A 144,179-nucleotide genomic window follows, 5' to 3' on the forward strand; every position below is an offset into this window, starting at 1 on the left:
CTGTTATGCTAATTATTGCTCTTGAATCATATGAAGCGCCATCTGTTGACCCCATTTTGTGCACTACTTCTTGGTTTTGTGCGAGACTCAAAGTAAATAGACTTTTTTATGTAGATGTGTTGGCATAAAATTGGAAGACATCGATTTCAGTAATAATTCATAAAGTTCATTTTAAAAAGGGAAATAATGGGAAGACCGGGTTGTAATACCAACTATTATGAATAGTAATCTTGGGCATGAATAGCCACTTGAGCTATATTTAGTCCTTTATTATTAGACCACTACCGGTTTCGCGGCACTAAAAGCTACATCTTCAGGTGAACGTATGACTAAAACATGAGAGACCGCGTCCCCTGTACGCACTTCCGTGTGGATCGGAGAAGCAGACCCATCCTCTGCATTGGCATCTGGCTGCTTTTATTCTATGACGTACCGTTTTTAGCGGTGTTTTGTTTTGACGGACAGTGAATGTTGTGTAAAAAGGTCCGAGCTTTTCCGCTCTCATGTTTTAGTCATGTTCACCTGAAGATGTGGCTTTTAGTGTCACGAAATCGGTAGTGATCCAATAAAGAACTAAATGCAGCTGAAGCGGTTATTAATACCCAAGATGATTACTCATAGCTACAAGGCTGTCTGCACAATTAGGTAAAGGCTAGCTTACTGCTCACCGTAATGCTGACACGTTCATTTGCAAAGAGACACGACGAAAAGACACTTACTCACTCAGCTTTCTGTCAAAACCTCTTCAGAAAAGGAAAAAATACACACATTTAAGCAAGCAAGCACACCTCTCTCTCTCTCCCTCTCTCTCTCTCTCTCTCTCTCTCACACACACACACACACACACACACACACACACACACACAAACGCGCGCGCGCGCGTATGATCGCTATCTCATTCTGGTCGGAGTAGCCAGATAGCTGTCATGTGTGTGTGAGGTGTGTTAGCTTGTGTGAATGAGTGTTTTTAAAATAGAGGTGGAGCCTATCCATGCCCACACCGGCATGATGGCCAACTCTGCCATCTCGGCATAAGGGCTAGTTTTCACTAAAGTGAGGTGTCGCAGGATGTGGTTACTGCGATGTTTGCGTACGTCTAGTTAAGGTCAACCATTAATACGCGGCCATCTGAGGATAGATTGGGTCTAAAGTCGAACGAAGGATAGCGGTTTGAAGGGCAGAGGGGAAAAAAGTGCCAAGGCAAGAAAACCTCTGCGATAGAAGGTCGGGTAGTAAGAGAATGTGTGTGTGTGTGTTTTTTCATTTCTGAAGAAGCTTTTGGCTCAAAGTGAGTAACAGTCTTTTCGTTGTGCCTCTCTGCAAGCAAGCCAACAAGCCATCTTTATGGTGAGTATCGATCTGTCCCTTTCATAATCGTTGATATTTTTTAAAAAATGATGTATTTCTCTTCTGTTTTTGTGTTTAAAATATATTGAAGCTTCTCTACTTTAAGAAGTTCGAGTCCTCCCTCGGACATGGGTGTGTGTGTTTGTCCTTAGGATAATTTAGGTTAAGTAGTGTGTAAGCTTAGGGACTGGTGACCTTAGCAGTTAAGATTTCACACACATTTGAACATTTTTCTCTACTTTAAGAAATGAGCACCATAGCACTATTAACGCTATCACAAAGAAATTATGACTGCTGGTGCTGAGGCTAATGGAAAATATAAGTAACATCAGCACTGCAAAATTTAAATTTGAAGCACCTGCGTGTCCCGTCGTTGGTCCCCTTTGTACATGTTTTTACCTCAGAAAATTCAATGCTTTACAAATACAGACTTACAGCTCATTGTGTAATACAGATTTCTGTGTGCAATCAGGAAGAAATTTGGAATAAAAAATCGTACTGACGAGAAAATCGTTTCCGTTCAACAGCAGCCACACTGTTTACGGAGAAAATAATCTCGGTAAGTCCTGTTCCTGACCTACTACTGAAAGTTTATACAAAATCCAGAGTGATATAAACGAAAGAGAGGGAAAAGCTATATAATGATTGACATTAATTACATAGTAAATTAAAGGAAACTTTACACACAACCAGTTGTGCTACAGTGAAGAAAACATTTCTGCTTGTATGATGGACATATGATATTGCAACTGTTCATTCAGAATGTAAAAAATCTAAACTGATTAATTTGAACATTTTCTTTTGTTGAGCAAAATACTCTGTAGATTCACTAGACTTATAATTGTTACTGTTACATATTATCCTTCTTAATTGTGAGTTTGAATTCTAGTTTTTGTGCGTAAAATAATGATGATGAATCCTGGCTGTGATTTGGCAGATGAAACGCGAGCCCGCTGTAATGCAAACAGCGAAACGTTACAGTAAAGTAACAAATTATTCTAGGTGAGTGGAAATGCACAAGGTTCTCAGCCGTAATCTAGTTGAGTGGATAGTCACTATGATTCGAAGTATATGGCGCCAGTATTAAAATTTATACTATAGACAGAAATTGAGGTGAGAACGAGATACAACGTACAGCAAAGCCCGGCAGATGGCGAAAATAACACATCAGTTTATGACTGCAGCTGACATATTCTCATCTACGACCGTCCTGCACAAACTTAAGTCAGTCACTGCATGTTCATTTGTTGACATAAGAAAATACACTCCTGGAAATTGAAATAAGAACACCGTGAATTCATTGTCCCAGGAAGGGGAAACTTTATTGACACATTCCTGGGGTCAGATACATCACATGATCACACTGACAGAACCACAGGCACATAGACACAGGCAACAGAGCATGCACAATGTCGGCACTAGTACAGTGTATATCCACCTTTCGCAGCAATGCAGGCTGCTATTCTCCCATGGAGACGATCGTAGAGATGCTGGATGTAGTCCTGTGGAACGGCTTGCCATGCCATTTCCACCTGGCGCCTCAGTTGGACCAGCGTTCGTGCTGGACGTGCAGACCGCGTGAGACGACGCTTCATCCAGTCCCAAACATGCTCAATGGGGGACAGATCCGGAGATCTTGCTGGCCAGGGTAGTTGACTTACACCTTCTAGAGCACGTTGGGTGGCACGGGATACATGCGGACGTGCATTGTCCTGTTGGAACAGCAAGTTCCCTTGCCGGTCTTGGAATGGTAGAACGATGGGTTCGATGACGGTTTGGATGTACCGTGCACTATTCAGTGTCCCCTCGACGATCACCAGTGGTGTACGGCCAGTGTAGGAGATCGCTCCCCACATCATGATGCCGGGTGTTGGCCCAGTGTGCCTCGGTCGTATGCAGTCCTGATTGTGGCGCTCACCTGCACGGCGCCAAATACGCATACGACCATCATTGGCACCAAGGCAGAAGCGACTCTCATCGCTGAAGACGACACGTCTCCATTCGTCCCTCCATTCACGCCTGTCGCGACACCACTGGAGGCGGGCTGCACGATGTTGGGGCGTGAGCGGAAGACGGCCTAACGGTGTGCGGCACCGTAGCCCAGCTTCATGGAGATGGTTGCGAATGGTCCTCGCCGATACCCCAGGAGCAACAGTGTCCCTAATTTGCTGGGAAGTGGCGGTGCGGTCCCCTACGGCACTGCGTAGGATCCTACGGTCTTGGCGTGCATCCGTGCGTCGCTGCGGTCCGGTCCCAGGTCGACGGGCACGTGCACCTTCCGCCGACCACTGGCGACAACATCGATGTACTGTGGAGACCTCACGCCCCACGTGTTGAGCAATTCGGCGGTACGTCCACCCGGCCTCCCGCATGCCCACTATACGCCCTCGCTCAAAGTCCGTCAACTGCACATACGGTTCACGTCCACGCTGTCGCGGCATGCTACCAGTGTCAAAGACTGCGATGGAGCTCCGTATGCCACGGCAAACTGGCTGACACTGACGGCGGCGGTGCACAAATGCTGCGCAGCTAGCGCCATTCGACGGCCAACACCGCGGTTCCTGGTGTGTCCGCTGTGCCGTGCGTGTGATCATTGCTTGTACAGCCCTCTCGCAGTGTCCGGAGCAAGTATGGTGGGTCTGACACACCGGTGTCAATGTGTTCTTTTTTCCATTTCCAGGAGTGTATGTGTCAACAACACCGAACAAATAAGAATCACATTTAAAGATGAACACTCTAGTTATAAGTAAAAAATAGAGCTTAAATAAATCAGCATTGCAGAAATGGTACTCCTTCCCCCTGGTAACTCTGAAACTAATCATTCTGGTATGGTCCACGCCGTCACTCAGGCACTTGTAACGTTATAGAATTTGCTGCTACAATGCATACCGGTCAAAAACGTCACAAAACTCGTGATCCCACAGTGCTACGCGAAATGATGGCATTGAAATAGGTAACTGATTGAGACTTTTGACCTCTTGCATGCGTGTGAGCAACGTTACAGATCAGAAACTGATCTTTCACAGAAGGAGGTGCATATTGTGGGGAGGATGCAAGCGCTACCCAGCACACAGACTTACACCTGGAGAAGACTGTTGAGGGGGGAACAAGCATCGCTCACCTCCTGCAGCGCTGGTACCACACGTGTTCTGTACTGAGTGGGAGCAAAAACGTACCTGTGGTACATAGATTAAAACTTTGTTTCAGACCAGGACTCGAACAAGGGACATGTGACATTCACAGGCAATTGTCCTGCGGACTGAGCTAACTAGGCACGACTCACGATCCGCTCTCACACCCATACATCCGCCAGCACTTCGTCTCCTAGTAAAAAATGTAAGTGTCGTGTGACTAGGGCCTGCCATCGGTTAGACCGTTTGCCGGGTGCAAGTCTTTCGATTTGACGCCACTTCGGCGACTTGCGCGTCGATGGGGGTGAAATGAAGATGATTAGGACAGCACAACACCCAGTCCCTGAGCGGAGAAAATCTCCGACCCAGCCGGGCCCTTTTTTTTATGCAGTGGGCGTAATATTGTGAATGTGACTAAAGAACGCAAAATCCCCAAGATTTTCAAAGTTTTACAGAAGTTCGAAATATGGCGCGTACTTCAATGCGAGATGCTTTTAATAATTACCACAACGAAATTCTGTCTCGAAATCTGGCAGAAAACCCAAAGAGATTCTGGTCATACATAAAGCACACCAGTGGCAAGGTGCAATCAATTCCTTCATTGCGCGATAACAACGGTGAAGTCACTAATGACAGTACCACTAAAGCAGAGTTATTAAACTCCTTCACCAAAGAAGACGAAGTAAATATTCCTGAATTCCAATCAAGAACAACTGCCAAGATGAGAAACATAGAAGTAGATATCCTCGGAGTAACGAAACAGCTTAAGTCACTTAATAAAGGCAAGGCCTCCGGTCTATATTGCATACCAGTCAGGTTCCTCTCGGCGTATGCCGATAAAATGAGCTCCATATTTAGCAATTGAACACAACCAATCGCTCACAGAAAGATCCGTACGTAAAGACTGGAAAATTGCACAAGTCACACCAATACCCAAAAAGGGAAGTAGGAGTAATCCGCTGAATTACAGGCCTATATCACTAACGTCGATTTGCAGTAGGGTTTTGGAAGATATACTGTATTCATACATTATGAAGTATGTCGAATAAAACGATTTATAGTCAGCACGGATTCAGAAAATATCGTTCTTTTGAAACACAGTTATCTCTTTATACTCATGAAGTAATAAGTACTATCGACAGGGGATGTCAAATTGATTCCATATTTTTAGATTTCCAGAAGGCTTTTGACACCGTTCCTTACAAGCGTCTTCTAACCAAACTGCCTGCCTACGGAGTATCGTCTCAGTTGTGCGACTGGATTCGTGATTTCCCGTCAGAAAGGTCACAGTTCGTAGTAACAGACGGAAAGTCATCGAGTAAAACAGAAGTAATATCCGGCGTTCCCCAGGGAAGTGTTATAGGCCCTCAATTGTTCTTGACCTATATTAACGACTTAGGAGACAATCTCAGTAGTCGTGTTAGATTGTCTGCAGATGATGCTATCATTTACCGTCTTGTAAAGTCATCAGATGACCAAAACTAATTACAAAATGATTTAGATCTCTGTATGGTGCGAGAAGTGGCAGTTGACCACGAATAAAGAAAAGTATGAAGTTATTCACATGAGTACTAAAAGAAATCCACTAAATTTCGATTACGCGATAAGTCACTCCAATCTGAAGGCTGTAAATTCAACTCAATACTTAGGGATTACAATTACAAATACCCTAAATGTGAACGATAACACAGATAATGTTGTGGGAAGAGCCAACCAAAGACTGTGATTCATTGGCAGAACACTTAAAACGTGCAACAGGTCTACTAAAGAGACTGCTTACACCACGCTTGTCCGCCCTATTCTGGAGTATCACTGTGCGGTATGGGATCCGCATCAGGTGGGACTGACGGATGACATCGAAAAAGTACAAAGAAGGGCAGCTCGTTTGTATTATCGCGAAATAGGGGAGATAGTGTCACAGACATGATACGTGAATTGGAGTGGCAATCATTAAAACAAAGGCGTTTTTCGTTGCGACGGAATCTTCTCATGAAATTTCAATCACCAGTTTTCTCCTCCGATTGCGAAAACATTCCCTTGGCACCCACCTACCTAGGGAGAAATGATCATGACGATAGAATAAGAGTAAGCAGGACTCGCACAGAAAAATTTAAGTGCTCGATTTTCCCGCGTCCCGTTCGAGAGTGGAACGTTAGAGAGACACCTTGAAGGTGGTTCATTGAACCCTCTGCCAGGCAGTTTATTGTGAATAGCAGAGTAATCACGTAATGTAGATGAAATGCTTTTATTTGATTTTATTTGTTTATTTTTTTTCTTTTTAACAGGAAGTAACTGATACTAGTAAGTGCACTCGTTGCGTCGAGTTGGGGACGCACATAACTGAAAACATGCTTATAGTTGCAGCAAAGGGCATAAAGAAAGAGAGCAAAGTGTGGGGCTAAGGAAGCCATGAACAAAACCTAAGGGTGGAATCCTTACCACCATTAACCGGTGCTACATCTTGCACCGGATAGGAAACAAAAACTGCGAAGAACTTTTCGCACCAGGGACAAAAAGAGGAAGTGGGCCCAATACTGCTATAGAGTGCGAGGGGTCACGACGAAACACTCCATCTGCCGTGTCATCCATGTATGACTTCTCGCAATGACCCACGTAGATCCCACATTGTACCGTGTTGTGTTCTATCATCATCTTGTAATTTTAGCTTCTCTTACCGGTGACGTTCCAGCTACGTGGGGGGTCGTGGAACGCGCTCCACAAATAATTGGAAAAATATTGTCGATATTTTGGGTTACGGAGGATCTTGCAATGTCGTTCCTGCAAATAGTTCCAAAAGTCTAAAATGTCCTTAGTGCCGTCTTGAAACCAATAATGTACTGCATGTCCACGAAGCCACGTCATGGCATTAGTTTTCGTGAGTGGGTAATACGTCTCATCCGGGAATAAGATAGTCTTGGGGTCGACATGATTTGGCGTTACTCGAAGGAAGTATGCTGACATTTGCTTCACTAAGTGCCACACTGCCGTAGACTCGCCACAGCTAAGACGGTGTTCATCGTTGCCAGTGTTACGTGGTGATTTGTCCTCCACACTACTCGCCATTTGACGTTCGGGTGCTTCCTCTCCACGACGTTATCGGGTCGTCCACGTTGCAGGACCCGATAAACAGTCTTTGTCGTCGCCAGTTGAGTCGCTCGTAAGGCAAGTCGAACGTAACTGAGTTCGAGGTAAAAGACACCGATGCAGAAGAGCGACGAGGGGACATGGTGTATCGGCACAGGTGGCAACAGGGAGGGCGGTGCTAGTTCTTCTATTAACAAATTCGTCAGCCCTTCCGGACGGCGGTACCATAATTTGACTAACGTGCTCACAAATAGGGCGACCGCTGTGTCATGAACGTGATAGAGGCCAAGCCCTCCCCGATCCGGGGGAAGGATGAGAGTCTCATACCTAATCTTGAAACGCATTCCTGAACTCATGAAGGACCTAAAATCTGCCAGTATACGGCGAGCTTACTTCACCGGTATAGGTGAATGCGTGACGCTAAAAGTGTGTTGACATACTGGGTTCGGTGGACGATGTCCAGGGCTCGTAGGCGGTTGTTGGCTATCCCAGTCCGAACATTTCGTATAAGCCGTCGAAAGCTGTGAGCAGCGGTTCGTCGTATATCGTCTGTGAAATCAATGCCGAGACATTTCTAAGTATCTCTGAGCTGTAAAGGGGGTGACACTGTCCTCAGACAGTCCGACCCCGATGTTCATCGCCACCGATTTTGCGACGTCGATACGACTACCAATGGCCATGCTATATGTCGCTATCCAGTTCAGCGCGCTAGCGGTGTCGTCGCCGTTGCGGAAGACAATCACCAGGTCGTCAGCGTATGCTTTACATCGGAAAGTGTGGCATCGTAACGTCATACCCGTTAGTCGTTGGCGCAGGCCAAATAGGAGTGGTTCCATGGCCACAGCATAAAGAAAAGTGGACAGAGGGCAACCTTCGTGTATCGTGTGAGGGGCTGCGTAGGTCGGCCCTTGACGATCACCTTGGATATCGCGCCACGGAGTAGTCGCACGACGACAGTGACGAATGGCTGTGGGTACCACATATGTTGGAGGACCGCTTCCAAATAGTCGTGCTCCACGCGGTCAAAAGCTTGACTGAAATCGACTGCCGCCAGTGCACCCTTCATACGACACGCCATCGCCAGTGAGATCAAGTCACAATGTTCACTGGGCGCTCTTTGAATATTATTGGCGCCTCCTAATGACATTTGATGGTGTGAGATGACGTTCCGTAAGGTTTGGTGTATCCGCGCCGCCAACAGTCGAGAAAAGATCCTAAAGTCGCAGTTAAATAGCGTCAACAGATGGTAGTCCTGCAGCCGTGAGCCATCAGGTGGTTTGTGAATATGAATAATCATCCCTTCCACAAGGGCCGCAGGGAGCGGCACTTCCGGGGATAGTAGTTCGCGACAGATGTCCGTCCATCGGTGGCTAATAAATATTGAAAAGTCCGGTAAAATTCCGACGGGTGGCCATCAGGACCCAGAGACTTGTTGACAGCTTCTTTTTTAATGGCGTCGATCATTTCTTCTTCTGTAATTTCTTCCATCAAGGCCGCTTCCATTGCTGTTGGATCAAGGGACTGAGCTGAATAGAGCTGGGAATAATGATCGTAGAACGCTGTGTTTATGTCTTGTTGCGTGGTGAGGCGACGACCGTCCTCCGTGTCGATGAAGCGTATCAGCGCTCGTTGGCGTCGTTTACGTCCACGAAGTACGTGGAACATCGACGGGCGTTCGCTCGGTATTCGATCCTGCGTCCTCGAGCTGATGACCACCCTCTCTAGGTGGCGTCGCATATTAGCGATGATCTGAGCCTTAGCAACGGTGGACCGTCATTTCTCGTTCCGGAGACGGCGCCATAGCATCGCAGTTGCGCAGTACCCTGAAGTAAAAATCGAGTGTATGTCAACGCCAACCAGCGTGTTCGTGACCGTAGGTTATTAACGTTCACCTCAGTGCCGGTTTGGCACGGTCCAACCACCAGCGAATCGTTGTGGGATATTCACGGAGACGATTTTCGCACGAATGCCACGTATCCTCGACGGCTTGGAGGCAATCCGGGTACGACAGGTGAGCGATATTTAATTTCCACCGGCTGCGGTTTCTCAACACTTATTGCCGCCGTAGGGTGACGGCACAAATGTAAGCTGAGTGGTCCGAGAAAGCTTCAGGCCACAGTTCCGCATCCAGTGTCCCAGCGCAAGAGAGCGTAAGACATAAATCCGGTGGGTGCCACTGGAAGAGCGACTCGTAAAGTGTGTGAATCCCGGTCGGTGGCCGTGAAGATGTTCCCAAGTGTCCACCATCTGCAGGTCTCGGATTAGCGTCTCGAGTTCCGGGCATGGATTATGTCGTGGGAGTTGGTCTCTGAGCACCAGTACGCAATTGTAGTCAGCTCGAAACACGAGATGGTCATGGCGGCCTTGGAAGAGCAGGCCGACGTCTTCCGCAAAGAATCGTGAACGGTGGCTACGTTTATCCATCCCGGAAGGTGCGTATATATTGATAAGGCGGACACCTAGTACTGTGGGTGCAATTCCTCTTGTCCCAGGCAGAAAGACGATATCGTCCTCCACTATCGCTTCCAGTAGAAGTACAGTGGCACCGCTGCCTGTGGGGGAAGCTGGAGAGATGCATGCATCGTAACCGTACATGACTGGGAAATCGTCGACGTACACTTCCTGGAGAAGGGCTATATCGATGGAAGCAGAATTCAACATATCCTGAAGCAAGGATAACTTAGCGCATGTCCGTATAGTGTTGATGTTTATAGTCGCTACGAGATAAGTTTGAGGTCTATCCATAGCACCCGTGGTGGCCATCAATGCCCTTGTAAGGCTGTGTCGTCGCTGTATCTAATGGCGGAAAAGGATCAACATTGGTGGGGTAAATTCCCCCGCGTGTTGTCCGACACGATGGGCAAGGAGTTTTCCTCACCGTCGTCTGCCCAGTCGCCATGAAATAACATCGGCTGTTGGTGGCTGTTTGTGGCTGCTGCGGCACTCGGCGCTGACTCCATCGGCTCTGCTGGCTGGGAATCGGCAGCGGCTGTCTGCTTGTGATCCTGCTGTTCTGGGGGGTTGGAGGGACTGAAGCCGTCACCATGGCAATCTGTTGGGTGGGATGTTAGTGCGGCCTCTGTACCGCCGGTACCGTCGTCGGAGTGTCCACAGTCCATATCAGACGATCGCTGCAAGCACTCGTCCGATGGACCACGCCGCCGTCTCCTTGTGTTTCCGCGGGGAACGTTGTTTACGGACGTGTGCTTCAGTATGCGAATGTGGGTGGATTTCTTCAGATGCTCCGGTGTCTGGAAGAAAAGCCGCTGTCAGCACTATCCTTGGGTCAATGTCCATCCTGGCATCCGTGCTTTCTTGCAAGGTCGGTCGCTGATTATCTTCAGGTGGGGGCGCCGCTGTAGAGGCCGGATCCGGTACTGCAGAATCCATCATGGCCTCGCTATCGGGGGCAGCTATCGGACGAATGTGGTCAGCATCGGAAAGGGTTGCCGCCCGTGCAACCTCAGCATAATTGAGAGGAAGGGTCGTCACCGTAGAATGAGGCATAGATTCACCTGTCGTGATTTTAGTAAGCCGTCGTCGGAGACAATCCGACCTGACGTGCCCTTCTTGGCCACAACCGGAGCAAGTGCGTGGCTGACCGTCATACATAATGATCGCCCTACATCAGCCGATGACAAGATAGGATGGTACATGTTTGGTCAGTTCAATTTTGATCTGTCGTACCCCGTTAAGCAAAGGGTATGTTGTAAAGGTGGTCCACTTTTCGGCCTTGTGGCTGGCCACTCTGCTGTACGGCTGGAAAGCCGCGGTGACTATGTCTGGTGGTACTTCGAAATGGAGTTCGAAGATGCGTATCGTACAGAAGCCAAGCCCCGCGTGATCGATAGAGGCCGCCCCAATATGGCCATCAGAATGTTTGAATCTAAGATGGTTCGCACGTGCGCGCACGCTTCTGTTGCACACCTCGTCACTTATTAACTTGACGTAGACAACACTGCTCGTGATAGAGAGATGGATACCAATTATGCCCCTCGGTTCAATTTTAACGTGGTCACGTAGAAAACCTTCCACTTCAAAAGCTCGCGGTCGTGCATGATCGGGTTGAAAAATGATCTTGATGGTGGTTTTTCTGTATGAATGTGCCGTATTGCGTCGGTAGTGATGGACTCTAAACTAGCGTTGACGAAGTAGTAAACAACTACGGGCACTCGCGACCGCGCGGACGGGACGTAAACAAGACGTCCTCGCCGCAGCGCTGCGGAAAGCAGACTGGGGCCCTTAGGATTGACACTGTGTCGCGCTGACCACTCAGCTACCGGGGGCGGACGTCTCCTAGAGAACAGTGGATTGTGGCTGGATAGTTCAGTCGTCGGCATGGTAGCCCATCTTGTTCAGTCAGACGGTTAGCTGCTGTAAAAAGCTGAGTAAATGGACCAACGATGAACTTGAACGGGTGTCATGGGACGTCCGCCCTGAACACATACAACGAACAATAACGATCAAAATGAGTTTAAAAAAAAAAGAGGTCGGTAGAGCATCTGAAGGTGAAAGCTGAAGGCCCTAGGTTCGAGGTTCACTCCAGTACGCAATTTTAACAAGCCAGGAAGTTTCAGATCAGCATACACTCCGCTCCAGTGGAAACATTTACTCTGGAATTTTAAATGATTCACGAAAATAAGTTATACACGTATTTGTTGTCAGTAAGTGTACTTTTTGTACAAGTTCCGTATCGGTTGTTAAAAGCATCATTCAGTGATATTAGTTAATTTCCTTACTTCACTTCATAGTCCGACATATGTTCTCCAAGGAGTTGTTGCTGATTCCTGTAAAGCGTCTCAAACTAATTCATCACACGAACGAACAAATGCAACAGTGCAGGTGGCCTTAATTGCCTGCCGTAATGATTACCACGATGTTACACCACCAATAGATATTCAAGGCTTAGGAGGTATCTGAATGGCCGTGTACATCAGGTAAGTATCTCTTCAGTTATGTGAAATTTTAATGAACGCTAAACTGCGGCAGCGAAGGGACAGGACTGTAGGTGTTTCTCTAGAGACATTGTTCGCTTGTAGAAGCCATTTCTTACTTGGTCGTGTGTGCTGCATAAAACATGGGAAGTCTGCGCCCCGTTCACTACAGAATCCTCAGGGTATCATGAGCAGAATCCTCTGCTTCGAGTTTTCGATGTTGTGTACGAAAGCGGAAGGAAAATAGTTTGTCACAAAATTACAAATGCTAAAATGCGAACAGAAGTAACGTCAAGATAAACGTTCAGATGGGTGTGAATTCCTAAGGGACCAAACTGCTGTGGTCATCGGTCCCTAGATTTACACACTACTTAAACTAACTTTAACTTATGCTAACAACAACACACATACACACACACACCCATGCCCGAGGGAGGACTCGAACCTCCGGCGGGAGGGGCTGCGCAGTCCGCGACATGGCGCCTCAAACCACGCGGCCACTCCGCACGGCTAAACGTTAACTGTACGGAATTGTTCATGGGATCAAACACTACGACACAGAGTAGATCGTATATGCAATAATTTTGACAGTGCTGCTTGCAATATGTGGTCAACGTAACCGCGTTTTTGGCAAAGTATTTACACCGCTACATATCAGTCCGCACCCGTTTCATTTACAGTGCAGTCATTCATTAGCAGATAATAAGCAATTCCACAGAATATGATGCTGCTAATCCACATTCGAACTGCAACTGACACACGTGATTATAGATGTAACATGTAAACATGTACAGATCTAGAAAGGAAGATACACATTAAGCAGAAAATCAGAAAGTAAGAGTTTCGAGTGCTATCAAAGGATTATAGAAGGATATCACATTAAATTAAGAAAAATGTTCAGCATCCAAGAAAGTGAAGGTTATATAGACACAGACGAAAAGGAACAATAATTTATAAAAAGTCCCAACACGACCAGCAGTGGATGTTGTAAATACGAAGGAAGCAAATTGACTGCGGTATTATTAAACAAGGGGCCCGAGTTTAGAGCAGATGGTGAGAGAAACATTGTAGATTATTCTGTATTTTTTTTAAAAAAAGAAAAAAGAACTCAACGATGTCTTGGAGAGGATGTGAGAACATACAATGGCTCTGAGCACTATGCTACTTAACTTCTGAGGTCATCAGTCGCCTAGAACTTAGAACTAATTAAACCTAACTAACCTAAGGGTATCACACACATCCATGCCCGAGGCAGGATTCGAACCTGCGACCGTAGCGGTAGCTCGGTTCCAGACTGTAGCGCCTAGAACCGCACGACCACTCCGGCCGGCTGTGAGAACATACAATTCAAATTTAAAAAGAGGAACAAGTAAAACAATGAAAGTTCGAAGAAAACCAAAGAGAAATAGCTTTTGGGCAGACACCACATCTCCTCAGCTAAGAATCTATAGTAGCTAATAACAGTGAGATAACTGTGCAACCATTGAAATATATGGTTAAATACAGGGTGATTCAAAAAAGAATACCACAACTTTAGGAATTTAAAACTCTGCAACGACAAAAGGCAGAGCTAAGCACTATCTGTCGGCGAATTAAGGGAGCTATAAAGTTTCATTTAGTGGTACATTTGTTCGCTTGAGGCGCTGTTGACTAGGCGTCAGCGTCAGTTGATGCTAAGATGGCGACCTCTCAACAGAAAGCTTTTTGTGTTATTGAGTACGGCAGAAGTGAATCGACGACAGTTGCTCAGCGTGCATTTCGAACGAAGTATGGTGTTAAACCTCCTGATAGGTGATGTATTAAACGTTGGTATAAACAGTTTACAGAGAATGGGTGTTTGTGCAAAGGGAAAAGTTCTGGACGGCCGAGAACGAGTGATGAAAATGTAGCACGCATCCAGCAAGCATTTGTTCGCAGCCCAGGAAAATCGACTCGCAGAGCTAGCAGAGAGCTGCAAATTCCACAATCAACTGTATGGAGAGTCCTACGAAAAGGTTAGTTATGAAACCTTATCGTCTGAAATTGGTTCAAGCAGTGTCTGCAGCTGATAAGATTAAAAGAATCGATTTCTGTGATTTTATCCTTGCTCAAATGGAAACAGATGAATCTTTCGTTTCAAAGATTGTGTTTAGTAATGAAGCATCTTTCCACACTGACGGGAAAGCCAACCGTCACAATGTCTGTATATGGGGCACTGAGAATCCGCGGGAAACAACTCAGTATGAACGTGACTCGCCTAAGGTGAACGTTTTCTGTGCCATTTCAGCCAATAAAGTTTTTGGTCCCTTTTTCTTCGAAGATGCTACTGTAACTGGACTACAGTATCTGGAGATGTTAGAGAATTGGCTGTTCCCTCAGCTCGAACAAGAAGCACAACAATTCATATTTCAGCAGGAAGGAGCGCCACCACATTGGCACTTATCTGTCCGTAACTACCTGAACGTCAACTACCCGAGGCGATGGATCGGCCGCCAGGCAGCCCGCGACAGAGCACTTCATCCCTGGCCTCCAAGAAGCCCTGATCTTAACCCCTGCGATTTTTTCTTATGGGGGTATGTTAAGGATATGGTGTTTCGGCCACCTCTCCCAGCCACCATTGATGATTTGAAACGAGAAATAACAGCAGCTATCCAAACTGTTACGCCTGATATGCTACAGAGAGTGTGGAACGAGTTGGAGTATCGGGTTGATATTGCTCGAGTGTCTGGAGGGGGCCATATTGAACATCTCTGAACTTGTTTTTGAGTGAAAAAAAACCTTTTTAAATACTCTTTGTAATGATGTATAACAGAAAGTAATATTATGTTTCTTTCATTAAATACACATTTTTAAAGTTGTGGTATTCTTTTTGAATCACCCTGTATATGTATACTGGTAGTTCAAAATATCTGAAGAAAAATAACTGTATTCTAGAAGAAATTCCAGATGAGATGCATAAAATCACGTGAGATATGGAGAAAGTCCGGCATGTGCGGATGAAGGCGTTTCAGTAAGAATGATCGAAGCTGGAGAAAAAATAATTACAAAGGAAGCTATAAAATTATTTTCATAGAGGTTGGGAAGGAATAAAATTTCCCGTTACGAAAGAATGTTATCTATGGAAAATGTAGCGCAAAGTTACTACCTCATTTTGAAAATGTTGTGTCAGATTTGTCTTTAAAATCATTAACAACTTTAGAAGCTTACCAACAGATAAAATTAATGCTACTTCAAACATTTTCGAAGCAGCAGGCATACTTATATAAAATCCAGTGTGTTCACTGTTCACTATGTTATATCGGACAAACCAACAAAAGAATAAAATCAGACACAAAGAAAAAGCCGAAATCGGAAGGAGTAACACATCTGAGGTATATACTTTTGCATTTAATCTATTTATTGAAAGGCAGGATGTCGCAATCAGAAATAATAATCTTACCGTTTTGCTTAAAATAGAAAAATGGCGCCCTAAAGGACATTCTCGAAAAGACTGAATTCTGTCGTTACGCAGGCCACGCCATGTCGCTGGGTAAACACGACCCTTGCGAACAGAGATGCTTCCACGGGTCATCCAGTCAACTGATATCTCTGACTCTCCATGCCGGACAGTCGTTCGCTGATTGCGGGGCACCTCCTCCTCGGTCCCGAGTCAGACTGACGTCTGATGGGCGCCCAGAAAATATATGAATACCAGTGAAAAGCACGCCAGCGGCTCGGATATCGGAGGAGAGCGTTACGTAACGTCCGGCCGGCAGAAGTGGTGAGTGACATATCTTGAGGGCAGGTAGAGCTCGCGTCCTAGAAATGTAGGTCTGCCTTGGAATGGTAATCCGCAACATTACCCAGAGGGCCTGGAAGCTGTGAGGTGGCAACCCCATCACAAAACTAACCTGCGCAGCGCCCATAACGCTGTCACGGGATTCCACAGATACGCGCCCTCTTCACAGTATATACTCGCGGATGAAAAAGGATGGATCGTGGAAACTATCTATGCACACAAGGATAAACGATAAGATATCACAGATCGGATGAAAACAGCTACATGGAACGTAACAGGCGTTGGAAACAAATCTACATCTACATCCATACTCCGTAAGCCACCTTACGGCGTGTGGCGAAGGGTACCTTGAGTACCTCTAAAAGTTCTCCCTTCTATTCCATTCTCGTATTGTTCGTGGAAAGAAGAATTGTCGGTATGCTCTCTGATTTTATCCTCATGGTCTCTTCGCGAGATATACGTAGGAGGGAGCAATATACTGCTTGACTCCTCGGTGAAGGTATGTTCTCGAAACTTCAACAAAAGCCCGTACCGAAGCTACTGAGCGTCTCTCCTGCAGAGTCTTCCACTGGAGTTTATCTATCATCTCCTTAACACTTTCGCGATTACTAAATGATTCCGTAACGAAGCGCGCTGCTCTCCGTGAGATCTTCTCTATCTCGTCTATCAACCCTATCTGGTACGGATCCCACACTGCTGAGCAGTATTCAAGCAGTGGGCGAACAAGGGTACTGTAACCTACTTCCCTTGTTTTCGGACTGCATTTCCTTAGGATTCTTCCAATGAATCTCTCTGGCATCTGCTTTACCGACGATCAACTTTATATGATCATCCCATTTTAAATCACTCCTAATGCCTACTCCCAGATAATTTATGGAATTAACTGCTTCCAGTTGCTGACCTGCTGTATTGTAGCTAAATGATAAGGGATCTTTCTTTCCATGTATTCGCAGCACATTACACTTGTCTACATTGAGATTCAATTGCCATTCCCTGCACCATGCGTCAATTCGCTGCAGATCCTCCTGCATTTCAGTACAATTTTCCATTGTTACAACCACTCGATATACCACAGCATCATCCGCAAAAAGCCTCTGTGAACTTCCGACATTATCCACAAGGTCATTTGTGTATATTGTGAATAGCAACGGTCCTACAACACTCCCCTGCGGCACACCTTAACTCACTCCTACTTCGGAAGACTTCTCTCCATTGAGAATGACATGCTGCGTTCTGTTATCGAGGAACTGTTCAATCCAATCACACAATTGGTCCGATAGTCCATATGCTCCTACTTTTTTCACTAAACGACTGTGGGGAACTTTATCGAACGCCTTGCAGAAGTCAAGAAACACAGTAGAGTCAGATCATAATTTAAGAATCAAACAAACTCGTACAGTTTTTATAACAGACACGTAAAAGAAATTAAATGGCGCAATTAATCTCTATTACTGTTCGACAATAAAAACTAGCGGCGTCACTCAAGACACACGAGCGAAATGTGGGGCTACAATCCTAATAAATAACAAATGGGAAAGAAGAATATGAAGTATTCCTTTATTAACACTTTGAGAGAATGCCATATATACAAATCTGCTTATCCGAATGCGAGCCACTTTTTTCTGTCTCCTTTGCACAGTGGTGACCGATTTTACAGTGCTTTATCCTGCTAGTACAAATTCAGGAATGATCGTAAATATGTTTTCTTAGACAAGAATATAGCTTGTTATTTCCTCTTCAAATATATGTCACATATGGTGCCCTGCATTGTAACCTTTCACCACCACAATCAAAACTAAAGAAACTGTTTCTGGAGAGGAAAAAAATTATTGCATGTTACAGACTATTTATTCATACAAATGGCATAGCTTACGTATTTATATACAGATTCCTCCCGATTTCACTTGATGCCTGCGATCGCTTCAGAGATTCTGAGAGCAGCTCTGCAGTGGCAACTGGCATCGTGATTTCACAGCCAGCGCTATATTATGAAATAATGTGTATATGTTGAACTAATATGAACGACGTTTACAGTAAGTCCGAAGAAATACAAAAATGAAATATCACAACATATTATTTCATCTGAGAACTTATGCAGGTAATATATGTGAAAAATATGAAAAATTACAACAAATATTTTACCTGATCCTGATTCAGCATAAGTTGGATCTTCATCCGTCTCACCACTCTCAAAAATATCACTCAGATCATCTTCCGACTGTTCAAGAATGCGGAGAATCTCAGCGTCACTCAGCGGGCTGCCGCCTGACATGTTACTTCGAATAGGAATACGCCCGCACTCGTGTCTCACAGTCGACTGCAGCACAGGCTTGTTTCGCGAAGCCAAAAGCTTTGCGGCACGTCCAAGTGGCAGTGGCACACACTACAAGGGTTTGTCTCCATTCTGAGAGCTGCCGGACCAGTAATATTACATGCAGGAGCTATGAGTTGGATGGGGAGGGCTGCCCGTAATATTGCAATTGCGGCAGTTCCCGCTAAGACGCAGAGAACGTAATATTACGGGCGTAGCGTTCTTCGCACCGCCGACAGCAATGGCACTGCAAGTGCTAATAAGACTTTGGCACATGGAAATTTAATATTAACGGATGATATTTAGGCATTACAGGTATACAAGCACCTGAAGAAGAGCAAAAAACAGAAACGAAACTCTTTTAAAACGAACTGCAAACACCCCTAAATAAATTAAATAAAAGAGTCAGGATCTAATTTGTGGATATTTAAATGCTAGAGGAGGCAATGTACCTATCTCAGGAGTTGTTTGTACTTGTTTAGATCAACACACAAATTAAAGTGGTGAAGAACTTGGACAGTTTTCAACGTTCAACCAGCTTCAAGTCGCTACATATTTTGTTGCAAGAAAAAGGAGATACATAAGATTACATCGAGTTACATGGAGTGCTAGATGTTATAGATCCCTATGAGACTGTACAATCGGAAATGACAGGATATGTTGTAATGATCACTGTTCAGTCATCGCAACAGTTGCACTGATAGCTAAGTGGAAAAAAAGATTAGGCCAAGAAGACAACCAAAGCTTGTAGATGTATTTCAAGATACACGTTCTAGAATGACAAATTATTACAAAGTTTTATCAGTTGGCTACATAGGTATTTCTTAGACATTCCAGCTGTTCAGAATCCTAAGTAAGAATGGCAAAATAGTAAAGAAAAAAGATATAAGAAAATAGTTGGAAACTATCCTGCACACAAGAGAACAAACAGAAATGGTGTGAGACTAATAGAATTTTGCCAAGCACACAATTTAATTCTTAAATCCACAGCTTTCAAGAAACTACCACGAAGACAAAAACATGGGTATCCCCAAATCCTAGCCTTGGGGAATTTCAACTTGATCATGTGGCAATTAAGAAGATTTCTAGCAAAGAAATCATGAACGTTAGGGTACTCAGGGGTGCAAACTTGGATTCAGACCATTACCTTTCTAAAATTAAGTTAAAGGTCATCCCAAACAGGAAACGCAGCATGAAACAAAGTAAGGGTCGGAAGTATAGTACAGGAAAGATATTAAAATCAGATGAATTCACAAAAGCAACAGAAACCATTCAGACACAAAGCTGGGGGGATATCAAGGAATACCTCATTACTACAGCTGAACGGATAGCACCTAACAAAAAAAGTAAAAAACATGCCTGGTGGTCGCTGGAATGTGATGCCCTCATTGAAACGAGAAAACAGGCATGGCAAAATTGGCAATCACAGAAAACAGAAGAAAGTAGACTGAATTTCATTACAGTTAGAAAACTGGTAGATAAAAATATAAAAAGGATTAAGAAGACACATGAAAACAAAACTCTCCTCCAAATTGATGAAGAATTTGCTAAAAACAACACAAGGAGCTTTTACAGAACTTTCAAACAAAGGTTATCAAGATACAAAGCACCCACTCTCCAATTTCGAGATGTAAATGGGACCATCGCGCACAACAACACGGAAAACTGCAAAATACTAGCAGGCTACTTTGAGAAACTCTTGAATTGTGAACCCATCCTTGAAAAATTTGAATCCATTCCAAACAACCGTGAGAAGCCGGATTCAGAACCACCGACGACTGAAGAACTACAGAAGGTCATCTCAGAACTTAAAAACAACAAGGCGTCCGGAGAAAATCAAATAGTGGCCGAACTATGGAAAAAGGCTGACAAAAATGCAGTTACATCCCTAAAGTGTGTTTTCGATCAAATCTGGAAAGAAGAAGAGATCCCCGCAGAATGGATAACAGCTCTCATCCACCCTATCCACAAGAAAGGTTTGAAGACAGACCCCAACAATTACAGAGGAATATCACTGCTGGATGTAACGTACAAGATTCTTTCTAAAGTCCTTTTGAACAGGGCAGAGCCGCAATTGGATCCGCAAATCGGGGAATACCAGGGAGGTTTTAGAAAGGGTAGATCATGTTCGGAACAAATACTAAACCTCAAAAACATCATGGCTTACCAAAAATCTCTTATTGAAGGAAATAGTGCGCATATAGTATTAGGAACTGAAAGTTGGTTAAAACCGGAAGTGAACAGTAACGAAATCCTAGACACAGAATGGAATGTATACCGCAAGGATAGGATAAACGCCAATGGTGGAGGAGTATTTATAGCAGTACAGAATTCAATAATATCCAGTGAAGTTATTAGCGAATGCGAATGTGAAATAATCTGGGTTAAGTTAAGTATCAAAGGTGGGTCAGATATGATAGTCGGATGCTTCTATAGACCACCTGCATCAGCAACCGTAGTAGTTGAGCGCCTCAGAGAGAACCTGCAGAACGTCGTGAAGAAGTTTCGTGATCATACTATTGTAATAGGGGGAGACTTCAATCTACCAGGTATAGAATGGGATAGTCACACAATCAGAACTGGAGCCAGGGACAGAGACTCTTGTGACATTATCCTGACTGCCTTGTCCGAGAATTACTTCGAGCAGATAGTTAGAGAACCAACTCGTGAAGCTAACGTTTTAGACCTCATAGCAACAAATAGACCGGAACTTTTCGACTCCGTGAATGTAGAAGTGGGTATCAGTGATCATAAGTCAGTGGTTGCATCAATGACTACAAGTGTAATAAGAAATGCCAAGAAAGGAAGGAAAATATATTTGCTTAACAAGAGTGATAGGGCACAAATCGCAGAATATCTGAGTGACCACCATCAAACGTTCATTTCTGAGGAAGAGGATGTGGAACAAAAATGGAAAAAATTCAGAAACATCGTCCAGTACGCCTTAGATAAGTTCGTACCGACTAAGGTCCAAAGCGAGGGGAAAGATCCACCGTGGTATAACAATCATGTACGAAAGGTACTACGGAAACAAAGAAAGCTTCATCATAGGTTTAAGAGTAGTCGAATCATAGCTGATAAGGAAAAGCTGAACGAAGCGAAAAAGAGCGTAAAGAGAGCAATGAGAGAAGCATTCAACGAATTCGAACATAAAACATTGGCAAACAATCTAAACAAGAACCCTAAAAAGTTTTGGTCATATGTAAAATCGGTAAGCGGATCTAACTCCCCTATTCAGTCACTCGTTGACCACGATGGCACCGAAACAGAGGACGACCGAAGAAAGGCAGAAATACTGAATTCAGTGTTCCGAAACTGTTTCACTGCGGAAAATCGTAACACGGTCCCTGACTTCAGCCGTCGCACGGACGCCAAAATGGAAAATGTTGAAATAAACGATATCGGAATTGAAAAACAACTGCTATCACTTAGTAGCGGAAAAGCATCCGGACCAGACGAGATACCCTTAAGATTCTACAGTGATTATGCTAAAGAACTTGCCCCCTTTCTATCAGCAATTTATCGTAGATCGCTGGAAGAACGTAAAGTACCTAGCGACTGGAAGAAAGCGCAGGTCGTTCCCATTTTCAAGAAGGGTCATAAATCAGATGCGAATAATTATAGGCCTATTTCGCTTACGTCAATCTGTTGTAGAATAATGGAACATGTTTTGTGTTCTCGTATTATGACGTTCTTAGATAATACAAATCTCCTTCATCATAACCAACATGGATTCCGCAAACAGAGATCATGTGAAACTCAGCTCGCCCTATTTGCCCAAGAAATTCACAGTGCCGTAGAGACTGGCGAGCAGATTGATGCCGTATTCCTGGACTTCAGGAAGGCATTTGATACGGTTCCGCACTTACGTTTAGTGAAAAAAATACGAGCTTACGGAATATCGGACCAGGTTTGTGATTGGATTCAGGATTTCCTAGAAGAAAGAACACAACATGTCATTCTTAACGGTTCAAAATCTGCAGATGTAGAGGTAATTTCGGGAGTACCGCAGGGAAGCGTGATAGGACCTTTATTGTTTACAATATACATAAATGACTTAGTTGACAACATAGGTAGCTCCGTGAGGCTATTTGCAGATGACACGGTTGTCTACAAGAAAGTAGCAACATCAGAAGACTCGTACGTACTCCAGGAGGACCTGCAGAGGATTAATGCATGGTGCGACAGCTGGCAGCTTTCCCTAAACGTAGATAAATGTAATATAATGCGCATACATAGGGGCAGAAATCCATTCCAGTACGATTATGCCATAGGTGGTAAATCATTGGAAGCGGTAACGACCGTAAAATACTTAGGAGTTACTATCCGGAGCGATCTGAAGTGGAATGATCACATAAAGCAAATAGTGGGAAAACCAGGCGCCAGGTTGAGATTCATAGGAAGAATTCTAAGAAAATGTGACTCATCGACGAAAGAAGTAGCTTACAAAACGCTTGTTCGTCCGATTCTTGAGTATTGCTCATCAGTATGGGACCCTTACCAGGTTGGATTAATAGAAGAGATAGACATGATCCAGCGAAAAGCAGCGCGATTCGTCATGGGGACATTTAGTCAGCGCGAGAGCGTTACGGAGATGCTGAACAAGCTCCAGTGGCGGACACTTCAAGAAAGGCGTTACGCAATACGGAGAGGTTTATTATCGAAATTACGAGAGAGCACATTCCGGGAAGAGATGGGCAACATATTACTACCGCCCACATATATCTCGCGTAATGATCACAACGAAAAGATCCGAGAAATTAGAGCAAATACGGAGACTTACAAGCAGTCGTTCTTCCCACGCACAATTCGTGAATGGAACAGGGAAGGGGGGATCAGATAGTGGTACAATAAGTACCCTCCGCCACACACCGTAAGGTGGCTCGCGGAGTATAGATGTAGATGTAGATGTAGAAATCAAGGGCAAAGACATACGTAACCTCCTTCATTGATTTCAAAAAAGCATATGATTCGATTGATAGAGAATCTCTGTTATCAGTCCTGGAAGAAATGGGTTTGGATAAGAAAACAACTAATATTATAAAAGCGACCCTTACAAATACATTTTCGAAAGTTAAATTTATGGGCGAAATGTCGGAACCCTTTGAAATAAAAACGGGAGTGCGACAGGGCGATGGGCTCTCACCGTTGCTGTTCAATTGTGCTCTTGAGAAAGTAGTCAGAGAATGGAACACAAATATTAAGAGTGGTATAAGACTGGGTTGCAAAAAGAAGAACCTTAAAGTAAATTGCATTGCTTTTGCAGATGATATGGCCCTGTTTGCTGAAACAATGGAAGAAGCACGGGAGCAAATCCTTGAACTAAAGAAACAAGCAGCTAAAATTGGTCTTCACATCTCCTCTGAAAAAACTAAGATATTGACAAACATCAACCACTCATGTAAATACCTCAAAGTTCAAGAACAGAAGATTGAAATAGTAAAAGAATTCAAATATCTCGGAGAATGGATTACTTGGAATGCTGGGGAAAGCAAAGCAATGGAATCCAGAAAAAATAAACTTGAAATGGCCTTCCAACTAACAAAAAATACATACAACAAAAAATCCTTTTCATGGGGGTCCAAAATTACACATTACAAGACAGTGATTAAGCCAGAAGCACTGTATGCAGCAGAAACACTTAACATGAATTTCAAAGGCCAAATGGAGAAACTTGAGATAAAGGAAAGAAAAATTTTAAGAAAAATCATTGGGCCAAAATTTCAAGACAATAAGATTATATACATCAAAAATGAAACTCTCTACAAGAAAATTGAAAAACTTTCAGATTCTATACGAAAAAGGAGAATAAATTTTTATGGTCATCTTCTCAGAATGGATTCCAAAGATTAACTAAACAAATCTTTGACTTCCTCCGTAACCGAAAAACGAAGCCCAACTGGTTTAAAGAAACTGAGAAAGACCTAGTGGTATTAAATATTTCAGATAATTCACTTATTGATCGAACTGCTAAATTAATTACTAAAGATGAAAACATAAGGTTCCAAGACAAATCCACACAAAAGTCCAAATCCTTCATCTCGGAAGAAGAGAGGAGAAGAAGATCAGAAAGAATGAAGAAATACTGGGCCCTAAGGAAAGAACAACTCACAAAGAAATGATTGATCCAGCGTACCCCAAAGAGGGTGAAACGAAAGAAGAAGAAGAGTGGCATATGAGGCAATGAGAAAGGACAAGAAGTTAAGAAAAACAAAGGATAAAGGGTTTGAAATGAAAATATGGCAAAGACTGCTGAAGAAACAGAGCTCACAAAATACTCCTGCAGAATCACCAGAAACAGAAGAGGAGAACAAGCAAAAAGAGAAACATGCCATACAACTAGGCTAGCGCAAGAAGAGTCATAGTAACGTTATACAACTGAAGAAGAACAAGATACACATGTGAATCAAACTAATGAAACACTTCAACAGATAAGAGGAAGATTCCTCGCCGGCCCCGGTGACCGAGGGGTTCTAGGTGCTTCAGTCCAGAACCGCGCGACTGCTACGGTCGCAGATTCAAATCCTGCCTCGGGCATGAATGTGTATGACGTCTTTAGGTTAGTTAGGTATAAGTAGTTCTAAGTTCTAGTGGACTGATACCGTCAGAAGCTAAGTCTCATAGTCCTCAGAGCCAGTATTTTTTGTTTGTTTGTTTGTTTGTTTGTTTTAAAGATTCCGCAGAACCAAATATAACTAGCGATGGCCATGGCAGGAATTTTATAATGAATTGTTACAAATAGAAGTCACAATCGAAGGAAGACTACGGCTTATTACATACTAGTACTGTGGATTCAATCACAAGAGAATTACTGCAAGTACGAAAAACGCGAAAGCATATGGACCAGATGGTATCAATATGATACTTTTTAAAATATGGATGCCGATTTTAAATTAATACATTTATTTAATGAGTGTTGACAATGGTATAAAATAACGTCCTCTAGAAAATTTTTGAAGTGATATCAATTTGCAAGAAAGGACAAAGAAGCAACTGCAAAATTTAGTGGAATTAGCCTCCAAAAGTCAGCCTGTAAAATATTTGCAAAATAATTAATAACTGTATCAAAAAGGACAACAGACAAGATCATGTTATTGCAGTGATAATATATTCACCATAAAACGAGTTTTAGTTAAAAGTGTAAGGAGTCTGTCAGAACTCTCCATTACATTGATTAAATATTAGCCAACTTAAGGCTGTTCTTTGCATTGCGTAAGATTGGAAATAAATAAGCACTCAGATACCGTTAGTAAAAATCAGGGCGAAACATGGGAGCGCGATTCTAAGAATTGTTCTGACACGAGGTCTGTCTGCAAGAGTAAAATTACAGTAGTGTTGGTCGAGAGCCCGGAGACAGAAGACGTGTCTAACATTCTGCGTGGTGTCTGTTGTTCTATGTCGTGTCTCCCTACCATTTTCGCGCAACGACGCTCTGAGCATGTTTTTTTAGGGAATTGACTAGTTTGAACCTGGGACCTGTCGCTGGTAAGGAGACGCCAGACCACACATGACATGTAGAGTTCAGAAGAGTTCAGTGAGACTAGCGATGATATAACCAAATACTTAATGATTTCAGCATCAGCTCCACTGCACTCCCTGTAAAAGAATCTTAATACTAACTAAATTTAGTGGAAGGGGTTCAAGGCTTTCCTATTTTTAGTTAGTTCGTAAAATAACGTCGAAAAAGCAGTTAAGTTTACCATTGGAAATTTTATTCTACTCACAAAACATTGTTTATAAATTGCACTATTGATAAAAGGAAATGTTTTAATACAGGATGATACAAACCAACTGCGTTCAACAAAAATATGAACGAATATTATCTGAATGGGTTTCCAAGTTCTACAATCGATCGATGGATGACCTAGGTTTAAATTAAGTTTCACAAAAGAGAAAACTATCAAAATGGTCTACAGAGACCCTCAATTATCTTTAATTACTTATCTAACTTGTCGTAAATAACAGTGGCTGATGTGGCTTCTCAATAATTATATAACACAAAAATCATCACGTTTCAGATTTTAACTTACATAGCAAATGTGAATACCATGAGCTTTAATTGACGATCGACACTAGTATTACGCAAAACAGGGGTGTAACAGATGAGACTTCTGCGGTTCTGAGTGAATCTTTATGCGCTGTTATGCGGCATCCAGTGCGTTCATTACTTTGTCGTTGGTTAGGCAGTGTCAGGGGGCGTCGGTCGGCACAGCTCCACGCACCTCGCCGACTCGGAAGCAACTCTCTCCTAACTTCTCCTTACTACAATTTACCGAAGTTGGTTTAAAAAAAAACTATCTGGCTGTGTTTTCATCTGACCAGTCAGGGTCTCAATGTTAACCTTAAGCTCCGCCTACAAAAATTCTGTCTATCCAATGAGAAACGTTATACTTTTCATCGTGGGGCAATGTTTTTAACGTTTGCAACGTAACAGAGACGCGAAAAAGTCTCACGCTAAAACTTACGGCTGGTGTGGCCCTTTTAGTGTTATCGTAAGATCTATACTGTTCTGCTGGAAGTCTCTAGCTTTTAACAAGGGCTGGGGGGTGGTCCTGGTGGTTAGCTGGCGACGTGGGTGTCCGTCCCTTTTCGTAGGGCCTTCTAGTTTCACACAGTTCTGCTCTCGGCTTCTGTTCTCGTTTCTCCCCTCGGAACTGCGTCTGTCTCACGGTGGGAAGGTATGACATGCATTTAGGCATTCTGTTGTTAGTCTGTGGTATTCCATTTGCTCACTCGTTACTCGTATTACTTTGGTTAATTTAATGTCACTATTTATTCGGAGGTGTGTGACATACTACTGGATTTGCTTATCATGTCAGGGTTTTCATGGAAGGTGTTGGGCCGGCCAGAGTGGCCGTGCGGTTCTAGGCGCTACAGTCTGGAACCGAGCGACCGCTACGGTCGCAGGTTCGAATCCTGCCTCGGGCATGGATGTGTGTGATGTCCTTAGGTTAGTTAGGTTTAATTAGTTCTAAGTTCTAGGTGACTGATGACCTCAGAAGTTAAGTCACATAGTGCTCAGAGCCATTTGAAGGTGTTGGATTTGCCTGACACCTTACATATCACCACCCTTCGAACTTAATTTTTGCACTGAAGTTAGGCAATGATTGAATCATTGTCTAAGTCAGTCAAAAATTATTCTTTTATCTAAATTTTGTTGCCTACTGTTCAGCCACGGAATTCTGGTTCTATGCTAGTTTGTATTACTAATTTACATTTTTATATTCTTCCACATTATTCTCAAAAATATGTTTATATTGACAAGAAAAGAATATTTTTATGCTATTATTATTACTATTAATTTTTAATCATTTTCTTTCTTTATTTAAGTGTGAAGTTCGTTTTTTAAGAAGTTCGTTATCGAAAGTGAGGAGTCTTTCACATCGATTTTCTTAGAAATATTTTTTTATAAATGTAGTAATTAAGTAAAATCTATTCCTAATACATTTTCTAAATATCACATACAAGTAAAATGTTTTTGTTTCTAGACACTCATTTCAACATTGTTACACTAACAAATAAGAACTTTTTCCAAGAATTGCTTTGACAAAGAAATATACATACACAAGTATTGAGATATTATCCTAACAAATGGTACAAATGTTAAAAAAAAAGGGAAAATATCCAACAAGATAATTTTTTATTCTTTGGTTTTATAAGGAGAATATAAGTAAAATATAGTTATTCTTTTATTTTATGAGGAGAAAATAAATGTCATATAGTTTTAGTGTTTATTATGCCTTACTTTTGTTCTTTATATACTGTCCATTTCAGAGCTAATGACTTTTTTTAACGAGAGTCTATTTTTACTGAAGTCCATAGTCAATGAATGTTATTTTGTAGTTTATTAGCTGTCTCGTATGCTTAACTTATTTCGTTTTTCATACGTTTCTTTTTGCACAATTCCTACATCACATAATATGATTTCACACATTCACACAATCCTATGAATGTTTAAGCATGAGGTTGGCGAATGTTTTTGCACGAAGGTGATGGACTTGAGCGAGATGGATGTGGGCAAGTATTTGATGTACAGCTTCATTCGTCGTTCCTTGTTAGCTTTGCAAGCGTGTGTTGCTGTTGTGGAGGTCCAATAATGGAATGGAGCTGTGAGTGCAGAATCTCGTGGTTTACTGGGTTTGTATGCATGAAAGTCATCGTTATCTGTCGCTGAAAGCGGTCGTTTTTCATTGTAATACTTCGCAGATGACTAGCTTACAATAGGATAGGGATTTGGGAAGGTATGTCGTCTATTCTTCACCCATCTTCTTTCTTGGTCCCAATCTTGCGAATCTTCAACTTCTGTTCTTCCTGCTTTTTCTCTGCTTCTTACTTGATTCTTGGTTCTTCTCTGGGCAGGATATGGAAATATTTATTGATAACTAGTCGCTTTGAAGTTCTCCTCTTAGTAACAGTTTGATAAATTGTTTAGGCGTGTCATTTTTACTTTGTGTAAGTTTTCTTCAGTTTCGTGCATCAGCGTGCTGTTTAATAGCAGTAGTGTGACTTTTACACATATTTTTTTGCCAGTGGTGGCTTGCCAAAGCGATCTTCTCATCGGGCCGTTTTTTGTTCGCTCCGCTGAGTCGGGGCATTCCAAGACCCTCTTGGCCTTCCATGTTCTGTCCCAGCAGGGTTCCGCCACTCTGTGGTTCCACTTGGCAGCAGATTTACTGCCCACTTCAGCTACAAGAGCCCTCTGTTGGTCTCGCTGTCCTTTCCCTTCTCTCGATGCTTCTGCCTTGTAGGAATCATGTCTTGCTAATTATGTCCTTTTCTTTCTTGCTACTTCTCGCTTTGCAACATGGGTCGTTGCATCTGGTCTTTGCTGGAGTTTTTACAATGGTTCTTACAAAAAGTTTTACTTATAATCATGTAACATATGTCTAGTACCTGCATTGTTTTACACCTTCTTAAAAAGCTTTACAAATTTCGGCTTCCTTTCCTTGTTACAATTCTAAGATATTTTGAGTCTTAACTTCTACAAGAATCCTCAAATTCGTTTTTAATTTTTGTGTAGTGTCATGGTGCATAACATTTTAGTATTTCATGCTGTTAGACTATCTACGTTTTATCCCTTCACTTTGATCTATGGTAATATTGGTGTTATTTTTATTTTTGTTTTTATTGAAACTACTTCCTTTTTCCCACCTTCCTCTCTCTTCATTCTTCTTTCTCCTGACGATCTTATCTGCAACATAATCTTGAAATATTGTGCTGATTATTTACAAGTAATAAAATTAATCTTCAAACTTTTTGATATGGCTCACATGGGGAAGTCCTAAGGTTTTGCCTGTTTTTGGGTTCATTGGTTGCACAGCATTATCATGAGCAATTCGGCTAATTATGACAGGTTCTTTGTATGCAGCGTAAAACTTATTTATTTTGTGTTTCTGTTTGCTGGAGAGATGGTGTGTTTTTACAAATACTTTCTGGCCTACTGAGAATGTTCTTTTAATTGCTGTTCTATCTCCTCTTTCTTTTCTTTTAATGGCTGCCTTTCTGATGTTGGAGAGTGCTGTTGCTATGACTTGTTTGTGCTGTCTACAAGGTACAATAGGAAATCTAACATTTTTTCTGGTTATGTTTGGGGGTTCAATATTTTTAAGTACAGTAACTGGAGGTAGTAGTGTAGTGCTATGTGGCATTTCATTTATTACTTCTTGTAAATCTTTAACATATATATCCCAAGTGATGTGTCTTTTGCCTGCATATAATTGGCATAAAGTGCCTATGTCCTTTATAGATCGTTCTGCTGGATCTACACTAGGTTTGTACTTAGATATGTAGATGGGTTTTATTTTGTGTTGTTTTAACGTGTTCTGCCATTGCACTGATTTGTATTGTGGGCCATTATCCGAAATTATTCGTTCCACTCGACCTACTTGTCTGAGAAAATCTTGTCTAAATGCCTTACTTATAGTATGACCTGTTGCCCATTTTAATTGTGTAAAGGTAACATATGTAGAAGTAAGTTCCAAAGCGACAAATATGAAAATATATCCAATTTTTGTGCGTGGGAAGGGCCCCATCAAATCTGTTGCAGCTATTTGTTTTAATTTTTTAGGGATTATTGGAAGCATAGGTGGTTTGGTTTGGAAAGTGACGTGTTTAGCCCTCATACATTTTTTGCATTTGATTAATACTGTTCTAATTCGTCTTTCCATATTAGGAAAACGGCTTGTTTGTTTAATTTTTAAAAAGCATTTCTTTGGTCCAAAGTGGCCATTACTTAAATGTGTATACCATATGTACTTATTAATTAGTTCATCTGGGATATAAAGTAACCATTCATTCGTTGCAACATTTCGTGTAAAAAATAAAACATTGTTTTTTAAGAGATAGTGCTGTCGAATGTCTGGAATATCCTTACTTCTCCACTTGTGTTTGCTTCCTATTGTTTCGGGATCCTTGTCCTGTTCTTTGCCTATGTTCTTCAATGCTGTCGTAATGTAGTTTTCGAAAGGTACTTGTTTCATATACTACATTGCAAACTGGTATTCTGCTGCTTCCAAACGTATGTTACTGGATGCACCCTGTGGACATCGTGATAAAGCATCTGCTAATACATTCGCTGGTCCTGGTATGTGTGTAATAGTGAAGTCAAATTCTTGTGGTATTAACATCCATCTGGCTAACCTCCCATGAGTTAGTTTATCGGAGAACAGAAATTCTAATGCTTTGTGGTCTGTGTATACTTTTGTTTTTCTTCCGAATAAGAAGTATCGAAAACGTTGGAAGCCCCATACAATGGCCAATGCTTCCAGCTCCGTGACTGAATGGTTTTTTTTCGCTTTTTGTGAGTACCCGACTATCAAATGCAATTGTTCTATATGATCTTAGCCCTGCCTGTTCGTATTCTTGGAATAAAACAACTCCTAAACCTGTTTTCTCGCTATCAGTGGCCATACAAATATTTTGTGTTAGATCAGGATGTGCTAAAATCGGTGCTGTTGTTAGTGCGTTTTTCACTTTTAAAAATTCTTCATTGGCTTGTTGATCCCATACCTATGGCGTGTTTTTTCCAGTCAATGCACATAGGAGTGGTGTTGCAAGAGAGTCGATCCAAATAAATTTTTTATAGAATCCAGTGAGACCTAGAAATCCTCTGAGAGTTTTCTTATTATATGAAGTACAGAATTCTTTGATTGCCGTTAGTTTTTCTGGGTCGGGCATTACCCCTTTCTCTGAAATTATGTGTCCTAGAAATTTGACCTCTCGCCTTCCAAATTTGGATTTTGTTATATTTACTGTGACCCCATGCTCTTTCATGATCTGTAAAAACTGATTTAATGTGTCGTTGTGATGTTCCCAAGAGGGTTCTGCTATAATCACATCATCAACATAACAAGTAATTTTTTGTAAAATTTCAGGACTGAGTATAGTATTAAATCCCCTAATAAACGCTTCTGATGATATGTCTAAACCAAATGGCAATCGTTTAAACTGGTAACATCTACCAAATACGATAAATGCTGTAAATTTTCTACGTTCTATGGCCAATTATATTTGCCAGAAACTACTCCGAAAATCAATTGATGAAAATATCTTAGCACCGTGGAAGTTTTGTATCAATTCCTCTAATTTTTCTGGGCGATCTGTCTCAGTGATTATGATTGTGTTGGTCTGTCTGGAATCAAGCACTAACCTGATGCCCCCATCTCGTTTTTGTACAATATGGAGCGGGCTGTTATATGTGGAGGTAGCTGGTTCAATAATATAATCATCTAACATTTTAGATATCTCCTGGAATACTTTATTCCTGTAGCTTAATGGGATTGTATAGGATGGCACTCTAAATGGTTTGTGCTGTTTTACTTCAAACTTGTACTGAAAGTGTTTAATACTGCCAGTCTTAGGTAAAAATACCTCTGCTTTATCTCGTAAAATACCCTCTAATTCTCTTTTACTGTGTTCCGAAATACCTTGAACTTCTTGTAATTTTTCGTCGATTTCTTTATGGACTTCTAACATGAGTTGAGGCGATTCCCCCTTTTGTGCATACCATTCTAATTCTTCATCCTCTTTATCTCGCGTCATTCTTAATTGTTTGTTTATAACTGGTATTTCTTCTAATTTTAGCTTTTGCTCAAAGAGAAGTGTGACATTCCCGAATGTTACGCTACCTTTCCCCATATCTATTATCGCTCGTCTCTCATTTAAAAAATCTGCACGTATAATCAAATCTACAGTTAGTTTAGGTATAATCACGAAGTTGGCTTCGATCTTTTGACCTTGACATGAAAGAGTTAACCTTGTTTGTCTCGTAACTTCCGCAGCATTGTTTCTAATAGGACCTCTTACTTTAATCTTATGTGTTTTCAGAACTGGAAATTCCTCATTGGCATTACACTGCATGAATAAAGTTTCTGAGATCGCTGTCAGTTGACTTCCGCTATCAATTACAATATTGACCGGGATATGCTTTACCATGGCCTTCACAATTGGTTGAATTAGAAAGGGTTGGTTCTGTTCTTCTTCTTCTTGCATCAACAAATCCTCCACTGAATCATACATGAGTCTTTTCAGGAATTTCCCTTGTGAATTCGAACTTTCTGTAGGATAAGCTTCGACTGCTACTTCTCTCTCTTTTATTTCCTCTTCTCTATTTCTTCCTTCATTTACGCTTTCTTCAACATCCTGTACTTTTTCCTCATCCTCGTCTATCTTCTCCTTCTTCGTCGCTACTTCCACATAATCGCATCTAAATGCTCTAATTATCGCTTCATAACTTCCTTCATTATATACGTTGGGTTGTGTGCCCACTAATAACTTAATTTCAACTTCTGTCGACTGCGCATTATCCTCATTGAATTCGCTTTCCCTGGTTTCCATCTCAAATAGCTGTGCAATACTCATTACTTCGTCCTTTGCTCCTACATTCGTTGTGCATGCCTCTGGTAATTCATCTTCCTCGTCAGTATTCTCTCAATTAATTTCGTCCCACCACGATATTGTTATTTTCCTGTCTTCGTTTTCATCTGGTCCCTGCGGATTTGTTTCTTCCTTCTTCTCTTCTCGTGATAAGGTATTTACTTCTCTGTTCAAAGTGCTGCAATTGTCCTGGGTCGGTGCGTCATTCTCTTTGGCATGGGCGCTTAGCTGTCAATTCGAACGTTTATCGGAGTTTGGTGGTCTTACCTCCACCTCTTCTATCTGTATTCTCTTTTCTTGCTCCGCTTGTTGATATTGGTTTCTTTGTTGATAATTTGTCGGTCTATTGGCGCTCCAATACCCGTTCCGGTTGTCGTTATTCCCTCTGTAATAGTTGTTGCCGTTCCTGGGTGAATTATAGTTATTGCCATATTCTCTTCTAAATCCATAACCGGTTCTTTGTTGAAATCTATTGTCGTTTCTTGGTGCGAAGTTATCACGTGGTTCGTAATTATTGTTTCTTCGTACTGTGTCTTGTGGATTCCACTGCTTTTTGCTTTCGTTTTCACGTGCGCCTCGTCTTTTTCTTGTGTCATCTTCCGAAAATATGGACTCTGGTTCCCTTAGAATACCTTTAAATGCCTCGACGTCATTGCCTCCGCGCCCTACTAATGATTGCTGGTATTTCAATGGTAACTTCATCGCGCATAATTTAATCAACTCTCCGTCACTGTATGGTACATCTAAGCATTGATTTTTCTTTGCCATTACTTCGAAAAATTTCACGGGGCTCTTCTCTCCTGAATTTTCAAAATATGGGTTCTGTAATAATTCGTACTTCACTCTGTTCTGTGCTTCGCTGGACCAATATCGTGCCGGCCTCGGTGGTCTCGCGGTTCTAGGCGCGCAGTCCGGAACCGCGCGACTGCTACGGTCGCAGGTTCGAATCCTGCCTCGGGCATGGATGTGTGTGATGTCCTTAGGTTAGTTAGGTTTAAGTAGTTCTAAGTTCTAGGGGACTGATGACCACAGCTGTTAAGTCCCATAGTGCTCAGAGCCATTTGATCCATTTGAACCAATATCGTGAGAGAAACTTCTCTCTGAAATCATCGTACGATCGGAATGTCGCTGCAACATTCTGCACGGCTTCTGCGACTGTTCCTGACATGTGTGCACATATAAAGTATAATTTGTGTGCTAGCGTCCAGTGTTCTGGTAATCCTACTCGGAATTGATCAATAAAAGTTCGTGGACGTAATGAGTTTCCTTCTCGAAAGTGTTGAAATTTTCTGACTGTGAGGAAATGATCGTTGTCGTACTTCGTCATAGTTCCATATGAAATTCGCGATTCTTCGCCACTTTTGTTTCTGACCATTTCTCCCGTCGTTCTTTCCGGTTGTGGTAGATCCATTGGATATTGTCCACTGTAACTTTCGCCTACCCTTGCGTAGTATCGTTGGAGTGGTACGCAATAATTTTCATCCATCGGTTGTGAACGTGTAGCTGAATGCATTGCACTGTACTCTTCGCGACCTGGCTTTCCATTGTCACGTATTGGTTGGTTGTCTTGTCTGGCTAACCTTGCCGCTTCATTGCACGATCCAAACTGTCTTGAAACATACTTTTGTGGTTCCGCAAGTGTTTGTGGTGCCGTTTGTTCATCAAGAATTTCGAAACGTGTTTGTTGCTGTGCGAAGCTGTCTGATTTCACGTACGTTATTTTCCGCCTGTGATTACAATCGCAAATGCGTAATATCTTCGTTAATTGCTTGTTTTTCCGGTGCTGTTACAGATACGGATGTGGTTGCAGGCTCAGTGCTTGTCAGATCCTGTTCACTACGCTCCTCAATAGTTTGCAACAACTCTGTTCGCAATTTCTTAAATTGTTGCTTCGTTTGCGCTTCTATTTTGACCATACGGTTATCATATCTTTTCAGCGCTGCTTTTGTGATACGTTTGCGTAATACACTGTTTTCAACAATTTCACGCGCTGTACCTGCTGCTTGTCTAGTAATTACGTTTATCTGTTTCCATAGTTTCTTGACTTCTCCCTGGGTGTCGTTACGTAATGTTTTGATCTCGTCCTGAGTGTCATTACGCAATGTTCGTACGTCCACTTGTACCTTGTCAATGTCTCTTCTCAATTGATTGTGACCTGTTACTAAGTTTCCTATCACTTCTCGAGATTCTTTTGCCTCGTCTTCAATATGACTTAGGTGTAACTGAATTTTTTTGTTTTGTTCTTTAATCTCACGCATTTGTCTCGTGGTTTCTGCAATTTGGTTAATCGTTTCTGCATTCTGAATTTTAATTTGGTTCGCAATTTCTTTATTTTGTCTTGTCATGGTTTCCGTCATTAATTGTAATAATTGTGCCAGATTGGTGGGTCCTATTGCGTTTTCTTCCGACGTCCTACGCTCTGTGTTTTCGCCCAAGTATTGGTTTGCAAGCGATTGCATTGAACTGTGCGGTGACACGTTTCTGCTCGAATTCCTTGTACTCTGTGGTGAGGGAGTTCTGATTACTTGTACTATGGGTTCTACGTATTCAATACGCAAGTTAGAATCCTCATCGGCTGTCTCTCTACTTTCCTGCTCCTCTGTCGTATGCCGACCTAGGTTTTCTGTGTCTTGGCGTACATTATCCCCGTTATGGTGCCTTATCTGTCCTATTTCTCGCGATACTACATCATCTGTTGTACTGTATCGTATTCTCTGTCCATCTTCATGTTGGGTCTCTACCTCAATTCGGTCAAGGTCTCGATCTGCCATTGCTAATCTTTCCGAATCCCTTATTTTCTGTTTTAAAAACAATTCACGCGCCCTACTTCGCGTCAACATGCGCTCATACGATCTCACGCGTTTCATAAACATTTTGCACACACGACTAGACAATCCATCACTTACTTTATGGGCCAGAACCAACTTGTCAACGATGTACCCGCCACCTGTGCGCCTGAATTGCAGAGAAAACTTAATTCTAACAATATTAAAATTCATAACTTAATTATGCTATTGTCTCTGCTAGAATGTCTCACGTTCTATTGAATACTTTCTTACTATCTATCGCTGCAGCTACTGTTTTCGACTACTTATAACTTTAGGAAAAAAAATTTACTACGAAAATTTTTCAACAGGATATTTTTCTGACCTAGTTAGGCATGTGGTCGACCTTCAATCATGGTATTTTACCATCCTGGCAGGGTAGCCATTCACTAACATTCTGCGTGGTGTCTGTTCTATGTCGTGTCTTCCTACCATTTTCGCGCAACGACGCTCTGAGCGTGTTTTTTAAGGAATTGACTAGTTTGAACCTGGGCCTGTTGCTGGTAAGGAGACGCCAGACCACACATGACATGTAGAGTTCAGAAGAGCTCAGTGAGACTAGCGATGATATAACCAAATACTTAATGATTTCAGCGTCAGCTCCACTGCACTCCCTGTAAAAGAATCTTAATACTAACTAAATTTAGTGGAAGGGGTTCAAGGCTTTCCTATTTTTAGTTAGTTCGTAAAATAACGTCGAAAAAGCAGTTAAGTTTACCATTGGAAATTTTATTCTACTCACAAAACATTGTTTATAAATTGCACTATTGATAAAAGGAAATGTTTTAATACAGGATGATACAAACCAACTGCGTTCAACAAAAATGTGAACGAATATTACCTGAATGGGTTTCCAAGTTCTACAATCGATCGATGGATGACCTATGCCATATGACATCTATAATCTAGGTTTAAATTAAGTTTCACAAAAGAGAAAACTATCAAAATGGTCTACAGTGACCCTCAATTATCTTTAATTACTTATCTAACTTGTCGTAAATTACAGTGGCTGATGTGGCTTCTCAATAATTATATAACACAAAAATCATCACGTTTCAGATTTTAACTTACATAGCAAATGTGAATACCATGAGCTTTAATTGACGATCGACACTAGTATTACGCAAAACAGGGGTGTAACAGATGAGACTTCTGCGGTTCTGAGTGAATCTTTATGCGCTGTTATGCGGCATCCAGTGCGTTCATTACTTTGTCGTTGGTTAGGCAGTGTCAGGGGGCGTCGGTCGGCACAGCTCCACGCACCTCGCCGACTCGGAAGCAACTCTCTCCTAACTTCTCTTTACTACAATTTACCGAAGTTGGTTTAAAAAAAACTATCTGGCTGTGTTTTCATCTGACCAGTCAGGGTCTCAATGTTAACCTTAAGCTCCGCCTAAAAAAATTCTGTCTATCCAATGAAAAACGTTATACTTTTCGTGGTGGGGCAATGTTTTTAAAGTTTGCAACGTAACAGAGACGCGAAAATGTCTCACGCTAAAACTTGCAGCTGGTGTGGCCCTTTTAGTGTTATCGTGAGATCTATAATGTTCTTCTAGAGGGTTCTATCTTTTAACATGGACTGAGGGGTGGTCCTGTCGGTTACTTTTCGTGGTTACTTTTCGGCTGATCCGAACCACGCATGATTAGTAAAACACCTCCAATACTCTCTCAGAAGAGGAGCCCAGACAGCACAGGACAATCAACGCATGATAGGATAAAACCTATGAGTACAAAACATTGCAGAATGAACGTAATGAAAACGTAGCTCGCGGTGTCAGTAGAGTATAAAAGAGGAGAAACCTACCACCGTCAGAATCCACAGGGGAAAGAAAAAACGTACAGATCAATAGAAATAAATATGTTAACACCATTATGTGTGCAGATAGTACAGCAGTTTTGGAAAAAAGTGAAGATGACCTACAGAAGACAGTGCATAAACTATACCAATTACGGAAAGAGAATATAAACGTTATATATCAATCGATATCAATAAACAAATACAAACATGAATACCATGAGGAATGTCTCACCCGCTCGAAAATAATAATGGATAATACGGAGGTTGATCAGGTCTCAATCTTCATTATGAAGGATGTGATATAAGCTGTGATATACCCAAGGATATACAAAATAAGATTAACAACTATCGATCAATACGCAGAATGATAAACACAGTCCCTGGTGATAAACAATACATTCCAAAAGAAATTACGGAAAAAAATTTAAAACATTATGGCAACACATTACTGTGTGGAAGCGAACCACGAACCCGCAAAATACTTGATAAAAAATAAACCATAAGCAGCAAAAACGAAGTTTTTCAGGAAACTTGATGACGTTACCAGGTAAACCGTGTAAGAAATGGGGATATAGTGAATAATGTTCACAATATTAATGAAAAGAGTGAAGAAAATAAATAATTAAGGAAACATTACCAACAAAGAACGAGTGTGGAAAGGATCTCATATCAGGTCACGCTTCACCAGCCAACAGGACGACCGACCTAGCATGACCGAGAGTGAGGTGGCAGTGAAAAGTGAAGATGGCACAGGAACAAGCTCCTAAACCTTGACGTGCAAAAGAAGAGGAAGGAGCTAGATGATGTTTGGTTTTAACATGTGGACCAACTACTTTAATGTCTATGTTGTTGTATCTTCTTATCTATACTATGAGTACTACAGCACTAACTATTTTTTAAACGAAGTTTTAAAGATTTATTAGCATTTATCTACTTTTAGTCTATCTTCACCACGCCTTGGTCGCTCCCTCTCTAACTCCACTTCGTCCTTATACACTATACACATATACAACCTTTGTTATGGGACGTATGTACATATTACTAAATTAAAGTCCTCCGCCTGTTTTCCCATCTATATGTGACGGCTAATCTCAGGAATTCTGTAGGAATTTTGATGCGATTTTCATTGATAAAATGATTTACGAGGGAGGACACTTTATACATAATGTGAAAACCTTTACTTACTTGGAAATGGTTTATCAATAAGCGGTTGGACCCCCATTAGCCCATAATGCAGCTGCGATTCTTAGTGGAATACTAGAATATAATAACTGTATAGTCCCCAGTGGAATGTTATGTCGCTCTTTGATCAAAAGTCTTCTAACTCCTGTAGTGAGGAGGGAGGCGGAAGTCTGCTCCGGAGCCTGCACTCCAATATCGCCCACAAGCGTTCGACAGTGTTCAACACCAGGAACTGTGTTGGCCAGGGAATACGCTGCAGTTGAGTTGCATGCTCCTCACTCCACGATAGTACTGTCCTGGCTGTGTCAGTGGATGCATTATCGTCATGAAATATGACATCATTGTTGAGGAACAACATTTGAATCATGGGGTGCACCTGATCGCCTAAAATCTTCACTTACTTGGCTGTAACATGGCCTTTGAGAATAATAATTGGACCAGCAGAATACAGCGACATGGCTGTCCCCACCAACACACTTACACTCCCATGCTTAACTGTTGGAATCAAGCAATCAGGATTGTATGCTTCTTTTGGAGTTCTTGACACGTAAACCCAGCCTGATGTTGGAAATAATGAAACGGTTGACTCGTCAGACCAATTGTTGTGTTTCCACTGATCAACCATCCAGGATTTATGCTCCTGTCACCATGTTTTACGCTTCTTTGAGTTAGTTGTCACCACTAGTGGTTTTGGTATAGCAGCTCGTCCATGAATATTCGCTTTATGGAGTTCTCCGCAGACAGTGTAGATAGATGCAGGGTCTCGAAGATGGCTATTGAGCTCTGCAGCCACTGTTGCGTGTTTTTTTGACACAATTCGTGTTAGCATACGACGATCTCTGTCAATTAGTTTTGATTTGCGCCCACTATGCGGTTTACATGGTGATGTCTTTCCATATTTTGTGTAGATTTTCATGATAATAGAACCAATTGCTCTTGAAACATTCAAAAAGTTGGCTGTCTCGGTTACTGATGCTTCAGCTAATTGGGCCCCCACAATCTGTTCTTCTTGCAGTGGCAACTTCTGTCACCAAATGTAACAGAAACACCAAATGTAGTGGGATGATGTAGAAGGCACCATATGAAGCCTCATCCAAGCTTTTCAAGTGATTTATTGTTTCCATCTACAGTGCCATGTTCCCATCGGTCTGCATCACCAGGCCCCGCAATGCTGAGGACACCACTTTGCTGACTTTGAAACGGCTTGGTGTGGAATGGCTGCCTCAGCGACCCGTGCACGCACTGCTGTGTGTCGACCTTGTACAACCGCGACGTCGGGATGCACTGATAATCGACTCAGTGGTCTTTGCCCCTGCCGCCTCAGTGCCACTCGGTGCAAAGCAACCCATAACATGCTCCCTCACTGGTGTAACTAAGAACACATCGACAACGAGCGCCCATGATCTGGCAGCTGAATCTGCGGCCCTTGCCCTGGAGTCTCTGGCGCGTGATGGGATCCAAGACGACCGCCCGTGGCAGCAGGCCATGAAATGGCCCATTGCTGGCTGGCTATGGACCCCACATCAGCCTCAGAGGGTCTAACCAGTGACCCACCATGGACTGGATCGCTGGCGCCCCGTCTGCTGCTGTGTGTATCTAGTGGTGTGACATGCCCCACCGTCCAGGAGAGATGTCACACTTGAAACCCCCACGTTCCCCTCAGGGGGTCAAACCAGTGACCCCCATCCAGGAGAGCTGCCACACTTGAATGCTTTGTTAGCGAACCAGCACCTGTTTATATGTGGCTGTGAGCCTCTGTATTGCTAAACATGCTGCTCTGTGTCACATTCATATAACACTTAGGTTGACCAGTGGGCCACTTCTGCCTGTGACTTGCGCCATGTAAACCGCAACATGTACTTTATTTGGCGGTTCTACGCCCCTGTGGCCTCTATTTTACTTCGCAACTGCTGGTGTGCGTAACTCACTGTAAACAGGCCCGTGCCTGGCTGTAACTTGCGCGCTCAGAAATATTGCACCAAAACTGACTTTTCCTATCCCAAACGGTAGTGCTGCTACATTGTTACCCCCTTCGGAAAGACCCAGTCCCCAGGTCGATCTTTAACTAACTCTTAACTTGTTTGGGTCGGCAACTGTGACATATTCCCTTACTTTTAGAAAACTTAAATGTGGTCTAATGTCCCTTAAAACACATAACATGAAACAAAACGTAAAAATTCCTACCTGGACGACCACTGCTCGATCAATCCCTTACCTACTCGTCTCACGCCCTCCTTATACAATCCACTGGAACTTAGACTACCCTTGGTTCCCTCTTGGAACTGACTCCCTGCCTGATCAGAATGAAAACAACACATTACAGAGTTAAGGCTGCGAAGACACTTGGCACAGAGTGCTCAAAATGATCGTTATTTGCCATTGCCTTTACCTATACTGAGCGAAATGTTGCACAAGCTGTTCGGCAGATATGCACCCCTCTTGTTCGAAAATGAACTGGTTTACGGATCTCAACAGACCTGGCTCCAGAGTTTGATTTTACAAGGTCAGATTCTGCCTTGGAAAAAACTCTAAAGTGGCTTTTGGCCAGTACAGCTGTGGCTGCATAACATTCAATTGGGTAATTCCAGAAATTGATGCTGGCAGATGGGAGGTTGATCCTATTATGTTACATGCAGTTTCGAACTCCGTTAGATCCTTCACTGCAGTTCAACCTTGGCCTCTGAACATAAATACGAAGTGTGCACTACTCGTAAACAACCTGCACTGATACCTAGTTCCTACTGAACATGCACAGTCCAGCATGATCTGTGCCGTACCTGCGTTGTTGACCATCAAACGCAACTAACCCATTACCACCACTGTTCACATTATTTCGCCTATTCCCTGTATACAAGGTGCTTTACCTAACTCTGACACCTCTCATATTTCCGAAATGAAAAAAAAAATGTGAGTAAACAGCTGGCCAGGGATACAGCTATGTCCTGGGCGGTGACAATAGGCAGGAATGAATAGCCCATCAACTTGAAGGAATACCATTTTCGTCACATAGTTGGCTTTTTTAAATGGGCAAATGGTTTTTTTTTTTTTTTTTTTTTTTTACGGATTGAAAACTAGAGCTACAATTAAGTAATAAGAGGTGGTTCGAGTGTCCTAAACACAATTACTAGTGGCATATAGCACATAGAGACATTAAGTCTGCACATGACACTGAGTACGAAAAACGCAACCTCAAATAGCGGGTAACATCACGTCCGTTTGCCTGCACCACCTCATCTCATGTTTTGAACATCACTGATGGAGACGGTCAACAAGTGAACGCCGTTGGAAAACAAACACTTTCACAAATCCACAGAGAGAGAAGTTTAATGGCGTCATGTCGGGGGACCAGGCTTGCCAGCTCACAGGACCTCCCCATCCTATACACAAATTTGGATATATTGGACCCACAGCATATCTGATAACAACTACATAGTGTGCGGGGCATCCATTACGCTGGAACCATATTGATAGACGCATTTCCAATTCCATGTCTTCCATAAGAAGAGGTAGAATGTCTCGCGAGAAACGATGCAAAATGCTGTCCGCTTAAGCTTTCCTGATGAAAATAGGGATCTAAAATACGGGTACCAATGATGCTGCACCAAACACTGACGCCCCGCCATCGATGATGAGCAACCGCGAGAAGCCAGTGCAGATTTTGCACGGACCCATTGGTGCATGTCCCACAGATTCACATGATCATGATTTGCGAATGGAGCTTCGTCCACAAACGACAAATGACTGTAGTGTCACGGAATAGTAAAGAGTTGGAATCGTGGAATATTGTAAAAGTTTCGTTGCCTATGCCGAGAGCCAGAGGCAGTAGGTTAGCCAAGAGGTAGGAGGATTGCACATATATCGGAATGTGTCGTCACGCAGGGGTAATGGCCTGGTTACACACAACAGGCGAGAGAGAATTGCTTAGCACGCGCGTTTGTGTTAGACGGAGACTTTCGTAGAGTGCAAGACAGAGGTATAGCGTCAGCTGTACTGCATTTCACAACTTTGCGTAAGTCTACCGTAACAACATGTAACTCTGTCGCAAGGACACCTAAGGGGTGAGTACGACAGATGAATCAGCAGTATAAGTGGAACAAATGCGGTCATTACAAACGAGCATGATGTCAAGATGTCGCTCGTGCTTCCCTTCAATTACGCCAGCTTTGATAGCAACAAGGCACTCGCAGTTAGACTTGCAGTTAGATGTGTACTGGGTCGCTGCGTAGCGCTCATCTCGGTGATCGACATGTTAATCTTTATTAAGGAGATGTTGCAGCAAGGGCGGCCCATTCAGCAGCAGACGTGAGGGGACAGTACCAGCTCTGGTCCTCTCTGCTGCCGCTGTCAATCATCAACCCAGGATTAGTGGACATAGAGCCAGACTCGTTCGCCACCAATGCTGACCACATCAGTGAGCCGTCATCGAGATTGTGGCCTAGGCCCTGTGCATCTGTCATCACAACCGGGGGAGCTGACAATGTTGGGGGACTGCAGCCTGTTCCGCCCGTCCACCACATAGGAGCCACCAGGAGGAGCAGTGAAGAAGAGTGGGTGGTATAGAGTACCCTCCGCACTACGAGAACGTCTCTCGTGCCGACAGCGCCGGGACTCCAACCCGGAGCCTCCTACACGCAGCGGCCTGCTGTCCGCAGCCGAGCCAGCCGGCCAGCCAGGCGCCACCAGCCACGCGCGGCCAAAGTACGAAGTAAGGACATTCCTTCGCTACGTCAGCATGCGGCACTGCGCTAGCAAGACTGTGCGACCCGGAGCTGGTGTCATCACTAGCTCAGCCAGCCTGTGTTACGCAGGCCACATTGTACTCCCAAGGAATAAAGGTGTTATGAATTAACAATGTTTCTTTGGCGTTTTCTGACACGTCCACAGTCATTTCCTAGTATCCTGACAACTGGAGAGGTCACCACTCGGCCATCCAGTCCACCGTAGGCGACTGGGACCACCCGGGCGCATACAGATTTGGTGTCAGAAGTCCTCGCGCCCACCGCCTACGGATTTGGTATCAGAAGTGCTCGAACCGCCCACTACAGCACTGACCTGCAGATCTGGTATCTGGAGTTTCGACACCGCCACTGCAGGTCTGAAACCACAGAGTTGCGGTCAGAACTGTCGACTCTACGCAGCCTTGTGGTAGGTTCACGAGGCGATTTTTGTTAATAACTATGGATGCACGTTCTTTGTTGGGAGTGCACTTTGTGAGACCTGCGGAAGCAGCGGATTGATCTGCGTTTAAGGGAAACAGTTGGGAAACCTACTTGGTACCAGTCAGATGTACTGTGTATAATTTAACGGGGCATTAAGAGTTGGAAACGTGGAGTATTGTCAAAGTTTCGTTGCCTATGCCGAGAGCCAGAGGCAGTAGGTTAGCCAAGAGGTAGGAGGATTGCACATATATCGGAATGTGTCGTCACGCAGGGGCAATGGCCTGGTTACACACAACAGGCGAGAGAGAATTGCTTAGCACGCGCGTTTGTGTTAGACGGAGACTTTCGTAGAGTGCAAGACAGAGATATAGCGTCAGCTGTACTGCATTTTACAACTTTGCGTAAGTTTGCCGTAACAACACGTAACTCTGTCGCAAGAACACCTAAGGGGCGAGTACGACAGATAAATCAGCAGTGTAAGTGGAACAAATGCATTCATTACAAACGAGCATGACGTCAGAACGTCGCTCGTGCTTCCTTTAAATACGCCAGCTTTGATAGCAACAAGGCACTCGCAGTTAAACTTGCAGTTAGATGTGTACTGGGTCGCTGCGTAGCGCTCAGCTTAGTAATCGACATGTTAATCTTTATTAAGGAGATGTTGCAGTAAGGGCGGCCCATCCAGCAGCAGACGTGAGGGGACAGTACCAGCTCTGGTCCTCTCTGCTGCCGCTGTCAATCATCAACCAAGGATTTGCGGACATCGCGGCAGACTTGCTCGCCGCCAATGCTGACCACATCAGTGAGCCGTCACCGAGATTGTGCGGGGCCAGGCCCTGTGCATCCACCGTCACAACCGGGTGAGCTGACAACGCTGGGGGCTGCAGCCTGTTCCGCCCGTCCACTGCAGACGAGCCACCAGGAGGAGCAGGGAAGAAGACAGGGTGGTATAGAGTACACTCCGCACTACGACTCGTGCCGACAGCGCCGGGACTCCAACCCGGAGCCTCCTACGTGCAGCGGCCTGCTGTCCGCAGCCAAGCCGGCCGGCCAGCCGGGCGCCACCAGCCACACGCGGCCGAAGTACGAAGTAAGGACATTCCTTCGCTATGTCACAGCATGCGGCGCTGCGCTAGCAAGACTGTGCGGCCTGGAGCTGGTGTCATCGCTACGAGTCAGCGAGGACTAAGGGAAGGTCGTTGATATCACCAAGCCTGTGTTACGCAGGCCACAAAGGACTCCCCAGGAATAAAGGTGTTACGAGTTAATAATCTTTCTTTGGCGTTCCTGACGCGTCCACAGTCATTTCCTAGCATCCTGACAACTGGAGAGGTCACCACTCGGCCACCCAGTCCACCGTAGGCGACTAGGACCACCAGGGCGCCTACATAATGTAGGAAGCCAGGATGATCTTGAAACTCCTGATTTGCAAAACGATTGCTGAATTCAAATCTATTCCAGTACCTAACTACGTAGGCTACTGCAAATGGTGTCATGATGATAATTCTTCTGGGTTTGGTACTGCGTCGTAGCATAAAGGACCCTGATTATAAACATAAAACTGATGTTTCTACGGTATTGCAATGGCCTTCATCAGGACAAGACAAGTTTTACTGAACGAAAAGTGACTCTATTTATTGCAGTCGATAACGGCCACTATGTCATATTTTTGAAGGTTTATTGGCCCTAGTATATAACAGGCTATTTGTGAAGGGAAGGGTCATCCACGAAAACCAGCCTTGCTCTGAGGAAGGCCCTTGCAATATGGTCGAAACGTTGGTTTTAAGTTTATAGTCAAAGTATTTTTCACTATACATAGTACAACCCTCAAAAGAACTTTAGTCGCCATTTCTGTAAAGTTCTTGCTAGAGTGAGATATGATCCAGATGAAACGTATGCCTGTGCAAAATTCTCCACAAGCCTTGTGGGGCAGCGAATTGGTGATAAATGATAATTAACTAGTCATAAATCATAAGTAGTAGGAAATTGGTATTATTTGAATTTTTTGAAAATCTGTTGGAATATTGTTCACAGTCGTTTGCGGGAGCCTGGAAACTATTTCTGTGGTGAGCCAGAAAGCGATGGAGAACACACTGACCATAGTTCCCTCTGTAAGTCCACATTCTTGTCCAACCCACTGAAAGAAATGTTTCTATTCTCTATGTGCTCAGTGGGATCAGGACTATGATTATAAATGAAAATTTTGATTTCTTATTGATAGAAATATTTGGTAACGTTTCACACACACATCATTGTAGTATTCATTATGTTCATACTAATAATAAATCTCTCTATCCTTAACAGCACTAGGAGCAGTTCGGAGGCGACCTCTACGATAAGTTCCTATTGAATGAAGGTCTTATTTCAGTAGTGGTACAAATCTATTTTTCTTCATTCTGAGATACAGAGTCCTAAAGTTAACGTGCAGTTGAGATACCAGAAATATTCAAGCATATGGCTTCTTGCTAGAGATGAACCTCTCTTTCTGTTTGTTTGGACCATTAATGTCAGAAGCATTATAGACAGAAAAGCGGAGGTCATAGACTTGTACCACTATTGAAATAAGCCATTCAAATTATCTTTCGCCCTTACATCTGAAAATCAAGATAATTGCTCGCCACAAAAGTAGAAAATAATTGTCACCACTTGCCACACAGACTTGTTAACATTACAGGCGACACACTAACAATTACTTCCGTGAAATCTAAGCGATCCAGACTGGTGCACGTCCTCGCGAATTCACTTCCTATTTGTACAGAAAATATGCGTTTATTATCAGCGTGTCTTTGACATCTTCCGAGGCAGCGCGTACTCCGATGTTAGACCTATGCGGATCGTACAGTGGCTGGAAGCGAAGTGGAGACTAGTCTTGCCTCTCAGGCTGTATTATATATACTGGTGCAGCGGACGGCCAAGGGAACACGTGCTGTCATCCGCTCTCTGCCCATAGTAGCAGCCTCAAAATGGCCACTCTCTCAGACCTATAATATTTTATAACACTGTCAAAAATCAAATTGGAATCTTCACAACTTTTGTATGAATGTAGTTAAGTTGGTTAAAATCACAGAAAAAGTTTTAGCTTGCTTGCGTTTCAACTCTGCCGTCTAGAAGTTTTAGAACAGAACTGACAGTAGAACATGACCTCTGATCTACAACTTTAAGAAACCTTGTATTTGTTATTATTTACATGCAGGCCTTGAAACTTGTCATAGCTCTATCATTTAATAGTTTTCATCATGTACTACAATCAGAACTTTCTGGCATTAATATAACAGACACTTAATATACTACAATTAAGGACATTTTTGTTCCAAATTTAGTTTTCAGCAAATTACTCGACAACTATTAGAGGTAGCTCGATAGTGTTACATAGTTAACGTTCTTATACTAAACAGAAGCGACATACAAATTTTCATATTTCTTAGTCTAATACTTAGCGCCCTGAATTTTTTTAAAAAGGTGGATTCTGACCAAAATATTGGTCTAATCACGTTGAGACTTGTACCAGTTAATTTTGACATACGAGTACATCTGCGCATTATGACCAGTTTTTGGTTCCTAGCTTTATTATTTAGCGCCACTTATTTTTTTCCTCAGACAATGTATTTAGGTAAAAATATTCATCTGATCAATCTGATATCTGACATTTCAAACATTAATATACTAAAGCACATACTGACAAAGTTTGGAGAAGCAACTTTAAGTTTTAATTTTATTCTTAAATTATAATGGACACGCCCTCTGTGTCTCTTAAATGATACAGCGCTTGTTTCGCCACGGCCACTACAGTTTATTCCAAAACCGCATTCGATCTACCATAGACTCACCTCAGGACTGTGCTCTACAGCACCCAGGAAAGTAACTTCGTTGCTTTGTGGGTGGCTAGCTGCCTGTTTCCAGGAGAGTTGTACAGAAGTTGGAAATGGTACGATGTGAAGAACACTGTCGATCTGGGTAGTGTTCAGAGTAATTTCCTACAGCTGTGAGTGCGTTACTGTGACTTTTGCCGTAAATTAACATCACATGTAGTTTTTCTTCATTAATGAATACAGGTACAGCGACGAAACGACCACAAATTTTACATGCCACATTAAATCCTGTGAGAAATGTGTCAGAGTGTATTTTCCCGTTTGAGGCCGACAGCGGTTCAGCGGGTCTGAACGGGAGACGCTAGTAACCTGAACAGTGTACGTAGAAGGTGCGTACTGGCAGCGACCCTATTTGAAACAGGTGGCAGGACAATGCGGGAAACCCTTTCCCTGCGCATTACGGCAGAAACCGCGGCGCCGTTGCCATCTTTTAAAGACTCATGTTTCAGACTGATGAGGTTTATAACAGTGAAACGAAGTCTGCCGTCACTAATTGCACCACTAGTTTAGCTGCATCAAACCAGTCTCAGGACTGAAGACCACAACAACAACAACAACAGTTTTGATTACCGCAGAAAAAAAAACACATACGTTCCATGAAAAGAAACTAACTTTGTATTGAAAGTGATGATCGTTGACCTCTATGAATTATGAATTCCTGCCCATTGTGAGCGCCGCTGTCATAGTTTCATCCCCGGCCAATTGCATTTTTCACGTTTTGTTACATTTCGGTTGTATGTGAGGCGTCATAGTAGGTGGGACACCCTGTATGGCCGGCACCTGTGGCCGAGCGGTTCTAGGCCCTTCAGTCCGGAACCGCGCTGCTGTTACGGTCGCAGGTTCGAATCCTGCCTCGGGCATGGATGTGTGTGATGTCCTTAGGTTAGTTAGGTTTAGGTAGTTCTAAGTCTAGGGGACTGATGACCTCAGATGTCAAGTCCCATAGTGCTTGGAGCCATTTGAACCACCTGAACACCCTGTATGGTCTGTTGCCGCTACGCCAGACAAGTCGTCCATACGTAGAACATATGACACTCCACGTGTGAAGAAGGAGCTCGTCGTTGGTGCTTCATATTTGTGCTATGCACCCCTCCTAACGCCTTATTTTAAAAATATGTCGTCTGTCTTTTATAATTAGTTATGAACATTTGAGAAACTCTCCGGTAATCCAGCACGGACAGCGAGACACCATCCGTATGTGAAGCACATGAATAACGATAACCTGAAGCAACAGTTTTATTGCAATCCAACGTCATTTATTCAAAACATGCCACCAGTTTCCGACGCCAAAAAGCATCATCTTCAGGCACCAAGAGTAATCTGCCGCCAACATACGAACCATGATGACAAAGACCGACGGAGCCTTCAACTGTAAACAATATAACTTACTAAGCATATTACACCAAAAGCTGCAGCCAACAAAGTCGAGTGCAATGGGGCCAGGAATCAACTAGATTTCGTATGTTCGTAGCAGTAACAACCCCACCAATGGTCTGACATTCTACAACTTCCGCTTGTGCAGCCTATCTTCTAATACGAATGGAAATATTTTACGGAAACATTTCGGAAGTATACTTCAAAATGCGTTACGATAAGACTAATTTAATGTGTATTCAACACGTCGACAATAAAAACGTAGTTATTAACAATGGAGTCGTAGAACCGGCTGCTGAGATGTTTTATATACGGCTGCAGAAGACAACAAATGAATATATGCAAAGGAAGTTACCCGATGAGTAAAAGCAGGCTGCAGTGCTTTTCGTAAACTAAATCTGTTTCCAACACTAGGCTTCCGATGTCCCTGGGAAGGAAAGATTGTATTACCAGTGCGTATAGCCAGTTTTCACTGAGAATTGGACTTTTAATTTGCAAAAACTGGAAAATTGTGGGAGATTTTATATACGTTGGGTGAGATACATGTTTGGATTTACAAAGACGAAGACAAATTACATACATTATACAATAAGCAGGCATGGACGCAAGTTCTTGACCACTTGCTCTGTTGTCTTCAGAGTATATTCACGTTATTGACTTCCCATTAAATGAGTATGCTTCTTGTAATTTTATTAATCGGTGTGCTGTTGCTAAAGTTAATTTTATTTCAGTCTAGCGTTGCTCCAAGTTCTCTATATGTCACAGAAAACTGAAATGCGCTTCGCCTTTATTTCTGGCAATGCACTGTTTCCTCCGCCTTCTATTTTTAGAACACTTCTAGGCTTTCTTTCGTGAGTGTACCTTTAGCATTTATTTTTATCTACAAATGACTAAAGACTATTTGATTATAGTCTGTAGTAGACTCAACAAACAATTCCAGAGAATCTGCAGAATATGATAGCCAGACACGTTTATCCTGATGACTTATAAGACAAGAACAAATATATTAACTGATTAATTGACGAGGAACCAATTATGATTTTAAAGGATTCTGCACTCAAAACGATTAATTTCTTTAATAAGGAGATTTGATGGGAATGAATCTGATGTTCAGTATCATATTATCAGAAAATTTGTTTTAGATATAATCCACTAGGCTACGGCTGCGCCATTCCTCAGGAATACTTGTCCCACAGAATGTGCAGGAAACGTCTGTGAAGTTCAGAAAGTAGGACTCGAGGTCCCGGCCGAAGTAAAGGTGTGAGCCTTAGGTCGCCAGTCGCGTCTGGGGAGGTCATTCGCTGGAGCAGTTGCTGGTCAAAGGCCAAGGATCGGGACTCTACTCCCGGTCTGACGCACAGTTCTAACCTGAACGGAGGTTTAATTTCAAAATGTGGTTGAAATATCGTTACTGGCTTATTTATTACAGTTTAAGATAACTTTGGCAGATAAATCTTTCGTAAATATGCAAAATAAATGATTAAAAATAAAGCAACATTTACCAGGAAATAAAATGGTGCTTCTAATTAAATTTGGTCAAAACTGTCCTTCATGCTAAGACGCATTTTATTTTATTATGGGGAACTGAGCCTGAACCTTTGTCTTAAATTCTGTACTCAGCTACCACGTATAGCCGTATATAACTAACTGTGAGTGAAGGGCTCCGTAGCCAGATCCATGGATCTCAGCTACGAAATAGATGTAACCTCCCCCTCACTTATCGACCTTAATGACAGTGAAAAATGAAACCGCGTGTACCTAATGGGAGTTTTGGAAAAGCAATCGTCACCGAAGTTAATTTGTCGGTAAAGAGGGAGGAAAGGGTTACATCTAAATGGAAGGAAAAATGCTAATGAAACTGGTGGAAGTTAATTTTGAAAAGGGGTAAAGTTAATAAAGAAAGTAAATGTGCGGCCGTTACGTTAACAATTAACTAGCGGTAATTAGATATTTGAGATTTGGGGGAAATTACGGTCGCCAGTCCTAAGGACAATTACTATAGTAACTGAAAAAGAAAGGTTATTACACATATAACTAGCACTAGAAGCGTGGCAACTGAAGGTTGACACATGTAGTGTGAAAACTGAAAGTTTGTCAGAAGTAATAAATTTCGCTACACTCTGACTTAATTTAGCAAAAGAATTAATAAAACCGGAAAATCGAAAGTTAATTTAGTGACTGTAGTTAATAGTGAGCTTTCTTTCTGAAGCACATCGAAATTCAGTAAAATACGGTTAGTCTTGGACTACCTCAACAATCATTTCAAAAGCTACTTGAATCTACGCAATTTAGAAATAAGAGATTTAACTTTGAACTTGAATTAAATGATTCTGAACAATTAACAATAGTAAAATTTAGTACGTACCAAGCTGAGCTGCAGTCACAGGTAAGCTAAAATACGGTAACAAAACTCGCACTCTTAATTTGTGCTTGTGTAATCTAAATATTGTAGCCAGTTATGAATACCTTAACTGAACTTTGAAATTAAAGCAGTGAAATCGAATGATGCTGGCGTTCGAATTTCAATGACACTCGGGTTCATTCCGGAAAAGAAAGGGATCCTGCTTGGTAATGCAATTGGGACAATGAGCAACAAAGGTTCATGCTAAGTAGCTGTAATTTTGAGATGCAACAATTTTAAAAGTTTGAAAAGCTGAGGTCTGCCATACAGTTCTAAAACTTTACGTGCTTCTGGTCTTCCTTGTTGGTTGATTGAAGGTTTGAAGCCGTCGATCGAGGAGGTGGCGACAATCACTCGTTGTCGGCCATCGCTGTTGCAGAAGCTGGATGTTGGCGCGCCTTCTTCTCGACACCAGACGAAACGGGCTCTTGATGTGCGCCAGCTAATGCTTCCCGTCCGCGACACCATGTCAGAAACTATCATCGCAAGTCGAGCGCAATTACATGCTGCCAAACCCCGAAAGCGCGGCAACTCGCGGGAGCTTCACACAACACACCTGCTCCACTCGCTACTCCAGGCAGACTTCCCCTCTGCCCGCGCTCCACGCGACAGAGTTAACACTACCAAAGATCCTAAACATTTTGGTTCTCCACACGATCTATCGATGTATTCGTTTTCCCTAGGCCAGTTTTCCCTAGGCCAGACCCAGCGTATAAATACAAATAATATTCACAAAACAAACCAACATAAATGCATACACACACACACACATATATATATATATATATATATATATATATATATATATATATATATATACAAACAGTGAAACAATTACAATATATAAAGAGACAGAAATGTCATATCTTCAGGTGACAAAATAAGGAAAAATCTATAGTACAATAGATGGAAATAGAAGGATATGCATTTCCGGCGTTACATAGAAGTATATGTTTGTCTTCAGGTGTTACTATCTAATTCCTTTGTATTATTATTTTTGGAAAACTTCGCATTCCTGATGGTTTACAGTGCTTCGCCAACTATTTAATTCAGTTTTAGCATTTGATCTTCGAGTTGCACTCGGACAATGTTTTCTAACCTTCTCTGATGTTGTCAGAGAAACTTAGTAGCAACATATTACTCCAGGTCTTTGTCATTCAAGACTTACTTTACATACGTTGTGGATACTCCTTTCATCAGATAAGGCACACTGTTGCAAAAGAGAATTTAATTAGCAGTAGTCTGACGCTTGTAAAAAAAATGGACTCAGAAATAACTGTTAGTACAACACAAGTATTTCAAACTTCACTAAACGACAGTTTCTATCGTATTAACATCGGGAATGTCGCAAAATTTCCACTAATTGTAGTGCTACAGATGAGGGTGTATCATAAAGAATCAACTATAACGTCAAAAAAAATCTAGCTAGATCATGAAACTCGCTTTTGGTGTTATCCTTCTCTATATATTCACCACTCAGTGTCACACTTTTTAAACAATGACACTGGCCCTGGTTGTGTAATGTAATGGTCCATTTCATCTCATTATTTAGCGTATGCATGCCACGAAATGATTTCTTCATCTGTGGAAAGAGGAAGAAGTCACGGGGTACCTTGTCACAAATATACGGTGACTGAGGGAAAGCCTGAGGGCCTAAATGAGCAGCGTGTGTGTGTATGCGTCCTATGAAGAATGAGTTCAGCGATACCGTGGAATATAAACACTCCGTCGGACAGTTTAACGGTGCATTTTTTCCAAGCTGCTTCTTTTAAACTTTTCAGGAGATTTTGGGAGTATTTTCCTTTGCAGTTTGGCCCTTTACATGCATCATCTGTCAATACAAAAACGTGGCAGTCGCAAATACCCACCGTGTCACCGTACAGTATGACTGGTGAGTATTCACCATTTTGAGAGGTGGTGAATCCGCGTGTTTCTACTGACTGCTTTCCCCCTTTGTCTAGGGGTCGCGATAATGCCCCCAGAACGCGTCCAGGATGAGTAGGAGCCTTAAACAGTCACCTGGGTTGGCCCTACACAGCTGCATCATCTGCACTGAAGCCTCAGTTCAGCGGGATTTTTGTATGGTTCCGAGTGAAAGGCTCCTACTGGTCGCCAAGTGGGTCGTTACAGTAAGAACAAACAGTACTTGTGCTGCATGTTTAATTTATGACCCCTTTAATAGGAAAGTAGAGCGCAAGACTATCAAAAATTAAGGAAGATCATTGTATGAGATTTACCCCAAACACTTGTCTGACATTAATGTAGATGGATTCTCATATCTAGGTAGAGTATGGGCAGTTTTTATTGCTGAGTTTAAGAGAATGAGTCATTAACTTAATGTTAGTTTGGCTTCAGTCCTGAGTTAGACCGCTGCTGGAATGAGTCCGTGTGAAGGGATAATGTATTCTGTCCGCCCCCTCGCGATGCTCTTGGTATAAGTGGAAACGCTGCTCTGGCGGTGGACGCGCTATGGGGAAGCACTCCTTAACAATAACGTAGTTACGTGCTCCTCCTGTGGTGTTGTAAGATAACTTACAGGTGTCGAGCTACACGACGAAGCCAACTAAGATACACCCCTTTCATTTGTGTTACAATGGAAGTTGACGGTCACTGGGCTTTCTGGGAAGAAACTCGCTGATTCCTGGAACTGATAACAGCAACATCACCTTTTCCCGGAACCGCTGATGCCAGTATTTGGAGCTCAGGCACTGAAGTTCTTCTCGGGATTTCTCTCTCCACCCCTTCCCTCTGTGGCCAACGGCATTATGCATCCTTCAAGCAATTATTATTTATATAGTTCTATTGCCAGTGGCTGGGAAGGGAGTGAGGCAGGGTTGTAGCCTATCCCCGATGTTATTCAATCTGTATACTGAGCAAACAGTAAAGGAAATAAAAGAAAAATTCGGAGTAGGAATTAAAATCCATGGAGAAGAAATAAAAACTTTGAGGTTTGCCGATGACGTTGTAATTCTGTCAGGGACAGCAAAGGACCTGGAAGAGCAACTGAACGGAATAAACAGTGTCTTGAAAGGAGGATATAAGATGAACACCAACAAAAGCAAAACGAGGATAATGGAATGTAGTCGAATTAAATCGGGTGATGCTGAGGTATTAGATTAGGAAATGTGACGCTTAAAGTAGTAAATGAGTTTTGCTGTTTGGGGAGCAAAATAACTGATGATGGTCGAAGTAGAGAGGATATAAAATGTTGACTGGCAATGACAAGGAAAGCGTTTGTGAAGAAGAGAAATTTGTTAACATCGAGTGTAGATTTGTCAGGAAATCGTTTCTGCAAGTATTTGTATGGAGTGTGGCCATGCATGGAAGTGAAACATGGACGATAAATAGTTTGGACAAGAAGAGAATAGAAGCTTTCGAAATGTGGTGCTGCAGAAGAATGTTGAAGATGAGATGGGTAGATCACAAAACTAATGAGCAGGTATTGAATAGAATTGGGGAGAAGAGGAGTTTGTGGCACAACTTGACAAGAAGAAGGGATCGTTGGTAGGACATGTTCTGAGGCATCAAGGGATCACCAATTTGGTACTGGAGGGCAGCGTGGAGGGAGACCAAGAGATGAATACAGTAAGCAGATTGAGAAGGATGTAGGTTTGCAGTAGGTACTGGGAGATGAAGACGCTTACACAGGATAGGGTAGCATGGAGAGCTGTATCAAACCAGTCTCTGGACTGAAGACCACAACAACAACAACAAGAAGTTATATTGCATGTGTGCCGCTATTTGCCATCTGTATGTCCATCCAGAATAAAGTGCCAGCTGCGGCAGCAATCAGTTGGACGGAACAACTCTGACGGTAAATATTTTGCATTACTTTTTGGTATTAGCAAAGTTATTTTTGCATGAGAGCAGTAGCTCACATCGTACTGCTTCCATAGTGTGCTACGACATGTGTGGTTTTGCAGATGCACTGACGTGTTGCAATATATGAACAAATTTGTGACACTCTCTGCTTTGTTATTATTATTACAACCCTGGATCCGGTACTGGAATTTAGGGGCAATATGAGACAGATGGATGGGGAGCAGTACCGTATCCCATAAGATGCACATTATGTAATCTGGAAGACTATCAAGATATATGGGGGGCCAGGGTGGGGAGGGGGTGCAGTTTGAGCAATATGTGGAAAGCGAGGCTACCTGGCGAGCAACTGCCATGAATGGGTATGGATGTGACTACAAAGTCTGTTTCCAATGTTCATGTGTTGCAAATAGGCGAAATATGTATGCAGACAGAATGTGTCCTATAAAAAGAAACTTTTTTCTGTCCTATCAACCAACAACAGCACACGCACACTTGGCGTAGTTGCGGTGGTAATGCTGGCGTAAAATGCTACACTGGTGTAAAAATGTCAGCATATAACATTTCACAGCAATGTATACGCCGCAATAACGCTATTGCTAAAAGTACTAAGTACCAAACAATACCGTCATGCAATGATGTTTCGTAGGTCTTAAGGAAAAGGAAGCATTATACCAAATACAACTCTCATCTACCTCTCTACAATCACGTGCTGTTGCTCTCAGCCAATGCCTATAATGCTCCACAGGTCTTACTTTCCATGTTAGATCTGTAGTGACAGGATTAGGGTATGGGCATCCAGAGATCGAAACCGTTGCTACGAGAGAATTCGTCTTGCACCACCTTCTATCAGCATCTACGTTAAGTTTTCGACTGAAATCGTATTTCTGCAAGTCTTAGCCTGCCCCTACATACATGCATTTCCATCGAGTCGATGACTGTTAAAACTGTTGACTAAGTACTTTTTTATGTCCCAGCTTGTCAGGGCATGCCGTCTTCAAGTAGAGTCACATCGTAGGTGTTATGAAGCAGAAATAGTGTATCATGCGCAAACGGTTATCTAAATGTCTATGCTTTTAATTGTTTCACTAGGAAATCGAAACACTGTCGTATCACACCTTGCAGCATATGTAAGATCTATTTTGTGTATGAAGCTTCAGTATTTATGCTGCATACAGTATTTAGCCTGCAACATATAACGAAGATATTGCACATGTGCACTGCCAGAATGCGGGCGTAATGGAGAAAGGGTAGCATTAGCTGTCTGATTTTAAGATAATACATTTCATTTCGAGTGATTGCGTGGCTTCCTTTATACAATTAGGGGTTGTTGTTGTCGTTGTGGTCTTCAGTCTTTAGACTGGTTTGATGCAGCTCTCCATGCTGTTCTATCCTGCGCAAGTTTCTTCATCTACCAGCACTTACTGCCACCTGCATCCTTCTGAATCTGCTTGGTGTATTCATCTCTTGGTCTCCCTCTACGATTTGTATCCTCCACGCTGCCCTCCAATGCTAGATTTGTGATCCCCTGATGCCTCAGAACATGTCCTACCAACCGGTCCCTTCTTCTTGTCAAGTTGTGCCACAAACTCCTCTTCTCCCCAATTCTATTCCGTACCTCCTCATTAGTTATGTAATCTACCCATCTAATTTTCAACATTCTTCTGTAGCACCACATTTCGAAAGCTTCTATTCTCCTCTTGTCCAAACTAGTTATAGTCCATGTTTCACTTCCATACATGGCTACATTCCATACAAATACTGTCAGAAACGACTTCCTGACAAATCTATACTCGGTGTTAACAAATTTCTCTTCTTCAGAAACACTTTCCTTGCCATTGCCAGTCTACATTTTATATCCTCTCTACCTCGATCATCATCAGTTATTTTGCTCCCCAAATAGCAATACTCCTATACTACTTTAAATGTTTCATTTCCTAATCTGATTCCTTGAGCATAACCCGACTGAATTCGACTTTATTCCATTATACTCATTTTGCTTTTGTTGATGTTCATCTTATATCCTCCTTTCAAGACACTTTCCATTCCGTTCAACTGCTCCTCCAAGTCCTTTGCCGTCTCTGACAGAAATACAATGTCATCGGCGAACCTCAAAAAAAAAAAAAAAAAATGGCTCTGAGCACTATGGGACTTAACTACTGAGGTCATCAGTCCGCTCGAACTTAGAACTACTTAAACGTAACTAACCTAAGGACATCACACACATCCATGCCCGAGGCAGGATTCGAACCTGCGACCGTAGCAGTCGCGTGGTTCCAGACTGTAGAGCCTAGAACCGCTCGGCCACCCCGGCCGGCGGCGAACCTCGAAGTTTTTATTTCTTCTCCATGGATTTTAATACCTACTCCGAATTTTTCTTTTGTTTCCTTTACAGTTTGCTCAATATACAGATTGAATACCATCGGGGAGAGGCTATAGCCCTGTCTCACTCCCTTCACAGCCACTGCTTCTCTTTCATGTCCCTCGACTTTTATAACTGCCATCTGGTTTCTGTACAAATTGTAAATAGCCTTTCGCTCCCTGTATTCTACCCCTGCCACCTTTAGAATTTGAAAGAGAGTATATCAGTCAACATTGTCCAAAGCTTTCTCTAAGTCTACAAATGCTAGAAACGTAGGTTTGTCTTTCCTTAATGTTTCTTCTAAGATAAGTCTTAAGGTCAGTATTGCCTCACGTGTTCCAGTGTTTCTACGGAATCCAAACTGTTCTTCCCCGAGGACGGCTTCTACCAGTTTTTCCATTCGTCTGTAAAGGATTCGCGTTAGTATTTTGCAGCTGTGTCTTATTAAACTGATAATTCGGTAATTTTCACATGTGTCAACACCTGCTTTCTTTGGGATTGGAATTATTATATTCTTCTTGAAGTCTGAGGGTATTTCGCCTGTCTCATACATCTTGCTCACCAGATGGTAGAGTTTTGTCAGGACTGGCTCTCCCAAGGCTGTCAGTAGTTCTAGTGGAATGTTGTCTACTCCCGGGGTCTTGTTTCGACTCAGGGCTTTCAGTGCTCTGTCAAACTCTTCAAGCAGTACCGTATCTCCCATTTCATCTTCACCTACATCCTCTTCCATTTCCACAATATGTGTGTGATGTCCTTGCTGCATCGCCCTTGTATAGACACTCTACATACTCCTTCCACCTTTCTGCTTTCCCTTCTTTGCTTAGAACTGGGTTTCCATCTGAGCTTTTGATATTCATACAAGTGGCTATCTATTCTCCAAAGGTCTTTTTAATTTTCCTGTAGGCAATATCCATCTTGCTCCTAGTGAGATAAGCCTCTACATCCTTACATTTGTCCTCTAGCCATCTGTGCTTAGCCATTTTGCACTTCCTGTCGATCTCATTTTTGAGACGTCTGTAATCCTTTTTGCCTCCTTCATTTACTGCATTTTTATATTTTCTCCTTTCTTCAATTAAATTCAATTGTTCCCTTATGCTCTCCCTGAAACTCTGTACAACCTCTGATTTAGTCAGTTTTTCCAGGTCCCATCTCCTTAAATTCCCACCTTTTTGCAGTTTCTTCAGTTTTAATCTACGGTTCATAACCAATAGATTATGGTCAGAGTCCACGTCTGTCCCTGGAAATGTCTTACAATTTAAAACCTGGTTCCTACATCTCTGTCTTACCATTACATAATCTATCTGATACCTTCTAGTATCTCTAGGATTCTTCCATGTATACAACCTTCTTTTATGATTCTTGAACCAAGTGTTAGCTATGATTGTTATGCTCTGCGAAAAATTCTACCAGGCGGCTTCCTCTTTCATTTCTTACCCCCGAGCCATATTCACCTAGTATGTTTCCTTCTCTCCCTTTTCCTACAACCGAATTCCAGTCACCCATGACTATTAAATTTTCGTCTCCCTTCACTACCTGAATAACTTCTTTTATCTCATCATACATTTCATCAATTTCTTCATCATCTGCAGAGCTAGTTGGCATATAAACTTGTACTACTGTAGTAGGTGTGGGCTTCGTATCTATCTTGGCGACAACAATGCGTTCGCTGTGCTGTTTTTAGTAGCTTACCCGCATTCCTATTTTCCTATTCATTATTAAACCTACTCCTGCATTACCCCTATTTTATTTTGTTTTTATAACCCTGTATTCACCTGACCAAAAGTCTTGTTAGTTCTCCAACCGAACTTCACTAATTCCCACTATATCTAACTTTAACCTATGCATTTCCCTTTTTAAATTTTTTAACCTACCTACCTGATTAAGGGATCTGACATTCCACGCTCCGATACGTACAATGCCAGTTTTCTTTCTCCTGATAACGAGAACATGCCTTAACGCACAAGGAAAGACCAAATTTTGTTACTAATCATGTTTGTAAGCACTACAAAACATGACCATCACCTGTTTTTTGCATCCTCATGTAGTAAACCAAATCACATGTTCCACGTATCTAGAATGTGATTGCCTCTTTCACGTGACGTGGATATGACCCACCTGCCAAAACCAGATGGGTGAGAAAAAACGTCATTTTCTTCCCTAGTATAACACATGTCCTCCATCCATGTATGAGTCAGTTCATCTTAACGCACATCTATAAATAAACAAAGAGAGCATGTACAGCACCAAGACATCACACAGCCCACAAGTGAGGACTACACTGTGCACATCTCATAAGGCACTGCAGTGTCCCCCTCCCTGCCCGAACTTGCCAAACACATCACACACACACACACACACACACACACACACACACACACACACACACACCTGCATCACCAAATGCCAGGGAATTGTGAATTCATCATGCAGTCGATTTTTGGCAGTCGATCGGATGCAGTATTTTGCACTTCTTGGCACCCAGTTACCACCAACATGGCCATGTTCCACCAAGTACGTGGACAAATGTATCTCTCTTGACTCCATTTGTGAGTAGAAGAGGAAGCTGAAGCAGAATGTTTTCCGCTTACCACAAACACACACACACACACACACACACACACACACACGCACACACACACACACACACTATATTTTGCACACATACTAAGTAAGTAGTCTTATTGCTGGTGTGGGGTTACATTTTCACCATCCAACCAGAGTATCAACACATTGTACTTCTTCAAAATGTTAAATCAACACAGTACTAACACCAAACACCAACAATTACATGCTAAAAAACACACTTGAATTTCTGACGATAGCAATAATTTAAAATACAGCTTTTTCCTACCAATACTTACAACACGTCACTCCATCACCATATAACAACATGGCTCAGCATCAGTGCATCTGTAAAGTCTTTATAGGCTAGAAATACTACTAATACTCGGTGCTGAGTTCTCATTATTGTTACTGCGAATATGTGTTATCAGTTGCATATGACACTGCAGACTATTGGTTCAGTGCAATATATCTTTTAGCTGGCAAAAGCTGCAACTAAAAGTCTCTGCCTGTCAGGAATAGTCAATGTGATATTGCAATGTGTAGACCTCTGCCAATACCTCAGTGCTCCTAACTTCGACAGAATACTACAGAATGGTAAGTCCAGGGAATAAGTGCAAGTACACACACACAAACACACACACACACACACACACACTCACACACACACACACACACACAAACACACACAGCAGTATTTGACTCAGCACCACAGACATATACTCTGTTAGGGACATTCAGTAACCTGATTACATGTTGCTCTATTTACTTCTTTGGTAGTCCACCATTACCATATGTTGTTTAATGGAATAGCCACGGGTTCTGCGGCGCCTTGCCACGGTTCATATGGCTCCCCGATCAGAGGTTCAAGTCCTCCTTTGGGTATGTGTGTGTATGTTGTCCTTAGTGTACGTTAGTTTCAGTTAGGTTAAGTAATGTGTAAGCCTAGGTATTAATGACCTCAGCGGTTTGGTCTCATAGGAACTTACCACAAATTTAAAATTTCAAAATTACTGTATTACTGTATTACATAGGGTTTTAGAGTGATGTCCTAAATAGGTTCTAGATATATACTGATTCTTCACCATAGGATCAGCTGCTCAGTATAGTCTAACTGTAAACATTGCTGAGCATACCCAACTATGTTGCTGTATCATGTCATTTCTTAGTGGGAACACCATCATCTATATATACCAGAGCACTGCAGGGTCTGGCGAAAATGCTGACTCACCTGCTGGTAGCACTTTTTCTCCACTGTTGTATTACACCTGATGCAATTGGACATGCCATATTCTGCTGACATCGGTATCAGCATTTCCTTATCTCCAAGGTCACACCAGAAATCATGACATCTTGCCGTGTTCCAAGGCCAAGTAGGGGAGAGGAGGACCCACCCACCTCCCCAGCATTCCTACAATCTGCATAAAGCGCCCCCTTCCCCCCCCCCCCCCCCCAAGTGCGCCACTCTGCAGTCAATACTGTGTGTCTTCTCAACCTGAAATGCAGCACTCCTTCACCCTTTTGTAAGGCGAGAGTGTACTGCAGTATACATGCATGTCTTATTTTGCTGAAATCCGTGCCTGCCGGCTCCAAGTGTCCCATACCTCGTGTCACCTGCCCATCAATGTTGTTACCAATGGCAGGGCTCACAACTGTTTTTGAACAATTGTTCAGTGCTCCGATATCTGTTACCACAACAAATTAATTTAAAGTATTCCAACGATCTGATGACATCATACATGCATCACATCTGTGTAACAGTTGTCCCACACTAACTCCAGTATAATGTCCATAACTGCTCAGTGCTTGGGTATTTGTTATAACAAAGTATTGTTGCCTCAAATGTTTGGACGAAATGAGACAATAGTGTTAAGTCCATAAGCAATACAGTGATCAAAAGTTCTTGTAGTATTTATAACCACTCGTCGCCTTCCCTTTGTAGCGAACTAGATGCTTTAGCACAGTGAACAAATGATGTCAAAACATAGTCTGCAAATAAAATTTTAGTCTAGGCACACCAAAATCTGAAAACTGGTAGGACGTCAAATCCTGAAAAAAATAGTAAACGTTCTGTAGCCAGTGGCATACAAGATCAGCTCTCCACCCTTCGAGAATTTCTTTTGTAATAATGTGACTGCTTGTGTATAATCATTTGCTGTTCAACATGAAGCTTCCGCCGTCAGCAGCAACAGCGATCACCTGGGAAGAAGACTATCCAAAAGTTTTTTTTCTTTTTTCAATTCGTCACTATTTTTATTATTACTATTAAGTTTATATGTCGTTAGTTTTTGTTATTATCTTGTTTGCTTATTTTAATCACTTTTACAGATGCACAGCAGTAGGCATGGTCAAAAACTGTCCAGCGTGGTTACAATATGCCTTAGCACAAGCAGAGCAACTGGAATGAGCGCGTGGCACAGTGCTCACGGGGACACTCAAAGGCAGCCCACAGGATGTATTCTCGACCTTTCGGACCTTACGTCGTCTGAATATGCTCTAGCAGAGTTTGAACTTGAGTTGCAGAATGCTGCTGTTCATCAATACATATAATTTTACTGCCAGTGGTTCTAAATGTGTTAATGTCGGCCTAGCACCTGACAATGACTTTGAAGTAATTATAGAGGTAGAAAATGCACAATGTGTCAGGGCTAAAGGTGCAGTATTCATGGGATAAGTGGGACTCCCCATGTGGCATAAGGGATTATATAGGTAAGAAAACGACAGGCGAGTATGATCCATCCTATACCGCTGTTGATGTTCCTGTGATTGTACTTAGGCCGTGTCCTACGTGAGCGACAGAAGCGAGCGACAGCGAGCGACTACTGGATATGCGACACTCCAGTGACAAGCAGCAACATCGGGCGACTATCTTGGATGTCCTGCATGCGAGCGACCATGTAGCGCTACAGGATGGCTGCTTAGAACCAACCAGCTGTTTCTATAAAACGGCGTCCTTAACCTGTAAAATACTGTAGCTGGAGAGTAAGGCTACAGAATTAGGTTTACTTAAGAAAACAAAGCGAAAAGGAATGCTTTGCATGAAATTTACAAATGGAGGAATCTCCATGGAGAATTTCATAAGTATCGTCAACTAAGAAGATCACAAGTTCTTCGAGTACACATGAATGAGCAGAGGAGCATTCGACTATCTCATCAATAAATTAAATACGAACGTTTTTTTACATGATGAAGAACTTTTAACAGCCAATAAATGCAGAGGAATGACTATTACATGACTAACTAACATAAGCACAAATAATGATATGCATGGGCAATAGGTCACTGTGGTGTAGGGGTCCTGAGTGTTAAAAAAAATCTCGGCAGTTCTTATATTTTTACTGACACAATTTCGATTCTATATACTAAGTTTTATGTATAATGTTTACACTGCATCGCTAAGTATATTTTTAAGGTTCTGCCAACTTGATCTTCACACCTCTCATAGTATATCACACACATTTAATTCCTAATAAATTACAATGAACCATGAAATTTTACAGATATTTCATGTTGCGAACGTAATTCATCAGCAGTCAGTGTTAAGGCCAACCGTTTCAATCACTGTAAACAGTCTGTAAAAGTAAAGCTTACAAAATTTTTGAAAAGAAAGTCAAATATTTTGTGTAATGATTTGTCTAAAAGCATGAAATAAAAAATATTACTGAAACGTTTGATGCACCTCATTTTCTGTCCATGATTTCGAGAATCATTCAAAGGCACGTAGAACGTTTCTCTGATCTACTTATTTCCTTTACACAAATAATTTCATGAAATATTTGAGTGGTTTCTTCCATTTTTTAATTTCAAGTTTCATTCAGAAAACATGATCTTACTGACTCCTCGTTTGCCTTCCTGACGTACTTAATTCGAAGTAAGCCTTTTTGACATTTAGGTATCGCACCAATGTCTCTTTTTATGTGCAAAATAGCTAGGTCTTGAACAGATGACATTTTTGACATTCCATTTAAACCAGCTTTTCGTGAAATACTTCAGTTTTTTCCTCAGCTTATTAATTAAGTTTTCGTTCATTAACCTGATTACTTTCAAGCAGTTAAATATTTTCATGCCAAACCAGACCTCATGCTAGTCACTTTGATACTCCGTTTACCTGTTTCTCTCCCTTTGTTTGCCTATGAAAATTTGGACAAAACCTCATGTGTACGTTATAGGGAGTTTTGTTTTCACTCTGCTCACGCGTTTACAAAACGCATCGAGTGTTAATCGTATGATAAAATAGTCCTTTCTGCGTGCAGTCATTTCCAAAAATCGTCGTTTCGATATCTTGAACCTTTTATGAGACGACGATTTTCACGACCACTTGATTCCCGATGTGCCGGAAAGGTTCGGACGCGACGCGAGCGACCCGTCCGCGGATGTAACAACCAATATTTCAAGATGTCATTCTGGTCTAAACTTTAAATGCAATTTAGATATATTGGTTCCATTTCATGCACAATAATGTATGGCCTTAAATGAACTATGCGGAAAGTCTACACAATGTGATTTTACCTCTGCAAATTCTTAAATATTTCGTGCCACCATGTACTCAATTTCGTGCAGCACAGTAACTAAGACGAATTACGAAAATACATTCTGACCTTTAACGTTTAAGGATATCAAACTACAGGTTGCGGAAGAATCAAAATTTTTCACCGAATAGTTTCTTAAAATCCGATGTTAAGTAATTCATAGCCGCCGTCGCGTTCGCTCCACTGCTTTGCCAAGAAGACACATGGCTGTCGCTCTGTGTAGCGCCTGCTGCAGCAACAATATTCAAACGTGGCCAGTTGCAGTGGGAGACAGGCAGCAACACAGATGTCGCTCACGTAGGAGACTTCCATAACTACACCTGTGGCTGAGTTTTGTCTCCTGAAACTGTCGCGCGCTGTCGCTCGCCTCTGTCGCTCTCGTAGGACACGCCCTAAAGTCTCGATAGTAGATATGCAGCGTGAAGCAATGCGTGAATTATCGTCAGTGGACATGCACATTTATCTAAAACATTCGTGTGTTCTGAATATGTGTGAGTTATACTGTGCACTAGTATTTGTAGTAGATAGGCTAAAAGACTGGTGTCCATATGTAAAGGGAGCGTAGTAAAATGCTATGACTGTAAGGAAACTATTGTTGTTATTTTCCTCAAGCGGTGTATGGCACGCCACTGTAGATCTAATCAGTTTTCCAGCTATGAAAGTGCATCAGAGTGCTGATGCTGTAACATCATCGGTATTAGCTGAAAGTAGAATCGTGTATTACTTGTTTGTTGGTCTTCAGGGATTTCGCACTGCAGATAACAGATTTGTTGAAATAGAAATAGCTTTTCGGCCGGTGGATAATGATTGAAGCAGTTTGATTGCAACCGATGCCTTTATGTGAGACCTGACAATGCTATAACATGAGCTGGATGTAAATTCTGCAAAATGGTTAACACCTCCTGCAGAATATGCAGTCAGCTGGCATCCATTGGAGATGGTGTTGAGTTGTATACGATCAGTTATTCCAGCCGAGTGGCGTGCCTTTATGAAGGGTTCGAGAAAGTAAACTGGCTTTCGGACATTTTACCAGAATTTAATGTCTATAATACACAGGACAAGGCGTGTCCCTTACTCTCTGCACCCTGACGGAAAATGTGTGCTGACAGAAATGGAGTAGTGATAGCCGAGTTAAATATGAAATTTTTGGAATACTGCTAGCATAATGGTCGTTCGCATATGGTAGAGAAGTAATGTTTCAGTCTGTTAAAATAAAACCCTGTTGCTGAACGGTGAAATGCTATGCTTGTTTTTTATGTGAAAATTATATTTATACAATTTCGTCCCCGAAGAATATTGTGTTAATATATCGTACGAAAAAAGTTTTATTTTCAGCTTAAAATGAATGGCGCGCTGCCTCTAAATGAACAGTCCGTTTAACTGTGGATAAGTTCCCCGTAGTTACTGATTTTGTTTAATGTTGTATCATAAAGGAGTATAGATTTCCGGTGAGAATAATGTTACAGGATAAGCAGTTTCAATGAGTTGCATTTATGCTGTATTTTAAGCTATACTATATCTGTAAGACTTACCAAAGTGACAAGAGCAGTGACTCGGCTCCTGATTTTACCAGTTTAAAGCGAATATTTATGCAGTAACTGGACCGGTAATACAAAATCATTCGCATGTTACTTGGTGACAGGAATTATCGAGTGGATATGTGGCTGTGCTGCTGATACCATAGAAATTCAGCTATAATACAGTAGTGCCACAAATTACATGGACTGTGCTATTGCGTGCTCACTAAGAGACTGTTTACGTTGCATATTTCAAATGTCGTGAGGTGGACAGTTATTACCCACAAAGAGAAATGAGCACATGAATGAAAAGATATCTCTTACACCGACATATAGTAAATCCTGCAAGCAGTATCTCCCACAATTAGTACGAACTTTATAGTAAACGTTCACTGTTAGAAACTACTTTCTTTCGAAAACCACGACATGCAAGTGAAGTTATTGGTGTGAATCTTTTAGTTACGTGTGCATAAATTAATACTAGAAATGAATTTATGCATTGAACAACATAGTAAGATCATCAATACAGAAGACGGAAGTCAGGACCATTACCTATTGCTATCGTTTTGCGGTATTTGTAAATGCAACAGTTTGAGGCAGTAATTCGTGTAACAGCCTTCTGCAGCCAATGAACAATTTATAATGGCAGTAACAAAGGCTACCCTCATACGACAAGTAGAAACATCTAGTACCATTCAGCATTACTCTGTTTGCTAAACGATAATTGTCTCCTGTATGCAAAGGAAAATATCAAGCAAACTTGAAAATATGAAACATCGTACTGACGTGGTGAATGGTGTTGGTGTTATGAGTGTTTGTGTATACATACATACACTGAAGCGCCAAAGCAGCTGGTACAGGCGTGCATATTTAAATACAGAGATAGGTGAACAGGCAGAATACGGCGCTTCGATCGGCAACGCCTGTATAAGACAACAAGTGTCAGGCGCAGTTGTAGCTCGGTTAATGCTGCTACAATGGCAGGTTACCAAGATTTAATAGAGACTGAAAGTGGTGTTATAGTCGGCGTACGAGCGATGGGACACAGCATCTCCGAGGTAGCTATGAAGTGGGCATTTTCCCTATAGTGTTGGCAGAAGAGCCAACACCGTGTTGCTAGAGGAGGCCGAAATGCACGCGTTTAAGCTCACGCAAACTGGCGTGAGGTCTGGAACAGGACAATGTAATTAATATAGCCAATAAGGTACGTTGCTTCTGGAATACTTAACTTTAATCCATAATTGGAGAACATCGCTCTTGTTGATACATTAATAACAATCTCAATATAAACTGGTAATGGCGCCTTGCTAGGTCGTAGCAAATGACGTAGCTGAAGGCTACGCTAACTATCGTCTCGGCAAATGAGAGCGTAGTTTGTCAGTATAACATCGCTAGCAAAGTCGTCTGTACAACTGGGGCGAGTGCTAGGACGTCTCTCTAGACCTGCCGTGTGGCGGCGCTCGGTCTGCAATCACTGACAGTGGCGCCACGCGGGTCCGATGTATACTAACGGACCGCGGCCGATTTAAAGGCTACCACCTAGCAAGTGTGGTGTCTGGCGGTGACACCACATTCCCGTACGACTGTAAATATCACGAATTCGATGAAACATCAAATCTCCTTCATCGATGTGGCCGGAAGAAGATCCTGAAAGAACGGGAGCAACGACGACTGACGAGAGTCGTTCAATGTGACAGAAGTGCAACCTTTCCGCAAATTGCTGCAATTGCTCAATCTTCGATATGAGCTTTCGAGGCCGAAGGCCCACGCGTGTACCCTTGATGACTGCATGACACAAAGCTTTATGCCTCGCCTGGGCCCGTCAACACTGACATTGGACTGTTGATAACTGGAAACATGTTTCCTGGTCGGACGAGTCTCGTTTCACATTGTATCGAGCGGATGGACGTGTACGGGTATGGAGGCAACCTCATAAATCCATGGATCCTGCGTGTCACCAGGGGACTTTTCAAGCTGGTGGAGGCTCTGTAATGGCGTGGGGCGTGTGCAGTTGGAGAGATACGGGACCCCTGATACGTCTAGGTACGACTCTGACAGGTGTCACGTACGAAAGCATCGTGTCTGATCACCTGCATCCATTCATTTCCATTGCGCATTTCGAAGGATTTCGGCAATTCCATCAGGACAATGCGACACCCCACACGTCCAGAATTGTTACGGAGTGGCTCCAGGAACACTCTTCTGAGTTTAAGCACTTCCGCTGGCCACAAATTTCCTAGACATGAACATTATTTAGCGCATCTGGGATGCCTTGCAATGTACTTTTCAGAAGAGATCTCCAGCCCCTCGTACTCTTACAGATTTATGGACAGTCGTGCAGCATTCATGGTCTCAGTTCCCTCCAGCTATACTTCAGACGTTAGTCAAGTCCGTGCCACGTCGTGTTGCGGTGCTTCTGCTTGCTCTCTGGGGCCCTACACGGTATTAGGCAGGTGTACCAGTTTGTTTCGCACTTGAGTATATTTATATATATAATCACCTGAGTACACACAAAACAACAGCAAAACTGATGGCTACTTACTAAGCTGGTGTAATAAACATAAAAAAGTTTTCAACACATTTTCCCACAGATAGTGTAAAATTTTTTTAAAAAAGCAATGATCCCTTAAAAAAAAAACAAAAAAAAAACACTTATTAGTTGTGAACTTCACTCGTCAGTTGAGAATGCAGTTGTATCGATTCCACGAACATGAGAGGGAACAAATCTCTCTCTCACTAAGTTTCGTGTTCAAGGCTATTGTTCACTGTTGTTATTACACCCCAGACATCATTCTGTCTGAGACGACAGGAAGTTATCAACATGAGCAATCGCTGATAGGAGCATGTACATTGTTAATACATGTGCGATCTATATGGTAACTCACCTCTGAATAGTATGTTCTGAAGTTGAGAATATGCAGGCAGTTTGGTTATTTAACAGTAGATCTAGCAGTGGACCTTCGGGCCTTGGGAGCCAAGTGCAGCAGCTAGGGAGATGAAGGTCTTAAGGCACTTACTGGGGAAACAATGCTCGCCCCAAGAATTTCTCTCACCCGTGTGCAGACAACACTTTCAGCCTTCCTGGATCCACATGTTAGGAGGTTTCGGCCAAGGCAGGGACAGGGGCACACGAGAGAAAGTAGGTCGCCTGGCCAACCCTTTTCCACAGTGTCTTTTACGCCGGCCGGCCGAAGTAGTCGTGCGGTTAAAGGCGCTGCAGTCTGGAACCGCAAGACCGCTACGGTCGCAGGTTCGAATCCTGCCTCGGGCATGGCTGTTTGTGATGTCCTTAGGTTAGTTAGGTTTAACTACTTCTAAGTTCTAGGGGACTAATGACCTCAGCAGTTGAGTCCCATAGTGCTCAGAGCCATTTTTTTGTCTTAAACGCCTATAGTGTTCAGAGCAGTATCCAAGTTCGCCTTGGACTGGACGCTATAGACACAGCCATCAAGTGGAGTCGTCCCTCTGCCTAGCGAGTTTTTTGGGAAGCCTCGCGCCTTTAGAAGAATTTTAGGATGGAACGCAAGTTTTTGGTGGCTCTTAAATGGAGTATGTTGGTATACAGAAGCACTTCCCTCAGTTTAGATGAGGCCCCTGGTCGGATATGTTGTAACGTTTTGCCAGATTTCTGTGACAAATGTGCTGTTCACTTTAGGCCTAAAAGAAAACTTTAAAAACATGCTGCCTAAAGAGGCCGTGGAAAACACAATTCGAGAACATAACGTCTTTTCCTCCCTGCACGGAAATTTACGAATCAGGGATTGGCTGCTTCTCCAGCTGCTAACTTTGGTTAGGCTTGATCAGGACGTTCCGCAGAAGAGCTAGGAAGAGGCGTGGTGCTATTGGAGTCTAGTGACCGACACAAAACCAGAGTGGGGACGGTTACATTCGAGTTAACCGAATCTTGATGGGAAGATGACGAGGGGAGAAATGCTCTTCGGACTCCGGTCTGGAGAAGAATTTCTGGTCTCGACCCTTATTACGAGCGGGTTGCACTTGGGACGCTCGTCCTGAGCATGACTCTGCACTGGCGCTGGTCTTGACTGGGGAGCTAGTGGTGAAGGCTTAGCTGTATCAGCAGCTCGGACCTCAATCATCTCGGACAACTCGCTGTGCCGTGGATAATCTAATTCTTATAAGGTCTGCTACCTTGACACTTTATTTCCTTGTGTGCACTGCTGTCGAAGTAGTCAAATTGATCAGTGGTATGACCGGCGAACGGGAGTGTTACATGCTGGAACTTGCCGAGATTTCAGTGCTCTGTTAGAAAGTTATTGCGATCTAGCTGACAGATCGCCTGCCCGCGACTTTGTACGTAGGTTGGAACTTAAATAATGGCAACACTGCTGTGGAGACACTATGCAAAGGAATCTACTTTTGTCGCTGGTAGCACACGTTGTTGACATACCTACCTCACCTCCGAGCAAATGAACTCGCTCGTCCCAAGTCCCCGACGTGCGCACAATCGAGGGAAACACCGTCACTTATGAGCGAGCAGTCTAATGTACTACTGTAATGGTGCTATCCTAACGCATTATGTTCCTTCACGACAGACCGTCGATGCACAGTGTTGCTGTTCGTGTTTGGAGCATCACCTGCGACCAGCTTGGCGAAAGAAGCGGCAACCCACCCATCATTTTGCACGACAATGCGCGGGCGCTTACAGCGCAAGCTGTGGCTGCTCTGTTCTGTGGATGGGACTTGGAAGTACTGTACCACCCACCATACTCCCCGGACATAAGTCCTTGTGACTTTGATTTGATTCCGAAGGTGAATGAATCACTTCGTGGCATTCACTTCAGAAATGTTTCAGAGATTCGAAAGGCAACAGACGGCTCTATTCGTACCATCAACAGAACAGGCTCTGCTAACGGTATACTACGCCTTCCACATCGCTGTAACGGGTTCGCTGGTGACTACTTTGAAGGACAGTAAGAGGTGCCAACATGTAACTCTTTTGCAACGGTTGTGAATAAATAATTGTCACTATTTAGGTTCCAACCCTCGTATATTTCGTGCCCGCGATAGCGAATTACAGGCGCCGCACGTCGCTATCCTGCCGACGGTTGCACCACGTCCTTCACCTGAGACAGAGCTACGCATCAAGAAAGGGGCATAGTATTGCTAATCTGGTTTGTTACGGGAAACAGAATCGCAGTTTCGTCACTTGTCCTCATCTGCATCAACTTCTGTGTAGAAGAAACCCATCAAAGTCTATTCAGTGTTAGATTATTTCACATTGCGTAATCGAAGTTTTGAGCCACGAAAATAGGTTACAGAGATAAATCCTATTTTTTTCCACTCAAAGGCCACCCAGTAGACTGATAATTATTTGTTGCTTCTATTTGTGTTGCCAACAGTTCATGATTTATTTGTCATCTCGATAATTTTGTATTGATTGTCCTAACCCTTGCCATTTTTATAAGAGATTAAACCCATGTTAGTATATTAATCACTCACACTAATTTAGTACAACAATGACAGAACCCTTCCCCATGAGCCATGGACCTTGCTGTTGGTGGGGAGGCTTGCGTGCCTCAGCGATACAGATGGCCGTACCGTAGGTGCAACCACAACGGAGGGTTATCTGTTGAGAGGCCAGACAAACATGTGGTTCCTGAAGAGGGGCAGCATCCTTTTCAGTAGTTGCAGGGGCAACAGTCTGGATGATTGACTGATCTGGCCTTGTAACATTAACCAAAACGGCCTTGCTGTGCTGGTACTGCGAAGGGCTGAAAGCAACGGGAAACTGCAGCCGTCATTTTTCCCGAGGACATGCAGCTTCACTGTATGATTAAATGATGATGGCGTCCTCTTGGGTAAAATATTCCGGAGGTAAAATAGTCCCCCATTCGGATCTCCGGGCGGGGACTACTCAAGAGGATGTCATTATCAGGAGAAAGAAAACTGGCATTCTACGGATCGGAGCGTGGAATGTCAGATCCCTTAATCGGGCAGGTAGGTTAGAAAATTTAAAAATGGAAATGGATAGGTTAAAGTTAGATATAGTGGGAATTAGTGAAGTTCGGTGGCAGGAGGAACAAGACTTTTGGTCAGGTGATTACAGGGTTATAAATACAAAATCAAATAGGGGTAATGCAGGAGTAGGTTTAATAATGAATAAAAAAATAGGAGTGCGGGTTAGCTACTACAAACAGCATAGTTAACGCATTGTTGTGGCCAAGATAGACACAAAGCCCATGCCTACTACAGTAGTACAAGTTTATATGCCAACTAGCTCTGCAGATGATGAAGAAATTGATGAAATGTACGATGAGATAAAAGAAATTATTCAGGTAGTGAAAGGAGACGAAAATTTAATAGTCATCGGTGACTGGAATTCGTCAGTAGGAAAAGGGAGAGAAGGAAACATAGTAGGTGAATATGGATTGGGGGGAAGAAATGAAAGAGGAAGCCGCCTCGTAGAATTTTGCACAGAGCATAACTTAATCATAGCTAACACTTGGTTCAAGAGTCATAAAAGAAGGTTGTATACCTGGAAGAATCCTGGAGATACTAAAAGGTACCAGATAGATTATATAATGGTAAGACAGAGATTTAGGAACCAGGTTTTAAATTGTAAGACATTTCCAGGGGCAAATGTGGATTCTGACCACAATCTATTGGTAATGAACTGCAGATTGAAACTGAAGAAACTGCAAAAAGGTGGGAATTTAAGGAGATGGGACCTGGATAAACTGAAAGAACCAGAGGTTGTAGAGAGTTTCAGGGAGAGCATAAGGGAACAATTGACAGGAATGGTGGAAAGAAATACAGTAGAAGAAGAATGGGTAGCTCTGAGGGATGAAGTAGTGAAGGCAGCAGAGGATCAAGCAGGTAAAAAGACGAGGGCTAACAGAAATCCTTGGGTAACAGAAGAAATACTGAATTTAATTGATGAAAGGAGAAAATATAAAAATGCAGTAAATGAAGCAGGCAAAAAGGAATACAAACGTCTCAAAAATGAGATCGACAGGAAGTGCAAAATGGCTAAGCAGGGATGGCTAGAGGACAAATGTAAGGATGTAGAGGCTTGTCTCACTAGGGGTAAGATAGATACTGCCTACAGGAAAATTAAAGAGACCTTTGGAGAGAAGAGAACCACTCGTATGAATATCAAGAGCTCAGATGGCAAACCAGTTCTAAGCAAAGAAGGGAAAGCAGAAAGGTGGAAGGAGTATATAGAGGGTTTATACAAGGGCGATGTACTTGAGGACAATATTATGGAGATGGAAGAGGATGTAGATGAAGATGAAATGGGAAATAAGATACTGAGTGAAGAGTTTGACAGAGCACTGAAAGACCTGAGTCGAAACAAGGCCCCGGGAGTAGACAACACTCCATTAGAACTACTGATGGCCTTGGGAGAGCCAGTCATGACAAAACTCTACCATCTGGTGAGCAAGATGTATGAGACAGGCGAAATACCCACAGACTTCAAGAAGAATATAATAATTCCAATCCCAAAGAAAGCAGGTGTTGACAGATGTGAAAATTACCGAACTATCAGATTAATAAGTCACAGTTGCAAAATACTAACGCGAATTCTTTACAGACGAATGGAAAAACTGGTGGAAGCGGACCTCGGGGAAGATCTGTTTGGATTCCGTAGAAATGTTGGAACACGTGAGGCAATACGAACCTTACGACTTTTCTTAGAAGAAAGATTAAGAAAAGGCAAACCTAGTTTCTAGCATTTGTAGACTTAGAGAAAGCTTTTGACAACGTTAACTGGAATACTCTCTTTCAAGTTCTGAAGGTGGCAGGGGTAAAATACAGGGAGCGAAAAGCTATTTACAATTTGTACAGAAACCAGATGGCAGTTATAAGAGTCGAGGGGCATGAAAGGGAGGCAGTGTTTGGGAAATGAGTGAGACAGGGTTGTAGCCTCTCCCCGATGTTATTCAATCTGTATATCGAGCAAGCAGTAAAGGAAACAAAAGAAAAATTCGGAGTAGGTATTAAAATTCATGGAGAAGAAATAAAAACTTTGAGGTTCGCCGATGACATTGTAATTCTGTCAGAGACAGCAAAGGACTTGGAAGAGCAGTTGAACGGAATAGACAGTGTCTTGAAGGGAGGATATAAGATGAACATCAACAAAAGCAAAACGAGGATAATGGAATGTAGCCAAATTAAATCGGGTGATGCTGAGGGGATTAGATTAGGAAATGAGACACTTCAAGTAGTAAAGGAGTTTTGCTATTTAGGGAGTAAAATAACTGATGATGGTCGAAGTAGAGAGGATATAAAGTGTAGACTGGCGGTGGCAAGGAAATCGTTTCTGAAGAAGAGAAATTTGTTAACATCGAGTATAGATTTAAGTGTCAGGAAGTCGTTTCTGAAAGTATTTGTATGGAGTGTAGCCATGTATGGAAGTGAAACATGGACGATAAATAGCTTGGACAAGAAGAGAATAGAATCTTTCGAAATGTGGTGCTACAGAAGAATGCTGAAGATAAGGTGGGTAGATCACGTAACTAATGAGGAGGTATTGAATAGGATTGGGGAGAAGAGAAGTTTGTGGCACAACTTGACTAGAAGAAGGGATCGGTTGGTAGGACATGTTTTGAGGCATCAAGGGATCACAAATTTAGCATTGGAGGGCAGCGTGGAGGGTAAAAATCGTAGAGGGAGACCAAGAGATCAATACACTGAGCAGATACAGAAGGATGTAGGTTGCAGTAGGTACTGGGAGATGAAGAAGCTTGCACAGGATAGAGTAGCATGGAGAGCTGCATCAAACCAGTCTCAGGACTGAAGACCACAACAACAACAACATGACAGAACCACCATTTCATTAAATTTTTCTCTGCATTCAATTTTTATTTAAGTTTCTGATAAACGTGATAACTTCCAATGCATGCTAGCAATAGTGCCAACAGTGAGAGTGCAAATTTAATTTAGCAGACCCATGGCCAGGTAGACAAATGGAAGGCTTACAGGTTAAAGGGATTGCTCTCAGGGTGTAAACCTGCCGTCATCTGTAGTCTTTCATATCAAACGGCAAGACCAGTGTAGTCTTGGAAGCGTGCTCAATGTAACACAACTGGAGACAGCCATTATTCAAAAAGCATATTTGCTATGCTTGTGAAGTGACACTGTAGAAAGACTTCTTTCCTCTCCAGAAGTTTCACTACCCTATACGGCGTGCTGGCTCTTCTGGCGCTAGGAATTGCATATTGCTGGTTAATTGGTGGAGCAATTAGGTTCGTGAGCTCTTTCTACTGCTGATTTGCCACGCTCCCAATAGCATCGAGTTTCTGCAAAGAGGAATTTTCCCTATACTGAAACACAGATCAAATTCTACCGTTACACCAGTATAACCATTACATAAAAAAAAGATAACGCGTAAAGTTAATAGCAAGTACCTCCTAACTCTTGTGTCCCATTTCGAAGGTTACTCCTCTGTCTCCCGTATCACTTTCGTAGAAAAACACGTGACTATGCGGTTACCTATAAGGGTGTGTGCACATATGACTGTAGTCGGAGCAAATTCGAGTCTTACATCGCGGTAATTCTTCGCTCTAGATGATTGCTCAGACTGAAATGTGTAGGGGCTGTTCAACGGTGTTTATTTATATACATGTGGCATGCATACCTGGTTATAGATACATATGTACCAAGAGATGCGTACGTCTGCTTTCGTGTGAATCTAGCGCGGAGCTGATGTTCCATAAGGTGCTTTTATGTTCACCTGAAAAAGTTTTACAACTGGCTGCCTATATCACAGGTCACCCCACATTCGTAATTATACTGCAGAATTATAAGTTACTTACTCTATTATTCACCTTTTTAATCTTATTATTATTTACAGCAGTGACACTATTTATATCGTTCCTTAGACTGCCTGCTGTGCCTGACAATTCACCCAATAGCAACGTTTTGGTTACATCACAGCCAAATAGTATTTTTTTATCCACGTTAATTAGAGCCTGCCATGCCTCTGCATCGCTTGAGTTATACAACTGCAACCCTGAGTCTATTTCATCCCTTAGTCAAATCTCAAGCACCCCACTTTTGGTCAGCAAAAAATCAAATGGCTCCAAGAACTATGGGACTTTACATTTGAGGTCATCAGTCCCCTAGACTTAGAACTACTTAAACCTAACTAACCTAAGGGCATCACACATCCACGCATGAGGCAGGAGTCGAACCAGCGACAGTAGCAGCAGCATGGTCCCGGACTGTAGTGCCTAGAACCGCACGGTCACAGAGGCCTGCTGTTGGTCACCAGATTCCATTCTACAACCCCAGACCTTACATTTAAATCCTTGCCACAGTTTCATTTTTCACCTCAACCACTATCTCATTCTTTAAATCCTCCTTGGTACTATCTATCTTACTGTCCAGATCAATCACTCAATTATCTGTTTCTATTTTCAAATCATTCAATGTATCATCTTTTAAAGTTTTCCATGCCCCATTTTGCTCACTAACGACCTAAGCATTTCCAGCGTGGTCAATTCCACTACTTCTCCCTTTCTTTGTAGTCTGTGAGGCTCATTTTCACAGATGCACAGCAAATAGGTGACTTCGTTATTTGTCTAATTTCGTGCTCCGTTGCTTTGGCTGACATAAAACCTGAAATTACAAGAAGAAAGTAATACGCTTGCTACAAACAGTTAACTTACGTCGTGACTGCGGCTTTCCTGATGCTACTGTTGTGCCGTTCCACTGTAGTGAGATGCGGTGTGTAGTTCTGCTGTGGACTGCTTTCTGTCGGCTGCTCAGCATATGCCGTCGGCGAAATGGTGCGTGCTGCACGGTTTGGCACGCAGGCGATCAGTGACGCAACGGCCGGTATTGGCTCAGCACTGTGACGCGCTGTCACTGATCGTGTTTGGCGCCACGTAACTTAATGAGTCGTGTCACTGGTCGCGCACGCGATCCTCAGTGCCTACTGGATCTGTCCAGTCTACATCTACATCTACATCTACATCCATACTCCGCAAGCTACCTGACGGTGTGTGGCGGAGGGTACCTTGAGTACCTCTATCGGTTCTCCCTTCTATTCCAGTCTCGTATTGTCAGTGGAAAGAAGGATTGTCGGTATGCCTCTGTGTGGGCTCTAATCTCTCTGATTTTATCCTCATGGTCTCTTCGCGACATATACGTAGGAGGGAGCAATTTATTTCTTGAGTCCTCGGTGAAGGTATGTTCTCGAAACTTCAACAAAAGCCCGTACCGAGCTACTGAGCGTCTCTCCTGCAGAGTCTTCCACTGGAGTTTATCTATCATCTCCGTTACGCTTTCGCGATTACTAAATGATCCTGTAACAAAGCGCGCTGCTCTCCGTTGGATCTTCTCTATCTCTTCTATCAACCCCATTTGGTACGGATCCCACACTGCTGAGCAGTATTCAAGCAGTGGGCGAACAAGCGTACTGTAACCTACTTCCTTTGTTTCCGGATTGCATTTCCTTAGGATTCTTCCAATGAATCTCAGTCTGGCATCTGCTTTCCCGACGATCAACTTTATATGATCATTCCATTTTAAATCACTCCTAATGCGTACACCCAGATAATTTATGGAATTAACTACTTCCAGTTGCTGACCAACTATATTGTAGCTGAATGATGAGGGATCTTTCATTCTATGTATTCGCAGCACATTACACTTGTCTACATTGAGATTCAATTTCCATTCGCTCCAGCATGCGTCAATTCGCTGCAGATCCTCCTGCATTTCAGTACAATTTTCCATTGTTACAACCTCTCGATATACTCTACCACCATCCGCAAAAAGTCTCAGTGAACTTCCGATGTCATCCACAAGGTCATTTATGTACACTGTGAATAGCAACGGTCCCACGACACTCCCCTGCGGCACACCTGAAATCACTCTTAATTCGGAAGACTTCTCTCCATTGAGAATTACATGCTGGGTTCTGTTATCTAGGAACTCTTCAATCCAATCACACTATTGGTCTGATAGTACATATACTCTTACTTTGTTCATTAAACGACTGTGGGGAACTGTATCGAACGCCTTGCGGAAGTCAAGAAACACGGCATCTACCTGGGAACCCGTGTCTATGGCCCTCTGAGTCTCGTCACCGACAGAGATCACATATGCGACTCTACTCGCTTGCTTGGCCTCGGACAAGAGCAAAAATAAACGACGACACTCGGGTTTAAATTTTGTCCACTGTGGCTAGTTTGCTCTTTGGCGCAGTTGAGGATAAAGAATGTAATAAACTAAATCGTAGGAATAAAGCCTGGATGTCCGCTGCTCACAGCAGAGCTCAGAGTGCCCACATGCCAATACATGAAATAATATTCAAAAAGAACAGTCATCATAGAAAGACAGATCTATGAACCACCTCAGCGTGTGGTTGGATTTAGATGCGCTTGGACACCTCATCTGAGGGGCAAACACATCTGCCACATGTTTCCATCACTTTACTTTGATTGCAGTCCAGATAAATTCAGGCAGGGATTGCTGGTCTAAAATCATGTACCCACGCACAATAGTCCAGATTTTACGGAAAACTTGGTTCATTAGATTTTGACACCACAAATGAAATTGTTGTTGTGGTCTCCAGTCCTGAGACTGGTTTGATGCAGCTCTTCACGCTACTATATCCTGTGCAAGCTTCTTCATCTGCCAGTACGTACTGCAGCCTACGTCCTTCTGAATCTGCTTAGTGTATTCTTCTCTTGGTCTCCCTCTACGATTTTTACCCTCCGCGCTGCCCTCCAATACTAAATTTGTGATCCCTTCATGCCTCAGAACGTGTCCTACCAACCGATCCCTTCTTCCAGTCAAGTTGTGCCACAAACTTCTCTTCTCCCCAATCATATTCAGTACCTCCTCATTAGTTATGTGATCTACCCATCTAATCTTTAACATTCTTCTGTAGCACCACATTTCGAAAGCTTCTATTCTCTTCTTGTCCAAACTAGTTATCGTCCATGTTTCACTTCCATACATGGCTACACTCCATACAAATACTTTCAGAAACGACTTCCCGACACTTAAATCTATGCTCGATGTTAACAAATTTCTCTTCTTCAGAAACGCTTTCCTTGTCATTGCCATGGGAAATGAAATTAAACTTCCAAGTTCACAAACTAAATCAATGTCCAACCGAGGGTTTACATTCAGTGGAGGCTATTATCAAATCGTGGTAAACTTCTAAAATTTTCCCCAGAAATGTTAACGTTTAGGCAACCCAACTTCATAATGCAAGTCGCACACTGTCTAACCGCCAGAAATACACTCAGTTCAACTTGTTAGCTAGGCGTAACTGCAGAAAAAAATTAAAGTCCGCTTGAGTCTGTCAGTCACGAGATATTCTAGGTTCGCTTGTGTGCAAAAATATTCTATGCATAACTCACGAGCGGAATGCAACTACAACAGGATTTATATTCACACGAGCTGTCGCATGCGGAAATTTCCAAGTTAACTCACGGAGAAAAATATTCTAAATTCTCGCTAGCGAAGTGAAAAATTTAGGACAATTCCGTCACCCGCGAAGTTTGAATGTCTCGAGGCCCATATGGATCAAACCACTACAAATTTTTCCTCACCGAGGTCCTAACCACGATTGATGACATTCAAAATGTTCGCTGCACTTACGACCCTCGTACTGATGAGAGTCAAAACAAATACTTATATTACCTTAAAACACTAGAAACCATAATTTTAACATTTTACATAGGGATATATCATACTATACATCAAATAAGAGTAATTATACTCAGCTCCTTCTACATGACTTCTGATTTTTTCCTATCAACAATAGTTTATTTGCAAATATTGTTTTGTGTGGACGACCGCTTTTTTCCATGTTTTATACAGAAAATAAATATAAATAAATACATTTCAGCATGCTGATGTTAACTACACTACTGGCCATTAAAATTGCTACACCAAGAATAAATGCAGATGATAAACGGGTATTCATTGGACAAATATATTATACTAGAACTGACATGTGATTACATTTTCACGCAATTTGGGTGCATAGATCCAGAGAAATCAGTACCCAGAACAACCACCTCTGGACGTAATAACGGACTTGATACGCCTGGGAATTGAGTCAAACAGAGCTTGGATGGCGTGTACAGGTACACCTGCCCATGCAGCTTCAACTCGATATCACAGTTCATCACGAGTAGTGATTGGCGTATTGTGACGAGCAAGTTGCTCGGCCACCATTGACCAGAAGTTTTCAATTGGTAAGAGATCTGGAGGATGTGCTGGCCAGGGCAGCAGCCGAACATTTTCTGTATCCAGAAATGCCCTACAGGACCTGCAACATGCGGTCGTGCATTATCCTGCTGAAATGTAGGGTTTCGCAGGGATCGAATGAAGGGTAGAGCCACGGGTCGTAACACATCTGAAATGTAACGTCCACCGTTCAAAGTGCCGTCAATCCGAAGAAGAGGTGACCGAGACGTGTAACCTATGGCACCCCATACCATCACGCCGGGTGATACGCCAGTACGGCGATGTCGAATACACGCTTCCAATGTGCGTTCACCTCGATGTCGCCAAACAGGGATGTGATCGTCATGATGCTGTAAACAGAACCTGGATTCATCCGAAAAAAATGACGAGTTGATAGTAAATGCTGCTGCAAACGTCGTCTAACTGTCCGTGCAGATGGTTGTTGTCTTGCAAACGTCCTCATCTGTTGATTTAGGGATCGAGACGTGGCTGAACGATCCGTTACAGCCATGCGGATAAGATCCCTGTCATCTTGACTGCAATGATACGAGGCCGTTGCGATCCAGCACGGCGTTCCGTATTACGCTCGTGAACCCACTGATTCCATATTCTGTTAACATTCATTGGATCTCGACCAACGAGAGCAGCTATGTCGCGATACGATAAACCGCAATCGCGATAGGGTACAATCCGACCTCTACAAAAGTCGGAAACGTGATGGTACGCATTTCTACTCCTTACACGTGGCATCACAACAACGTTTCACCAGGCAACGCCGGACAACTGCTGTTTGTGTATGAGATATCGGTTGGAAACTTTCGTCATGTCAGCATTTTGTAGGTGTCGCCACCGCCGGCAACCTTGTGTGAATGCTCTGAAAAGCTAACCATTTGCATATCACAGCATCTTCTTCCTCTCGGTTAAATTTCGGGACTGTAGCACGTCATCTTCGTGGTGTAGCAATTGTAATGGCCAGTAGTGTACTTGGATCAATTCTTGGGCACTGCCGCTACGTTTGAGATTTTAATTATTGTTTAGTTAAAAAAAATGTGGCACAGAAGGCACGTTCCGGCCCAAAGTTCAAACCTGTCTACCGTATTAACATGTCTATTACAGCTTCCTGACAGGGCTCTACGAGATCCATCTATTGAGACCTCATTTGTTGTAAATGCATAACGTATCGCTGACATATAAATTTTCGTAGGTAGAACAAAGTACCAACTTATAAAGCTTTTCAGATATCAATGGCGCGTCTTTACTGGCACCTAACGCGAGAAATCTCGTTAAAATAGCCAATTAGCTCCTCAGTACCTCATTTGGTTTAATATTTATTAATTTTAGTTTTATTTCTGCACACTGCAGTCGTTGTACGGAGCAGTCTTCTGGCCCTCTCTACCGTCCAGTTCAACGTTTGGGTTTTTACACCACGGGGAATGGCCCAGCCATGTCTGTCTGCCTCACCAACAGGATTTCTCATACCTGAGAGCTCGGTTTTCTCTGCCTCGTGATGACTGGGTGTTGTGTGCTGTCCTTAGGTTAGTTAGGTTTAAGTAGTTCTAAGTTCTAGGGGACTGATGACCATAGATGTTAAGTCCCATAGTGCTCAGAGCCATTTTTTTGAGAGCTCGGCAGTCACACATCACGTTCGGTGTGCAGAATTCCTCCCTCCGGCTGTCTCTCATGACGCACCACTGGACACGCCCTCTTGCGTGGCTGTCAACACACGTGGGCCGGACGATCACCTGAAATCAGAGTCGTTCGCCACTCTAGTGGGGCTGTACGCTCACAATGCACTCACTCGCTACACCATACACGCTGTCGACTGTGCAGCGAGTAGCACCAGCACAGTGATGGGCTCACGTGACAAGATCTCAAGCCTTGAACAGTTACGAATCGGGGATTGGCTGCTTCTCCAGCTGGAAAAGAATATTATTAACTTTGGTTAGGCTTGATAAGGACGTTGAGCAGAAGAGCTATGTAGAGGCGTGGTGCTATTGGAGTCTAGTGACCGACACGAAACCTGAGTGGACGCGGTTGCATTCGAGTTAACCGAATTTTGATGGGAAGATGACGAGGGGAGAAATGGTCTTCGGATTCGGACTCCAGTCTGGAGAAGAATTTCTGGTCTTGACTCTTGTTATGAGTGGGTTGCACTTGGGACGCTCGTCCTGAGCATGACTTTGCACTGGCACTGATCTTCACTGGGGAGCTAATGGTGAAGGCTTAGCTGTACCAACAGTTCGAACCTCAATCATCTCGGACAAATCGCTGTGCCGAGGATAATCTAATTCGTGTCAGGTCTGCTTCCTTGACATTTTATTTCCTTGTGTGCACATCGAAGTGAGTCAGATTAATCCGTGGTATGACCGGTGAACGGGAGTGTTACATGCCGGAATCTGCCGAGATTTCAGTGGTCTGTTAGAGAGTAATTGCGATCTGACTGACAGATCGCCTGCCCGCGACTTTATACGTAGGTTGGAGTGTTGGAATTTAAATAGTGGCAACACTGCTGTGAAGACACTGTAAGTAGGCTGTTTAGGTTTTTTTATTGGTAACGCCACCTCTGTATGAAAATCACTGGCTGTGCTGTGTGCAGTCTGTGGCTGCTTTGCATTGTTGTAATACTCGCCATTGTAGTGTTAGGCAGCTGGCTGTGAACAGCGCGTAGCGTTGCGCAGTTGGAGGTGAGCCGCCAGCAGTGGTGGATGTGGAGAGAGAGATGGCGGAGTTTTGAAATTTGTCATGAACTGCTATATTTATATATGATGATATCAAGGTAAATACATTGTTTGTTCTCTATTAATATCTTTCATTTGCTAACTATCCCTATCAGTAGTTAGTGCCTTCCATAGTTTGAATCTTTTATTTAGTTGGCAGTAGTGGCGCTCGCTGTATTGCAGTAGCTTGAGCAGCGAAGATTTTTGTGAGGTACGTGATTTGTGAAAGGTATAGTTTAATGTTAGTCAGGGCCATTCTTTTGTAGGGAATTTTGAAAGCCAGATTGCGTTGCGCTAACAAAATATTGTGTGTCAGTTTAAGCACAGTCATGTATAATTGTTCAAAGAGGACGTTTCATATGTCGACCCTTAGCCGAGGATACCTCACTGGAATCTTCTGATTTTTTTCCTTGTAGTTTGTGTAATTAGTGTAGATTTTGTTTATTGATAGCGCGTAATCATAGAGAGAATTTCCTTTGTAGTTGTAGTTTTTCATTGTTGTACAGTAAAACAGTTGTGGCATGCATGTAGATTTGCACCAAGTATTTCGCAGCTGCGCTGGCAATTAAGTAGACATTATTTCCATTGCTATGTTATTTTATTTTGCTCTTCAAATTGTGCTTTTCTGTGTTATCGTGTGAAATATTGTGACAATTATGGCGTGTGAAAAACGTAATACTAGGCTCCAAAGTAAACTGAGAAATGACAGTGAAGACGAAAGCAGTGTGTTAGCGCCGCAGAGTAATGAATTAACTAATGTTCAAAGTAGTAATTTGGTAACTGCGCATAGGGAAATGGAGCGGGCGGCAAACAATGGTGTAGACAGTGAAACAGGTAGTGAACAGGGAAGCGTTATCGATCGATTGGTCGGCAACAGCTCGCCTCAGGAATCGGGAATGACAGAACACAATATTGCAAATACTGCAGACTCAGGTTTTGGGTTCTCACCGTTTTCTCAAATGAGTCAAGACACATTTTCCGCTTGTCAAAATGTGAATGTTGTCGGTGCAACTTCACTGCCGAAAAGCACTGAGGAACATGTTTCAGACACCAGTGCATTGTTATTACAATTAATGCAACAAATGGGACAAAAGCTTGAAAAGTTAGACACATTGGAACAACACCAGAGACAAACACAGCAACAGTTAGACACAGTGGAACAAAATCTCAAAAAGTTAGACACAGTGGAACAAAATCTTAAAAAGTTAGACACAATGGATCAAAATCAGAGACAAACACAGCAACAGTTAGACACACTGGAACAAAATCAGAGACAAACACAGCAACAGCTTCAAAAGTTAGACTCATTGGAACAAACTCTTGAACAAACGCGTGAAGATTTAACTACTGAGTTATATCACATTGAATCGAAATGTCAAAAAGTCTGTAATGACGTAAAAACTCAAATTTGTGAGCATTTTCAACCTATTTTTTCGCGGCATGAAAATGCATTACAGAATCACGAAGCAGCCATACAAGAACTGCAAATTATTGTTCATGAAAATCATGAGACCTTGCAAGCTAAATTTGACTCAGTTGCATCTACCGATTCGGTTACGCAACTTGCAAAAACTCAAGAAAACTTTAAGGACACAGTAGATACTCTGAAACTTGGTTCAGAAAAACACGCTGAGGAAATAAGTACACTATCGGAGAAAGTAGCCGAACTTTTGGATCAGTTCACTAATTTATCTACGAAGGTAGATGATAACCTGAACGACACAAAACCGGTAGTCTTTAATGACACAGAAGAGTGCGAACAAATTAGGAAATTCAAACAAAATCAGAATCAAATTAATACGCAACACCAAAGAGAAATCCGGGAAGTACAAGATCAGCTGACTCAGGTAATACAAGAATTACGTATTTCAGAGGTCACTCGCGCTCCAATACGGGAAGAGGGACTTAGAAATACAGAACAACCACAAAATAATAACACAGGACACTTCGGAAGTTATGAAAGAAATTGGCAAGGTGCACCGAATTTTGAAATGGAACCCCCGAAACGACGTAACAATGACCGATATGCGACTCGCCGACATGATGACTTTGACTATAAGCTGTTCATTACTACACGTAAATTCAAAACATTTAAGAATTCTGGCAACGACATTCATCCACAAGCATGGCTCCATCAATTCGCTCATTGTTTTCCTCCCAACTGGTCATTAGAGCACAGATTAGAATTTATGTGTGGCTACTTAGAGAATGAACCAGCTGTAAGAATGCGGTCGGTCATTCACGATTGCCACAGTGAAGGAGAGTTTTACCATGCCTTCCTCTCAGCATATTGGTCTCAGGCCACACAAGACCGAGTAAAACAAAGCATCATGATGATGAAACACTTTGAACAATCTGAATTTTCCAGTCTTGTCAAATATTTTGAAGACATGTTGCATAAGAATCAATATCTTTCAAACCCATACAGCCCCTCAGAACTCATCCGCATTTGCTTACTCAAATTGCCTGAACATTTACGACATATTATTTTAGCAGGACGTTGCAAAGACGACATTGAAGCATTTCAGGGACTGTTACAAGAACTGGAAATTGACACATACCGTCGCGGGATGCGAAAACAGGAAAACAATCACTACAGGTCACATCCGTCACAATTCCGTGACGACAGAAATGATAACTGGACGCGACAATGCTATTATCACAACACAAATCGTGACCAAAACAGACACCACCCGTATGACAACCGTTGGCAGAGTAGTAATAACTACAGGGAAAGATCACCTCTCCGTGGTAATGACTATCACAGAGACAATAAGAGAAACAGACAATATGGGAACCAAAATAAATACTATCAAGGGAGACAGAATAACTTTAGACGCAACGGATCAGCGCGCAGTTACGATTCAAGGAGAAATTCTCCACCATGTGACCGACAAGAAAGAAACTATGGAATCTACCGACATGACGACAGACGATATGATCGTAACGACAGACCTGAATTGCATCAGAACTGGCGGGATTCAAACAGAGCAGGGCCCTCTCGTCACGGTGAATTTGTAGAAGTTAGGTCTCCTAATCCCAATAACAACGCGCGGCAACAAAGAGACAGACAATGACTCGCGCCGCAGGCACCCACGTGCGCCGGCTGGCTCAGAGAAAAATAACATTGACGCTAACCCTGTGAAAAATTCCAGTATTCTTTACCGACGTATACTGCATGATAATTGCGTTCAAGCTGAAATTCTGAGTACTTTAAAGAGTAAAAGATTGTACCACATTTCACATGTAAAACCGATTATTGAAAGATAATCTGCTTTTTAACTTTGTCTTCGCCATAAAACGTTTCACTTCACGTTACTAATTTGCTTTAGAAACTGTTAACATGCAACAATGTTTGACGTTAAATATCCAGTCTAGAACCTAGGGAACATTTTTAAACAGAAATTACGAATGCATTGTTATAGTGAACAGACGTCACAGTGTTATTGTGTGTGTACATTCTTGCTTGTTAGTTGCATGATTACGTAACGACTATAAGGCTCACATACTTAGAACATATACCTGCACTGCTAATGAGATTTTAATGCAACATTTTGGGGTACTTGCAAATACATTATGGATTCAAGGTGCTTTCTGAGAGATACCAGGTGACACAGTGGTTAGTTTATTTGACAGCTACACGACTATATCACGACGCTACTAATGTGTGACACAATTTACCTTGTTGCTTTTGCAGTGTATCTGTTTTATATCTGCATAGTTTTCCTGAATTCTTCTGGAAAGAAAAACATGTTTTAGTAGTAACTTTTGTGGTATAGCAACAATGAGACAGCCTTTTTCGTGGCACAACAATACGTTACTGTACAGTACTTTCTTCATCACGCCAATAAGCATAATAACTACGATATCTATACGCAAAGCATTTCACTTTTGTTTATCATGAGGTAAGTACATTGACTTCTGCAGAACTTAGCTTTCGGAGGACGATAAGTACGACACTTCCACAGAATTATCTTACAGCAAGACGCACATTTAGCGCTACAGGACACGCATTTGAGAGATTTTGTACTTAAGCCATTTATTTTTCAAGATTTTTGAATTACAAAGAAAGTTTTCCGTGATATATTTCATTCTATTGCTGTAATCTGTAACACCTGAGGGTATAATTACATTAATCCTCAGGGGGGTACACGCTTACTTTGTGTACCATGTGTGTGGCAACCACAAGGAACCCTAGCTAATATGGTATTTGCTTATACAACTTTACACATCGGTACCATATATCTCTAACACAGAATTACACAGCTATCTGATTATTTCAAACATTCTTTTTACTGCGTCAGTGACAGATGTTTACGCAATTACACACTTGGACAACTTCACACTTATGAAACTGTATTTTGTCTGTACTTTGTGAACTGTTCATATTTTTTCGGAACCATTGTGATACTATGAGAGTGTTGAATGATGTATTTGGTAAGGGAGCATGATTTTTAAAATACGTTTGAGGTAGGTGACACTATTTAAATGAGCAGAGAATTCTTTTTAGGCTTTGAAATTATTGGAGGAAGCTACGACGATTGTGAGAATTGACTGAGATGTTATGATATTATTATGACGACGATGTGTACTATGCTGTTGAGATATGTTTATGATCAATAAGATGAGGCTACCGTATATGAGGAATAAGAAGTATGTTGGAAACCAAGAATCGTGCTTTAAGAGTTATGACATGTGTGTAAATGCGTGAATGTATCACAATGCAGGCGAAAATTTTTTGGACACTGTTATATTTATATGATTTTGTTTCTACAGATGTGTAACCCAAATTCTTGACCTGTGAAATATTTTTATATGAGACTGTCACTGTAGCGGAAACTGGTGTCGTAAATATTTCCGTAAGAAAGTTAAGTGACCACCTGCACGTAATGCGTCGTGGGCACGCAGCTGTGTCAAACACCTGGAGAACAAGCCATTAGTGTGTGCCTTTCCGGAAGCACAGGTAGAAAAAAAAAGAAAAAAGGCAGGCCTTTATCCTCGCCATTGACATTCCTTTAGAGAAAATATTGCAAATGCGACACCCTCATTACTTCCATTAACCTTGCTATTGACATTCCTTTGTAGAAAGCATCGCAAATATTACACGCTCATTACCTGAAAACATATGATTACTCGTACTTTGTGCTAATTACTGCAATGCTTATGAATTAATGGGAAATATTTGTACATCTGCACACCTGATTATGACAAGTGTCTGTCTATGAGAGTTGAGAGCTACTGACTTACGAAATGCCACATGACTATTGAATGATATTTTTATGCTTTGCTTTTCGTAGTTGCTTATTTCACTTGATATCTGGTTTCCAGCTGTGTTGCAGCATTGCTTTTATAAAATAAAATGCATTTGCTAATGTGAACACTTTCTGTCAACAGATCTATTAAATAATTATTTTATGATCCACATTCTTTAAAAAAGGAGCACTTGGAAAGGAAAGAACAATAAGAAGGAACTAGTAACAGTAACACATAATTTTCTTTTCAAGTACATGGTAATTTTTTCTTTTTACAATCAGTTGTTGTGGTGCACCACTTTAATTACATAGATATTAAGATGTGAATATACATTTCCCTTATCTGCATTGTTGTTTTTACTGTAATATTTTTTCTGCTTGAGCTATGTCATGTATAGATATAAGTTTTATATTTTTTATATTTGCTGCTGCTGTTTGCCAGGCATAGTGCTACTGAATTTTAAATTGTGTTACTCTGTTAAGCTAATTTTACTACTGACTTATTTTTCTTGATACTGTACATTGGCTCATATTAGTTGTAATGTTGCATTGCTTGGTAATTTATATTTACTGTAGCTTGCTTTGCAATTTTCCATTTTTTTGTCATTGCTGTTTGTGTTAATTGTTTTGTGCTGCGGCATTGCTTCGTCCCTTAGTTTAGCGTCTGAGCTCAGTAGATTTAAGTTAGCTTAAGAGGGGGTAGACTATATGAGAAACTGACTATGGAGAATAGGTAAAGAATGCATCGCGAAGTTATATGAAAAAGATTTGGGCCCAAATGAGTATTGTACAATCAGAAATAATTATTTTGAAAGAAATATGAACAGAATACAGAAAGCAGGCTTAGATAGGACTTCTTGGGAATAATGATGAACAAAGGGAGATCTCCATGCAAAATACTGCAGTAAAACAAACCCTGTCCTTTCCTTTTGTGTTATCCCACTATATGTTTGTGTACCCTTGTGTATTTGTTTTCTTCCTGTCTCTGTGTACTGTTTCATAGAATTTTTTTTCTTTTAATATTAAGCTACATTCACTATGATGAGGAATACTGTTATCCTCGAATATAATTGGCATTAATAATATGTTATTTACTTTGTAAAGATGTTAGACATTATTTATTCTGGTCTGTCTTAATGTTCATGTGTGAAGTTGGTGTTTCGAAAGTTATTCTGATCTTTTATGTATGTACTCATGTCATAATTCCACTGATGTATATGTTAGTTCGATTCTTTTGTAAAGCCTGTACTACAAATGTTATCTGTATTGTTATGTTTTTAATGATGTATTTTGTACCTTTGTTATTGTATTCTTATGTTATCAAATTGTAATTGTTACCAGTTCTTCAAATTAAGTATCATTTCACTGCACACGTTTCTGTTGGCCATAATATATGCACAGTATGTGAGAAGTAGGGACTGATAGTGTTTGCACGTGTGTTAATGATTCAGCAAGGGACTGGATAACAGCATTGCTGGTTCTAAGGACAGTTCTGAAAACTTTGTGAGTGCACAAGTGGTGGTTTATGGACTTGCTATATTATCCGCAAGACTCTTCAATGGTGATTGTGCACCTGCACAGTCGCAACGGATGGCTGCTAGCCGTCTCTACATGGACTACAGTGGGTCTGCACCTTCGATGGCCCACCAATACCATACTCTCTACCAGGACTATAGTGGGTCTGCTCTGTGATGACCTACCTACCAACATTCTTCAAAACGTCGAATGACTCTGCTGTGGGTTTGCTATGTTGTGGCCCATTACCTGTCTGCATGTCAAGAGTCAGCACTGTCTTTCCGTTGGAAGGACAACACTACTTCTTCAAGACTGCATGGAAATCCACTACTTCCGTGTGCATTTTCTTTTACTGCTCAGACTTTGAGAAAAACACTGCTATTCTCCTGTTATGTACGATTAGGACTGTCTTTATGGACTGTGAGACAATTTTAGCTTTTGACCAACATTGTATCAATAAGTGTGTGCATTTGATTTCTTTGTTATTGTAATTATGAAAAAAAATTTTCAAATCTGTATTGGCCACTGCCCAATCCAATTTGTAAAATTTTTTGTGGGGAGCATGGGGGCTATGTAAGTAGGCTGTTTAGGTTTTTTTATTGGTAACGCCACCTCTGTATGAAAATCACTGGCTGTGCTGTGTGCAGTCTGTGGCTGCTTTGCATTGTTGTAATACTCGCCATTGTAGTGTTAGGCAGCTGGCTGTGAACAGCGCGTAGCGTTGCGCTGTTGGAGGTGAGCCGCCAGCAGTGGTGGATGTGGAGAGAGAGATGGCGGAGTTTTGAAATTTGTCATGAACTGCTATATTTATATATGATGATATCAAGGTAAATACATTGTTTGTTCTCTATTAATATCTTTCATTTGCTAACTATCCCTATCAGTAGTTAGTGCCTTCCATAGTTTGAATCTTTTATTTAGTTGGCAGTAGTGGCGCTCGCTGTATTGCAGTAGCTTGAGCAGCGAAGATTTTTGTGAGGTACGTGATTTGTGAAAGGTATAGTTTAATGTTAGTCAGGGCCATTCTTTTGTAGGGAATTTTGAAAGCCAGATTGCGTTGCGCTAACAAAATATTGTGTGTCAGTTTAAGCACAGTCGTGTATAATTGTTCAAAGGGGACGTTTCAACACTATGCAAAAGAATCTACTTTTGTCGTTGATGACACATGTTGTTGACATACCTACCTTACCTGCGAGCAAATGGACTCGCCCGTCCCACGTCATCGGCGTGCGCACACTCGAGGGTAATCAGTCACTTGTGAGCGAGCGGTCTAACGTAAGAGTGTTACTATGTTTTCGAAACAGGAACAAGAGAGATGGATCACGATGGAATGTGCCAGAAGTCGTACAACGCGACAGTGTCATCAAGGTCTTCAAGAGGCGTGCGGGGAATGGGCATTGCCGTACAGAACAGTGGCACATTGGGTAAAGGCCTTCAACGAAGGTCGGCAAACTGTGGCAGACATGCATCGAGTAGATCGTCCTAGCGTCTCTGAAGAAGACGTGCATGCTGTTGCCCCGTTACTGTACAGTGATCGACGCCATACGATTCCTGAGTTCGCCCACGAAACCGGATTAGCGCATACGACTGTGCTTCTCGTCCAGAAGGAACGCCTGGGCATGCGAAAAATTGCATCATGATGGGTTCCGCATGACATGACGGAAATGCAGAAATGGATGCGTTACGGCGTTGGTCAGACGTACTTGGAACGTTATGAGCGTGAAGGAGAGGCTTTCTTATGCCATGTCGTAACACTGGATGAGACATGGGCCACGACGTACGAGCCAAAACTGAAAAGCCAATCCAACGAAGGTCACCGCGAAAGTCGCAAGTACGTCGGAGCCCCAGTATGGTGAAAGTTGTGGTGATTCTCGTGTAATCCTAACGCATTACATTCCTCCACGGCAGACTGTCAGTGCATAGTATTACTGTTTGTTTTTGGAGCATCACCTGCGACCAGTTTTGCGAAAGAAGCGGCGACACTTTTTGCGCAACCCACTCGTCATTTTGCCCGACAGTGAGAAGGCCCATATAGCGCAATCTGTGGTTGCTCTGTTCGGTCGAAGGGACTGGGAAGTACTGTACAAACCACCACACTCCCGTGACTTTGATTTGATTTCGAAGACGGCATTCGCTTCAGAACTGTTGCAGAGATTTGACAGGCAGTAGACCGCTCCATTCCCACCATCAACAGAACAGGCTCTGCTAGCGGTATACTACGCATTCCACATCGCTGGCAATAGGTTCTACACAACGCTTTTGACTACTTTGAAGGACAGTAACGGGTGCAAACATATAGCTCTTTTGTAACGGTTGTGAATAAATATTCGCCATTAGTTAAGTTCCATCCCTCGTATACATATGGAAAGAAGAAATACATCATGATCAATGTACATGCCCCCACAAACGGGGATAACAAAAAAGACCGCACATCAACAGAGAAACCGAAATGCTGGGTAACACTAGAGGCAGTGATGGCCAAGATCCCCAAAGACGATATAAAAATTTTACTAGGTGATTTCAACGCACAAATCGGCAGAGAAAAAGTCATCAAAGAACTGTGGATAAGTTTCCGAATCGTAGATATACAAACAGAAATGGCATGACACTGATTGAACTATGCCAACAGAATACGGCCGGCCGGAGTGGCCGAGCGGTTAAAGGCGCTACAGTCTGGAACCGCACGACCGCTACGGTCGCAGGTTCGAATCCTGCCTCGGGCATGGATGTGTGTGATGTCCTTAGGTTAGTTAGGTTTAAGTAGTTCTAAGTTCTAGGGGACTTATGACCACAGCAGTTGAGTCCCATAGTGCTCAGAGCCATTTGAACCATTTTGAACCAACAGAATAACCTGAAGTTTATGTCAACATCCCTCAGGAAATCTCGTCAAAAACAGAAAACATGGAGGTCACGTATACAAGAGATGGTAGAATACCGAATAGACCATGTAGCGATTTCCTACCCTGTCCAGAAGGAGATCCGTGACGTTCAAGTTCTCAGAATTGCCAATATTGATTCAGACCATTATCTAACTCGAATCAAGATAAAATTTACACCGAAGAAAATTCATCAGAAAACAACGCACATAGAAATGTTTGACACAAAAAAGATCATGGAATCCCACGTAAAACACGAATGGGAATATGCAACCAGCAAATACATGGGAAGAATTCCATAGAAAGATCATTAAAGAAGCAGAACTAGAAATACGCAAACAAGCTTTCCAGGACTACAATAGCAAAAAAATCCCCAGAAAGCCTATGTTGTTTCCAAAAATGAAGAAAACAGAGTGCAAAACTTACTAAGCAAACGAAGCGAAAGTACATGAAGGAGCAACTGGATGCTACAGAGGTAAACTTCCGCAACCTCAACACGAGAGAGTTCTACAGGACCTTCTCAAGGAAGATCTGCGGGTACACACCTTAGAATTTGTGCTTCAAGAAACGAGATGTAAAAGTAGCACTAACTAACCAAGAGAACTGTCAAGAACTGGTACGTTATTTCTCCGATCTCCTTAACTTCCCTGAACCTGTATCACGATTTCCTGAACTGTACCACCACCCAACCAAAATCACTCCCACCATCATGTGAAGAGATCAACAAACACATACTTAAATTAAAAATCAACAGGACATCTGGTGAAGACGGCATCATTGCAGAATTACTAAAGAACCTTGGACCAAAGTCACTACAGGAGCTTACTCAAACAATCTCTACCATCTGGCAAACAGAAAAACTTCCTGACGACTGAAAATGTGCCCTTATCCATCCACTGCACAAGAAAGGAGATAGGATGAATGTGTTCAACTACAGAGGACTCTCCCTGCTACAAGTCACCTCAGAATTTTCTCAGCATGCTGGCTCCAGAGGACGCAAGAACAGTTAGAGCACAAAATTGGTGAATACTAGGCAGGTTTTCTTCCCAGTCGTTCATGCACAGAACAGATCCTCAGTCTGAAAACATTTTTAAAATACAAGGCCATTAGGAACGCGCCAATCATTTGTACCTTCATAGATTTCAAGACAGCTTATGATTCTATTGACTGATAATCCTCGTTCAGTGTCTTAGAAGAACAGGGACTCGACCCAAAAGCACTACGATTAGTCAGACAGACATTACCTGATACAACATCGGAAGTTAAACTCATGGGTGAAATCTCTGATCCTTTCATGATCAAAACTGGAGTGCGCCAAGACTACGGATTATCCCCACTATTGTTCAACCTAGTCCTAGACAAAGTAATGAGGGAATGGTAAAAAGAACTAAAAACTCAAGGGCACTGGAAACCGACACGACTAGGAAGATACCGGGACAAAACAGAAGCATCAAACCTAGCTTTCACATACGACCTGGCCATACCATCAGACAACGAAGCAACAGCAACCAAACAAATAGAGGTACTACAGGAGTGCGCGGAAGTAGTTGGGCTGAAGATCTCTTCCGAAAAATCTGAATTTTTCTGCTGAGAATTAAACATAACAAAATTAGACACAAAACACGGTAAAATAAACATAGTGTCTAGGTGAAGTACTTGAACCTACAGGAGGATAAAAGATCGCACAGAAGACTCGACTACAAAAATGGAGAGAGCGTTCGGCGTGACACAGCACGTATGTAATAAAAAATGCATGTCCATTCACACCAAAGTCAGACACTACTACACAGTAATCAAGTCCGAAATACTGTACGCAAGTGAGACGCTAACACTCCACACGAGAAGTGACATGGAAAGTATTCTGAAGGAAGAAAGGAAAATCATGAGGAAAATTCTCGGCCAAAAACTGGCGGAAGAGGATTACACTCTAGGAAAACTCCAGAGTAGATGTCAAACATTACAGCAGATGTCAGAAAAAGAAGGTTGAAGTTCTATGGGCACATCAGCAGGCTATCACCTGAACGACCCACGAAGAGAATTCTAACATACATTCAAGGGGTCAAATCAACAACATCACTGATCACACAATCCGAACTGGACCTCGAAGCAGCAAAAATCGACCCAATAGAAATTGAAGACAGAACTGTACACAGGGACAAGATACACGAGTGAAATGTGAGGTCAGAGAATGAAGTCCCAAAGAAACCAGGAACAAAGAAGATAAAAAGATACTCCATGGAGAAAAAAATGAGAGAATCGTGGAAGATCAGAAAGAACGCTCAAATGATGCAGAATGCTTTGCGTGATCCTACAGAGTCTCAACGCAAATAATAACAGTATACATGGACACACACATACACACACGTGTGTGTGTGTGTGTGTGTGTGTGTGTGTGTGTGTGTGTGTGTTCTGTTACGCACGTAAACACTTTTTTGTTTTCCGATGTGCCTCCGAAATCGTGACAGCGGTGCATTTGGCGCGGTCTTTTCGAGTCTTCATACTCGCCACCAGCAAGAAACAAAACACCGTGTAAACAGTCTCCCATCAACAAACGCGCCTATATACCAAGAACTGGTCGGATCGAAACCCACCCTCCCAACCCAAACCGCCCCTCCCCCTTCTGCCATCCAGACTTGACATAATTAAGAATTAAACCGTAGAGTGAAAGCCGACGCAAAGAAGTATTTAGTATTGTTCGCAAGTTATGCATTGTAAGCATAGGGTTTTCATTTTGGTAGGAACAACCTGGTCCATTCAAGGTGGGAATAGTCCAAGCTATTGTCAAATGTTCAAATGTGTGTGAATTCCTAAGGGACCAAACTGCTGAGATCATCGGTACCTACACTTACACACTACTTAAAGTAACTTGTGCTAAGGACAACACACACACCTATGCCTGCGGGAGAACTCGAACCTCCGGCGGGAGGGGCCGCGCAATTCGTGACATGGCGCCTCTAACCCCGCGGCCACTCCGCGCGGCTAAGCTATTGCCACTGTACTACATGTGGACAAGATTCTCCATTTAAAATTAATTTTTAATGTGGCAAAGATAGTGCTCACAATATTCAGATACATGATTTGTGTCATGAAAAACATCAGCAAGAATCTAAATCTGCATTTTTAACACAATTAATTTAACTGATGTTCGTTACTGCTCCACCCCCAAATTTAATGCAAATGAGTAATGAGTAAAGTTAACAAGAAAGTACACAAGACAGCGCACAATCTTAAACAAACCAAACTGAATAAATAACCTCACAACACATGGTTGCGTCCTCGTCAATGGACGCAACCAGAGCTGGCGCGCTGAGATAGTTCCCGACCGGCGCCCCGGGCGGCACTTTGAAGTTCGCTGCCAACTACAAACGCGGCCCAATCAGAAATCTCCGCGCCGCTGCCCATGAGATGAACTTCCTCGTTTGATAAGCCGCGGTCGCAGGCAACAACGGGGTTCCTGTTCGGACAGTTCCAGCACGGAGTTCCGGGGTTGCTGTTCGTGGCTACAGTTCGTAGTGGAGATCAGCCTGCGAGACTTACTCCACAAGTGGAGTCGCCTGTAGCCTTCGCTTAGGGACAAGTGTTGTGCCCAGCACGGACATAATCCTTCTGACGTTTGTAACGCCGTAGCTCTAAGGCTCTACTGATTTATTGTGCCTTTTGTTTATTTAACATTCTGTAGTTAAACTGTTGGAAATATTATTTTACTGTATCAAACTATAAGTGTGTTTACTTTTTTCTTTGTAAAAACTTTGATGTCCTGGTAAAAACATATGCAGTGTATTAATTAAACATTTTGCCTCACACGGGGGGAAACAAAAATTATTATATACAGGCTGATTCAAAAAGAATACCACAACTTTACAAATGTGTATTTAATGAAAGAAACATCATACAACCTTCTGTTATACATCATTACAAAGAGTATTTAAAAAGGTTTTTTTTCACTCAAAAACAAGTTCAGAGATGTTCAATATGGCCCCCTCCAGACATTCGAGCAATATCAACCCGATACTCCAACTCGTTCCACACTCTCTGGAGATGTTAGAGAATTGGCTGTTCCCTCAGCTCGAACAAGAAGAACAACAATTCATATTTCAGCAGGATGGAGCGCCACCACATTGGCACTTATCTGTGCGTAACTACCTGAACGTCAACTACCCGAGGCGATGGATCGGCCGCCAGGCAGCCCGTGACAGAGCACTTCATCACTGGCCTCCAAGAAGCCCTGATCTTACCCCCTGCGATTTTTTCTTATGGGGGTATGTTAAGGATATGGTATTTCGGCCACCTCTCCCAGCCACCATTGATGATTTGAGACGAGAAATAACAGCAGCTATCCAAACTGTTACGCCTGATATGCTACAGAGAGTGTGGAACGAGTTGGAGTATCGGGTTGATATTGCTCGGGTGTCTGGAGGGGGCCATATTGAACATCTCTGAACTTGTTTTTGAGTGAAAAAAAAAACCTTTTTAAATACTCTTTGTAATGATGTATAACAGAAGGTTATATTATGTTTCTTTCATTAAATACACGTTTTTAAAGTTGTGGTATTCTTTTTGAATCACCCTGTATAACTGAAAATTTGTTCAAATAATTTTATGTTGAACTGTCAATATGTGCAAATGATATGTTTTGTTAAAAACGTTTATTTGCTTCTTTGTATTTGCTGATCCTCACTTAGAGTTATTTGTTCTTTATATGTATAAAAGGTGTTGTGCTTCCCCTTGGGAACGGAATCATGCAGTGCGGGCAAAATGTGGTTGGCATGAAGGAAGAGGTGGGAAAACGAGTTAGTCTGGGACGAGCTACCTACCGGCCAACAGCTCATGTAAAAGTTGTATTTTGTGCTGGTGACGAGAGATGCTTATCGTGCCGTTTTCGAATGTCCCAAAGCCTCGTATGAATGGATAGATAGCTGGAACTATTCTGGAATTGGTATCCATCATTGCCACCAAGAAATGACAGAGTCCAGCATTTCCGCCTGCAAATCCACCCACAAACATGCACTCGCCACCACGCTGCGCAATCACTCTAACATAACCAAGGAAATGTAGAAGTGTACAGTGAAGTAGCAGCACATGTGGATAATATTCTGTTTTCAATAATAAGGTAAACGAAAAGACTATTGTAGAAGTTTACAGTGAAGGATCAGCTCATCTGGATGATTTTTTGTTTTCAATAATAAGGTAAACAAAAAGACCATCTATGAAAACTCACCTTGATTTATCCTCAGTCAGATATCGACTTAGGCTCCTTCCCATGCTAAAGTGCTTACCGAGTGTTCTTACTGAAAGAATATTAAAGCCCGTATTTTACTAATTAATGCCTCTTGAACATAGTTCAAATAATTCAAATGGCTCTGAGCACTATGGGACTCTACTTCTGAGGTCATCAGTCCCCTAGAACTTAGAACTACTTAAACCTAACTAACCTAAGGACATCACACACATCCATGCCCGAGGTAGGATTCGAACCTGCGACCGTAGCGGTCGTGTGGTTCCAGACTGTAGCGCCTATAACCGTTCGGCCACCTGGCCGGCTCTTGAACATAGTAAAAAGAAAATTAAAGTTAATGTGACAAAATATTGTGCTAAAGTAAACAATGTTTGCTAAAAGTAATTTTGTAATTAAAACTGCTTATTAAATGTTTGTGGGCTTACTAAAAAATTAAAGTGAAAAATAGAATTTAAAGTAATAAAGTAGTACAAACAGGTATAAAAACAGTTTGCTGTCAACTTCAAAATTAAAAGTTCATAAAACTGAGGCTTATAAAGTTTGCTTTGTTAAATGATCATAGTGCTGACTGTTGTAAATTGCAAATGGTGGGTCAGTGTCTTACAAATATGTCAATATTGTGTCTCACTGCAATAAAAGTTGAGAACTGCAGTTTTGTAAAGTTATATATACTCATGCCTGCTAAGTGCTTGTTTCTCTTGTGTATCGAAAGTGCATATTAATAGTGTAACAGGATCCACAGTTTGTCCATTGCGCTCATGGCAGATAACAATAAACAGAAAGACCGCTATCTAACAGTAACTTCTTTTATTCAGAGGACAGTGAGAAATAGTTTTGCTAGTGAAGTCTTTTTTTATTCCCATGTCAGATAGAAAAGTAACTGGTAAAAGAAAGACTAAACCTATGACCAATTTATAATTCTGCAGTGAACTCTATTCACAACTCATGTCAGATAAAAAAGTGTTTGAAAAGTGATACTAAATCTATGTCCAATTTATGATTCTAAAGTGCACTTTAATAGTAATATTATTGAAACCATTCAGTCTGAGCAGGCCTTGAAGGCAAAAGTGTATGTCATTATCTGTTGTACTTCAGCAAATAGCTTTGTTCTTCTATAACTGTTAGCACTTTCTTTAACATCGACAATTCATTATCTGTTGTACTTAAGCAAATAGCTTTGTTCTTCTATAACTGTTACCACTTTCTTTAACGTCGACATGTCATTATCTGTTGTACTTTGCGACCGAACCGCCGAATCTTTCCATCAGTAAATGGGGTATGTTCTCTACTGACTCGGTTGTTTTAACCCCCTCCACTGACAGAATGACCCCCTTCCTACTTCCGCATGTATAAAGCCGATACGGACTTGTAGCTGTCACGCCTTTGCGCTTACTGCTACGTATTTTAACCGTAAATAGCTCAGCCCTAATGGTAATAGGTAGTAGTGAATTCACGTTATTAATCTTTGAAGACAGCACAGCTGCCACAAGCTCAGCTCACTTTTACTCCACTCCTACCCTCGCCATTGCACCACATTAACTAGGTGCTACATGGACCTTGCTAAATTCACTTGCGTATACATTTGTGACCGTTACTCGCCAGTATTTACCTATTGGATTAGTACACTCCTAACCGGACTATTTCCCAAAGAGCTGTGATGATTGAATTGGTTCGATCCACGGCCTACAGTGCCCTACAGTTCACACGGTAACACTGCCTACTTGACCCACTTAACTTGGTAGTGAGCTTATGTATCCAATCACCACTGCTAGCAGCAGTGGGTAATCCTATCAGCACGACGAGAGCAGCAGACTTACCGTCGAATCCTCCTGAAAATACTTATAACTACGGTCGCCAGCTCTGAAGGAGCAAAAGAATAAATCAGTTTTTTGGCTCGTTTCAAAGTGAAACGGCTTGAGTTGAATTTAAACTTAATTCTGAATATTACTATTACTGATCATTTTAGGTGATTCTACAAAGCAAATACTCTCTCAATTTCTGTGAGTTGGCTTGGTAATTACCACCAAGACAACTTATGCAACTTAGGTTAACAAAATTCTATCCTTCAACTTATTTAATGATTTTGGATATTACTCTTTGGACAATTGCTATAGAATTAGTTAAGTGACTTTACTTGAAAGGTTACTCAGAAAAATTTAAGTAACTATAAATAGGCGACTCATTCTGGTGTGACCATTGCTCTTTTCAACATTCTTATACGCTAAAGTATTCTACAACCAAAAGAATTGTAAATGAAAGAGGCGATGGTGGCCTCAGTCTGATTTCACTACACTATATTTGAGGTTACTACACTTTACAATGAACAACATGCGTCGTAATTTTACTCATTACTATATTCTGTCCTCTGCACTTGCATAAAAGAAAACTGGTATTCTCCTTTTACATGTATACAAAGTTCGACTTAACAATTGCAAGCAGTCTTGCCTTGGGTAGACGTGTCGGTGCTGGTGGTGAGATGCATGTGGCTAACGCAGCTCTTCACGCCTCATGCTCTTAATGGCGGCTGGAACTACGAGCTGTAGCTGGCGTATAAGCTACTGCACGTCCGCCATAAAATCTGGGTGCAGGAAGTCTTACAATCAGCACCAGTGGCTTCGACAACCATTCGTCGCGTTCTACTCCACAAACGGCGACGATGTTCGCCTCTTCGCTGTTGCACAATCACTTTTGCGTGAGCACAGTTATGCACGTCCCATCACGTCAACACTCCCCAGGCCTTTCCCTTGTTCAGTCCCTGTGTCTCCAGCTACCTCTAGCTATGCTCGTATCACCAAGAGTGGGGGCGTTCCCCTACCACCTTCTCACCGAAATCATTTAGTATTTAAGAATATTTATATTTATTACCCTGGAGTTCATACCAGTCATAATAATTTACTACTAGCGCTTTATAACATTAAATCATACAGTAATAACTTATAATTACCAAGAAAAAGAATACATTTGACTCCGAGAGCTTAGTGCATTGTCTGAGAGGCAGCGCTAATTCCCAGTTTCGCCAATAGATGGCATCAGGGTGCACTCCCTGGCAGTCTCACACCAGCGCGCCCGTTTCCGACGCGCAGGCTCCAAATTACTGTCAGCCCACCATCATTTCAGTTCCGTTACACATGCCCCACTTCTTATTGAAGTATCTAACAGTGATAATTCAATAAGAAGTCTCTCCTATAATGAATCTGAAATTTTCATTAATCTTTTTACCAAGGGTTTTCCCTTTCTTACTGATACACCTCGGTACTTATATTACTTATTTAAAATGAAACACCAATTCTTTCTATCTTACCTGCTAAACATTACATAAATGATTTACATATATTCTTCCCAATTTTCTTACTTCTAAACACAGTACACTTTAAACATCTTTTTTTACAAAAATTTTAAATACACTTCTTTTATCTCAGGCAAGTAAAACACACATTATGCGCCTATAACTTTAGAGCCCGTCCTTTTCACTTTACCTCCTCACTTTTCTACCTCTTCCACAACACTTATTTACACATCTATTAAGGCTTTCTTAGAAGCTCAGTCTTTCCCAGTCTCTTTAGTCTCTACTTAAACTAGAAGTTTCATTAGAATACTGCAACATATTTTAGTGAACATTTACCTTTCACATAGAACAAAAGAAACAAAACTATTTACATATTGGTTTACTTTAATATGTATTTATATATTTAATTTCAATCTGGTAGAATTCGTGGTTCATACTTTTTGAGATCCACTATGTTTCTTACTCCCAGGCGTTTGCCTGTTAATGGGTACTCTAAATAATAAGCATTCACATTGGGTATGGACACTATTTTAAATGGTCCATTATATATATATTTAAATTTGCTGATCTCGTTATTAATGTCACTTGACTTTTCATGTGTTTTTACAAGAACGAGATCACCTATTTTGAATTTAGGATTCCTTACTTTTTCGTCATGATGACGAATTCTCGCATCTGCTTGTTTTCTCATCTTGTCTTTTACTAAGTTCTTTTCACTAACATAATCTAATTCAACTCTATCTGGAAATTCTAGTAGGTCTTCTACTAGACTTTTACTTCTCGTCTTTTTCAGGATTTCTTCTGAAGTAAATCCAGTGCTCTCGTTTGTTAATGAATTCATGATTTCTTCGAATTCACTCACATACATGCCCCACTTCTTGTGGTTACTATGGCAGTACGTCCTAAATAACTGACCTATCTCACGCATATATCTTTCTGCCGGATTGCTTGATGGGTGATAAGCTGAGATATGTACCACTTCTACCTGTTTCTCAGTTATCCCATCCTTCCACATTTTTGAGCAAAACTGAACACCATTATCTGATAGTATTCTCTTTGGCTTCCCTACTTTCACAAAATAATCACACACCATTTTATCATACACAGCTCTGGCAGTAGCTTTTCTCAAGGGATATAGCTTTATATACTTTGAGAAAAGTTCAACTGCTATAAATATGTACACAAAACCCCCCATGGTTTTCGGTAATGGTCCAAAGATATCTACTGCTACTATTTCTAATACTTCATCAGGTTTTATTGATTGCATGGGCCCTTGATTAGTTGCATTTGTTACTTTCGCCTTTTGGCATAGATCACAAGATCTTATCCTCTGTGCTACCCTTCGTGCCATGTTGTTAAAGGTAATGCATTCATCTAACTTATCGGTACACTTCCGTGCACCACAATGGCCATATGCCAAGTGAACATAATCTATCAGCACTTCAGTGTGTTGTTCCGGCCAACATACTCTCCACTTCCCTGGATTATTTAATCTTTGAAGATACAGTACACCTTTACGTATTTTGTATGAAGCCCTTATGTTAGTTGCGTCCGGATTGTCAAACTTGACCTTTACCGACTTGAGTGCATCATCATCACTTTGATATCTTCGCATATTCCGACATATTTCCCTAATTTTTTTCTCTTCCTTCCGCTTTTTTGAAGTAATTCACCTCAAAAACATCTTCCCTATTCTTTACCCTTTCTAGTGTCTCACATCCTTCCAGTAATCTCGACAAAGCATCCGGTACTGCATGTTCTTTCCCTTTAACATACTTGATCTCTTTATCAAATTGTTGTAAAAACAGCGCCCATCTGGTCAACCTGTTACGTAACAATCTGCAGTCCTTCAAAAACATTAAAGCTTTGTGGTCTGTATGGACCACAGTCTTATGTCCCCATAAGAAAAGTTGAAATTTCCTAAAACCCCATACTATAGCTAAAGCCTCCTTCTCTGAAACCGTATAGTTTCTTTCGTACTTAGACATGGTTCTACTCGCAAATGCTATTTGTCTATGAGTTTTTTCCCCATCTATCATTACCTCCTGAAATATGGATACTCCCGATCCATAATCTGAACTATCTGTTGCCATGTGGAATGGTTCACACAGGTCAGGGTGCCATAACTTTATGTTTTTAGCCAAATTGTCTTTTAGCCGGTTGAATGCTGTTTCACATTCCTCAGTCCACATATACACACTGTTCTTCTTAAGTAGGTTGTTCAGATGTGGGCTATTGAACACCTGATCATCCACATACTTACGATAAAAGGAACAAAGTCCTATAAACGACTTTAGTTGTTTTTTATTCTTGGGAGCCGGACAATTCCTTATTGCTTTGACTTTATCGGGATCCTTTTCAATTCCCTCTGGTGTTACTATGTGACCTAAAAACTTTATTTCTTTCTTCACAAACTCGCATTTTTTCAGGTTCAGGGTCATTCCTCCTTTAATTAAAGCTTTGAACACCCTGTCACATAACTCCATGTGTTCTTCCCATGTCCTTGTAGCAATTAACAAATCATCTACATAAACCGTGACTAGCGAACTAAGTTCACTCCCTAAAATTTTGTCTAAAGCCCGAATGAACACTGAAGCGGAAGTATTTAGGCCAAATGGTACCACTGTGAAATGGTAGCATTTGCCATTGAATAAAAATGCCGTGTACTTCCTAGACTCCTCATTTAATGGGATTTGCCAGTTTCCTGCAGTTAGGTCTAAACTAGTCATGTACTTTACACCATTAAACTTCTGCAATAAATTATCTATGTTCTCTGGACGATCCAACTCCCTCTTCACTACTTTATTCAGAGTACGAGCATCTATCACTATTCGTACACTTCCATCCTTCTTACCTACTATCACCAGTGGGTTATTATATGGGCTAGAATTCCGTTCGATGACCCCACATGAAACCATTTTATCTATTTCTTTTTGAACTGCTTCTTTCTTAGACAAGGGTACATTATATGGTGGTTTAAAGAAAGGTTCATGCTCCTCTACCTCCTTGCAGTACTCATAATTTATCACTCGTCCCAGTTTGTCCGAAAATACCTCCTGATTTTCTTTCAGAATTTGCCATAGATCCTCCCTTTGGGCATCAGATAGTCCTTCCGTTTTATCCACTACATTTCGAAGGAGTGTCTCATTATTTCCATCTTCAACTATCTGCCTTACGAGAAACCAATCGAATTTTTGACCTATTCCTGAATCATGATCATCTCTAAATTCTACCCATCTCAGCTGGTTCTCTTCCATTACTCTAGATGATTCAAATGTTATTTCTAATACCGCACTATCAACTTTACAAACTATTATCCCTTTGTCACAATCTATAATTACTTTCTGTTTTATTAACCAGTCAATGCCTAAAATGATCTCGGCACTGAGCTCTGGAACTACTAAAAATGCATTCGAAAATTGCTTGTTTTTTATCTTAAATTCCATCATCACTTGATGTTTAACAGGTTTACTACATTTCCCTGTCGCCCCTATCACTTTAACACCTGTTACTGGCATCATGACTACTCCTCGTTGCTCTTTGATCATCTCAAAAAATGCGTGCGAAATAGCACTTATTTGAGCACCCGTATCCAACAATACATATAAATCGTACCCACATACATTAATGGGCAGGATTGTTTGCATCCTATTGTCCTCTTTCATACTTTCTTTATTTTCCCATAATAAATCCTTTTCCACCGCCAAGTCTTGCCATATTATTTTTCCGGTTTTTATACTGACCATTCCATCTGGAGGTTTCTTTCTCCTTTTCATCCTAAATTCTTTCACCACTTTTTCCAACAGTCCTTCTCCTAGGATCTTTAATGCCATCTCGTTCTCATTCGAATCTGTCATGCCTGAACTCTCGGTTGCGGGATCGGAAACTTCCTCTACTTCTTTTTCTCCCTGGATGCTTTCTGATGATTCTGACGATAATTCCTCCTCCTTAGAAATATGACCTTCTTCGGATTCAAATAATTCTCGCAAATTATAATCCATTTCTCTACTTTCTCTTTGTTGGATAGTGCATTCGCCACTCTTACTTTCATTATTTTCCCCTACTAATGGAATTCCAGTCTCACTCAACTCATTTGCTTCAGTACTACAGGGATCACAACACTCTTTCTCTTGGTTAGATACACTTTCTCTAATTTCTTTAAAAGAATCTTCATCACAGTCATGTACTCTTGCTGTCACTAGCTACACATCATAATCGGTATGGCCCTCTAACACTGTCACATTCGGGTCCAAATTAATCACTTGAGTGGAAGATCTTTCTAATTGTGCTGGCTGGCTTTTGAGCTGATGTACATATTCTGCATACGAGGTAATTTCTGAATCGGCATGCGTCTCTGCACTATGCCCCTTTTTCTTATCCACCCTTTCCTCTTTAATTACTTCTCGATGCGATTCGTCGACTATTCGTACGAACCTTTTACCATAAGTCACATCACTCCTACCTTGCCCCTGCCCCTCTGCACAGTTGCCATCCCTACCGACAAGCAACGCCTTCTCTGACTCTTCCATCATCAATTCGTCACTCTGACCTCGAATTGTACTTATTTCATTCACGTGAGCCTTCACATCCGACCGATATTCTTTTCCTACTTCATTTCCCTTAATAATTCCTCCCTGCTCTCTCTCCTCTGTTTGTATCCCTGCATTATACTTCGCAAAGTTTGGTTTATATAACTGCTCTTCAGGCGAACGACGCACTATCCTACTATAGTACTGACTACTCCGATCTTCCCTATATTTGGGCCATTTCTTTCTTTCCGCGCGCGTTAGGCCCTTGACCTGCGCGGTATTTAGTTTTCCTGATTTTGATAATGCATCCCGTTTCCCTGATAGTGTCCTCTCCCTCGCTGAGAGTTACCTCCTCGACCTCTTCCTCTCATCATGTTAATTTGCAGTTCATTCCTACCACCTTTTACTACTCCATTCTGATTTCTGAAACCTCGAAACTCTCTAGTTTCACGCCACCTGTCTTCATTCTCGATTTTTTCTAAAAATTCATCGAATGTTCGATGAGTGCCTCCTACATAACGCTTTGAATCGTCAGGTAGCTTTTTCCACAACTCCCACACTATCTCCGATTCTGATCTACGATCTTTAAGATACTCCAAACGCTTGAACCATCCTTCACAGTATTCTTTCATGAGCCCAAGCCCATGTTCTGGCATTCTGGCGACAACGAATTCTCTCCACAACCTATCTCTCTGTTGTGTGCTCCAGAATTCCTCAAGGAACTTTTCTTTGAAGTCTGTAAACTTCAAATTGTCGATATCCAAATTCAATCCCCAACGTCTATTACTAAATTAATTTTTTCTTTATCCGACATGTCTGTTGGTAAGACACGTTCACAATTTTTTATAAAATCCATTGGATGCCATCCACCTTGTTTCTTTTGAGGATCGTATTTTTCCTCCCTACTCAGTATTTCCGATTTTTGCATTACCAATGGGATACCACTACAGTTAAGAAACGTCTGATTCTGAACTTGCTGACTTAACAATTTTATCTCATTATGCAGTGTATTTTCCTGTTCCTGCACACATGCATCAAAACTCAACATGGTATTGCGCAGTGTTTCAATATCAGCTGCTGTTTCTTTAACAATCTCTTTCTTTACAACTGGTACTATCACCTGTAATTTGCTTTCAATTATCGGTTCTAATTTTTCACTAACCAAAGGTTCCACTGATTTCTATATTCTCTGAATTTCGGTATCAAATCTTTTCTCTATTTCTGTGACTTTTCTCTGAACATTTGTTATTTCAGCCCTAATGCTATTTACTGATTTGTTTACCTCTGTGATACGCTGGCTTTGCGTATTCAAAATATCTAAATTGGCTTTTATTTTACCAGATAGGTTTTCATCCAGTTGGGATATATGACTAGCCATTTCTGCTTTCAAACTAGCATTCCCTTCTCGAATTTGCGCCATCATCCTATTTAACAAACTTGTTAATTCCATATCCTCTCCCTTGTGACTTGCATCCACAGATACATTGGGTTCACTTTTCACTACCTTTGGTTTCACTTCCCGTTCCTCCTGTCTTGTGGGTGTGGATTCATCTATAAGATTTTCCAACCCTACAACAGTATCTATGGTCCCTAATTCTGGGTCTGACCTTGTAATGTTTTCGTCTTGCTTGTTACTATTCGACTCCATCTTATGCTGCTGTATTTCGTGCCTAATAGAAACGTTTATTAAGCCAAGTATTACTTGTTAAACTCCTACTATTGGACTTTCTTTTGCTGCTTTGCAGGTTGTCGTCTTGAACTTACCAATTGTGGTATATTTGTCTACAACAGAATTTTAAATTTAAAATTTTCTTGAAACTACAAGTTTATGTAAAACACTTTTATTGCAGCCATTATTCTACAAACTTGGTAAGTCCTGTCACGGTCGCCACATGCGACCGAACCGCCGAATCTTTCCATCAGTAAATGGGGTATGTTCTCTACTGACTCGGTTGTTTTAACCCCCTCCACTGACAGAATGACCCCCTTCCTACTTCCGCATGTATAAAGCCGATACGGACTTGTAGCTGTCACGCCTTTGCGCTTATTGCTACGTATTTTAACCGTAAATAGCTCAGCCCTAATGGTAATAGGTAGTAGTGAATTCACGTTATTAATCTTTGAAGACAGCACAGCTGCCACAAGCTCAGCTCACTTTTACTCCACTCCTACCCTCGCCATTGCACCACATTAACTAGGTGCTACATGGACCTTGCTAAATTCACTTGCGTATACATTTGTGACCGTTACTCGCCAGTATTTACCTATTGGATTAGTACACTCCTAACCGGACTATTTCCCAAAGAGCTGTGATGATTGAATTGGTTCGATCCACGGCCTACAGTGCCCTACAGTTCACACGGTAACACTGCCTACTTGACCCACTTAACTTGGTAGTGAGCTTATGTATCCAATCACCACTGCTAGCAGCAGTGGGTAATCCTATCAGCACGACGAGAGCAGCAGACTTACCGTCGAATCCTCCTGAAAATACTTATAACTACGGTCGCCAGCTCTGAAGGAGCAAAAGAATAAATCAGTTTTTTGGCTCGTTTCAAAGTGAAACGGCTTGAGTTGAATTTAAACTTAATTCTGAATATTACTATTTCTGATCATTTTAGGTGATTCTACAAAGCAAATACTCTCTCAATTTCTGTGAGTTGGCTTGGTAATTACCACCAAGACAACTTATGCAACTTAGGTTAACAAAATTCTATCCTTCAACTTATTTAATGATTTTGGATATTACTCTTTGGACAATTGCTATAGAATTAGTTAAGTGACTTTACTTGAAAGGTTACTCAGAAAAATTTAAGTAACTATAAATAGGCGACTCATTCTGGTGTGACCATTGCTCTTTTCAACATTCTTATACGCTAAAGTATTCTACAACCAAAAGAATTGTAAATGAAAGAGGCGATGGTGGCCTCAGTCTGATTTCACTACACTATATTTGAGGTTACTACACTTTACAATGAACAACATGCGTCGTAATTTTACTCATTACTATATTCTGTCCTCTGCACTTGCATAAAAGAAAACTGGTATTCTCCTTTTACATGTATACAAAGTTCGACTTAACAATTGCAAGCAGTCTTGCCTTGGGTAGACGTGTCGGTGCTGGTGGTGAGATGCATGTGGCTAACGCAGCTCTTCACGCCTCATGCTCTTAATGGCGGCTGGAACTACGAGCTGTAGCTGGCGTATAAGCTACTGCACGTCCGCCATAAAATCTGGGTGCAGGAAGTCTTACAATCAGCACCAGTGGCTTCGACAACCATTCGTCGCGTTCTACTCCACAAACGGCGACGATGTTCGCCTCTTCGCTGTTGCACAATCACTTTTGCGTGAGCACAGTTACGCACGTCCCATCACGTCAACACTCCCCAGGCCTTTCCCTTGTTCAGTCCCTGTGTCTCCAGCTACCTCTAGCTATGCTCGTATCACCAAGAGTGGGGGCGTTCCCCTACCACCTTTTCACCGAAATCATTTAGTATTTAAGAATATTTATATTTATTACCCTGGAGTTCATACCAGTCATAATAATTTACTACTAGCGCTTTATAACATTAAATCATACAGTAATAACTTATAATTACCAAGAAAAAGAATACATTTGACTCCGAGAGCTTAGTGCATTGTCTGAGAGGCAGCGCTAATTCCCAGTTTCGCCAATAGATGGCATCAGGGTGCACTCCCTGGCAGTCTCACACCAGCGCGCCCGTTTCCGACGCGCGGGCTCCAAATTACTGTCAGCCCACCATCATTTCAGTTCCGTTACAACTTAAGCAAATAGCTTTGTTCTTCTATAACTGTTAGCACTTTCTTTAACGTCGACATCTGCTAGTGACAGAGTTCATTGCACTCTCGTGTGATAAAGTATAGGCTGTGCCTGTTCATTAAAGTTACCCATATCTATTTTCTTGAAGAAGGATGTTAATCATTCTCATGCCTAGTTAGGCTGGCGACCGTTTTCTTTATTTTTTGAACAGTGTAGATAGGTAAAATACTGTTTGTTACTGTTTAAAATATTTACGTAATTCTGACTTTCACTTAAGTGAAATTATAAATTGGTCATAGGTTTAGTCTTTCTTTTACCAGTTACTTTTCTATCTGACATGGGAATAAAAAAAGACTTCACTAGCAAAACTATTTCTCACTCTCCTCTGAATAAAAGAAGTTACTGTTAGATAGCGGTCTTTCTGTTAATTGTTATCTGCCATGAACTCGTTGCGCTAACGCTGACGTCTCGTGGTGGTTCCGAGCACTTTTCAACCACCCTCGTATTTTAGGGAATTGATTTAAAAATTTTATTTCAACGGCCCAGTGGAAACAAGTTTTCTCCCATAGCAACTTTCACTGTGTGTGCGTGACACAAGTTGCCTGTCTTTCAAAACCGAGGCAATTCTTTCCAGTTAAGGCTGAAATTGCTAGCGAATTCACTCGAAAGGTTTCAGCCAATAGCGTGCGTGGGATACAGGTCACGTGTAGGGACGATGGACGATTCTGCAGGGCAGAGCCCAGATGCCTCTCTCTCTCTCTCTCTCTTGTGAGCCAGACCTCGAGCAGAACAGGCGTCTTTATTGCGAGGCAAAGTCTCTGGCTCTGCGTTCCATGAACGACCACCACATCAACTAACATGCATCGCCTCTCCATCTGTTGCTCACTTAATTAGTTGTTCCACCTCCTAGACTGACCTACGCCTGGTAACTTCCGACCCTAGGCGTGTCCCTTGTATACCGTACACTGAAATATACTCTCTGTATCCAGAATGAGATTTTCACTCTGCAGCGGAGTGTGTGCTGATACCAAACATCCTGGCAGATTAAAACTGTGTGCCGGATCTAGACTCGAACTCGGGACCTTTGCCTTTCGCGGGAAACTGCTCTACCATCTGAGCTACCCAAGCACGACTCACGCCCCGTCCTCACAGCTTCACTTCTGCTAGTAGAGCACTTGCCTGCGAAAGGCAAAGTTCCCAAGTTCGAGTCTCGGTCCAGCACACAGTTTTAATCTGCCACGAAGTTTCATATCAGCGCAGCTCCGTTGCTGAGTGAAAATCTCATTCTGGAACCATCCCCCAGGCTGTGGCTAAGCCATGTCTCCGCAATATCCTTTCAATCAGGAGTGCTAGTTCTGCAAGGTTCGCAGGAGAGCTTCTGAAAGTTTGGAAGGTAGGAGACGAGGTACTGACAGAAGTAAAGCTGTGAGGACGAGGCGTGAGTCGTGTTTGGGTAGCTCAGATGGTAGAGCACTTGCCCGCGAAAGGCAAAGGTCCCTAGTTCGAGTCTCTGCCAAGAAGTTTCATACTCTCTGTATTTGGCCTCATTTCATGATCTGTCATTTAACAGCAGCCCCAGATGCCCTTTTAGAAGTCCTGACCATTGTACCTCCTGTACATTTTCGTAATAAGCCGGATGCAATAACCTTCTTCCCACTTCCCTGCCCATGTGCAGTAACACACGCCTTGACAGGATACCGGATAGTTGTATCTGCCCGGAAGCATATTCACGAGTTGCTGTACAGCTTTCGTTAAGTATCGCAGCGCAGTAAAGTCTATAGCCGTGTGTCACTAATTTGTTTGCACTGTCACAATTTTTTTCTCCACCTCGGAGCACCTAAACATTATACAAAGTGTGCGTCCGTTCTACCCAGACGACCTGTCTGGCAACAAGAATGCCGAACTCACTGCGTTGCATGATTCACTGCGTCGCTTTGCTATTCCTTGCTTGCTTGTTCGTTAACTTTTCGTGCTTGTGGAAACTTTCCGTTACACATCGGTACTCTTCGTTTTCGCTATTTAATTGCTGTGTCGCCATAGTTCACAAGCCAGCTTAGGATTTCTTATGTGTTTGTATTAACTTTTATTTGCCTGCCTCACAATTAGTGACCCATCAAACGCAAACTCCTGCGGCACACCGTTCCGTATAAACCAGTTTCTTCAGTTAAAGATGCAATCAATGAACTATCTTACGGAACTGATGAAGCGGTTCATCCAAAGGTAGATGGCGGCAGCTGAGATACCGAATCAGACTCCATCACCCACTGCACCGCCACAGACAGCACCATCGTCGCTGCTGCCTCCGTCTCGACGATTTGAAAAAGAAAAAGACTAGTCTGACTATTTGCCACAATTTGAAGCACACCTTGCCGCTCACCAGTCTTTTTTTCTCGCCGCCGTTGGTGTCCCGTTTACCGCATTTCTGCGAAGTTGTTCCCTACTACGATGCCAGAAGTATTTAATTGCGAGGAGCTATTCAAGCACTGAAGAAATATTATGACGATGAAACCAATATGGCAGCTGCCATATTTAAATTCTTTAGGCTCAAGAAAAATAAAGTCAGACGTACAGGCAATGGGTGACAGATTTTCAGGGGCTCACAAGATGGTGAAAATTTAAGTATGAACGACGAAAATACTAGAATTACTTGATGATTCGTGACGCTATTACTCGAGACGTGATATATATATATATATATATATATATATATATATATATATATATATATATATATATATATATATATATATATATACAGGATGGTCCATTGATAGTGACCGGGCAAAATATCTGGCGAAATAAGCGTCAAACGAAAAAACTACAAAGAACGAAACTTGTCTATCTCAAAGGGGGAAACCAGATGGCGCTGCGGTTGGCCCGCTAGATGGCACTGCCATAGGTAAAACAGATATGAACTGCGTTTTTTCTTAAATAGGAACTCCCATTTTTTATTAGATATTCGTGTAGTACGTAAAGAAATATGAATGTTTTAGTTGGACCACTTTTTCGCTTTGTGATAGATGGCGCTGTAAGTCACAAACATATGGTTCACAATTTTAGACGAACAGTTGGTAACAGGTAGGTTTTTTAAATTAAAATACAGAACGTAGGTGTATACTATGCCGGATTACGTTACCACTGTTGGCGAATGACGCTTCGTCGCTAAATACAACGGGTGCAAAAAATCTGTCATCGTCCCGTAATTTCTCTTGTGCCCAGTGGCAGAACTGTACACGACGTTCAAAGTCGTCGCCATTCAATTCCTGGTGCATAGAAATATGGTACGGGTGCAACTGATGTTGTAGCATTCTCAACACCGACGATTCTGAGATTCCCGATTCTCGCGCAATTTGTCTGCTACTGATGTGCAGATTAGCCGTGACAGCAGTTAAAACACATACTTGGGCATCATCATTTGTTGCAGGTCGTGGTTGACGTCTCACATATGGCTGAACACTTCCTGTTTCCTTAAATAACGTAACTATCCGGCGAACGGTCCGGACACTTGTATGATGTCGTCCAGTATACCGAGCAGCATACATAGCACACGCCCGTTGGGCATTTTGATCACAATAGCCATACATCAACACGATATCGAAATTTTCCGCACTTGGTAAAAGGCCCATTTTAACACGGGTAATGTATCACGAAGCAAATACCGTCCGCACTGGCGGAAAAATGGTTCAAATGGCCCTGAGCACTATGGGACTCAACTGCTGAGGTCATTAGTCCCCTAGAACTTAGAACTAGTTAAACCTAACTAGCCTAAGGACATCACACACATCCATGCCCGAGGCAGGATTCGAACCTGCGACCGTAGCGGTCTCGCGGTTCCAGACTGCGGCGCCTAGAACCGCACGGCCACTTTGGCCGGCCAACGGGCACATTCAAGCTCTTTGTCTGCAGATGCCAAAGACTTCCGCCCAGAACAAACTCCGACATAGCTCGAACTTTCAGGTCCATGCTCTTCATTCTGAGCCGAGCTGTTTCGCTAAGGTAGATCATAACGGTGAAACTCTCTAATACAAAGAAACGGTAGTTTCTTCAGTGCAACGCTCTCCAACAAACGTTTTGAGGACCATGTTATTGCTGGCCAAAGTGTTCAGTTTCAGTTAGACACGGGTGCTTCAGTGTCGTCGCCAAATCGTAGACTCGCTGTCTGAGGCGCTTTGCTGCGTTTCGCGCGGCTCCGCCCGTCGGAGGTTCGACTCCTCCCGCGGGCATGTGTGTGTTGTCCTTAGCGTAAATTAGCTTAAGTTAGATTAAGTAGTTTGTAAGCCTAGGGATTGATGACCTCAGTAATTTGGTCCCATAGGAACTTACCACCACATTTCCAAAAATTTTTGCCAAATCGCAATACTTGTGATCTGCTTGGCAATCTCAAGTTACGAAAGTCAACAACTACGCTGACAGCCTTTAATGCACAGGATATTCCAATATTAGGCTCTTGTAGCCTTCCTGCCGACTTTCGAAATTTGCAAAGATTGCCTCATTCCAGGTTTTGCGTCCACAGGACATTGCTAATACTGTTGGCCTTGATTTCCTTGATTTGTTTGGACTGGGTATTGTAGACAGTGTGCTAGAAGTTAGTTTGGCTCTAGAGACAGTGTGGTTCAGTTGTGCGACGAATTTAAAGAGGGCTTAGGTAATGCTACCAGCCCGCCCTGTTAGCAGTGCGGTCTAACGCACGGCTTTCCGGCCGGGAAGGCGTGCCGGCCCTGGCACGAATTCCCCCGGCGGATTAGTGTCGAGATCCGGTGTGTTGGCCAGTCTGTGGATGGTTTTTAAGGCGGTTTTCCATCTGCCTCGCTGAATGCGGGCTGGTTCCCCTTATTCCACCGTAGTTACACTAAGTCGGCGATTGTTGCGCAAACACTTTCTCCACGCAAACACGTACTCCATAATTAATCTACCACGCAAACATTCGGGTTACGCTCGACTGGTGTGAGACGTTCCCGGGGGGTTCCACTATGGCCGAACCGCACAATAACCCTGGGTTTGGTGTGGGGCGGCGGTCGGATGAATGGACTGCTGTACCCTGTTGTGGGGTTGTGAACCACTGAGGGCTACGGCGGGGACAAAGCCTCTCCATCGTTTGTAGGTTCCCAGTTCCATACAATACGATAGAAAGTTACCAACTTTCTTGCTCATGTGACGATGAAAGACAATTGCACAGCCCAGTTTTTTAGGGCTCGCACAGTACCGTACGCGCTCCGTGAACTTGTTGCAAAGGAAGTTGCGCAGTGGCAGGAAAAAGGCTTCATTGCTCCCATCCCAGCAAGTTTGTGCGCACACCCGTGAAAAAACGTTCAGGCTAATTGAGAATCTGCGCATAATTTAAGGCGACACTAAATCCCTATCCTTAGTAAATAATTGGTTCATTCCCACTGCCGCGACCTGATTAGGTTATGGACAACTTAGGAGCGGATCGCTACTTCTCCAAGGCCGATGAAGATGATGATGTTTGGTTTGTGGGGCGCTGAACTTCGGGGTCATCGGCGTCCGCACGAAATCCCAATTCGTACACAGTTTCTCCAAGACCGATTTGCGGCATGCCTACCTACAGATTCCATTACTTGAACAGTCATAAGCGTGTTTGTGATGATTACACACATGGAACTCTATAAATTTCTTCGTCTGCCTTTCGGCAGCGCATCTGCAACAGCGATCATTCAACGCTAGCAGGAACTATTAACTCCAGCTGTGCCTTCATGTACGAATTACTTGATGACATTGTGGTATCAGGCCGCGCGGCAGAAGAGCACCTCAATAATTGGCGCACCCAGTTCAAAGTGTTGTCAGAGGCAGGCCACAGATGTAACAAACATAAGTGTTCTTCCACACTGAAATTGAGTACTTAGGTCATATCATCAACTGGCAAGGTGCTCATCCGACGCAGTCGCATTTGCAGGCCTTTGTGACCTCAGGCCACCAAGAAATCTCTCTTAACTGCAATCACTACTAGGGAAGGTGACCTACTACATCTGCTTCATTCCGCATGCAGCTTAAATCTCGGCGCCCTTACATCGTCTTCGACGCAATGATGTACTTTTCCTGAGATCCCACGAATGTGATGTAGCACTGAAAGAAACTTTGCTCGGCGACCATAGTCTAGTCCATTTCCATCCTGGCAAAGCAGTTGTCTTGGCCACTGTATGGCACTGGCGCGGTACTTTCACACAGAAGTGGTTCTGTGGACAGACCAACAGCTCCAATAGCTTTCGCCTCCAAACTTCTCAGCAATGCAGAGACCAATTATTCGCATACAGAGAAGAAAACTTTTGCAATCTTTTGTGGAATGACTGATTTTCACCAGTACTGAGAGCGAGTGGGTGCTATTCTGTCATTCTGCGCAACGGATTAATCTGAGATGTACCTTTTACCCTGTGGCTCCTGCAAGATGCAATTTCCACCCCCACACTACTACAGAAGTCAGACAGACGCTCCTAACGTTCTAAAGAGAAATTCCTGAAAAACTTTCAGCAATAAATATCTTCTGGGGTCGTCCGCTGTAAGGAAATGACACAAAAATTCACACAATTTCTTACGTAACTAGTGGGATACTTGCGTACTGGAGTAGTGCTAGTTAGTGTAAGAAAAACATGAAACTAACGAAAATTATTATTTATTTTGCAAGAATTCTGAGAAATCAGTTTGGGACTTTTAGTTATGAACTGAACACGTTATTTCCAGGTTCTTTTCGGAATGTGAAGTTACCTCTTAAGGATAGGATTCGTTAATGAAATTTGTATACAAAGTTTAGGATTGTTATTGACTTGGCAGAATGGCTCAGAGCTGCGCCTACTCAACTTGAATAATTATCCGTTAGAATGTTGCTAGCCACGGTCGAGGCTGTTGCGTGTGAAACGCAGTGAAGTGTACTGTTGTGGAGGAAATATGGGGCTCGCAAGAGCTGTAGCGCACAGTAACGTAAGCTGCGATGACTACTGTCTGCGCCGCTCGCTGCTAACAAATACGATAACTCTTCTTCTATCTGGATTGACCTTTGTCAATCAAACTCGCCCTATGCCTTGATGAAGTCAAGGACCCCTATTCACCCCTAGTCTAACTATTGGCGTGGTACACCGGCCAGATAACCAGTCCACCGCGATGCCACTCAAAAATACGCTCACAGGCGTTTAACTATAACTCTGTCCGATCACACCGCACAAAAAGTGTGGCAGCCAACACAGTGAACAACGCTTAATCGCAAGGACTCAATATAGAGTCGCACTCCGTTTCACTCTCGACAGAGGTGCTCTCCCAGCAAAGTACTGAGAGAGACTTGTTTCGCACTCCTTGAGTACACGTACGAACGCGCACGTTCTCGTTACGTGTTCTCGCTCCAAGAGCGACAACAGAACGGCACCTCTACACGCCAGAGGTGAAGGGGTATATCTTTTGGTCTCTTCCATTACTCCTTCAGCTCAAGGCATCAGAAATTTCGTCTGCCAATCAGCATTGCTCTTCTAAAACGGGAGAATGACGTTTCGTTTAAGGCGACCAATCCGGAAGTCTGTAGCACCGACGTTTGGCGTTTGCTGTCTCCCTGTGAAAATCTCTGAAACTGCCTGCTATTTTTGTAAAGAATGCCTAGGCTGGGCGCTCCCACACAATGTAGCGAAATTTGCTTTTAAGCCAAACACGGGTCATTCCCCCTTTCACTCCGGCGAACGCTGTCTGCTCTATGGGTGGTCGCGCGCCAACATAGATAGGCTGAGGCGTCCTCTGGAGGGACCGGCCCCCTGGCGTGCAGTTTGCGTCTCCCGAACTAAAATCTCCTGTGACTGTCGTGTCTGGAATGCATGTGTGTACGCCAGCGTCGAGTATTTCAATCTCGGTGCGCATTGGCGATTTACTAGTTATTTACATATCATTTACATGAATTCATACAACATTGACTTTATCTTATCGAGTCTGGGTTCGAATGAAGCGTCTTGATGTGCGGAACATGATTGTGAGGGCGGAATATGTAAGCAATGAAGTTCAGGAGACCACGACATCTTACAGTACTTGTATGAAAAAACTGACCATAAATCGCTGCAGTCACTTTTCAATCCATCCAAGCCTATTCCAAACCACACTGCACATCCAAGCATTCCAATGTAGACATGCTCTCGCATCTTCCCGTGGAATGAGATGCTGATACTTACACATTGGAAGCATAATGTTATCACATCCATGCACATGAGTTAGATGCTCTGGACCAATTCCCATTAGATCACCGGAAGCGTGGTCCAATCAGCAATCCCCGCGCTGCTGCCAGAGAGATTGACTTCTGCACTCTGATAAGCGATGTCCACAGGCAGGTTCACGTTCGTGTTCGTGTTGGCATATGACAGTCCTGGTACGGAGTTCCAGGGTTGCTGTTCATAACTGCAGTTCGTAGTGGACGCCAGCATGTGAGACTTAGTCTAGAAGTGGCGTCGCCTACAGCCTACACACAGGGGCAAGTGTTTACTACACTTATTGACAGCGTGGCACCCAAGATGGACACAGTGTTGTTGACACTGTATTCAGTATACACGCCTTGACGGGCCACTGCTTCATTGTATGTGTCCGCAAGCACATCCAAGAGTTGTTATACAACTTTAGTTAAGTGCAGTAAAGTGTATACTTGTGTCTCACTAATTCGTATTCACTGTCACGGTTCCTCCGTCCACCTCAGAGCACTTTAGCGCCGGCCGTGGTGGCCGAGCGGTTCTAGGTACTTTAGTCCGTAACAGCGCCACTGCTATGGTCGCAGGTTCGAATCTTGCCTCGAGCATGGATGTGTGTGATGTACTTAGGTTAGTTAGGTTTAAGTAGTTCTAAGTTCTAGGGGACTGATGACCTTAGATGTTACGTCCCACAGTGCTCAGAGCCATTTTTGCACCTAAAGCTGACATGACATGTGCGAGTTTTTCTATCCATACAACCTGTACTCACCACACTCAAATAGCCAGTCATACACAAAAACCAATCTGTTACGCCTATTTATAATACTTATTGTAAATCATCTCAGTCACTTTCTCTTATCAGTTAACCCCCCCCCCCCCCCCCCAGACTATAAGCTCTACCCCATGCACCAAAAGAAGTTTGCTGTGTGCTCACAATAAACTAAATATTTTTTGCAAGAATACAACTGTATTTGTCATGTCTCAAAATAACAATAACTAGAATGTAACTCTCAGTTTTCTTCATCCTTTTCTATTATATTCTCAGATGCTGTACTGTGTTTTAGCCGGTAGAACACCGGTCTTAAGACCTCTATATCTGCTGTAGTTCCACAGTTTAAGCCACAAATCTAACCATACCATCCGAAATTCCTAAATCTAATAACACACAGTAGATATACCCACAAAATAAACACAAGCACATTTCTATATCAAAAATACCATTCCAAACTCTGAAGCTAAATATATACACACGACAATATGACCCCGAACACATTAACAGAAAAATGCACATTTTTCAAACAACTAACGGGAATTCAGCCACGTAGTATTAACAGCGACCACCGATATTTCGGTGGGAGCGCACCCCACCATTTTCTAGGCAAACTGCAACGGACAGGCGATGTACAGGCAAATTTAAGACCTCGGTTCTCGGACTGATGCAGGAAAGATAACACACACACATTGAACACTAGTGCCACCAAAGATGACCAAAGTCAGAGATATCGATGGTGAGACTACGAACTTGTTTTTTGACAAGGGAGAGAGAGCAGGGTTCCAAACAGAGTTTAAACAAAAACCTCCATCCCTGTTTACAAGGATGCTCACTAATTAAATCTCAACTGCCTCCTTAATAACACTGTCCCAATAGATGGACGTGCATGTCAATATCTCGGTGTTGCTATATAACATAGAGTGACCAGTATCCAAACAATGTTCGGCAACAGTTGGTTCGATGAACCCTCTGCGAGGCACTTAAGTGTTATTTGCAGAGTAACTATGTAGATGTAGACGTCATACATAAGTGCTTGAAATATGACAGTAAACAGACTGTTTACTGTGGTAAATGGTGTTAGTATTCTTTAGTATTAAGCTGTAAAAATTGATACAGCAACTACCTATTCAAAGCACGTCGTTTCCCTGTCACTGTCAACGGAGCCTCTATATTTAGAATATCCTTCTCTCCTGAAACATGATTGTCAGTTACATGCTGTCAGTGGCATGGTCTGAATATTTCCGCCTTCCAGGTGGTCCTCACTGAAACATATTCTTTAGCCAACGTCGTTCTTACGTCCTCAGCATATGCCCATAACATCTTAATCACAGTTTCTCTACTCTCTATCAACGTTTTATCCGTTCTCAATTTCGCTCTTTCTTTTTTCCTCCTTAATTTCTCTCCCTAAACTTGATATACTCACACTACTGTTTTCACAGATGTTAATAAGAGCAGCAGGCAAAATCCATAACAGTGATCCAGTGACTGTATTGGTTAAATCATTATGATAGCAGCACGAGCGATGTCGACCTATATTGGCTACAGTTCTGTGCACTACGAAGTTTCTGCAACGGAAGAAGACGTAGTACTCTGTTCGTGAGGGGATCGACATTTTTTCAGGTTACGTAAATGTAAATTGTTTGAGAAATACACTCCTGAAAATGGAAAAAAGAACACATGGACACCGGTGTGTCAGACCCACCATACTTGCTCCGGACACTGCGAGAGGGCTGTACAAGCAATGATCACACGCACGGCACAGCGGACACACCAGGAACCGCGGTGTTGGCCGTCGAATGGCGCTAGCTGCGCAGCATTTGTGCACCGCCGCCGTCAGTGTCAGCCAGTTTGCCGTGGCATACGGAGCTCCATCGCAGTCTTTAACACTGGTAGCATGCCGCGACAGCGTTGACGTGAACCGTATGTGCAGTTGACGGACTTTGAGCGAGGGCGTATAGTGGGCATGCGGGAGGCCGGGTGGACGTACCGCCGAATTGCTCAACACGTGGGGCGTGAGGTCTCCACAGTACATCGATGTTGTCGCCAGTGGTCGGCGGAAGGTGCACGTGCCCGTCGACCTGGGACCGGACCGTAGCGACGCACGGATGCACGCCAAGACCGTAGGATCCTACGCAGTGCCGTAGGGGACCGCACCGCCACTTCCCAGCAAATTAGGGACACTGTTGCTCCTTGGGTATCGGCGAGGACCATTCGCAACCGTCTCCATGAAGCTGGGCTACGGTCCCGCACACCGTTAGGCCGTCTTCCGCTCACGCCCCAACATCGTGCAGCCCGCCTCCAGTGGTGTCGCGACAGGCGTGAATGGAGGGACGAATGGAGACGTGTCGTCTTCAGCGATGAGAGTCGCTTCTGCCTTGGTGCCAATGATGGTCGTATGCGTGTTTGGCGCCGTGCAGGTGAGCGCCAAAATCAGGACTGCATACGACCGAGGCACACAGGACCAACACCCGGCATCATGGTGTGGGGAGCGATCTCCTACACTGGCCGTACACCACTGGTGATCGTCGAGGGGACACTGAATAGTGCATGGTACATCCAAACCGTCATCGAACCCATCGTTCTACCATTCCTAGACCGGCAAGGGAACTTGCTGTTCCAACAGGACAATGCACGTCCGCATGTATCCCGTGCCACCCAACGTGCTCTAGAAGGTGTAAGTCAACTACCCTGGCCAGCAAGATCTCCGGATCTGTCCCCCATTGAGCATGTTTGGGACTGGATGAAGCGTCGTCTCACGCGGTCTGCACGTCCAGCACGAACGCTGGTCCAACTGAGGCGCCAGGTGGAAATGGCATGGCAAGCCGTTCCACAGGACTACATCCAGCATCTCTACGATCGTCTCCATGGGAGAATAGCAGCCTGCATTGCTGCGAAAGGTGGATATACACAGTACTAGTGCCGACATTGTGCATGCTCTGTTGCCTGTGTCTATGTGCCTGTGGTTCTGTCAGTGTGATCATGTGATGTATCTGACCCCAGGATTGTGTCAATAAAGTTTCCCCTTCCTGGGACAATGAATTCACGGTGTTCTTATTTCAATTTCCAGGAGTGTATTTCCCTACGCACCTTGGTTGCGTAGGATCACTCGAATCCTGGTGGGAAAAGCCTGGGAAAATTCTCTTGGGAGCTCACTGTATCGCTGATACGCAGTCATGGCCTCGAGTTTCATTGTGAGAGGCGATCATCACGAGGGCTACGGTCTCCCAGAATATCACCGACGTCGCTCACATTGAAATTGGATCACAAAATGGAATCTGATTCAAGTCTGTGGCAGCCCAAGGCCTTCTTTTGCGACGCAGTTCAAACGGTGGTTATGAGTTGCAGATATTACTGGTACGACAAACAATGAAAAGTAGAATATGAAACACTCTTGATACCAAATTCCTAGAAATGAAGTGTACAACTGGTCGGACACAGAAACAATTGGTTTCACTTCAGCTTGTTGGTGGATGGGACGTACGAGCAACTTCAAACGGAAGCTATGGGTGTCAGATACCACAGGCACAATAAACAATAAAAGCTGGAATACGAAATATTTTTGGCACCAAACGCCATGCAATGGTGTACTTAGGATGCTTTTTCATGTAACAGTGCCTGACTGTTGGACACAGGTATGGTTCGTTTCAGTTCAGCTCGTAGATGGATGGGACTGTCCTACTATATGGAAGTCTGACGAGGGTGTTCAAAGTCTAGCATTAATTTATGTCCGTATCCACTCATCCATTGACCCCAAATACCAAATTAATGTGACCCGCAAATTCTAGGTAACGGCTAAATGTCAATGCAGCTAGTTATTATCATGTTATAGACTGATAATAATAGCCTGCCGCGGTGGCCGTGCGGTTCTAGGCGCTCCAGTCCGGAGCCGCGCTGCTGCTACGGTCGCAGGTTCGAATCCTGTCTCGGGCATGGGTGTGTGTGATGTCCTTAGGTTAGTTAGGTTTAAGTAGTTCTAAGTTCTAGGGGACTAATGACCACAGCAGTTGAGTCCCATAGTGCTCAGAGCCATTTGAACCATTTGAACTAATAATAATAATGTCATCTGTACTTCAATAAGTGGTACAAACCATTGTCAGTTGTAACCTAGAGGCTACTGGTCAAGCGACCTGTCATAAACTGAAACAAAGCTCGACTGTATATGTACCTCCCTTCGTATCATCCACATACAGCACTATCCTCTTAGGAATTAACATCATCCCTCAAACCACGAAGCCCTCGCCTACTACAGTAGTACAAGTTTATATGCCAACTAGCTCTGCAGATGACGAAGAAATTGAAGAAATGTATGACGAAATAAAAGAAATTATTCAGATAGGGAAGGGAGCCGAAAATTTAATAGTCATGGGTGAGTGGAATTCAGTAGTAGGAAAAGGGAGAGAAGGAAAAGTAGTAGGTGAATATGGATTGGGGCTAAGAAATGAAAGAGGAAGCCGCCTGGTAGAATTTTTCACAGAGAACAACTTAATCATAGCTAACACTTGGTTCAATAATCATAAAAGAAGGTTGTATACATGGAAGAAGCCTGGAGATACTAAAAGGTATCAGATAGATTATATAACGGTAAGACAGAGATTTAGGAACCAGGTTTTAAATTGTAAGACATTTCCAGGGGCATATGTGGACTCTGACCACAATCTATTGGTTATGAACTGTACGTTAAAACTGAAGAAACTGCTAAAAGGTGGGAATTTAAGGAGATGAGACCTGGATAAACTGACTAAACCAGAAGTTGTGCAGAGTTTCAGGGAGAGCGTAAGGGAACAAAGGGCAGGAATGGGGGAAAGAAATACAGTAGAAGAAGAATGGGTAGCTTTGAGGGATGAAGTAGTGAAGGCAGCAGAGGATCAAGTAGTTAAAAGACGAGGGCTAGTAGAAGCCCTTGGGTATCAGAAGAAATATTGAATTTAATAGATGAAAGGAGAAAATATAAAAATGCAGTAAATGCTATACCATCTCCTTTTATAGATTAATCCTCTTCATATTTGTACACATTCTAATCCCCTGAAACAATCAGATGGCACAAACAAAAGCACACAGTAAACTGATTACATCACACGAAATGGTACACAAAAAGAAAGAAGAAAGAATACAAAACTAATAAGGCAATAGTAAAAATAAACAAAGTTAACTAATCCAGTAGCCACGTTTCGCCCATCTGAAGGTAAGAGCTGAAAGTACGGTTGGTCATGTAGATTGTCATGATCTCCTCATGGTGCATACTACCTACGCTTACATATGTGTAATCCATGACGACCCATATAGCAGGCATGCATATCCCAACTGGTACTGACCGAAGTGCTTATAGAACTATAGAAGACATTACGTTTATTGACTAAGTGTTAAAGCTAAGGTGCTTCAGGGCAATAAATCTCTTAAGCATCCTGTTTTTAAAAATATTAACTATAATGGTCACCTCAGTTTCCTGTCAGACACGAGGCTCGTGAGCTTCACCGACAATTTCAAGTCTATAATATTGTGTCCTTCATTTTCAGTAGCCATAGATTAAAAACGTGCCTTGAACATTCGATGTTTGCACATATTGCTTTCCCTGCCGAAAAGCTAAGGCCACTAAGAAGTCGTCTCCTCCGACCTATTTAACGTTAGTTGAAAGTTACATGTTGCTACTGTAATGTTAGAAGAGCAAGAAAATATAGCGAAAATATCCAAATAAGGAGCACACTTCCGGTACCCATACCGTTGAACATTATGCTGTGACAGTCTGCGGCAAAGACGATGACGCTCAGAACACTTCTTGATCAAGCCGGACTTGCAGGTATTCTCTAATGTTGTACATGAAACAACGCCAATTCGAAAAGGAACATATAAAAATGGCTAGATTCGGCTCCTAGGGAGACGCCTCGCTATTGGAATTGTCTAAGGATATTGCTGATTAAACTGGTATCTTGGGAACACACAAGATTTTTCATAGCAAGGCATGCTTTATAGCCACCACCAACAGGGTCAAGTTACCAGTCATCCATGAGATTGCAGGTCATATGGATAGTATAGGTTGACATGCAGGACGCACATAATCGTACTTTGGTTTACTCCATTTTGGCGGTCACTTACCTGGAGCCCAGTACCACGGTTCGTCTCAGTATGCTCCAGAACCCGGTCTTACAAATCTTCCTGAACGTTTGTCTGTCTGAAAGAACCCGTGATCACACTAATGCCCAAAAAGGGCTTGAAATGTCGTGTGATGTGGTTGGTGTCTGTGATGGTACTTGTTTTGATACAAGCGAGTTGTGTCTCAACCGTTTCCATCTGCTTGGCCGTACACAAACACCATATCGGTTTGATTCCGACCTGAATACCGGACCATTCTGCTACTTACAGTATGCTGCGCTAATCACACACCTTCAACACACAAGGAACACATGGTACGCCGTCAGAGCAACTTTCATTCGTCAGCGCTATCTACCGTGGCAACGATAAATTTCCGGATAGTTGTTCATCGGACCGCTTTTTCTCCATTTCCTGTCCGGAATCCCTGCCTGCAGTTTGCCGGTTTTATTCATGCTCAACCTGTATAGTAACGCCGCAGCGATTACTGCTAGAAATCCTAGAGAACTGAATAATAAATAAAAAGCCTGCACCTAGATTACAAGAGGGGGCAAGAGTACGCCCTCTCCCCCCCCTCCCCTCCACCCTCTCTTACCGCTCCTTGCAGAAGTCTATAGTCATATCCTTCGACGAGTCATATTTTGTCTCAGGTCTCAGATTAGGCTTAACCGAGGATGTTTTCCCTACTTTTCACTTGTAACAAAAACGCTACATGTCATTCGTAATTTTCACTTGTTTATAAGTCACTTTTTTTTTGTACTCCATGCAGAGTTCGTTAACATTTAAAATAATTGTCATTTTGTGTTGATCACAGACATTTTCTATAGGAGAATTGTAAATTGTGATGTATAGTTTATTGGTCCACGTGGAGGGTCGACAGAACTGCACGATGGAACAGGAGAAGCTCCAGGGAAGTCCCTGTGTGTCACGGAGACAAAAGCGCCCCAGAGGCGGAGGTGGAGGGTATGAGGAGGGCGCCTGGAGCCAGATAGATCAAAGAGCGGGCCGGCCGGCCCGTCGACCACCGGACCAGACCGTGCGCTGGAGAGTCCAGCACGGTGTGGGTGCGGTGCTGAAGCGTCTCCAGTTGCGAGGGATCACAGAGCCTCACACTACTGCTGGCTGTGCATTATTATTATTATTTTCGTGCCCAAGACAGTACAATACAGTAATTTTCAATTTCAAAATAATACAATGCAATGCAGTAACAACAGTATATACATTAAACTTTGTACGTGTCAGACTGATTTTGTGGCACAAAATTCAGCAGTCCTGACGGCTGGGCCATTTGCTGAAACCATTTCCTCCAGCGCGCGTTCTTCAGGAAACTTCGAGCAGACCAAGAGGTGTTCACTATCTCGAAGTTCTCCACATCCGCATGTTGCATGTCCAGTACTATAGCCCCAGCCCTTCAAGTTTTGCCTGTATCACATCACTGCAGCTCGCAGTCTGTTCAAAGTCTTCCACGTCTGGTAGCTTACTTTAAACCAGCAGCAGGTTCTTCCTTTAGCAGTGCTTTTTTGTTACTTGGAGTTGTCTTGTTTCGCCACACTTCTAAACGGCGAACGGAAGGTGACGATGCAATGGCTTCAACTGTTCGGAGAAAACTCTTTCTTGACTTTAGCCTAGGACATGACGTTTCGCTTCCAAACATGACTGGATTGATCTCCCTGTTTCTTTTCTCAACCTCTCTCGCTGTTATACATCTGATATCGGTGGTGTGATGTGCCTATAAGAGTGCAGATTTTGTCAACTGGAGTTGGTCGTAGGCAATCATTTATAAAGCGGCATGTCTCGTTAAAAGCGATGTCAACGTGCTTGGTACAGGGTGTTTCAAAAGTGACCAGTATATTTGAAACGCCAATAAAAACTAAACGAGCAGCGATAGAAATACACCATTTGTTGCAATATGCTTGGGACAACAGTACATTTTCAGGCGGATAAACTTTCGAAATTACAGTAGTTACAATTTTCAACAACAGATGGCGCTGCATGTGATGTGAAAGATATAGAAGACAACGCAGTCTGTGGGTGCGCCATTCTGTACGTCGTCTTTCTGCTGTAAGCGTGTGCTGTTCACAACGTGCAAGTGTGCTGTAGACAACTTGGTTTATTCCTTAGAACAGAGGATTTTTCTGGTGTTAGAATTCCACTGCCTAGAACATCAGACGAAGTTTTCAACAGAGGTTTAATGTAACCAAAGGACCGAAAAGCGATACAATAAAGAATCTGTTTGATAAAATTTCAATGGACTGGGAACGTGACGGATGAACGTGCTGGAAAGGTAGGGCGACCGCGTACGGCAACCACAGAGGGCAACGCGCAGCTAGTGCAGCAGGTGATCCAACAGTGGCCTCGGGTTTCCATTCGCCGTGTTGCAGCTGCGGTCCAAATGACGCCAACGTCCACGTATCGTCTCATGCACCAGAGTTTACACCTCTATCCATACAAAATTCAAACGCGGCAACCCCTCAGCGCTGCTACCATTGCTGCACGAGAGACATTCGCTAACGATATAGTGCACAGGATTGATGACTGCGATATGCATGTGGGCAGCATTTGGTTTACTGACGAAGCTTATTTTTACCTGGACGGCTTCGTCAATAAACAAAACTGGCGCATATGGGGAACCGAAAAGCCCCATGTTGCAGTCCCATCGTCCCTGCATCCTCAAAAAGTACTGGTCTGGGCCGCCATTTCTTCCAAAGGAATCATTGGCCCATTTTTCAGATCCGAAACGATTACTGCATCACGCTATCTGGACATTCTTCGTGAATTTGTGGCGGTACAAACTGCCTTAGACGACACTGCGAACACCTCGTGGTTTATGCAAGATGGTGCCCGGCCACATCGCACGGCCGACGTCTTTAATTTCCTGCATGAATATTTCGATGATCGTGTGATTGCTTTGGGCTATCCGAAACATACAGGAGGCGGCGTGGATTGGCCTCCCTATTCACCAGACATGAACCCCTGTGACTTCTTTCTGTGGGGACACTTGAAAGACCAGGTGTACCGCCAGAATCCAGAAACAATTGAACAGCTGAAGCAGTACATCTCATCTGCATGTGAAGCCATTCCGCCAGACACGTTGGCAAAGGTTTCGGGTAATTTCATACAGAGACTACGCCATATTATTGCTACGCATGGTGGATATGTGGAAAATATCGTACTATAGAGTTTCCCAGACCGCAGCGCCATCTGTTGTTGAAAATTGTAACTACTGTAATTTCGAAAGTTTGTCTGCCTGAAAATGTACTGTTGTCCCAAGCATATTGCAACAAACGGTGTATTTCTATCGCTGCTCGTTTAGTTTTTATTGCCGTTTCAAATATACCGGTCATTTTTGAAACACCCTGTATATGCGGAGTTCTGCCAGACTGCCGTAGCGTATTCTGCCGCAGAGAAACATGCAAGTAGAGCAGACGTATGTAGGGCATTTGGCTGCGCCCCCACGTGCTGTTAGTGATCTTGCATATAACATTATTTCTGCTGCAGGCTTTGAGCTTCATGTTCTCGCAAAGGTCTTTGAAAGTAAGAGTGCGTTCGAGCTTTACTCTGAGCTTTATGCAGGGGCGTCCCAGTGTTGTAGCTGCTTTCCCCTCTAAGTCACTTCCAGTTTCCTCCTAGCTTGTCTATTTCTCAAGTGAAATGCACAGACCTGTATTTTGGATGGATTAGCCTTAGGTGATTATTGCCACAGTATTCTGCCAGATCTTCGAGGGCTTCCACTTCCTTTAATTCTTCCTTGCGCTGCAACGGCTGTGTCATCGGCGTATATGGAGGATCTTATTCTGTTCCGATAGTTTTGTCATTGCTGTAAATATTGTACATCAGTGGTGCCAACACACTGCCTCGAGGAAGACCGCTCTGCTGGATTCTTGTTGTTCAGGGTGAAAAAAACCGCCTGTGTTTGTAGTAGGGTTTGGATCAACTGCATTAATCGGTTGCCCTTGGTGATTGTATAACTCTTTCTTGTGAGCTTATAATGATCTACTGTGTCATATGAAGCTGTTCTGCATTTAAAGACGAGAAAAGCTAATATTGTGCTGCATGTCAATTGGTAATCAGAGAAAGAGCCATGTGTGAGCCACGTAAGTGTTGAAGTTATGTCTACATAATACTCGCCGATGCTGGACCCCGGCGTTTGCGTTCGTCGCCTCCACGCAAAGCGCTATGAAAATACATAGATCAGCGTTAATTGCTCGTGATTTTTTTTGTTAATATTTTGTCAAAATTTAACGTATGTGTGTATCCTAACTGTCGCTGTTCCAGTCACGTTACCTGATGGATGGGACAGGGTGCTGGACGCAACTCTGTAATCTACTTTAGTGTTATCACAGTGACGAACGACAGCAAATTTTATTCTAAAAACACTGTCAGAGGTTGGTGAAGTTATTGCATTGCTTCAGAAATTGAGTAAAGCAAAAAAATCTGTTCAGTATTTGAAGTGAGCTATTTATTTAATGATATTAATTATTTTAATATTTAAATATTTGAAATATTTAAATATTTAAAATCTGTTCAGTTGTTTTATGTGTCACAAGAATACATTCATTCATATGTACTTGTGCTGATAGAATATCTAAGTAAGGTACATACGTCTACAAGTTAACTACACTGACATCATTAGAGGTTGATTTATTTGGAACCATCTAGATTATTTTCGCATTCGTTAGTGTGTGTGAGGAAGTGATTTTCTTGCTACTTGGTATTCCAGCGAAAATAACCATATTAACACTACAGTGGATATTTGATTCCACGAATAGTTCTCTCATACAACTTCTAGTGAAGAAATTTAATTAATTTGGTGAAATTTTGATTTTAAGGATTGAAACTGAGTTGTTTACTGGAACATATGTCCGATTTGGTTTTGCGACTTGCGGCGGCGTGTTGCCTTCCGTCCCATTACGACGAACCTGCACCTATCTGTGAACATTGTCTCACAAGGGAACCTCCCCATCGCAGCCCCCTCAGATTTAGTGATAAATTGGCACAGTGGATAGGCCTTGAAAAACTGAACACGGATCAATCGAGGAAACAGGAAGAAGTTGTGTGGAAGTATGAAAAAAATAAGCAAAATATACAAATTGAATAGTCTATGCATATGATATGCAACATCAAGGACAGCCTAAGCTCACGACCGCCGTGGTCCCGTGGTTAGCGTGAGCAGCTGTTGTACGAGAGGTCCTTGGTTCAAATCTTCCAACAAGTGAAAATTTTAATTTTTTATTTTCAGACAATTATTATCTCTCCATCCGATATGATCACTTTTTTGGGAGTGATTATCACATCCACAAGAAAACCTAAATGGGGCAAGGTAGAAGAATCTTTTTACTCATTCGCCAAGTGTACAGGTTAGGTGGGTTGACAACATATTCCTGTCATGTGACGCACATGCCGTCACCAGTGTCGTATAGAATATATCAGACGTGTTTTCCTGTGGAGGAATCGGTTGACGTATGACCTTGCGATCAAACTTTTTCGGTTCCCATTCGATAGGCACGTCTTTTCGTCTATTAATCGCACGGTTTAGCGGTGCGGTCGCAAAACACAGACACTAAACTTGTTACAGTGAACAGGGACGTCAATGAACGAACGGATAGATAAGAATTGTCTGAAAATAAAAAATTAAAATTTTCACTCGAGGGAAGACTAGATCCAAGGACTTCTCCTACTGCAGTTGCTCACGCTAACCACGGGACCACGGCGCTCATGAGCGCGTATTTTCTGAAATGTTGCATATCTTAGCATGGACTACTCAGTTTGTATATTTCGTTTTATTTTTCATACTTCCACATAACTTCTTCCTGTTTTCTCGATTGATCTGTGTTCAGTTTTTCAAGGCCTATCCACTGTGCCAACTTATAACTAAATCTGAGGGGGGTGCGATGAGGAGGTTCCCTTGTCAGTACATCATCAGTAGGGAAGCCGAGCGAAATCTACTGTACCTCGACTTGAACCAGGCTGCAATTAAAGTCACTAAACTACGTTTCGGGAGAAAGTTTTCACACGAAATGAAAGGTTGGAAATTTTGTCCTTAATTAATATATTCTGATACTTAGCTGAACAAGTATCACTGCCAAGCCCGTGCTAGTCTTAACACAGTCAAATGGCTCTGAGCACTATGGGACTTAACTTCTGTGGTCATCAGTCCCCTAGAACTTAGAACTAGTTAAACCTAACTAACCTAAGGACATCACACACATCCAAGCCCGAGGCAGGATTCGAACCTGCGACTGTAGCGGTCACGCGGTTCCAGACTGAAGCGCCTTTAACCGCACGGCCACACCGGCCGGCTTAACACAGTCACTCACAATCCTTTTCACTCACGTTAGGAAGTTTATGGTGTTGCATTTCCCGAAAACGTAATAGCTACAAAAATATGGATTGTTTTTGATTGAGAATGCTCGCCAAATGTTAAGTCTGTCGGTACCTAATGCAGTCACAGTTTTTAGCCACCGACCTGCTCAATACGCCATGCGGAATTTAAGTCTTTTCTCATCACAAAATTCACTTAAAAATTCCGAAATTTCTACACACCCATCGGAATAATTATTCCGTCACTTTACAACACTTATGATGTATGAAACACTGCTACATCCGGCAAATTATCATTTCCACCGGAACTGCTACTACACACGTCCGAGCTGTTTCATGGCTAGGCTCCGACTCCTCTCTACAATATTCTAAGTGTTCTCTACCAGCAGAGAAAGGCGCGCGAAGAATATTGCTTTAGCATTGGTCAGTTTACTCAGCAGTCAATAGTAAAACAACATTCTGCCACATCAGTCCGCGCTTTTCGTCAATAACCAATCGCAAAATAGCAAACCTAACGACTGTACTTTTTACCGACGTAATTATCTAATATGCTGAAGTTTTGTTTATGCATAAAGTTATTTACTGTTGTTATTTATACCTGAATTAACTTTCCCTTTACCATAAACTTACTTTACAAATCTATTCTACAAAAATCCCCTCTGTCCACATCCATACTTCTTCGAAATGTTCCCACACTAAAGACCCGCTACATAACTCGTTAAACAATTATCTTCACATTAACCTTAAACCACACTCACGCATCATTCATACTGCTAAAACACATTTACAACATCTTATGTACACAAAAAGACACGACAACACTTTATTAAAATACTAGAACAGTTTATGAAAAACATTCTATTACTTTAGTGCACTCTAGTGGGCACAATCGAAACGAAATCACAGTCCCCTATCCAATACTGTCCTCTATCGGCTGATACATAAACTAAGTGCGCGTCCAGTCTCGCGTCACCATCTGTCACTATCTGACTCTGAAACACATCTCCCACTTAACCGCCTCCAAGGCAGGATCGGTATACGGCGCTACGACTAAGACTGTCCTGTTATCTTGCAACAGCCAGTAACAACCACCCTGTGTGAGATAACTGAAAAGCTTAACATCCGCATTTCTCTGTATATTGACTGTGGTGCGTTTCGCGAATGAGTGAGTAGCTTTTCCTCCGATGACCTAAGTAAACCCCTAATAGCACGATCACGGTCAAAATTTAGAAAACAGTAGCACGATAGAGAGAGAGAGAGAGAGCGCGTTTTACACTGTAAGGTGAAGCAACGAGAGTAATTTATTTCGTCGTGACGAAGCATCATGTAACTAGCCTCTCAAAATGCCAAATCCTGTTTTTACAAGGAGAAGAGGCGTTTGTAAACTACCTAGTTTCTCGAACAATCTGAACGTCCCGTCTCAGCGGTGGTTCCTTAGCAGCGGAGTGCTAGATCCCTGTTCGCGCTGTAGGTCACTCCTGTGATATGTTCCGTCATGACTGGGCTACGTACTTCCGGTTCGTTTGAAGAGCATAATTTCTTATTACATAGGTGTCTGAGAAACTCCCACTACAGCCAGTTATCTTTCTGATGGTGCCCCGTAATATGTCGGACGTAGAACAACAGCGCACTTTCAGGAATTCATACCTAGATCCCATTCTGTACGTTTTGCGGCGTTTAACCCGCACTTCCCAAAATGGGGAGAGATTCACTCTAGTTGGTCAGGCAGTCTTACCCATTGCAGAGCCACTCGCTGGTCCAAAATACATTTCAACATACCATACGAGGGAACGGGCGACATTTGTAGATGGTCTCATGACTTAGTAATGGATGCATCAGCAGTCTGGTGGACCACGTTCATAAGGTACAGCGACTGTTATTGTACACTGTCTCTATATAAAAATCTAGAAAGTTCGAGGCAGAGCGATCTGTTAGGCTTCTTGACCATCCATTTTAGCAACCGACCAACTGGTTATATTCTAATTGGGGGGGGGGGGGGAGGGGGGTGATCATCAGAATGACAGAATAGGAAAAATGAACTAAAATTATTATTTGGATGTTTCAATCTAATTTCAATAGTCAGCTTTCCAACCAATGTTTAACAAAATTTGTAACATTCTTTATAGATTATCGTAATGCTGAAACAATTAATGTGTACCAAACTTGTAGCGGACTACCTGATCATGATGCATAATTAATGGAAGCAACAGTGCGGCACCTTATAACCCTGATATACGTTCACCCAAAGTAGTGAGCATTATGAGAACAGGCTCTAATGTTTCAAGAGTAAGCTAAAAGAAATAGTATGGAATGAAGTATATGTAGAAGGAGATTGTAATGTCACATTCAATTTATTCCATAGTAAATTTGTGTCAGTATTTGAAAGTTGCTTTCCTAAAAAAGTAATCAAAAGATCCATTAAAAAAACAGGAAGTAAGCCATGGATAACTAATGGAATCAAAATCTCATGAAAGAAGAGGATGAAAATATATTGAAAGGTCAAAGTAAGTCAAGATATGACATTACTTGCATACTACCAAAAATGCTGCTTCTTTTAACGAAAGTCATTAAAAAGTCCAAAAGTTCGCATGTCCTGACAGAAACAAATAAAATGGACAAAGAGATTAAAACCGCATGGGACATTGCCAAATGGAAGACAGGACAACAAGTCAGTGCACAAGTTTCCATAACAATTAAACTAAATGATGATATTGTGGCTGATAATTCACAAATTGTAAGCATTCTTAACAGCCAATTTCTAAATTAAATGGTTCAGTTGAAGAAGCAAGAAAATTTATTATTAATGCCATTCCGCAAAACTTTAAGCAGCTAGAAGTAGCACCAACATCCTGCACTGAAACTAATACAATTAGAAAAATTCTGAAAAACAAAAGCTTATGTTGAGTTGATGGAATATCGAACGTAATTCTGAAAACTAGTTCAAACTTAAGTAATGCCCTTAGTGATACATGCAATGCATCGCTGCACACGGAATTTACCCAGACAAGCTAAAATGAGCAATTATTAAACATCTTTGTAAGAAAGGTGATAAGGCAGATAAACAATTGTCTCCCAGTTTCCTTATCGATATCTTTTTCCAGTGTATCTGAAGAAGTAATTTACTCAAGTACAGTAGCACACTTAAGTGGAAACAATTTACTTAGCATATCACAGTTTGGATTCCAGAAGGGTTGCTCGACTGAGAATGCTGTTTATGCACTCACTTTGCAAATGGTACAATCCTAAATAACAGTGTATCGACAATTGGTATTTCTTGTAATCTCACCAAGGTGTTTGATTGTTTAGATCATGATATTCGCTTAGAAAAACTCAAGTTTCATGAAACTGATAACTTTACACATGGCTGATTTGAATCATAATTAAAAACCAGAATGCGAAAGGTGGTGCTGAATAATTCAGACTGTGTCGGAAAGGTGAAAACTTCACTGATTGGGGGAAAAAATCACAATGGGAGTGCCACAGGTTTGAATTTTGGGTCCAGTCCTATTCCCTATATATGTGAATGATCCTCCACTTAACATTTAACAAGCAAAATTGGTATTTTTCGCACATGGTAGTAGTGTTATAATAAATCTCATTAGAGAGAATCAGTAGAAGAGTGGGTAAATTTTATTTTTCGAAGAATTATTAAGTGGTCCTCTGAAAGAAGATTCTCACAAAATTTTGAAAAAACACAGCATTTCATCCTGTGCAAGAAATAGTCATACCAACAGTTGATGAAGCTAATGAGCACGACTCAGTAAGTAGGGTAGAATGCTCCAAATTTTTGGGTGTGCATGTTGACGAAAACTTGAACTGGTAGATGCATATTACTGAGCTTCTCAAAACATTAAGTTCAGCAAGTTTTTGCTTTTTGTACAATTTCTAATCTTGGAAACAAACTTATCAACGTCTTAATATATTTTACACATTTTCCACTCAATAATGTCGTAAATCATCACTTAGAAAGAAAGTACTGCTTGCACAAAAGAGTAGAGTAAGAATAATATGTGGTGTTCATTGACGGATGTCGTGTAAGTACCTTTTCAAGGAGCGAGACATTATAACTGCTCAATCGCAATAGATACTATCGCTAATGAAATTCGTCATAAATAATCCATCACAATATGAGAAGAGCAATAGTGTACTTACCTATGACACTAGAGGGGGAAAATAACCTTTGTTATCTATTGTTAAAGCTGTCAGTGGCTCAGAAAGGAACTCAATTGCTGCAACAAAAGTTTTTGATGATTCGCCCAAAACGTAAAAGTCCGACAAGTGGCGAAGCAAGTTTAAAATCATTTCTTCTGGACAATCCCTTTTAATTCATTGGCAAATTTCTACTTAAAAACAAAAATGACCTCACCTCAAGGGAGAGCCGAACGTGTGGTGTGGTTTGAGGAAACGAAATCATACATTGCTGTCTAAAGAAATTTCCGACGTGAATTTTAAGGGAGCTACCATACGCAAGACAATTACATCTTGGTTGATTGGTCTGATGGAGGACACCAAACAGCGAGGTCATCAGTCCTATAGGATTAGGGAAGGATGAGGAAGGAAGTCGGCCGTGCCCTTTCAAAGGAACCATCCCGGGATTTACCTGAAGCGATTTAGGGAAATCACAGAAGTCCTAAATCACGATGGCCGGATACGGGTAACATCTTGGTATAAAAGTTTCTAGCGACTGGCACTGTAAACAGACAATCAGGTTCTTACAGAAAACTCACATTTGAGAAAATGGGAAGTTCAGAGAGACCTTCCAAAAAAGCCCATCATATTTAGTTCGTCGAGAAGCACGAGAGCTAAGCATCCCTCGCTCAACAGTTATAAGGCGCTGCGTAAAAGAGTTCGCTTTTGCTGTTACAAAGTTGAAAATGAGCAAGCACTGAAGCGAAACGACTTGCAGCTTCGCCACGAATTTGCTATTGAGATGTTGGACCGGAACGGACAAAACCACAGCTGTCTATAAAGTGTCGTTTTGTCTGACGCAGCAATTTTCCACACATGTGGGAAGGTTAAACTCCACGATGTTTGCATCTGCTGTTCGAAAAACCTCTTTAGGTTTCGGGAACACGTCAGAGGCGGCCAAGATGTGAATGTCTTGTGTGCGTTAATGAAAGACGACGTAGTTGGAACATTTTTCTTCAGCGAAAAAACAGTAACAGTAACCGTTTATCTGGACATGCTTGAGAACTTTATTGTCGCTAAGCTGCTTCCCGTTCAACCAAATGTGATCTTCCAGAAAGATGCTGCACTGCAGCACTTGATTAGTACGTTCGTGACTTCTTGGACGTAACATTTCCACAGTGATGGATAGGGCGTCATGGACCAACCATGCGATCACCACGATTTCCTGACTTATCTCCTCTAGGTTTCTTTCTATGGAGTTCTGTGAGAGACTCTGTGTATGCTGCGCCTGCACGTGCCCTTGGCGATCTCCACGGAAGAGATGTAGATGGAACAGTCTCTAGATCGCCAGACACGCTTGCGCACAAATGAGTTGAGACAGAGAATCCTCTAGATATTTTACGGCTTACGAAAGAATCCAAAGAAAAAGTGTACAAATTTTGTGAACAAGACTTTCTGAGTTCCATTACATGATGACGCAAACTGCAAATCTCTATGTCTTAATGTTTTTCATTTTTTTTTTTAACTGCATTTGGAAATCAGAGAAGTTTCATGTGGACATCATGAAAGTCCTTTCTCCCCTTTACACAACACATAATTATTTTCAATTATTTTCTTTGTATGACATTCTGAGTTCCCCGACACTTGGGATATATGAAGGGCTTATTTCAATAGTGGTACAAGTCCATTTTTGTTGATTCTGAGATACAGAGTCCTAATGTTAAATTAGTGCTGAAAAATCTGCAGTTTAGATACCACAAATATTCAAGCATATGGCTTCTTCCTAGAGATGAACCTTTCTTTCTGTTTGTTTGGATCATTAATTTCAGAAGCATTATAGGCAGAAAAGTGGAGGTAATGGACTTGTACCACTATTGAAATAAGCCCTTCATATGATTCCTGAACTCTGCATTCGTCAAAATCTCCTTAAGCAGGAATGATTGCTCAGCTGGTTTACGAGATTATTGACAACATACAGCTGCGTTTGGAATCAGGTATGGGGAGCAACCAGCGTCCTACTCGGCACGTGCACAACTGTGGGTTTCTTGCAAGGTGGATACAGGTTGGAGGCTGTAACCACTTAGAACAGAGGCACTACTGTTTTCCAGTTGAGTGCCCTGGAGACATACATGGATTGGTCTCATCTGTCCTAAGAGTCAGTTCCTCCTCATGAACCATGAATCTGTTGGTGTTTCAGTGTTTTGTTGATGAGACTTTTATTTACGTCTGCCCCTTCAGCTTGCATCGACGACTGCGAGCGTACAATGTTTGGGTACTTAGAGGAGTGAGTCGTTGCTTATCTCTGGATTTGCATCCGCAGGCGAGTCCTCAGTCACATTTGATTAGCCAAACATTTAGCTTCTTTGCTGAGATCATTTGTTGGCAAATGTTCACATCATATTGGGAACTCTGCTGATTTTATCAACAGGCTGGGGGCTCTCCACTTAAGTAGTTCGGATCTTCTAGTGAGTTTTGATGTAGTTTCCCTTTTCACAAAGGTACCTCTTGCGGATTCCTTGACACTAACTGGTCAACAGTCTGAATCGGACATCACTGCTTTGTTTCGACATGCTCTTTCCTCAACTTATTTTATGTTTACCCAGGAATGATTTGGACAGTCTGACGGTGTCGCCATGGGCAGCCCACTGTCTCCCCTGGTGGCTAAACTTTCTATGGAGGATTTTGAAGAGAGGGTACTTGAATCAGCGGTTTGTAAACCAACTGTTTTTTGGAGATACGTCGATGATACTTTCATAGTAGGGCCCCACGGAGAAGAAAAGGTAATGGAGTTTTTTCATCATCTTAACTCCATCCACGAGAATCTTCGATTTACTGTGGAACTAGAGAAAGATGGTTGCCTTCCATTCCTGGATGTTTTGGTTAAACGGAAGAGTGACGGCTCGGTGGGACACTCTGTTTATCGTAAGCCCACTCACACTTATTTGTATTTGCACTCTTCAAGTTGCCATCACTCATCCCAAACCATGAGTGTACTTAAAACCCTTGCGCACAGGGCACATACGGCGTCGGATGTAGAGAATTTGCCTGAGGAACTTGCACATTTAAGGACGGTGTTCAGAGGCAATGGATACTCGACCCGGCAAATTAACAGAGCCTTCTCAACTAGAGCCAGGAACCGGGAAGTGGATAAAGAGGAAAACGCGCCAGCCAAGTCCCTAGCTTTTTTTTTTCCTTCGTTGGAAATATTTCTTTCAAAATAGCAAGGATACTTAATAATTTTCATGTGAAAGTGGTTTTTCGTCCACCTTCTAACATTTCCGGTTTGCTGGGATCGGTGAAGGATGACTTGTTACTGCGGAAGGCGGGAATTTACAAAGTACCGTGTGAATTTGGTATGGCCTGTATAGGACAGACAACGCGTACAGTGGAAGAGCATTGTACGGAATATCAACATTGCACTCGCCTTCTGCAACCCAGTAAGTCTGCAGTTGCGGAACATTGTATTTCCAACGACATTCAATGGAGTACGACAAAACTTCGATTTTGGCCACAGCAACAACTTTTTGGGACTCCATTATCAAGGAATCCGTTGAAATACGCATCGCGGGAAATATGATGAACCATAACAGTGGTTACCAATTGAATAACGCGTGGAATCCCGTCATCTCCGAAATTTGTTTGAGACGAAGACGCTAGAAGACTTCGATATCTGCGGCCAACGACAATACCGACGGCAGCTGAGTCTTGCAGTTCCACCAGCGAGAGCGCTGTCGCTGGGCAGTGTGGTCCTTCTGTCTCCTCGACTGCAACGGATGCGCGGCAGTACCATCAGCGCACTATAGAAGATGGAGCGGAGAACATCTTCGTCAGTCCTCGTTCGGCTCACCTGAAGATGGCTAGCAGTTGTCCAGCCAAAATATCGTGCTATGAAGTTTACTACGACTGGCTGCAAGCCTGAAATCTTTTTGAAGAGTCCTCAGTGGATTTGCCTGATGGCACCAGTATACCTATCGAGGTGGTTCAGTGGTTAGCACACTGGGCTCGCATTCGGAAAGATGACGGTTCAAACCAGCGTCTGGCCATCCTTATATAGGTTTTCCGTGATTTCCACGGTAGTGGCTGGATGCCTTGATGCTTTTTTGTTGGGTTGTTGCAGGCAGCTCGTTAATATTGGTAAGTGTGATAACGCCTGTACTACCAATTGTATTCATGTGTCTATACTAGAAAAATCCTTTTGTTGTTTCCAGCCTGTGTCTTTGTTACCCAGACTAGTCTACGCAAATATAAAACTATTGTATTATTCTGCCAGAAAGCAAGAATAAAAATGAGTCTATGATAAATTAGTCATATGTGGATAGCAGTGCTTCTGTAGGTACATTTGTTTCTCAAGAAGATTGTAGCTGGCATAAGAAACTAACATTTACAGATATTCAAAGGTTAGCACTGAAAGCTACAGTAATTTTGATTAATTTATTTCATGTTTAACTATCTTACTTTGTGGCGGGAATTTTTTCTGCTTACTTGCAGTACTCCTGCGTCAGACCAGAGGAGTTCTGCTTGTTTAAAATTATTAGTCATTGGTGCATACTGGAAAAATATTGACGAGATCCAGTATGGGCATACAGTATCTTCTGTTACGAGAAATCACATACGTTTGAAATTCCCATCGATACCAACTGTATGAGAGATCATCATCCATAGAGATTCTGGGTGGGTTTTACGAGGATAAAGCAGAGCAAGACAAATAGGAGACCTGCGATGTGGACCGACGGTATCTGCCTGTTATGTCAGTGCGGCCGCTGTTGTCGCAGCGAACGGCCTGGTATTGTCTGTTTCAACACGGGGGCCGCACCGGTCGAGCTTTTGTTGTTATTCGAAGGACGAGCAGCGCAGCCGGTCAATCCGAACCGCAGCGAGTATTTTCGTAGATACCCATTATCTGTGGGGCTGGCGACAGAGGCATTGTGCTTAGTAATGCACTCTGGCGATAGCATTGTTAGTACATTTCTTCTTTTGTATCAAAGTAGTCTTCTTTAAGGATTATGCCAGAGTTTCTTCCGACGACTGACCTCTAAAATATGGAACGACTAATTTTCAGATGTGTTGTAATATATATATATATATATATATCCTTCTCAGTCAAATCTAAACATACCCCTTCCCAGATGATCCCCTCTCTCCCTCCATTTATCCCTCCTATCTACTCTGATCCTCACCTCCCCTTCCCTTCCTCTATCCTTTTCCCGGGCTCCCTCTCCCTCCCCCCCCTTCTTCTGTCCCGTTTTTTCCCCACCTACACCTTCTGTGCCTCTCTTCTCTCCATCGAGTTCTTTTGTATTCCCCTCCTCTGCCTTTCCCCATTCCCTCTCGCGTCTGCCCTGCCCCCCTTATGCGTCCTCTCCCTCTGTGCCCCCCCCCCCCGCTTCGTTTTTCCTCTCCTCCCCCCTTTTCTCCCCTCATCTCCCCAGGTCCCCCACCCACCCATGTGCCCTTGGCTGTGGTGTATCATCTTCATGCCGAATTTTTAGTGCAGTGTTTCTAGTGAGTGTTAAGCGTCGTGCGTCTTTTCCAAAGTGTTGCAAACGGACATCACACTGTCGCTGGGTGTGATTTTTATATCTCTTGTGAACAGAAACCAAACTGTCGCCGTGTTTTTTTTTAATTGTCTGACTACTATTTTACCTGTCTGCTTCCTGTGTATTTTATTAGCACCGCCAACTCCTTTGTTTTACGTTTTAACTTTCCACGATTTTCCGCCGTTTTACAATTTAAGTCGCCCTTTTATAGCTTGCTTTTATTGTTTCTTATCTTCTTATGTATTAATAAATTCTGTAGGCTGAAGAGTAGCGTACTAAGATGCTGCCAGCCCGCCCCCTTTGGGGGGAATCGAAATTCAATGAAGGAACAAACAAAAAAATCTAAACATACTCCCCTTTTTCTCTTGAGTTATCTGCCTTATAGTCAGTTGTATGTTCATAACAATTATAGTGCAAGAATACACAAACACATTGTGTTCGAAAGTAGACAGTAAACCACCGACAGGGTACGTTTATCGTCACAGCCGCCTGTGGATGTTAATGTACGAACCACTTTCAGCTTGTACTTATCAACTGATACTAAACGATGCTGAATTAATAGCCCGCAGTCGAGCATTTTATAAAAAATGTTCAAATGTGTGTGCAATCTTATGGGACTTAACTGCTAAGGTCCCTAAGCTTACACACTACTTAACATAAATTATCCAAAGGACAAACACACACACCCATACCCGAGGGAGGATTCGAACCTCCTCCGGGACCAGCCGCACAGCCCATGACTGCAGCGCCTGAGACCGATCGGCTAATCCCGCGCGGCGAGAGCATTTTATACTCGAGTCTTATATCATGAGTACATCTTGCGCAAGCCAGCCCGGCTTAGGTAAATCGAATGTGTCTAGCAAGTGAGAGACTTCACTCCAAACAAATACCCTTTCACATTTCCTCCAGGGTTAAATGTAAGTAGTCATCTCCCAGCTCTGACCAAGCTTTCCAGGATGTTTCCCTTGGTTGTCAGGCATATGGTGAAACTAAAAGATGACCTCAAGTGGCGTCATCTCTGGTATTTGCCTGAAAAGTCCGTGACACCAGTGCAAAATTACCCAAATAGCTCGCTCTGACTGTAGGGATAGGACATAAAACAGTTTTTACGAATATACACCCTGCAACTAGGATAACTACATGAAATAAAGCTGCAAGAAAACACACACAATGACAACACCACACAGAAAAGAACCAGATGGTACACCATGACTTACACACATAAATTAACACACTGAGTTGCAAACATCCTAAAGAGACAGGGATTCCAAACTGTGGTGTCACCGCCAGACACCACACTTGCTAGGTGGTAGTTTAAATCGGCCGCGGTCCATGTAGTACATGTCGGACCCGCGTGTCGCCACTGTGATCGCAGACCTAGCGCCACCACCAAGGCAGGTCGCGTGATACGAGAGTGGACTCGACCCCAGTTGTACGAGAACCAAGCTACCGCCCAGTTGTACGCGAACCTAGCTATCGCCCAGTTGTACGAAGCCTTTCTCTCTCATTAGCCGAGAGACATAATAGCCATCAGAAGTTAATGGCTACGAACTAGCAAGGAGCCATTTGTATCAGTGCCTATAGCTTCGAGTATTCAAGAGAGATGTATTCCAAGGAATCAATAAAAGATAAGTAAAAAGTATCTACATACTTTTCTTCTTATTCATTCATAAGTTCTCATGTTCCAGACTTCACGCCCGTCTGCTTATTGCCGTTCGTGCACTATCGGCCACAGCAGTAGCGTGCCTTTCTTTTGGCTACTACCGTGTGGCGTAACAGTCTTGTTACGTCACTACAGATTGGCGACGAGAAAAAGAGTTTGTATTAATTCATTTGCCACGTTGGCGCCGCTTTAAAGTGTTCTGATTGCTTACATTTCATTGTGTCATGGCTTCGCCACATTCTCCAGATGTACTGTCCGAATTTTATCGCTTGCAGAATCAGCAGACGCAGGCGTTACTGGATGCCCTTGGACAGCTCGTCCAGGGTCAACGTGCGCTGCACACCGATGCGGCCGCAGCCGCTTTACCGCTACCGCAGCCACAACCTGCCGTTGCACCGCCTTTTAGGCACTACGACCCGAACCACGAGACCTGGCAAGAGTGGTCTCGTCAGTTTGCATTTCACCTGGCTGCCTACAGAATTCAAGGTAATGAGCGGCAGCCGTTTTTGCTTTCTTGTGTCGGTGTGTCCACATACCGTGTGATAGTGAAATTGTTTCCCGGACGCGACGTAGCAACTTTGTCATACGAGGAAATTTTGTCTGCATTAGATGCCTATTTCAAAGAAACAGTTAATGTGGTTGCAAAACGGTATACGTTTTTTCGTACAAAACGTACGGCCGGTCAAACTAATAGGGAGTGGGTAGCAACATTGCAAGGACTTACTAGGGACTGTGCCTTTGAATGTGACTGTGGTCTTTCTTATTCAGATACAATGGTGCGTGATGCAATTGCACAGAACGTTTCTGATGTTCGCATACGGGAGCAAATTTTGAAACTAGTTAATCCCTCCCTTCAACAAGTGATAGACATATTGGATAGACAGGACACACTTGACTGTGCTCAGGAATCTTTTGAAACTTCGCCAGCAGTGTGTAACATTAACCGGCCCACCGTGCGAGCTGCGCGGCCCCGTCAACCGCCATCGCACAAACAAACGCAGCTGCCGCCGCGTGCTAAGCCAGGTGTGCCGCGCCAGCCCGCAAATGCAGTGAAATCATGCCCGCGGTGTGCTACTAGACATTCGCGTGAACATTGCCCGTCACGCCAAGTTATTTGCTTTTTCTGCAATACGAAAGGACATGTTCAAAGTGTTTGCCAGAAAAAGCTCAGATCAGACAATCACAATCATTCCAGGCCCTTTGCTTCGCGCCGGAATCGAACCAAGGACACTCAGGCTCGTGGACCTTCGCCTATGGACATTCATGTCGTTAATTCCACTTCGTCCAGTGACACTTTCTCTAACAGTGAC

The sequence above is a fragment of the Schistocerca piceifrons genome, chromosome 5 (assembly GCF_021461385.2).
Source record: "Schistocerca piceifrons isolate TAMUIC-IGC-003096 chromosome 5, iqSchPice1.1, whole genome shotgun sequence".
NCBI classification, from domain to species: Eukaryota; Metazoa; Arthropoda; class Insecta; order Orthoptera; family Acrididae; genus Schistocerca; species Schistocerca piceifrons.